The sequence below is a fragment of the Pipistrellus hanaki genome, assembly GCF_964339955.1.
Source record: "Pipistrellus hanaki genome assembly, chromosome: 8".
NCBI lineage: Eukaryota > Metazoa > Chordata > Mammalia > Chiroptera > Vespertilionidae > Pipistrellus > Pipistrellus hanaki.
Window position 1 is genome coordinate 60,402,374 of NC_140510.1, and position 144,179 is coordinate 60,546,552.

At 40.2% G+C, this 144,179-nt stretch overlaps 4 protein-coding genes and 1 long non-coding RNA gene across 38 annotated transcripts in view; 3 read left to right on the forward strand and 2 right to left on the reverse strand.

Annotated features, from left to right (window-relative positions):
- Positions 1-809: 809 nt before the first annotated feature.
- LOC311626451 (putative G-protein coupled receptor 148) lies at positions 810-40,985 on the reverse strand. 10 transcript variants are annotated; one of them, XM_084891857.1, is made up of 7 exons: positions 27,930-28,253; positions 21,799-22,089; positions 19,202-19,347; positions 15,940-16,017; positions 10,095-10,255; positions 9,974-10,012; positions 810-8,961 (listed from the first exon to the last, which is right to left on the reverse strand). In XM_084891857.1, the coding sequence occupies exon 7, from the start codon at positions 8,943-8,945 to the stop codon at positions 8,022-8,024; it is 924 nt and encodes a 307-aa protein (XP_084747983.1). In that variant the 5' UTR covers positions 8,946-8,961; positions 9,974-10,012; positions 10,095-10,255; positions 15,940-16,017; positions 19,202-19,347; positions 21,799-22,089; positions 27,930-28,253; the 3' UTR covers positions 810-8,021. The 10 variants fall into 10 exon arrangements, 9 of the variants coding, with proteins under 9 accessions (XP_084747983.1, XP_084747985.1, XP_084747980.1 ...); XM_084891859.1 differs by lacking the exons at positions 21,799-22,089; positions 27,930-28,253 and adding an exon at positions 40,874-40,985 and having other exon boundaries at positions 19,205-19,347; XM_084891854.1 differs by lacking the exons at positions 21,799-22,089; positions 27,930-28,253 and adding an exon at positions 40,874-40,985.
- Positions 39,366-68,975, forward strand: SLC16A14 (solute carrier family 16 member 14). Its single transcript, XM_084891836.1, has 5 exons — positions 39,366-40,038; positions 48,727-48,998; positions 54,603-54,746; positions 58,442-59,419; positions 66,258-68,975. The coding sequence occupies exons 2-5, from the start codon at positions 48,740-48,742 to the stop codon at positions 66,407-66,409; spliced, it is 1,533 nt and encodes a 510-aa protein (XP_084747962.1). The 5' UTR covers positions 39,366-40,038; positions 48,727-48,739; the 3' UTR covers positions 66,410-68,975.
- Positions 68,976-75,281: 6,306 nt separating this feature from the next.
- Positions 75,282-117,751, reverse strand: FBXO36 (F-box protein 36). Of its 2 annotated transcripts, XM_084891888.1 has the most exons (4): positions 117,526-117,747; positions 92,127-92,238; positions 82,790-82,962; positions 75,282-78,255 (listed from the first exon to the last, which is right to left on the reverse strand). In XM_084891888.1, exons 1-4 carry the CDS (start codon positions 117,619-117,621, stop codon positions 78,085-78,087), a joined length of 552 nt encoding a protein of 183 aa, XP_084748014.1. In that variant the 5' UTR covers positions 117,622-117,747; the 3' UTR covers positions 75,282-78,084. The 2 variants fall into 2 exon arrangements, with proteins under 2 accessions (XP_084748014.1, XP_084748015.1); XM_084891889.1 differs by lacking the exon at positions 92,127-92,238 and having other exon boundaries at positions 75,283-78,255; positions 117,526-117,751.
- On the forward strand, positions 95,861-96,841 carry LOC311626473. Its single transcript, XR_014795689.1, has 2 exons — positions 95,861-96,043; positions 96,444-96,841. It is a non-coding gene; the product is annotated as an uncharacterized lncRNA (long non-coding RNA).
- TRIP12 (thyroid hormone receptor interactor 12) overlaps positions 116,877-144,179 on the forward strand; it is a 135,673-nt gene continuing 108,370 nt past the window's right edge. For 11 of the 24 annotated variants that reach the window (XM_084891687.1, XM_084891708.1, XM_084891710.1 and 8 more), the window contains exon 1: positions 117,955-118,294. The gene's annotated coding sequence lies outside the window, so the exon portion shown is untranslated. Of the gene's footprint in view, positions 116,966-117,106; positions 117,242-117,954; positions 118,295-118,802; positions 118,961-144,179 lie in introns of those variants that run through there. The other 13 variants (XM_084891694.1, XM_084891696.1, XM_084891700.1 and 10 more) reach the window with 6 other exon arrangements.

Genomic DNA, 144,179 nt, shown 5'->3' on the forward strand with positions numbered 1-144,179 from the left:
AATGTTTCTATCTCTTCCTCTCTGAAATCAATAAAAATATTTTTAAATTAAAAATAAAATAAAATATGGAAAGTATTCTGGATTATCCAAGAGGGCCTAATCTAAGTTTATCCCCCCTTAAAAACAGAGAACTTTCTCCATCTGTGGCAGAGGGGGAAATTAGAGTTTCCAAGCATGAGAAGGATTCTATGTGCTTTTATTAAGAATAAGGGACACTACATTCAAGGATCAGAGAAAGGCCTCCAGGAATGAAAGGCAGCCCCAGCAAGGAAATGGGGATCTCGGTCCTATAACCTCAAGAAATAGGATTCTGACAACAATCTGAATGAACTTGGAAGTAGGTTCTTCTCAAGATTCTCAATATGAACCCAGTGAACCAACACGTTGGTTTGGGCCTTGTGAGAAACCAGAGCAGAGAAACCAGCCAAAGAACCCACTTTTTCTCTTTATTCTGACCTATAGAAATGTTAGCTAATAAATTTGTGTTGTCTTTTGACACTAAATTGGTGGTAATTTGTTATAGAAGTAACAGAAAATTAATAAAGAGACCTTGAGTTAGACAAAGATTTCTAAGATAAGACATAAAAAAATTAACTATAAGGGAAATTTTTGGATAAATTGAACTTCACTAAAATTAAAACCATCTGTTCTTTGAAGATGCTTTTATGAAAATAAAATTTAAAGAACCAAGCCAAAATCAGAAGGATATATCTACAAAACACATATCTGATGAAGGACTTGAATCCAGAATATATATATATATATATTAAATCTTATAACTCAATAATTCAAAAATCAGAAGACCCAAATTTATTTTAAAGTGGAGGACAGAAGATTTGAACAGACACTTCCTCAAAGAAGATATACAAAGGACAAATTAAGCATATAAAAAGATGTTCAATGTCACTAGCCATCAGGGAAATACTAAGTCCCATTGAGATAGCATTGCATACCTATTGCCACAGCTAAAATTTAAAAGACTAACAAAACCAAGAGTAGGCAAGGATGCTGAGTAACTAGAAATCTCATACATGGCTAATGGAAATGCAAAATGGTACAGCCATATTGAAAAATAGTCTGGTTGTTTTTATAAAATTAAACAGATGCTTATCATTTGATCCAGCAACCGCCCTTCTAAGTAGTACAATGAAAAACATATTAAGTCCTTACAAAGATCTACACAGGATGTTCATAGTAGCTTTTATTTGTAATGGTCAAAAGCTGAAAATAACTCAAATGCCCATCAACAGGTGAATCATTAAATAGACTATAGTACATTCGTACAATGGAATACTACTCAGCGATGAAAAATATTGGACTACTGATAAATGCAACAACATAAATGAGTCCCAAGAGCATTGTACTAATTGAGAAAAGTGAGTTCAGAAAACCAGTGTTATTAGTCTTCCAGAATTGTCTAAACAAAATACCACAGACTGGGTGGCTTAAACAACATAATTTAATTTCTCATAATTCTGGAGACTGGGAAGTGTTGGAAGAATTGGTTTCTGGTCAGAGCTCTCACTTCCTGGCTTGCTGACTCTGCCTTCTGGCTGTATCCTCACATGGTCCTTCCTCTGTGCATGTTCATCACTGGTGTCTCCCTCTTCTGTCAGATTGGATTAGGGCCCCACCCATATGACCTCATTTAACAAACCTTAATAATGAATACTGGCCTTGCTAACCACAGCATTGAAATGGCAGAAAATGATAGGATGTGAGTAGAAAACAACTTTATTCTTTTCCCCAGGTCCATTCAAACCCCATTTGTAGATTCAGCTTTTACCTGTCCTCTGATAAAACCGTGGGAGAGATCTTGAACCCCATACTTTTGTCTCTTGCTCTTTTCTAATTGTGACAAAAAAAAACAAAACCCCACATGACATCTCAACCATTTTTAAGTGTACAGCTAGTCATGTTAAATACTAGAGACTGGGTGCACAAATTTGTACATGGTTGGGGTCCAGCCAGCCCACCCTGATCAGGTAGATTGGGCCAGGCTGGTGGGGGTAGGAGTCATGGGAAGTTAGCCTGCCAGTCACCCCCCACCCCTGGTCAAATTCCCTGTTGAACTCCCAGTCAAACTCCCAGTCAAGGGGCAATTTGCATATTAGCCTTTTTTTATATAGGATATTTACATTGTTGTGAAATAGATCTCCAGAGCATTTCATCTGAAAAAAAGTGTTCATCTGAAACTACAACCATTAAACAACTCCCATTTCCCCCCTCCCCTCAGCCCTTGGTGACCACCATCCTATTTTTTATTTCTATGAATTGGCCTACCTTATATAAGTGGAGTTAGGCAGCATTTGTTTTTGTGAGACTTGCTTATTTCACTTAGCATAATGTCCTCAAGATTCATTCATGTACACCATGACACAATTTCTTTTCTTTTAAAGGCTGAATAATAGTCTCTTGTAAAAATAAACCACATTTCGTTTATTCATCCACTGATAATTTGGGGTGCTTTTACCTCTTGACTTTAGTAAATCGTGCTGCTATGAACCTGTATATACAAATATCTCATCTACTAGTAGACTCTGCTTGCAATTCTTTTGGATATATACTCAGAAATGGAAATCCTAGATTACATGGTAGTTCTATTTTTAATTTTTTTAGGAAACCTCATAATGTTTTCTTTAGCAATTGCACCATTTTACAGTCTCACAAAGGTTCCAATTTCTTCAAATCCTCTTCAACTTGCTATTTTTCTGGGGATATATATATATATTCTCCAAATATATATATTTATGGCCACCCGAATGAGTGTGAGATGATATCTTTCTGTAGTTTAGGTTTGTATTTTGTCGTGTCTTAAATTTTAAAAAGTCCTTTGGTTATTTTCAGCTCCAAAGAACAATTTCATTCTATAAAACAATAAGCAGAATAACACTCCCTTTCCCACAAAGAGGCCCTAATCCTAAGGATATATTAAGCTACCTTATAAGGGGGAATTAAGATTGCAGATGGAATTAAAGTTTCTAATCACTGGACTCTACCCCAGATTACCTGTGACTCCTCCAGAGTTAGAGAGATGAAGGCTGGGAGAAGATATAAGGAGCAGGAAAGACCATCCTTCCTGAAGGCAGATGTAATATGTTTGCATCTTCTGGGTAGAGCAGATTCCCAATGGTGATTCTTTCTCTTCTATAGCATGTTGTGGGGTCCTCAGTCAAAGTTAGCCTCTCTGGCTAGCTACTTCTCATCCCATTTTCAGCCTCTGCAGCCAATGGTAACCTCCAGCTTCCTTCTGCTGAGAGCCCCATTTCTTTGGTATGAGCCTTTTTCAACAATCCCAAGGCCAGATCCTTCCCACAGGTTTTCTTGGCTCACAAGAACACTCTGGCCTTTCCCCTCGCCTGCCACGGTGCATGAGCAGTGTTCTCTAAACAAAAGCCTTGATTCATTCAACGTTTTCTTAGGATGGATACTATGAACTACTTTTCTGTTCTTGCTTTTAGGGATTTTGCCCAAGTTCATTCTTGTTAGTCAACATGTGTTTATATGGCATATGTACAAAAAAAGCCAGAAATAATTATAATAGTTACAATTAGAGTGGATAAAATGTTTTTAAAACTTAGAAATTTTGAGATAATTCACTTTTTTTCCTTAGGTGATTTATTTTTTAAGAAATATGTCTTATATGAACATTTTCCCCAAACTTTCTGACTTTAAATTCAATATCATTGCACCATTCCTATGAGGGAAAATAACATTTTATAAGAACTTGCAACTAATTGCTAGTAACTTTAGCTCCCTCTTCATCTCTCCCCTTCTCTCCCGCATCTTGCCAAAGTTTAAGGTTCTCTAGGGGTACAACGGATTTTCACATCAGAACTTAGATTATTGCTGATGTCATTCATGACATAAATTATTAATTATTCTGAATATCAAATTTAAACAACTTTCCAATCCAAGTTCAGGATATCAAAACCAAAATTATCTCACAAATGAGAAAGTCTCAATAGTTTATAGATTATTCTTACTTGTTTGAGATAATTACTTGAGGAAAACACAGGAAGTTGTTGACTGTCAAAAGAGAACTGGAGCCCAGCCAGTGTGTCTCAGTGGTTGAACATTGAGCTAGGGACCAAAAGGTCACTGCTTTAATTCCAAATCAGGGCACTGGGTTTCATGCTCCTTCTCCAGCAGGGTGCATATAGGAAACAGAGCCCATAGATGTTGATGTTTCTCATCGATGTTTCTATCTCCCACTTCCTCTCTCTTAAAAATCAATAAAAACTTTTTTTTTTTTTTTTTTTTTTTAAGAGAGAGAGAACTGGAGACCTGGGAAAATGGGGAGGAGAAAGACTTACTTTTCAGTAAATATAATTTTGAACCTTTTGCATTTTATACTATACAGTCTCAATTTTTAAAAATTATTAATTTGCTTTTAAAAAGAAAAACTACTATTCTAATACTCAATGTTAGCTGTAGAAGTTACCTTTTGATATTAGAAAATGGAGCTTAAGTTTTAAGGATAAAAAAGAGTTTTAAGGATAAATTAAATTGTGTATATTAGATCTACACAATTTTAACTGAGTTAAGCTTAGTAATTTTTTGAGATTTTCTCCCAATCTCAGATTGCTTAAAATTTCAACCAAAACAAAGAGGCAGCCCTACCTGGTTAAGCTTAGTGGATAGAGCATCGGCCCACAGACTGAAGGGCCCCAGGTTCGATTCTGGTCAAGGGCATGTACCTTGGTTGCAAGTTTCCTCACCCTGATTGGAAGGCAACCAATCAATGTGTCTTTCTCACATCGATGTTTCTCTGTCTCTCCCTCACCCTTCCATTCTCTCTAAAAAGCAATGGAAAAAATATCCTCAGGTGAAGATTAAAACAGCAACAACAAACAACTTGAGTTTTAGGAAGAGGGAGTTTATAGAAAGGCATGTCTTATGGACCAATGAGTCCTTTTCATCTTTTGTCAAGGGCCTAACATCTACCAGGAGACAAAGGTAATAAGCCCTGGTGCCCACCCTGGAGAAGATTTGCATATCAGGAAAGAGTAGTGATATTTTGAATTCTCAGAGTTGGGATTAGAGGAACAGGGAAGCCTTAGACTGAACAGAGAAGACAAGAAGAACTTGAAGTCAAAGTGGAGTCTACACATGACACAGAAGCCACTAGAATCTAAATACAACAGGGGTCTTCACCCCTGTGTTCATTGCAGTGTTACTTACAATAGCCAAGATTTGAAAGTGCCCCTCAGTAACTGAGTGGATAAAAAAAGCTGTGGTACATTTACACAATAGACTACTACTTGGCAGTAAAAATGAAGGAAATCCTAATTTTTGCGACAGCATGGATGGACCTGGAGAGCATTATGCTAAGTGAAATAAGTCAGCTAGAGAAAAACAAGTACCATGTGATCTCACTTATACTAGTATGCAGAATCTAATGAACAAAATAGAAACAGATTCATAGATACAGAAAACAGATTGACAGTTGTCAGAGGAGAAGGGAGTTAGGGGGATTGGGTGAAAAAAGTGAAGGGATTAAGCAAAAAAAAAAAAAAAAAAAAAAAAAAAACCCATAAAAACTCATGGACACATACAACAGTATGTTGATTACCAGAGGAAAAGGGAGGTGAGGGGAGATAAAAGAGAGTAAAGCAGGGAGGGGGTAAATGGTGACAGAAAGAGATTTGACTTTGGGCCGTAAACACACAATACGTATTTTCCGGCGTATAAGACAACTTTTGAAATGGAAAAAATGTCAACCGAAAATCGAGGGCAAAAGACCAAATTGCACAAAAATTACCTGCAGATCTTGACGGCAAAGTAAGTCTTTTCTTTGAAGTGGGGGGTAGTCTTATACAGCGAATATAGGCCTACACCTATGTTTTAACTGTAAAATTAGGGGGTCATCTTATAAGCCAGAAAATACGGGTATACAGATAACATATTAGAGAATTGTACACGTGAAACCTATGCAATTTTATTAACCAATGTCACCCCAATAAATTAAATAGAAATTAAAAGAATAGCTTTTTTACATAAATAAATAAGTAAATAAATAAATAAATAAATAAATAAATAAATAAATAAAGTGGGGGGCAGGTACTAAGGATGGGAGAGTGTAGTCAAAGCAAAAGGTGAGAAAAGACTCTTTTCCACAGCCAGGGGTCTGCGCCCAAAGCAAAGTGAAGAAGCAAGGCTCAAATTTCCCCAGCAATTGGTTCAGCTCTTAGTAATGATGAAATGATCACCCTGGGCCAAATCCTGTCTTAAAGGGAAGGCGCTGGCCTTCTAAATTCCTGCAAAGCTTTTCTAAGCCTCAGTATTTCTCATCTCTAAGTCAGGAATAGTAATACCTGCATATAAAATTGTTGTGAGGATTTGGCACAGTGTATATAAAATGGCTTACATTGTGTTGGGAGCATAATAGTTCTTCAATACTATCTTATTATATTATATAATAAAAATAACTATTTTCTTTGTTGTCATCATAGTTATTGTGGTTGTTGTTGTTACCTGTAAATGAAGCCAAATATTGTAATGATGGATCTCATTCCATCCTCATGTCACACTCCTTTTGAGGTAACTACATTTCCCAAACTACTTTGCTCTTAGAATCTGGATGCCAGGTATGTTCCACCAATTTAGAGGCAATCATGTAAGAACTGGAAGATGGAATGTCTTCCTGTTGCTGTTTATTTTGGCAAACAAAATCACAGAGCTATGAATGGCATGAGGCAGCAGGAGCCATGGTGGAAGCAGCTGCTTGACCTCCAGATCACAGCTGCAGTAGATGACTCTTGACATCAATGAATGGTGGCCTTGACTTCCACTCCTCCAACCCTTTCAGTGACTCTGTAAGCATCTACTTCCTGAATTAGCCCCTTTATGTTTAAATGCCTAAAGTGGTAATTCCTGTTTCTAGAAATGAATCCTGACTGATTCACAGATGGATATCTCATGTAAAGAAATTTCATATATAAACTTATCTGAAAGAATTTGTCATATTGCTGTCTCACACTTTCTTAGATTTAAAAATGTTTTAATACTATTTAAACCAGTTCAGTGTTCTCTTTACTGATGTCATTCTCTTTGAGAGCTATTGACATGACACAAAGTTTCCTGGAATTCTGAACAGTTAACACTGTATTTGTATATCATGTTGTAAGGCAGAATATATTTTTGTGACAATCATAATGCATCCACTATATTCCTTTATACTTTATTTTATTGAGAAAATGACCCCTGAGATAGTTTTGCTTCCGGATATCCATTTTTTCTTTCTTTCTTAGTATTAACTGGGTAGTTGAAGGCACTACTACTAAGCTAAAATTTCTCCCCACTCTCCCTTAAAGCCATATGACTTGTCCATAGCCATATAACTAAATTTTGGCCAGTTACATGTAAGAAAAAATGTTTTCTGTAACTCCTAGAAAGTGTCTTCAGAAGAAGTACTGACCCTTCTTTGCCCCTTGCTCTTTCCTGTTAGCTGGAGTGAGAATGTAATGATAGCACTAACAGCCATCTGGGGTCAGTAGGTAGTATGCAAATCATACCAAAGGAAAAGAGAATATGCCCTGAGAATAACTTGCCACATAGGTTTGGATAGTGTACCTCCAGATTTCTTTTACATAAAAAAAAAAGTGATAATCTCTTAACTTTCTAAAGTCACTGTTATTTTGTTTCTGCTTTGTTATAACTTATCCCTAATTATCATAAAGGGAACAACCAAACTTCCTCCCTTCATATCAACTATGGACTATTTCTCAGTCATTAAAAAACAGGAGCATTCTCAAAAGTTGCTCAACTACTGCACACAAGAAGGCAAGTTGCCAAATGTTGATTGGGGTTTAAAATTAAAGACATAAAATGATTTTACTGAGGACAGATCAGTGTATGCAGCAACAAAGTTTGTAAACCAGATGAAACTTTGACTTGCTAATATTATTTTCAATATCAAGTCAATGCACCAATTTTAGGTTGAATAAAAGGCAAGTACTTCACCCTAGATGATGGTCCACTAGGACTAGGCTTATTGACCCCAAATGGCTAAGTTTTTTTTAAACTTGCCCTCTGCTGTTCATTGTGTGACTACTATACCCCAGTTGACAGCATATCCAATAACATAATCTGCTTTGCAGCTCGGTATTCCAGAGCCCATAGATCAGAGGATTAAAACACTGGCCAAATGAAAAGACTCCAAAAAGCACCAGATTTAAAGCAAAGAAAAACACTCCACACATCTTTCCCAAACCTATAAATACCAGGGTTGGTATTACGTGTAAGGTGATCTGCAAAAAATGAATTAGGACTGTTTTCCTTGCTTTGATATTTGACCTGTTAAAATGGCCAGCACGTTTGCCTTCTTGATATATTAGAGAGTAACTTATAAGAATTATAGCTAGAGGAAGGAGAAAGAAAACCATGCCAATGGCTCTGGCAGGAATACCATTGAAAATCACTGGGCAAAGGGGCTCTACTTTTAAAACAGAAACCGAGGCGGAGCTGGTGCCCTCTATGACGAATAAGCAAACATTCTTGAGTATAATCATTATCCAAGTCCCAGCCAGGATTCTATACTTAACTGAATCTATAAAGGACAGAGATTTCAATGGCCAACATATGACCAGGTAAGTGTTGACAGCCATCAAGGCCAGAGTAAAGAGGATCCCTTCTCCAAAACTTATCTGGGCCCCAAACACCAACCAGCACATTAGCACGGGGCTGTTGGCCCTCAGGGCCCTCATCCCTTGGAACACCATTCCCAGGCCACAGTAGGAAGAGATGCACAGCAGATGGTGGCAGAGGAAGATGTATCTGACCTCTTTCCTAAGTTTTGAATTCTGTGATACTATTGCGATGATGATGATCGTGATGAATGTGGCAAAGGAGAAAGTGACCATGTACACAGAGGCCTTCACTGTTGCTTCGAGCCTCAGCCAATCTGAGATGTTGCAGTGTTCAGAAGTCAAGTTCATGATCATCAGGATTACTTGGCTCCTGCAGGAGAGAAGAACAAGAGTGAATCTAGCTTAAAGCATTTCCTGTGGTTTTCCAGCTCTCTGATCTTGTGCAGTCTCAAGGGACAGATTGCATGTTTTTCAGTATAGAGGATGACAATTTTAGATCTTACTGACATGGATCATTAAACTGGAGAAATCATCAGGGGCCTTCTCTTTATTTCAGGAGAGAGGCATACATTCAAATCATCTAAAGGGAGGATTTGAAATGCATGCTTCTATACTCATCAAATTGCACAAAATCAGGTCAAGGTTCTATTCCTTATGCATCCTCTGGCCCATCTTTGATTGTAAGAATGATTTAAGTGCAAAGCATAAAGCACAACACTGCTGAAGTCAATTGACTAACTAACAAGCCCTTGTTAAGACTTAGCACTTGCAAAGATCTGGGGACGAAGTGAGGGCAAGAGCTGTGAAGGAGGCAGAGAAGTCATTGATGTGAAGACTTGAATTCATTTGAGTCCATAAGACATGAAAGGGAGATTAACAGTAATGATGACAATCCTGGGGAATATTTACTGAGTAATTGCTAGGGATCAAAATTGTTCTCAGGGCATATTCCTCACAAACCCTGGAGGATATTTTCTTTTCCACCATGTGGTTTTCACAAAGGGGGAAAGGGGACTTGGAGAGGCTAACTAACCTGCTTCAGGCTGGGTGATTATTGCCTAGTAAGGCCAGGATCTATATTTGGTAGAGCTCCAGAGCCCATTCTCTCAACACTGCAAGGAAGTTTATGTCTAATGTAAAACCAAATGAATACATTCCCTGAGGTCTTCTTTGGTTAATGTCATCTGACTTGACAACTAGACCCCATTTGTAGGAATATTGTTTCTATTGTGAAAAAGCTGGAAGACTGAATGTCTAGGGCAGGGGTCTGCAACCTTTAAGCAGACACTTGGACCCGTGTCCGAAGGAAAAAAAAAACCTGGGAGCCCCAAAACCATTGCGACATTTAAAACAAATATAACACTGCATATATTGTTTCTTACCTTAATGCTATATACCAGATCGTGCAGTTAGCTGTCAATCTGAAGAAAAAAAGGACTTTTTCACTTAACAATGTAAAATATATTTTTGCAAATTAATAGCTAATTAAAATATTTAATTTACCTGGTTAATGGGATTTTTGCTTCTGAACCTCAGTGCACAGTGTCAGCACATCAGGGCTGTAAGACGTTACCTTCATTTTCACACAGGCTTGCAAGTTGTCGGAGCCGCAGTAAAGCTTCAAAAGAGCCACATGCGGCTCTGGAGCCGTAGGTTGCCAACACCTGGTAGGAAAATGCTTGCATCTCAGGATCTTTGATGGACTATAACTACTAAAATGGTAAGAGCTGTCTGGTAGCCTCTAAAATCTTCTCAAACATGCACAGCAATGAATAGTACACTTTGTAACATCCTGGGGAACCCTCCAAAGTACAGTATCTTTGTTGTCTCTGTGGAAGTCTGTTGTAGAGACAACAACTGTTGTCTCCCCACCTGCACTCCCTCCAAGGTCAGAAGCCTACCATAGCCTTGCTGCCTGCTTCCTCATGACCTATAACATCACCTCTTCCTCCATCAAACTTAATTGGACCTGACATAGAGATATCGCTTATAGAAAATCAAACTGTGCTGAGTTAATGTCTGTCTCTGAAAAATTTCACCCAAGGATTTTCACATACAGAATGTAATCCAAGTGTGATGTCAAATAAGTGACCTGCCAGTCATTATGGATTATAGATGAGTAGAAGAAAGATGCTCTAGTTTTCATTCTTTTTAAAAAATATATATTTTTTAATTCATTTTTTACAGAGAGGAAGAGAGAGGGATAGAGAGTTAGAAACATCGATGAGAGAGAATCATGGGTCAGCTGCCTCTTGCTCACCCCCTACTGGGGATGTGCCCCCAACCAAGGTACATGCCCTTGAGCGGAATCAAACCTGGGACACTCTATTCACTGAGCCAAACCGGTTTCGGCTAGTTTTCATTCTTGAAAGGTCAATGCAAGTCTCACTTTCTCCAAGGAGCTTTCTCTCACTGCCTCAGTCATCCCTCTATTTCTAAACAACCCTCCCATAGCACACCTAGCTTCCTCATGCTTTTGGTAAATGAGCAATAATAGAGGCCATAAAGCCCCTTATAGGCCATAAAAGCCCTTGCACAACAAAAAGAAGAGCCTTGACTTCTGATTCCACTCAGATGCTCTCCATTTTCTGTCCTTGGGTTCTAAAAACATAACACACCCATATATTATTTGACCTAGCTCAAATGGTTTTATTCTTGCCTCTAAAGTTCAAAGTATATACAATGGACACTGAAAAGGTACAATAAATTTTATTGATTTCCTAAAGGTCATATCACAATGGAGACACAAGCATTGCAACTTCCTGAGAATCTAAAATGTCATAGCTACTTACAAAATCCCTTGGTGAAGGCACACATTTTTTTCTGCCTATTGTATTGTCACCCTTTGTGGAGAATTTTTCCTATGCTGATGGATTTTTTTTTTTTTTTACATTGTCATGCTGTTGATCTCTAGGCATCTATTTTTCTCTAAAATCCAGCACTTCAGAAAGGGATAGAAATTGTAACTGTCATTGTCAAACTCACTATCAAGCCTTTTTTTAGCTTTGGATTTTTCAATCAAAATCTTACACCAGTCCAGCCAGCATGGCTCAGTGGTTGAGCTTTGATCTATGAACCAGGAGGTCAGGGTTCATTCGATTCCCAGTCAGGGCATATTCCAGGTTGTGGGGTCAATCCCCAGTGTGGGTGCAAGAGGCAGCCAGTCAAGGATTTTCTCTCATCACTGATGTTTCTGTCTCTCTCTCTCTCGCCCTCCCTTTCTCTCTGAAATCAATAAAAATAATTTATAAAAAATCTTACATAAGAATCCTTCAATAATAAACAGAAAAGTGCATTCTGTGCACATTGAATGCCTAATTGCTCACTCCCAGAGCACACCCCTGTAACTGGCCTCAGGGCACCACCATGGAAACTGAGGACCCCACTGAAAACCTGGCAAGCTGAAATAAGCACTCTACCATTGGCCTGGGGGCATCACATGAACTGGGAACTAAGCCACAATCAACTGCCAACAAGAAATGTGACTGGACATTGAAATCACCACACTTCTCTGGTCCTCGGTTTCTTACATCACAGACATACACCATCATCAAGCTCCACATCCTTTCTCTTTATATCTACAGTCATCCTCACTCACATCCTCAGAGGCCAACTCTAAATTTAGACCTGGAGTATCTGAGTTTTTACTCTTGACAACAAGATTGTCTCCACCTCTATTTCAGCTATAGTATCTTATTCCCATGCTGGAGCCATAAATAGAATCCTAAGCTCTCTAGGACAGAGTCTACCTCATCCTGCCAGGTTCTCTGTCAGGATCTGAAACCCAGCGTCTGAGGCCCAACTTAGGGTGGTCACTGCTGGCAGACTCTACAATGGTAGAGACCTCCTTGTCTCCTTGGGCCTCCTAACAACACCCACTTCCGGGCTCAGTGTTGTGGGATTGGGCCTGCTGATGGGCTCTATTCCTCATTATTCAGTCTTGCTCAGAATCTGTCATCAGCTACAGCTTCCCAGCTGGATTATTGCTTGAAATGACTTCCCTGCACCTGATGGGGTTCATCTGCCCCCCCACTTCATCTCCCCACCATACACACACACACACACACACACACACACACACACACACACACACCTGTCTAGTTTATTTGACAACACCTCTCCGATAGCAATGAGCTAGGCTTGGCCTATCTGTGTTCTAATACTTGAAACCCTATACTGAGCATGAGTGACTGTCATTGTTCTTCCTTTATAATAAAATTCTAAAAGCTGTTCCTTCCCCAATGAATTACTGCAGCTGCAGCTGTAATAAAGATAAAACTACCAACTGCTCTCCCTCCTGATCTGAAGTACTTTAAAGCAACTATTTATTGAGACCAAGCAAGAACTACTTTCTCTGGTTTTCCAACTACTTTCTCTGGTTTAACACACTAATCAATGTTCATCATTTCACTCAACCAATCTTCATCGAGCCATGAAACACACAACATATAATCCTCAATAGTAAAGTTAAAGTGGGAAAACACTGCTTAGCCAGTGTTGCTCAGTGGTTGAGCATCAACCTATGAACAAGATAGCCATGATTTCATTGCTGGTCAGGGCATGTATCCAGGTTTTAGGCACTATACCCAGTGAGGGGCATGCAGGAGGCAAGCAATCAAATGATTCTCTCTCGTCATTGATGTTTCTCTCTCTCTCCCTCTCCCTTTCTCTCTGAAATCAATAAAAATATTTTTAAAGGTGATAAAACACCATTACTAACATACAAAAGAGTCCTGTCCAGTGAAGATTCAGAAAACAATGTAATTAGATAATAACCAGAAACATCATGTTTTTATTACTCGTTTACCAAAAGCATGAGGAAGCGAGGTGTGCTATGGGAGGGTTGTTTAGAAATAGAGGGATCACTGAGGCAGTGAGAGAAAGTTCCTTGGAGTGAGACTTGCATTGACATTTCAAGAATGAAAACTAAAGCAAAGCAGTGCCAAGGGTGAGTTGACATGCTCCCTCTCCATCCTGTGCCCCTCTGGTCAGGCAGTTCAGGCTGAGTAAGGCAGATCCCTTTCCTGGAGGAGTAACTGTCCCCTTGGCCTCACGAGATCTGGTCACTGAGCTTGAAGTATTTACTGCTTCTCTTGCATCTGAGGGTTCACAAAGCCCCCACTTCAGAAAAACGTCGAGAGTATTGGATGTGTGCTAACCTGAGTGGGGGACCTGGAAGGGAGCTTATGAAAAGAGATTATGACACTGGACCTAATGGTGGCAGACAAAATATATTAGTGGATAGCATGTATTGATTGTTCACTGAGGTGGCTCTAATGGAGATTGACTTCTTTAATATGAACACCAAGTCTGTAAAGTAGGCACTATCTTTATTCACTTTTTTCAGAAAACACTGATAGAGAAAGGAAGTAACTGGGCCAGAGTTAATTAGTTCATGACAGTGATACTAAAATTTGGACCAAGCAGTCCAACCCCAGGGCCCAATATCTACAGCTCTGTGCCAGGTGCCCCCATGTCAGTGAAGGCCAATATTTAAAGGTTGTGAAGGGCTCTCCATACTTCCCATGGAGATGCTGAGTGATAGTGAAGTCTGGCTTCAAACCTAGCTCTTCTGATTTCTGAGATGGCATTTTGTTATTGTTGTATTTTTTCCTAAAAGTACCTACCACATTAAAGAATGTGAATCAAATTCTTTTAAAAGAGAGAGAGAAAAGGTGTTATGATCTGGATTTATGTCCCCACCAAATCCATATTTTGAAGCTCTAATCCCAGAACTTCCAAATGTGACTGGATTTGGAGATAGAGTCTTCAAAGAGGTGATTAAGGTAAACTGAGGCCATGGGAGGTGGAGGTGGAGGGTGGGAATCCAATCTGACCAGTGCCCTTGTGTCTTGTGAGAAGAGGACATAAGGATAGAGAGAGGGATACCCCCAAGAGATGTGTGTGCACAGAGAAAAGACCATATAAAGACATAGCAAGAGAAAGATCACCTACAAGCAAGCCAAAGAGAGTGGCTTCAGAGAAACCAACCCTGTCAGCACCTTGATCTTGGACTCCCAGACTCCACTTTTCTTTTGTTTAAGCTACCCATTTGTGGCTTTTTATTATGGCAGCCCTAGCATCCTGATACAGCAGGGAAAAGCAGTTGCCAGCTACCCCCTTATTCCTTATATCTGAGAATGGCTTCACATGGGTCCTATTAGAATCTGCCCAATACCTACACCTGGGAATTTCTGAAGAAGGAAAGATCTCTGATCTCTGAGAGGAAGAAGGACCTTCCCTTCCTGGATGCTCACAGTCTGTCAGGCAGTGACTACCACCATCAGGGCCAGTGTCTGACTTGCCCCCAATGGGAAGAGCCCATGAGCTGAGAACAAACTTCAGAAATTATTTCAAGTGCTCAGTGGCTTCTGGCAGAGGCCAATGAGGACAAGTGGACATGTCCAAAACGGCTCTTAAACCCTCTCTGAAAGACCAGACCTTCTCTCCCACAATAAACATGCCCCCTTCTCTTTAAATGTGGCTTTTCCTTTGGTCTAACTGGCACTGTACTTTGTTATTTTTTTAAAAAACCACTTCAGTAGGTGAAGCCTGGGGATCTCCTCTGTCTTTCTCCTCAGAGGGGGAAGGAAGGGAGGGAGGAACAGGTGCTTCCTGAGCACAGACATTTGACCACAAGAACAAGCACTTTCTAAGTATTGGCCGTGATTGTTAAGCATCTTGAAGAGGCTCTCATTATGGCTTGTCTCAGTTTAGGTTATTACAAGGGTATTTCTTAGATCACATGATTTTACACATCTAGAGGAAATGATGAACAACATAGACTGATAAACAAAAACAGACCCAGAGAAAGAGAAGCAGCGAACAGACTTTCAAACCTCAGAGGGAAAGTAGGGGAGGATGGGGGTAAAGGGGAAGAGATCAACCAAAGGACTTGTGTGCATGCATATGGGCCTGGCCAGTGGCCATGGACAATGGGGGGGTGAGGGCATATGTAGGGAGGGGTTTGGGATGGGATTGGGGGGGTGAGGACAATTATGTGATACCATAATCAATAAAAAAAAAAGAGTCTCTCAGAGGAGATACAGAGAGCTGGGTGAGGTTACACAGCCTTTGTAGGTATATCCCGTGACTTCTGAAGATAGAAAAATTACATGCTTTCCCAGGCAGTTGACTCTTTGAGTGTTAACATGCTATATATATATATATGAAATCCTCCAGCTTTGTCTTCCAATTTTTTGTGAACAAAATTCTGATCTACAGTCTTTTAAGTATGCATAGGATTCCCAAATCTAAAGACCCACTATTTTGCTTTAATAAAAGCTTGCCCTTTTCTAAATTACTCAGTTCTCTAAAACATATGTTAAAAAGCAATCTACACACGCACCTTCACTGAACACCTTGAGATTTTAAAACAGCAGGCTTCCCATGGTCCTGGGCAGTGTGCTGCTACAAATTCACAAACCTGCATATGAATAAATATTTAAGAACACAGTATTAGAAAGAAGGTAGCTCATTAGAAAGCTTTTTTTTTCATTTTATGAGTTAGATCATGATACATGTGTCTAACACAACTGATTGCAGTAACAAGGAGGGAGATCTGTGTAAAGAAAGTGGGCACAAATTCATGACGTTCTTCACTGTCCTAACTGCAGGTAGAAATCAGGCACAGGAGCAATCCCAGGATTTCAGGATGAGACTGGTCCATACTCACTAACTATAATGGTGTCATATGTAACATAGCATTTTTTCGGAACTATAGAAACTTAAACAATGAATTTATATGAAATTGTGGTACATTTATTAGAATAAAACATTCAATTCTACTGGGATGGAGCTCGCTGCATTGGCATGGGGTTATCCAAGGAGTGGCAGAGACAGACATTTGGTAATTTCCAATTACCTCTGTGCCCCCAGCATGAATCTAAGAGCTGGAGACACACAGTAATCCATACACACCAACTCTTTGATGTCATGGAGTTTATACATTCCTGAATCCTCTGACAGTTACCTAGCAGGTAGTAAACAAATGAATTCTCTCTTCCTCCCTATCTCTCCAGAATGCCAAAGGTCAATCTGATATCTGTGAACCACAAAGAACAAACAGCCATCGTTCTGCTGCTGAGAAAATGATTCATATCAATCCTATTCCCCAGAATCTGAGAGGTATTTTTATCTTTGGTCGATTGGCTTTTCTCTAACAAGAGCTCGTCTTGTAGCATTTACTTTTGAAATGTGCTAAAGCTATTTTTTTCCAGGATTTCTTTTAATTGTTGACACTATTACATATGTCCCATTTCCCCCACCCATTTGCCTACCCCTACCCAACCCCTAACCCCATTCCCTCTAGCCATCACCATACTATTGTCTGTGCCTATTGGTTGTGCCTATATGTTCTTTGACTAATCCCTTCACCTTCTTTTATCCAGTCTTCCCTCTCCTCCTCTGACAGCTGTCAGTCTGATCCATGTATCCATTCCTCTATTTCTATTTTGTTCAGTTAATTTTGTTCTCTAGCTATTTTAATGTTGCATGACTGCAATTATTAAGCTAGTGCAAAGTTATTTTAACTGTGTATGACTTTAACATTATTAAAGCTTATAAAATAATAAATAGCAGCCAAATGGTTAGTTTTGTGGGGGGTTTTTTTGTGTGTGTTTTTAAAAAATATATTTTATTGATTTTTTACAGAGAGAAAGAGAGAGGGATAGAGAGAGTTAGAAACATCAATGAGAAAGAAACATCAATCAGCAGCCCTGACCAGAATTGAATCTGGGATCCTTGAGTCTGCAGGCCAATGCTCTATCCACTGAGCCAAACAGGTTAGGGCGAATTTTGTGTTTTGCTAGTAGGCAATCCTCTACTCTGGAGCCAATGGTTTTCTTTCACTGCATAGTTAAGATAGTTGCCCCATCCTAAACAACAAGACATACCCACTTTTGTCTCACAGACTGAACCTGGCTTCAGCCATAAACCAAATGCTTCATCATCAGTACAATCTTGGCAAAGCAGAAATCACAGATTCCAAGAAGTATTTTTTTTTCTCTCTCTGACTCAGCATTGAACATTATTGTAAACTTCTGTTAGTTTAATTCTACTTCCCAAATTAAGGTGCAATTTAATGATAGCTATTCTTACTAACCCTTTTCATATACTGTGATTTGTTTCACTAATGAAAAAGAACTCCTTTAGTTTTGAAATCTATATACACTATACATTGCTTGGTTAAATGCCCCTGTGTCACCCAGCTGGAGTGACTCAATGGTTGAGCATCAGCCTACAAACCAGGAGGTCACATATTTGATTCCCTGTCAGGGCACATGCCACAGTTGCTGGTTCAATCCCTAGTAGGGAGTGTGCAGGAGGCAGCTGATCAATGATTCTCATCATTGATGTTTCTGTCTTTCTCTCCCTCTCCCTTCCTCTCTGAAAGCATTGAAAACAATATATTTTTTTTAAATACTCCTTTCTTTATTAGGTATCTTTGCATCATTCAGATTATGCATGTCCTGCAAAGTCAACTTTTGAGACCTGAAAACTGTATAATTTTAAGTAAATCTTACGATTGAAAGTGAAAATTCATGGAGTGCCTTAACCTTTGGCCTCTCTGAGAACTTTTACTTAGCATATAATTGATTATTAACTTGAACTTTTACTTAATTATACATATGTTTTCTCTCTATTGCCAGAACCTATGTATAAAGGTCCTTTGGCAGAGATATAAGCCCCACTGTCACAGCACATTCTCTATTCCCATTTGGATAGAATTGTATTTTTTCATAGCAAAGTCCACTATGCCAGAATATTAAAGTTCTTGGTTAATTTCAGTATCATTTATATTTGTTTTATAGAATGAATATAGAATTTTGAATCATATTTATAGAGAAAATAGCTGCTTCAATATTCATCTATGTGATTATCAGTAAATATGACCATTATATTTATCTTTTTATTTAATGGACTTATTCCTAAATAAAAAATATATTATTGGCCGAAACCAGTTTGGCTCAGTGGTAGAGCGTCGGTCTGTGGACTGAAGGGTCCCAGGTTCGATTCCGGTCAAGGGCATGTACCTGGGTTGCGGGCACATCCCCAGTAGGGGGTGTGCAAGAGGCAGCTGGTCGATGTTTCTCTCTCATCGACATTTCTAGCTCTCTATCTCTCTCTCTTCCTCTCTGTGAAAAATCAATAAAATATATATATTTTAAATATATATATATATTATTGTCACTAATGCAATTTTTGCAAACATTATTTGTAACTCTATTTTGTATTTTTTCAAAAGACTTACTTTCTAAGTATTGGTGGGGGGAAAAAATTATTAACTTTGAAAACCCTAGCTAAATTATCATTAAACCACTTTTGAGTGATCCAAAACTCCTTAATCAGGGCTTTAAAATGCTTCACTTATACATTCACTCACTGATTCTTTCATTTAATAAGCATATTGTGCACCCACCCACATATGTTTAGGCACTGTGCTAAATGCTGGGCCTAACAAAGATGAATGACATATGGCCTATGTTCTCAAAAATTTACTTTATTGATTTGGAAGTGGGAGAGTAATGAACACAGCAATCATTTGTGAGAGAGATGGCAAAACACAGATCAATTTTACATATTATGAATTGGAAAAAATGTATACAAACCACAAATCTTTGCTTAGAGAAAGGTGAGTTCTTTTTTCAAGAAAAGGATCTGATGAAAGTGTTGTTTCTTTTCTTGCATGGAAAAACAGAGCAGCAAGGTTGAGATAAGTCCCAGGCAGTACAGACATGGAGCTAGCAGAAGCTTCCTGGAAGAAGCAAGGACACAAAAAAGTTTAGTAAGGATGCTTGAGAATGACAGAGGAGGGTAAAGACGCCCTCTAGAAAACTACACTGCAAATAAGTATATATATATATACCTAAGCAACCATTACGACCAGAATGACAGTCAACCAGTCATGATGATGTGCACTGACCACCAGGGGGCAGATGCTCAATGCAGGAGTTGCCTCCTGGTGGTCAGTGTGCTCCCACAGCCAACCTCCTATGGCCCCTCCCCATGGCCGGCCAACTTCCCAGGGCCCCTTTTCCTGGGCTCAATGGAGGAGGCCCAACCTCCTGTGACCCCTCCCCTCCAGCCTGCCAGTCCCCTGTTAGGCCTCAATCACCGACCAGGCTGAGGGACCCCACCTATGCACGAATTCATGCACCAGGCCTCTTAGTAAGTAAATAAATAAGTAACAAAGGCTGGTACTATGGGGAAGAAATGAGGGCAAATGTATTCATGGAAACTTGCAGATAATATCTATAGAAGGAAAACAGACAAAGACTTTTCTAATTTAAGCAAACACATGTTTGAAAGGGTCAGTTAGCTAGGTCAAGATACTGGCCAATGTTGGGATTCACCCAAATGACTAAGAGGTTATAGGTGCCATTGGGATATAGATGTATGGAGAAACTACCCCATTAAAGAACAAATGAGCAGTCATCACAGGGATTCTCAGTGTAGGACACATCTGGATGAATCCGACAACAACACAAGTGCAGGGTGCAAGGCCTCCTGGGAGGTGAGGGTGGAAACATATAAACCACAGTGGTGCATGCCCAACAAATGCATGGCAGTATTATTCTGATCTAGTGAGACTTGCTCCAACACACAAAGAACCTTCCAATAGAATTCCTTTTCACCACCTCCTTGGCCACTCAAACCACTCATGTCCATTAGGTCAAGCCACACAAAAGAGCAGAGACTATAGAATTCTTGGCTACAGCAAATTCTAACAAAGAAAGAGGCTCACATCACTAGTCCCTATTTATCACCAATTTTTTATAACTTGAAGATTTACCTTGTTTCAAACTCTCATTCTGTCCTGATCTTAAACATGTGTTTGCCACTTGACTTCCTAAATTTCTAGTCTAAAAACATCAAATATTATTTCTGGTTGATTCAGGATGGGGGTCCATATGAAACGATTTGCTCTTTCAGAGTTTTCAGGGTGGTGCAATACATATCTTGACCCCCAAGAAAATAACACCTGCTCAGAAGGCAAGTGCACCTATTGAAAGAAGTGCGACCTCCAGACAGAGGCCCACAGGTGGTAAAAGAGATGAGCCAGACTGAGTGGGGACCAGGCTGTAGACTTCAGTTTTTTTGTGACCAGAGCTGTAGGAAATCACATAGCACAGGAGAGATGTGTATGTCAAGGTGGTGCTCCTAGAAACAATGCATCCCACCTTTAGACACGGAGATGGTTTGTTTGCTGATGAGATTAAGTATGGTGCTCCATTGTATAACATCAGGAGGTGACTAATTTGATCCTACAAATGTAATCCATGGAAACCTTTCAGTGTATGTGTAGGTTCAACAGAGAGATATTGAAATGACAGTTGAAAATAAAAAGATGCTTGCTCATTTGGAAGCAATGAGTAGTAAGTTAATAATGCATCACCAACACTGAAGTGAAAACAGGTCCTGTTGAGTGGAATATCCTGATCCACTGAACAAGTAGATCCCATTTGCTGAGAGATATTCAGGAGGTTGCCACAGTATTATTATTTTTTTCAATGAATATCTACTATGTGTCAGAGTACTGTGAAGTGTCTCCAGTTAGTTAAGTGAAAAATAAGGCAGAATCCCTACATTTGGGGAGCTCACAGTCATTTAGGGAAGATAAATATGTAAGCAAATAGTTTCAATACTATAATTAAAGTGCTTTAATTCAAAGTATCATGGAAACCCAAAGGAGGGAATCTAATATGCCTAGAAAAGTTAGGGGAAACTTTGCAGAGGACAGTGACTATAGAAAATAATAACAATTCATTCATCCAGTGAGCCAGCCTTCCATTCATTCATTCATCACATATGTGTTGAGTGAATCCAACTGTTCTGTATGCTGTGGATACATCGAACAAGACCAAAAAAAAAAGTCCATACTTGAGTAAAGGTTACATTCTGGTGTGATGTGAATGATATTACCTTAAGACCATCCAGTGTCCACCACCTGGTTTTATTTTCTCTCCTACATATTTTCCTACGGAGACAGCGTGCCCTGACCACACTGGAGCATTCTGATCTATTTTGGTAATTGTATCTCTCATCATGAAACCAGTTTCATGATAATGCCAGTTTATTACTTACCATGACAATAGAATAATTCCAGAAGGGCACCATCAGATGAAATCAAGTTTCCGAAACTGTAACACTGAATGTTACTCAAAATGAGAAATGAGATGTCTAGACTGACATGAAAAATCCTTACCTTTCTTTGACAATGGAGATCTTTCCTGCCAATGGGGGGCAGGGAGGGGCCGGCGGGTTTCTGTTTCCCAGGAGAAAGTTTGTGGAAGAGCAGCAGGAGTTTCTTTTGCATCCCAGGAAGAACTCCCAATGTCCAGGAGGTAGTAGAAGTGAATCAAGGGACATGCCTCATTTCACATTCTCCCAGGACCCTGAGCCTTCAAACCTGGGGCCCCTTCAGAGGTCCCTGCAGCTAGTATCACAGGGTGATTCACCGCATAGAGAGCTGCAGAACCTCAGAGACAGTCACTTCCTGAAAGAACACAGCGTCTTCTCTCCAAGAAGGAAATGGAAGAACCTGGGGGCCAGTGCCTCCCCTTTGTAGAGGGATACTTTTTACAGTATCCCTCTACAAAGAGAGGTATGCTCTCTGCACCCTTCTGGGGTTGGGACCCACCTGACGGCATTTAAAGGTGACAAGGAAAAAATGTCTCTAGACAAAGGGAAGAGGTTTCCCCATCCTAACATAAGGGGAACATTCAAGCCATTGCAACCAGTGGTTTGAAGCCAAACTGACCTTAAAAGATTTCAGACTACTCCTATGGAAATGACCACAGTTTCATAACAGAAGCAAGAGAAAGGAAGTAAGAAGCTTCTGCAAAGCACAGTTGGTATCATTCTGAAAATTCATAGTTCCTGTTGACCAACATGTCTGCTTTAAATCCCTCAAGCTACTAATTATAAATGTTACACACCAGGTTTTCCTCATATTTATAGCCTTTGTTTCTTTTTGAAGTTACATGTTTGTTGTCAAAATTTAAAATGCAGACATACATAAGAAAGAACACGTAAAATTCCCTATAATTCCATCACCTGAAAATAACTACAGTTGGCACTTTGTTGAACATCCTTCCAGCCTTTTTTCTGTGGTGAGGTGAATCTTAGGATGGGCTCTCAACATCCATTCCACCCCACACTAGTGTGTAACATTCGTGCAACTTTATAGGGATTAACCTTGTCCCCAGCTCTGACTAGCTCCTGATTTGACTAAACAAAATTTCAATAATCGTATGACCTTGATGTTGTGGGGTCGGATTCTGGAGTCAAAATAAGACCACCGGAAGTTGCTAATTGATTAAAAAGCAGGCAAGGATTTATTGAACTGGTCAGGATGGCCAAGAGAGCACCACACGCAGGTGGAGGCCACACTCACAACCGTGCCATTTCAGGTGTAGGCAGTCCTTTTAAAGCTCTAAACCACAAAAATTTTTCTTTGTTCTAAATTCTAAATTCTAAAGGCAGGGAACAGCCCGCAGGGTCATTCCCAGCCACATCCTGCTGGACGTTGGAATGTGGACCTATCTTGTGATAGCAGAGAGTACAGAAGCAGACCCAAGCAAAGTTAATCTCTGAAGGTTATCTGCAGTTCCAACTCCTGGAGCTACTGGGTCAGTGGGAATCAATCTCCTGTGGTCCTGGTCCACAGGCACAGGAAAATTGCCTTAGCCTCCAGGTCTCAATCTGGAAGCTGAGGTAACTACCCTATTGTTTAAGCAAGTAAGTGAGTGCAGCAGCCAGAATAGCAGGGTTAAAATTCAAACAGCAGTTTTTACCTAAATATGGTTGCTACCATACTTCACTTGGCACAATGTTTATTTTAAGGACCAGCACCTAACCCAGACCTAACCCAGGCAATACAAAGCATTTCCCTTGTTGCCCAGAAAAACACATAATCAAGATGATCCAATCAGAGGGAAGCCTAGGATTACTGCTAAAGGCTGGGGGAGAAATATTCCTCTGGGTTTGAACAAAACGGCTCTGGGAACTATTGGTGGCCATCTTGCCAAGACAAGAAAAATCACTTTCAGGTGAAAGCAGATGGTGCAGAAGGCAAAAAGAGATATAAAAAGAAATTCAGTTAAAGAACATTCTGAGCTGCTAAATTAAATTAACACCAATATCTGTCTTACTTTTGGAGCTTCTAGTTATATGAACCAAAAAATTTGCTTTTTGAAGTCAGTATAAATTGAGTGCTTTAGTACTTGTAACTAAATGCATCCTAAATGACTCATGTAGTTATTTATTTAAAAATGTACATACTGTTTATAATTTCCTATTTAAAAATACATCACAACCACCCTTCCTTTTCGAGATAAATACACTTTCACCAAGTTGTTTCAGAGTAGTCTGTTATAAGGACAAACATTAAATTACTCATCCAACCCCCTATTGTGGGGCATTTACATTGTTTCTGGGTTTTTCCATATTATATAAACAATTCTCATCGAGTCTCCTAAATATTAGAGGACATACTTATTTCCCTAAGATAGCTGTCTCATGTAAAATTACTGAGTCAGATTGTGTACTACTTAAAAGGTCTTTGACTCATGTTGCCAAAGGCCCTCCCAAAAAATTATTTCAAATATATTCCAACCAACAGAGCATGAAATGCCCAAAAAATTCTCAACCCAGAACCCTCAATACAGATAAAGTTTCAATACAAATAAAGTCTCTGTCTATGTCTTATTGCTGTTTAATTTCCATTAAAAAGAAAACCTTATAGAGTGCTTTAGTGTTTAATTTTCATGTATTTATTTGCTTATTATATTTTTCCTCTTCTGAATTTCCACTGACAATCTTTTCCCACTTTAAATTGAAGCACTTGCTTATTTTTATATCTCAAAAGTAAAATATAGGTATAAGTAGATTTTAATTAAAGAGAAATTTTTAAAAAGGAGTTACTATATGACCTAGCAATTTCATTCTAAGATATATGCCCAAGAGAATGAAAGCATATCCACACAAAAACTTGTTCACAAATATTCACAGCAGCAATATGCATAATAGCCCAAAAAGTGGAAATCATCCCAATGTTTGGTGAATGGATAAACAAATCTTGGTATATTCATACCAGGATTCCTACTCAGCAAGAAAAAGGAATGGTTACGCTATAGTAAAACCCACTATCATGCATAATATGGGTAAATCTCAAAAGCATTATTCCAAGTGAAAGAAACCAGACATGAAAGATGCCAAGTGAGTAATTTCATTTATATGATATTCTGGAAAGGCAAAACTGGAGAGACAGAAATCAGACCAGTGGTTGCCAAGAGTTAGGCGTAGGGAAGAGAAAGGCACAAAGAGGTGGAAGGGAACTTTTTGTTTTGATAGAATTGTTCTATGTCCTGGTTATGGTGATGACTGTACAACTATAAACATTTGTTAAAACTGAGAGAACTACATGCTTCAAATGGTAATTTTTTCAGTATGTAAATTATACCTCAATAAATCAATTTTTTTAAATCAAATGCATTATTACTGAAACTTATTTTTGCAATGTGGGGGGATTCCCACAAAAGAGGAAAAGCAGAGAACATTTACTTCCTCAAAACTTACATTCACCATTTTCTGGAACACAATTAAGTACCTATGCACATTCATACATCACCAACTTAATAAGCATTTTTAGCAACAGACTACTTACTGTTTGAGAAAGAAATTAGCTTTGCTAGCGTTGTCTCTCCCTGTTCCTTCAACCTGGTCACAATTGTTTTAAGGCTGGTAAGCTGGCTGCTAGTGAAGAGGGTGTTTTAAGTGTTTCACTTCCTCTCAGAGGAGTTTAACATGAGCAATCATGGGTAAAATCAGGAGAGATCAAATAAGATCCAGTCTGCTCCTCTGAGAAGTATGGCAGGAGGAATCTGCCTACACTCCCTCTGATCTCTCCATTTATTATAGTTGCATGCCTTTCCTCCCAGCTGCCAGCATCTGCTTCTCTTTGTTGGATGGTCCTACAGCTGCCAAAACCCAACTGCCTGCTATACTTGGTAAGCCAGATGATCCTGGGCTGTGACTCACAGGTACAGGCGTCTCAATAGCACTTTTGCACCTGTCAAAGACAACACCAATGTGTATTTTACACCAGTGCTTCTCACACTTCTATGATCATTGGCTGGGGATTGAGTTCAACTGCAGATTCTGCTGCCGGAGGTCTCAGAGTCTCCAGTTCTAATAAGCTCTTAGGTGATGCCAATGCTGCCATCTACAAATCCCACCTTAAGCAGCAAAGGCCTTTTTCCAGGGTTCCTGGCAGAATCTAGCCAAAGACAAGAGGGTGTCTACACTTTGTGATCTACCAGAGAAAGGGTAAATACCCCAGGGCAAAATGTGGCTAAGAGAAAATGGAGAAGATGGAGTTCTGTGGGCAGAATGTAGGCATTCCAGAAGCAGCCCAGATTGAGGAATTCAGGTGGCATTCCCTTGATGGAGATGTATTTGTGGGCTGAAAAGCATAAACATAAAAACAAAAAAACAACAACAACAAATATCCCTGCCCTACAACTACTGAGAGGCAGCAATCTGAAACCTGTCTTTGAGCTGTGGGGAATGGGCAGTGGGTGAGGGAAGTTGGGGCCGTGAATACACAGTAAGGTTGTGAAGGATGTTCTGTGCCTTACAGCAGGAGAGCTGAGGTGGATTTTAGACCATTTCAAAAAGAGAGAAAGAATTCTGGTGGAACTAGTAATGGATGATTGTTGGCAGGAGGACTGGTGTGTATTTAGATTCTGTCAGGAGACTGTTTATCTTAGACCATGTCACAGAGCACATAAGAGCCATTCATCAATTCCTTCCATATGACAGTTCCAGGAAGCAATCACCTGATAAAGTGTCAAGATTATCAAACCAGAAAATGCCCTCTCCTCTGTGCTTTCAGGACACTCCTTAAAACTACTGCTGGACCATATATGAGACTCGTGTGTGTGTGTGTGTGTGTGTGTGTGTGTGTGTGTGTGTGTGTGTGTGTGAAGTATATTTTTATTGATTTCAGAGAAGAAGGAAGAGGGAGAGGGAGATAGAAACATCAATGATGAGAGAGAATCATTGATTGGCTGCCCTCCTGCATGCCCTCTACTGGGGATCAAGCCCACAACCCAGGCATGTGCCCTTGACCAGAATTGAACCCAGGACCCTTCAGTCCGCAGGCTGATGCTCTATCCACTGAGTTAAACAGGCTAGGGCATTGTATGACACTCTAAAACTACTGCTAGAATACTTATTTCTGCCCATCATTGTCATTCACCAAAGATTGACTGATGCCAATATGTGCCAGGCTACATTTTAGGCACTGGGGATCCAAAGGTAATTTACATAGGAAAGTTTTCACAGTGTTTCAAGAATAAATGAGAAAGAGAAATAATAACTAGACAAACAAATATATAAGGAATATATCAAATAACTGCTATGTAGAGAACTAAAAGGGGGTGGAGTCATAACAAGGGACTAGGTAGCTACTTAAAGAGTGTGGGAAGATGCCTTAGTCCTGCTATAGCAAATTATTAGTGGTTTGTATTTCTTTTAACAAATACAGAGTTTTGTTAAAAAAAACTTTGTAGTCTACTAGAGCAAGGGTAAATAGGCAGGTAAATACCACAGGGGCAAAATGTGACTAAGAGAAAATGGAGAAGATGCATTTCTAGGAATCCCATTTTAGCTTTTTCTGAATGACTTGTTCTGCCTGCCCATGGAACCCCATCTTCTCCATTTTCTCTCAGCCACATTATGCCCCTGGGGTACTTACCTGCCTATTTACCCTTGTTCTAGTAGACCACAAACTTTTGTTAACAAAACTCTGTATTTGTTAAAAGAAATACAAGCCCCAATTAACAAAATCTCAGACACTTTTCTTCCCTTGCAAATTACTAGTGGCTTGTATTTCTCACAGAAATACTACTCAGCCATAAGAAAGGATGAAATAGTGCCATTTTGCAACAACAGTGAAAAAGTCAGTCAGAAAAAGCTAAGAACCATAGGATTTCACTCTTATGTGGGATATAAAACTGAAAGTCATGAACAAAAACAGCAGTGTGTGGTTGCTAGAGGGAAAGGGATCGGGGAGAAGGGAGTCCTAATATAAGGTGACAGGAGAAGATTTGACTTTGGGTGGTGGGCACACAGTACAATATACAGATCTTGTAACATAGAAACTCACACCTGAAACCTATATGTTCATGTTGACCAATGTCACCCCAGTCAATTTAATAAATAAATATTTTTAAAGGAAAAAAAAAAAGAATAAAGCTTCTCCCTCATGGGTCATGTTCTGGATGTGGCATGGCTCCTGAAGAAGCATGGAATGGCATTCCAGGAAAATACCTGTGGTGGGTTGCATTTTCCAAAGATGGCCACAATAATACCTTCCATCCCACCGGCTCTCCTACACATGACTTTGTCACTCCTGCCCTTTGGACTACAGTCCTCGCTGGTGTGGCTCTGTAGGTTTGCTGGTTTAATTCTCGATCAGGGCACATGCCTGGATTGCAGGTTGATCTCCTTTACTGGTATCTCACCCTCTCCCTCTTCCATCCTCTTTCTCTAAAAATCAATTAACAATCTTAAGAGAAGAAAAAAAGAAATGTGGACTACATGCCCCTCTCAACCCCAATCCTGGTGGGCTTGTGACTTCTGCCATCAATAGAGAACACCTTCACCGTGTTCTGGAACTCCGAGCTGCCATGTGAGTAGTCCAATTAAGCTGAGGCTGCCAAGCTGGAGAGGCCAGTGGAGGTGCCAGCTGAGAGCCCGGCTGTCAGGCAATATCAGTAGGCGGCCATGTAACTGTGCCAGCTAGCATGTCCAGCCTGGCTGACATCTGACTGTCCCTAGGAGAAGCATCAAACCAGAACTGTCCAGCTGAGCCCTTCCCAAGTTCCCGCCCACTAAATCACAAGCAAAATTAAATGATTATTTTAAGTTACTAACTTTGGGGGTGATTTGCAACACAGCAATAGTAAAGGGAACAATATGTGAAATTAACAAAATCTCAGACACTTTTCTTCCCTTGCATAATTATTTCTCTTTTATTATTTCACACTTTCCATATATGTGGATCACAGCCATGATGAGACCTCCTTCAAAGGGCTGAAAAGGGAATGTTAGTTTGTGGTTGCTTCCACTTCCAAAGGCTGGTATGATTCAGTCCCCAAATTTTTGAAACTGGACTTTCCAAGTGGGTAGAAGAAAGGCAAATACCCTGTTTCCCTGAAAATAAGACCGTGTCTTATATTAATTTTTTTCTCCCAAAGTTGCGCTAGGTCTTATTTTCAGGGGATGTCTTATTTTCAGGGAAACACGGTAGCTATGTCATAGGGTTTGGAAATTTCTAAAGTTGCTTTCCTTCTCACCAAATCTCTTTTCTGTAAAAGTCTTTGTAATGCTATCATTAGAAAGGATGAATTCTTTGGAATTGTCTGTCTTTTTAGTCTTCTAAGAAAGTGACAGCAAAAAGAAAACCAAGAAAGCTAATGCAGCTTAACATAAAAAGGAACCTTCTGCCCGGCCAGTGTAGTTCAGTGGTTGAGCACTGACCTATGAGCCTGGAGGTCTTGGTTCAAGCCCAGGTTGCTGATTTGGTCCCTAGTGTGAGGCATGCAGGAGGCAGTAGATCAATGATTCTCATCATTTATGTTCCTATCTTTCTTTCCCTCTCCCTTCTTTTCTGAAAATCAGTAAAAAATATACTTTAAAAAAGGGAATCTTTTATTTAAAAATTAATTTCTTTATTGATTAAGGTATCACATATTTGTCCTCAATCCCCTATTCCAATCCCCCCCTCATGCCCCCATCCCCCTATTGTCCTTGACCACTGGTTAGGCTCATATGTGTGCACGTAAGTCCTTTGGTTAATCATAAAACAGCTAGTGAGTTAGGAAGTGAGCAATAGGAAGTGGCTCTCCATCACAGCAGCGGTTCAAAAATTGGTCACATGCTTTGTATGCATATATGCATAACCGATGGACACGGACAATAGGGTGGTGAAGGCCGGGGGCAGGGGGTGGGGACAGGCTGGAGGGGGTTAATGGGGGGGGGGGGAAGAACATATGTAATACTTTCAACAGTAAAGACTTAAAAATAAATAAAAACTGCTCACATGTAGGGGAGGTGAACATAGTTTGGTTGGTTTAAATTTGTCAAACTCTGTATGAAAAGGAGTAAATAGTAGTAAATATTTTTGGCCTTATGGCCACATGATCTCTGTCACAACTGTTCAATTCTGCCGTTGTTGCTACTTTATAGCACAAAAACATTTATAAATAAGTGGATGTTATATTTCAACAAAAGTTGATTTCCCAAAAATGGGGGTCAAGCTGGATTTGGCCCAAAGTGATGACCTCTGGTTAGATAATCTCCAGCATTTTTTTTCAACCCTCAGATTCTTTGAAAAATTAACCTTCAAAATGCCTACATCCCAAAAGTGGTTCTTTATCAGTTTGAACTTGAGCCTGGAATTAGTTTTATATCTAGGTCCATTTGAATGGGTAAGGGTGGTCCAGGAATGGGCATGGAGAGTTCAGAGGAGGGGCAAAAGCTGCTAAAAAGTCTGTACCTCCTTAACCTTCACCATGTAGCTGTACCTTCACCATGTAGCTGACCTGAAGTCAGAGGGGGTCCCTATATGGCCAGCTTCTGTTAGAGCCATATCCCTACTGGCCCACCCCCAGCAGCAGATAGAGAGCAGGAATCCAGAGAGTTCTACTTGTTTCAACTTCCACGAATTAAAATGAACAACATTAAAATGTGTTCATAGCAAGAGCAGAGGAAAGGCCAATTTTCTCATCTCCATAATGAGGCAAGTTGAAAGCTGATGCCTGCCAGTACCTAGAGTAAGGGCCTCCGTTCAACAAGGAGCACCAGCTCTCTAAGAGGCACGGAGGTGGAGCAAAACAAGCTTTCAAAGGGCTAATAGCAAGGAAAAGCATTGAAAGATCAATGGTGTGTTTTTTCCCGTTTGCCTCTTTTTTCATTCTTTCCACCTATTACTTTCATTTTATGACATTCTGAACTGAGTACATTTTGTAGAGCTCATCCAAGGAGAGGTGGGCACGTTAGGGAAAATAGGGTTCAGATCAGAGGGAGCAATAACCGAGTCATGCTGGCCCATCCTGTACACTCTGCCATACAGCCATCCACCTCCCCTCTCCCCGACACACACACACACACACACACACAGAGAGAGAGAGAGAGAGAGAGAGAGAGAGAGAGAGAGAGAGAGAGAGAGAGAGAAAGCCTCAGTCATCACCAGACCCCGAGAAATCAGTCCCACTGGCCTCTCTTGTAGGTTAACTCCCTTTATAGTTTTATGCTTCCACTGCAGTGGCCCTGGACCTCCAGACCTCCAGAGGGGAAAACATGGCACCTGCTTCCCAGCTTCCTGGTTAGAGCTCTTCAGATCCCCAGAGAGTGGGGGGAAGACCTTGTCTGGGCTTTCAAGTATCATTTTTTGTGTTCCCTCTTCCTGTTTCTCTTCACTGTGAGGAAACATGAGAATGACACATGGAAGCACCTGGGATTTTGTGGGATGAAGTGAGTCCTTGAGAGGGTACATGGGCCTCTTCTGTGTGCTGTCTGGCCCCGCATGTAGACCTCAACAGGATGTTTACATATAGCAGACACTCAGAAAGTGTGAATTTTGGTAGCAAATGGTTTAACTCAGTGATTTTAAATGTCTAAATACATAATATAAAATAATAGCTAATTCCTGCAGCATTCTTAAGTATCCTTTGAGTGTTATTAAAAATATGTCATATCTGCTAAGGCAGTTACCCACCAGTCAGAATGGACCCAGACTTGGCAAGGACTGGGAGTTGTAGCAAGGAACCAGGAAGCAGCTATTTTCCTATTTACCAACCATGATAGAAATGTGTCAACATGTTGACACTCTGCACGATCATCCTATAAATACCAGATGAACCTTATACTTGTTGTCCTCAAAATGGACTGGGAAACAGTTTTGGACAAATCACATGGACTATGCTTGCCTCTGTGTCTCCTCGATCTCACCTCCCGTCCCTGCATGCTCACCCTGGCCTAGGCCTCCTTCACCCCTGGGTGCTCTATTCAGGCATCATTCCCTGCGATGCCTCTGTTCCACTAAGAGACAGATCATGCTTTTAATACCTTCATCCAATAACAAAATGCCTATCCTATAATAAAATCCATGGAGGGTAATTTTTAAGGGAGAAAGTTTTTAATATTTTTATTGATTTTTACAGAGAGAGGAAGGGAGAGGGAGAAGAGAGAAACATCAATGTGAGAGCAAAACATCTCACAGTGTGCTGGGATGTGAGACTAGGTCAGAATTAAATGTCTGAACTTGAGGGCCACCTCATCAGAACTCAGACTTGACCTGAGATCACAGCACATGGAATGAAGGAGGAGAGGAAGCACAGAAAAAGTACTGTCTCAAAATATTCTTCCCTCACCTACCCTCTGTCAGACACCTAAAATCCACTGAATCCTAAGGTTTTCTTAAGATTACAGAGCCAATTAAAATAAACACAGCCCTTGGGAAAAGATCATAACTCATTATTCATTTATCTATTCATCTTTGCAAAATGTTTTTTTACCCTTGAAAATAGGCAAGACATCTATAACATCTATAACTTGTATCATTGAAGAGTGATCAAAATATATCTCAAAGCCTCCAAGTCTCATCTTGTTGTGTTTTCACTTATCAGTTCTCTGCTATCAGTTAGGTCATCTGTTTACTCGTCTACTTGTCCCCTGTCTCCCCTCCCCCAACATGAACCTTACAAGGACATAAAAGAAGCTGCAAAACTCTTATTCTCAGATGTATTTGAGATAGTGCTTCCTGGCAATTATCTTCAGTTTGGTTCAAATAAACTCTTACATAAATTCTCTATAGGTTTGGATGTTCTTACATCTTATGTCAACAGATTAGTTCAAGGGTTATCAAGAACATCTTTGCTGAGTGACAGAATAGAGTAAAGGTGTCCTTGAAGTATAGAAGGAGAGAAGGGCATCCTAGGCAAAAGGAATTATATGACAAAAGGCACACAGGTAGAAAACTGTAAGGCCCTATGCAGAGACTGGGGTGATTAAGAGAAGGAGGATTTGGTCTGGCTGGAGCCCAGGACTTGCAGAGTCCCACGGACTATATGGTGGGGGCTGAGGTTGGGAGAGGAGAAGGAGACGGGGTGTGGGTACATCAAGTGGAAGACTTGATTCCACAGAGGTGTAGACACTGTGGACTCAGGAAGTGGCAGTTTGGCCAAAGGATGAGAAATACAATCTAAAGTAAATGGTGTAAGAGAGTCAGTTGGACACAATCAGAGGACAAATTGACCTCTGTGACTTAATGAGTGAGACATTACCTGGAGAGGAACAGCAGGAAGGGAAAGGTGGGCCACAGCATTCAGAGTGAGTAGCACTCTGAAGATTCTTAATTTCCTTGACAACTTTGCTCTGCACTGTCCCTGCTCATACATGTCATTTAAATTCTGAACCTCAGGCAGTCATACTGAGACTTTCTTCTGCTCTACCCAGTTCAAGAAATGTCTCCCTGCAAATCTCATCCTCTCTGTGCTTCTCAGTGCTGCTGTTTAAAATGCCCAGAGGCAAACTTCATGACAGGCACACCCTTTTAATCCCTGAAATGGAGCTTTTATGGAAAAAGAAGCAGATGATCCTTGGTTCTGGACTGAACACATGAAAAGATGTTTTCCCACAGCAATTGTTTTATTGTCGGCAACTAGAGAAGGTCTGATTTTTCAGAGACAGAAGTAGAGAGGACAAGAGCAGCAAATCAGAAGATGTTCTCCTAGGTCCCTGGGAATAGAGAGGGACCTTCTGACACACCCAACAGCAAGAGTACGCCTCACTCAAGCATGCCCTGTACGTTACTGAAGGCCACTCTGGGTCTGGGGCCTCTGAAAATCAATCACACATGAGAGTCATGGACACAATCATAATACAAAGCACATGGGCCATATGTGATTCAGGATCCTCACACTTGCAAGGGATGAATCTCAATTAAAACTGGCTCAAGAGCACATTTTGGTTCCTGTAATAGAAAAGCACGGGAAGATTCTGGGAAGAATGGCTGGGCCCAACTGCTTAAATGAAGGCATAATTTCCTTGCTTTTCAAACTCTTAGCTCTCTTCTTGTGCTAACTTTAACTTTAGGTAGTGCACCCCCTGTGCTCCATGAGATAGCAAGACCCCCCTGGCATTTTCAGCCTTGGGTCCTACCAGCTCTGCAAGTCCAGCACAGAAAGCCCATTTCCCAACAGTTACAGCCAAAGAGCTAGGACAGGGGTGACGAGCATGATTTAGGTCATGAGATCATTCCTACACCAATTTCTACAGAGAGCAAGAATGCTTGCTTAGCATGGGCATGAATCCTGTAAAAGCAGCTCATTTCTCATCAGAGCTAGCTCAGAGCCAGGCTCACTGGCAGCCCAGTGATGATTCTTAGCCAGCAGACACCAGTGATGGGCCAGGTGAAAGGTACCACCTGCCACCTACTACTACTGTATGACCTACTTAATTCATGATTGGACCATCCCTCAATTCCAATGCTGTAATTCACTTCTTAGAACGCAATTAACTTAGTGTGCATATAGTTGGACTTTCTTTCTATAGACCTTGGTTGGAAAGCTGACTAGAAACTCATGGGCAGGGAAGGGTGTGCCAAAGGGCAAGCTTTGCTGGTTATGATTGGGTAGAAAGGCAACTTTTTCATTGGGCATCCTCAGAATATCATTATTTGCAAATTACTCTTCTTAAACCCAGTTGATTTCTTCAAGAAAGGATTTTCCAGTCTCCTGTTTGAGAACTATAAGCCTGATTGATGGTGTTTGGACAGGTGAAAAGTGCTGGAAGGTCTCACTGTCCAATGAGCAGACTTCACTCAGTCCTCCAGCGCACACCTTCTGTCCTGCCTGATAGCTGAGTGTGAGCACTCTGTAGTTCAATTTCTCCAGAAAACAAATCCCCTGTGGGGTGGAAGTGGGCAGTTGCTTGGCACATTGTTATGATGCAGTTGGCCTGGAGTATGGTTTGACCATCTGGAATTTTGAAAACTCCCCAGGTGATTCTAATGTTCAGCCAAAGCTGAACATTAACACGGCCTAAAAGTAACAAGAGCCAGACAAATGTCAGTTATTTGCATAGCATCTTCCTGAACAATTATTTACTGATAATTTTCTTACAGGAACTCAGCATTTCACTTAAGTGTTATTTTAAAAGGAAATGAAAAGCAACTCTACCACTTGTCAAAGACCATCCTAAATATACAAAAGAACAGAGCAACCCTCCCCTCACTCCTCTCAGTCTACTGAATTTTACTTATAACACTTGCCTCCTCTTTATCCTCCTCCTCCTCCTCCTCTTTTTTATTCTTCCCATTTTACAGAAAATGACATTAAAACGTAGAAATGCTTAGCGACCTCATTAAGAGGTGAAATTAAGTGGTGATCCTTCAGATTTGAATCCAGGCCACGAAGCTCCAGGGTGCATGCTTTCAACCACTAATGTATGCTGCCTCTCAAACGGGCTCTGCTGTAAAGCAGTTTTTGCTCCCAAGTGGAATGGCTTTGGATGACACCATTACTGCTACTTTAGAAACAAGTTCCCTCCTTACATGCCAAGATGGTGCTTCCTATGCATTATCTTAGTTAATTCTCACAATAAACCTTTGATAAGTATTGCCATCAGACCCATGCCAGAGCTCATGCCCAGGTCACACAGATGCAGAGGAGAGAGCCTACGCTTCCAGCTCAAATATGACTGACCTCACAACCCGAACACTAAGCACTGTGTGTTCTCAGCCTCTGTCAGAGGCTCTGCCGCTTCACAAAGGAAGAGGCCAGCTCCTTGATTTTCATAATCACTGGTTACACAGTCCTAATAGTTTCCCAATGCTGGCCTCAGCCTTCACAACACATTGAAATAATCTGATATTCTCTTGCAAAGGAGCCAGGGGTAAGCCCAGCTTGGGAACTGGCCTGATGAACAAGGTTACAGAAACAGCCTGGCACTAAGAAAACTTACTATCAAGGTGAAGAGAAAAACTAGGGACCTGAGTCACAAGGCCAAGTCAATAGGAGTGAGGTAGCAAACAGAATAGAGGAAGTCCAAAGTCAAGGGCAAGACAGAGCAGAGGTTCAAGAACACTGTGATAACAGGGCTGAAGAGCTGCAGCTCATTCTGATTGAGCTCTGGCTAATAGGTTTCCTATGTTTGTCTGTCCAGCTTAAAGGTACAGGGGAGAAGTATACAAAATCCACCAAAAATGATCATAGAAAAGAGAACTACCTTCCTCCTGTGTAAAGTAAAAGAAACTGTCTACTGACTCTCCTCCCTTAAACTATACATCATCCCACGTACCTTGTATTAATTTTTTAAATATATTTTATTTATTTTTTTTACAGAGAGGAAGGGAGAGGGATAGAAAGTCAGAAACATCGAGGAGAGAGAAACATCAATCAGCTGCCTCCTGCATACCCCCTACTGGGGATGTGCATTTTCACCACTAGGGTTAGGGTTAGGGTTAGGGTTAGGGAACCAAGCCTTACTTCTTTAAAACCCATGTGTGAGAAAGTTTTTAATTTCCAAGTTAGTAACAGAACTGTCATTTTTAGACCTTCTACTCTTATGAAATCATATGATACTACATAAGGATACTGGTTATCAGAAAGGAATATGTAAAAAACTTGAAGACTAATGTAAAGACAGAAACATGTTTCTGAGTTTGTTTTGTATCTAATTGCCTTGATCTGTTCTTTGAATTTGAATTGCTGATAAATATAGGTTTGAAACTAGTAGGGGCCAGGAAGACAATTCAAATCTGAAGTGCTGGGACCTCTCTCATGATCCTGCTTAGAATACTCCTATTGAAAAGTAATGACCTTCTCATAGGATCTTATGCCCCAGAGATTCAGGAAAACATGAGAGCTCTGTTGGAGCCTGCTTATCTGACAGGTATGTCCAGGCAGCAAGACAAATGCAGGTACCACGAAGCAGCAGATAGGCTGATAAACTTTAAAATAGGTAGATTCTTCTATGTGTATGCATTAAACAAATGCATAACTGGAACAACACAACTATGACTGCATGAAAATTATTGCTTAAGGAAGATTCACTACATCTTGGACTTCAGGCACACAGAAGTAGATTCAGCATTACACTTATAAATGATAACCCAATCTCAGGACTGGTTCATATATGGTCTACTCATCAGTTTGGGGAGATTTTAAATTTGGATTTTGGTTTGTATTTTTACAATTCAATAGTTTTTAGGATATTCAGAGACTTGCACAACCCATCGCCAAAATCACTTTTATAGCATTTCCATCTCTGAAACAAGTCCTATACCCATTAGCAGTCTCTATTTTCTGCCCAACATCCTCAGACCTAGGCAACCACCAATCTACTTCTGTCTCTATATATGTTCCTATTCTGGACATCTCATATAAATGGAATCATGCACTGTGCGATCATAACACTGACCTCTTTTACTTATTATGCTTCCAAGACTTGTTTGCATTGTAGCACAGATGAAACAAATTACTTATCAGAGCAGCCCTTAACAGGAAAGGAAACTCGGGATCTTGAAGATACATTTGCACGCCCATGTTTATTGCATCATTATTTACAAAGCCAAGATACAGAAGAAACTAAATGCCTGTCAATGTGGCTAATGAAAATGTGGTATCTGTATACAATGCAATATTATTCAGCTCCAATAATAATAATAATAATAATAATAAAAGAAAAGAAGGAGAAGAAGAAGAATATCCTATCTTTGTGACAACATGGATGAAATTGTAAGACATTATGTTAAGTGAAATTAGTTAGACAAAGAAGACTGCATGATCTCACTCATATGTAAAATCTAAAAACAAAAGTCAAACTCATAAAAACAGACTATAATAGTGGTTGCCAGGGGCTGAGGGATAGGGGAAATGGAGATGCAGGTAAAAGGGTTCAAACTTCCAGTTAAGAGTTCTGGGGATATAATGTATAGCATGGTAACTATAGTTAACAATACTGTATTATATTCTTGAAATTTGCTGAGAGTAGGCCTTAAGCATTTTCACCACTAAAAAAGGTAACTAATCTGGCCAGTGTGGCTCGGCAATTGAGTTTAAGCCCAGGAATCAAGAGTTCCCTGGTTCAATTCTCAGTCAGGGCACATAATCTGGGTTGTGAGCTTGATTCCCTGTGGGAGGTGTGCAGGAGACAGCCGATCAATGATTCTCTCTCATCATTGATGTTTCTCTCTCTCTCTCTCTCCCTCTCCCTTTATCTCTGAAATCAATAAAAATATATTTTTTAAAAGGTAACTATGTAAAGTGATGAATGTGTTAATCAACCTGATTGTGGTAGTCATTTCAAATCATCACATTGTATACTTCAAATGTATGCAATTTCATTTGTGAATTACATCTCAGTAAAGCTGGGGAAGAGAAAAGCCTCCTACGAGGTATTTTAGATGTGAAGTACCTTTCAGAGTAGAAGCTTTGCAGATAGCAAATGAGAGGTTGCCTGGAAGTGTGGAGGAGCAAGGACTGAATTACAAAGGGAACAAGGAAAATTCTGGAGTTATTTGAAGTGATGTTTCCACAGACTTATGCTAAAACCATCAAATTGTACACTTAAATATGTGCAGTTCATACAATATCAATTATCCCTCAATAAATCTATTAGATTTCAGGGGGGGGGGGAGAGAAGCAGACTTTAAAAGCCTTACACACCTCTTTTAAAACAAAATGAATCATCTGAACTTGAGATGTTTGCCAGGAACCCCCATCTTGACTTGCCGTCAAAAGCCTTGCTGAAATGAATGGTATTGGAGGACAGCCCAAGAGAACACTAAGCACCAAATTGCTCATGTTCTGATGAGCAAACGTAAAACATTTGGACCCATAAGCCCAGTGTCTCATCAAAATGTCCTCACTTAGCCACAATTTCTCAATGTTCTCAATTATTTTTTAATCAGATTTTAAATAAGAAGTGGCAATGTGAAATTCATGTGGCTATTCTTTTTTGCAAAGAAGAAGAAACAAGAAGGAAGAAAGAAATTGTGGGTGGATAGAATAACAGTCTCTTAAAGATGTCCACAGTTATAATGCCTGCATCCTGTGAGTGTGTTACCTTACCATGGCAACAGGAAATTAAGGTCACCGGTGGAATTAAGATCGCTAATCAGCTGACCTTAAAACAGGGAGATTATTTGGATTATCCAATAACCCAATAACCAGTGGGTAATCCCAGTGTAATCCCAAGAGCCTTTCAAAGTGGAAGAGGGAAAACAGGAGAGACAGAAGGTGCTGTGACTATGGGGAAAGGCACACAATGATGTAACATTACTGGCTTTGAAGACTGAGGAAATGGCCATGAGCCAAGGAGCTGGTGGCTCTTGTCTTGAGCTGCCAGGAGGAACACAACCCTGCCAACACCATGAGGTTAGCCAGCTAGAACCTATTTCAGACTTCAGACCTCCAGAACTGCAAGATAATAAATCTGTGCTGTTTTCAGCCACTGAGTTGGTGATAATTTATTAAACCAGCAGTAGGAAACTACTACAGTAAAATAGCTCTGGCTTCCTTTATCCCCACATTCACTTCACAGGTATTAAAATTTTTGCATGGGCGAAGAATCATTGTGTTGGGAACAGGGGAGTCATACGTGGAAATGAAATTTGTGTCGGGTGCCCACGTACGAAGGTAAGGAACAACACTGTCAGATACTGGAGAAAAAGCAGGGAGCCGTGGGACCCAGCATGGGACAAAGGATAAGGGATTTTTTCAGTTCTCTTTGGCCAAGAATACTGCCAGTCCTGCCCTCGCCCAGCATCTACAAACTGCCATATTTTGTGGCCCAGAGTTGGGTGGGGGTCTTTTTTATTACGGGCCTCCTATCTCAGAGAAAATGGAAGATGCTCCTGTTCTCACCTGCATCTTGGGTTCGGTTTCAGGTCCTCGCCTTCAGTAATAAAAATGTGCAGAGCATTAGCGAGCCTCAGCCAAAGCTATAATCTACGACCGGCCACAAGAGTGTGCACGTGAGGAGACTGCAATTTTTTTTTCCTGCCAAACCAGAATTAGCCGGTACAGGGATGAACAAGCCTGGGATTTGAAATTGTACTGATTGGAAGGGAGCTCAGGTTGGGTTCGGGCTACCTCCAAAGGAACCCTTTTTAAAGACCGAGGTCTGGAGCGCAACGCTTCTCCAGACTCTCACCTGGCTCGACATCCAGCGACAGAGGAGCCCGGAGCCGCACACCGAGGGCACGGAGCCGGGTGGAGCGCCGAGCCGCGGGCACCCACAAACCCAGGATGAGAGGCGACATTGCAACAAACCTCTACGCCAGGCAGTTCAGGGGGCTCAGAGGGAAGCAGCAGGTCCAGGGATCCGGGCCAGGAGCCCAGTGAGGCCGCAGCCCTGCGCGCCCTGAGCGGTGAGTATCCCGAGGCCGCGCGGCGCCGCGGGCCCGGGAGATGGAGAGGCCCTGGGGGCATCTTGGAATTGGGGAGCTGTGGGTGGCACCCCGGAGACCCTCGGGAAGAGGCGGCGCAGCCCCTGGGCAGCGTCGGGAACGGCTGCCTGGCGGTCGAAGGCAAGGCTGCTCGAAGTGCGGTAGTCGCGCCCAGGCAGCTTTGGGGGGGAGGGGTTGCGGGGAGGGGGGTATCCTTAGCTGCTGGCGATGCCACCTGGGCGGCGGGGTAACCCCGGTCCAGGGCGGGGCAAGAGGCTCTCCCAGTAGCCACGGGCCCGCGCGCACGTCCGGGGGCACGGCACCCCTCGGAGCCTACATCGGCTGTGCCCCGCGCCCGTCCCGTGTCCCGTCTTCTCCCCCAGCCTCCAGTTTGGGGCTCGAACCGCCAGCCAGGAAGCGAAGAGGGGAGGGAGATGGGGGACTGGGGCTAGGGGACATTCGGGGTGCGCATTCTGAGGGGACTTCGATCCGCGCCGCTTTCCGGTGGAGCTGGCGGGTTCCGAGCGCGCCAGGGGATGAGGGGTCTCTGGGCACCTCCGAGGGGGTTTCTGGGCACCTCCGAGGAAGGTCTTTGGGCACCTCGGAGGGGCCAGGGATGGCGCTCGGAGGGGGCGCTGAGGCTGGGTGCTGCTCCAGGCGTGCAGATGCTGGACCCCCCACCCCCATAGCGGTTCTCATTAAGGGTCCCAGGGAGGAAAGGGGGGATTAAAATGAGGCAAGAGACCCGGGAGGGCCATTTAGGAGCCAAATGCTGCCCAGGCCAAAGACGTTGTTTTAGGAGCTCAACTCTGCTTACCCGTTAAGCCGTTTTCTTTCCGTGGAAAAGTTGATTCAGCCTCTTAGCAAGGATGAGTGTGGGTTATTAGTGGCGATTAGAAAGATTCCTTCCCCCCTTCTCTGGTTTCTTTGTGGTTTGGTGTGAGTGTGAGAGTGAAGGGGCGGCTGGAGACAAGAAGGGGGCGGGGTGTAAAATAAGCTTTGGAATCTGGCAGGCCCGGGTTCGAGTTTGGGTTCCACCACCTGCTGGTCTAGTTTGACCTCTCTGAACTTCATTGCCTCCATTTGACAAATAGCCTGTTTCCTCATCTGTGAAATGGGACATTGATACCAACTGGACAAGATCATGGTGGAGAAGCCACCCAGCGCAGTGCCAGGCCCACAGAAGGCATTTATCTGCCTCATTGTCCCCAGCCGGGGTCCCTCCGGTTCCTCCTGTGCTGTCCTCCACACAAGCTCAGCACCAGCCTTGGTTGCTCCAGTCCCTTCACCCCATTGGTCTCAAGTGCCCGTCTAAAGGCCCAACAGTTCCTGGGCATCCCTGTCTAGAGGCAAAGTTTCTACAGAGCAAGTTACAGGTGGACCCTCCGCCTCAGGGATCTGGGATCTAATAAAGAACGTGCTGCCAACGTGCTCTGTCCACCTTTGCAGAACCTTGTCATTTTCATTTTAACTGGGCACTTTCCTCTTTGCTTTTTATTTATAATGAGCTCACCGCATGCTCACATCATCACAACAGCCAAATTAAAAATGAACCGCTTGCTCATGAGAGGTACTCTGGTACCAGAGCTGTGGAAATTTAATTCCTTTCTAATCTCTGATGTGTTACTCCATTTCCCCCATTTATGATTTCTTTTTCACCGTTCATGAACTCACATTTGGGGAGAATGGAAGGTTGACTATTGGTCCCAATAGTATCTTGCCATTGACTTCCTTTGCCTTTTTCAGTGTGAAGTCCTAATTTTGTATGCTGATCTTCCAACAGGGGAGCTTAGAATGGGTAATATATTTATTATAGATTGATCCTTAGTGGGAGACCCACGTTTCCATGCCTCCATTTACCCCCGTGTGCCACATGCATGTTGTCATTTTACATATGTGTCAGAACATGGGAAGGGGTGGAGGGAGCCTTGAAGGCCTTACTGTGAAGAAAGACTTGGAGTCTGGGGCAGAGTGGTCCAGAGCCCTCTCTTAATTCTCCCTTTTTCTCCAGGTGCAAGGAGGATCATAATATGTAAACAACTCCTTCTAACTCATAATTATAAAAATGCTAATGTGCTATAAGCAAACTTGGTGGAATAGACAGACATTTTTTTCTTCTGTTGACTTTTGGGCTTTTATATTTGTTTGTTTTTTAAAGGGAACTTTTAAAATTAATTTTAGGGAAGGAGAGAGAAACATCCCTGTGAGAGCAAAACACCCATCCACTGCCTCCTGCATGCACCTCACTGGGGAAGGATCCTGCAACCTGGGCATGTGCCCTGACCAGGCGTGAATCCACAACCTTTCCGTGTATGGGACAACATTCTAACCTACTGAGCCACCGGCTAGGACTTGACTTTTATTTTTAAGTGAACCTGGTTGGACAATAAATTGACTGTGATTCATCAAAACAGGAATTACTTTTAGAGAGACTTAGGTGTGAAACACAGATGGCTCTGGTAGATCTTCAGGGACCTCCTGAGGACCTGACAGAACTTCATTTACTCACCCCCTACCTCCAGCAGCTCTCTCCATCTGACACTGAAGTCTACATGCAGGCTGTGCCTCTTGAATAAAACTGGTCCATTAAGTGCTATTCAACATCTTTACTTATGACAAATAAAACTGGAAATATCCAGAACAGTTCAATGATAACTGTATCTCTTCACCCATAAAATAAATAACTCAGTAAGACTATGAAGTTCTTAACATTGCTTAAAAAAATGATTATTGCCCTAGCTGGTTTGGCTCAGTGAATAGAGCATTAGCATGTGGACTAAAGGGTCCCAGGTTTGATTCCAGTCAAGGGCACATGCCTAGGTTGCAGGCTAAATTCCCAGTAGAGGGAGTACAGGAGGCAGCCAATCAATGATTCTCTCTTATCATTGATGTTTCTATCTTTCCCTCTCCTTTCCTCTCTTAAATCAATAAAAATATATTTAAAAAGAAAAAGAAAATTATTATTTCAATTCATGGGTTGAAAAACTATAACTTTTGTATTACTATTTCAAAAGTGTTTCTTATGTAGATGGAATTTAGGAAAATGCCAAATAGTATTGTTTTATCTTATGAAACAGCTGAGCATTGTCCCACTGATTATAAACGATGTTATGACTTATACTAGTGACCCAGTGCACTGATTCATGCACATTGAAAGGAAATCAATTTGAAGGTGGCCGATGGGGTGGGACTGGGCAAGACAGACCAGACACACCCTAGAGCCAACCTCCCTTGATCCCTCCCCAGCCAGCTGTACCTGGGGTGGCACCATAGCTTGAAGGGTGTCTGTGGAGTGAGTGGCGAGGGGGGGGGGGGGGAAGGGTCCCTCCAGCAGGTGGGGTCTCTCTGCCTGGCCTGTGGGGATCAGGTGAAACTGGCTCTCCCCTGAAGAGTCCTTGAGTGTGAGAGTGCACTCCGCAAAGTTGCTGTGGTACAGGGTGTGGAATACAAACGCAAGTGTGCAGTAACCCAGATTTGGGGTCGACAGTGCCCCAACAACATCATAACCAGCTGAAGGTGGAATCACACAGCCCTGTGAGGAATCACGCTCCCCTGTCTCTGGTTTAGGGGTGTGTCACCTGAGAACCCCTGCTGCCAAGTCACTGCAGCTCCGTAGCTCCTGCGTTGAATGTCTGCCCCCTAGTGGCCAGTGCACATCATAGCTACCAGTTGGACAGACACTTAGCATATTAGCCTTTTATAAATAGAGACCTGGTCATGAAATTCATGCACAGGGGGAAGAGGGTCCCCTCAGCTTAATCTGCACCCTCTTCAAACCAGGATCCCTCATGGGATGTCCAACAGTCGGACATCCCTCTCACAATCCAGGATCGCAGGCTCCTAACTGCTCACCTGCCTGCCTGCCTGCCTGATCGCCCCTAAGTGCTCCCCCTGCCAGCCTGATCACCCCCAAGTGCCGCCCCCCCAGCCTGATCTCCCCACTCAGCCTGCTTTTCGGTCATTTGGTCATTCCTCGCTAACTCCTCTGCCGGACTGTTTGCCTCATGCAGCCTGCTGTTCAGTCGTTTGGTTGTCCCTCACTAACCCCTCTGCCAGCCTGGTCTCCCCACACAGCCTGCTGTTTGGTCGTCGGTCCAGTTGTTTTAGTCATGACAGCCCCTGGCTTTTTATATATTAGGATAGACCAGTCACACCTGTTGTCCCACTGCTCTTTCTGGTCCCTTGGTATTCTGCATACAGCTAGCAGGAACTGAGGGAGGACAACCACCAAACACCCTCAGGGCCCTTTCTAGATTCATCCTCTTGGCCTTCTGACAGTGCAGCAATTTCCTGGGCTATGAGTTCTAGATTGAAAGGGCTGTCCCATGCCTTTCTATCCTTAGGCAGGCTATTCTCTCCTTGTGGAGAGGAGGGTGGTAGCAGACATACACACAAGCCTGGAGTCCACCACAGACTGGACTTCCGAAGGCAACTGGCTCTTAGATTAATTGTCTTTCTTCTGTTTCCCCCCTTTTTTACCATTTAGTCACTAATCTATGGAGGTAAGAAGCTGACCCAGGTGTTGTTTAAAAGATAAAAGAACCTATAGTTTCTTATAAAGTTAATGCATGTTTACTTCGTATTATTTTTTTTTTACCAATGAGATTTTTTTTTAAAGAGCAAAAATTATTTGTAAGTCTGTCATCCAAAAAATAATGACCATCATTTTTCTTTGTTTCACTCTAGTCTTCTTTCCTATAGATACGTATTTTTAACAAAGGGATCATAACATGTGTCCCATTTTGTAGCCCCTATCTATAATTCACACTTTCTGTGTCTTCAGAGTTCAGTGTGATTTGATTTTCAATGGTGGACTTGCTTTGCACTACTATACCATGACTGATTTATTTAACACCTACTCTTTCTAATATTGGATATTTGACATGTTTGTGGAGGATTTTTTCTTACAACCGGTAGTTCTGGGTTCACTGAATAATTTAGTTGAATTTTGAAGCATGAGGAGCAGAAGAGGAGCAGGAGGTAAGAAGGAGAGAAGTATGTTCCCGAAACAAGGAAGAAGAGAAAGTCACACACAAAAGCTTAAAAGAAACTGTGCCAACTTAACCAGTTTGGCTCAGTGGATAGAGCATCTGCCTGGGAACTGAAGGGTCCCGGATTCAATTCGGGGTCAGAGCACATGCCTGGATTGTGGGCTTGATCCCCAGTAGGGGGTGGACAGGAGGCATCCAATCACTGATTCTCTCTCATCGCTGATTTTTCTATCTCTCTCTCTCCCTCTCCATTCCTGTCTGAACTCAATAAATATATATATATATATATATATATATATATATATATATATATATAGAGAGAGAGAGAGAGAGAGAGAGAGAGAGAGAGAGAGAGAGAGAGAGAGACTGTGCCTAGTGTGGGGAGCTGCAGGTGCTTCACAGGGCTGGACTGCAAAGTGCTAAGGTCAGGGGATAGGAGAAGGGACCAGGCCAGGGTGGGGGTGGGAAGATGTGCAGGAGGAGAATCTGGCACCCTTGTAAGGGTGTGGGGGGAGGGAGACTTAATCCTAAAGATAATTTGATGAGGTGGGGAAATTATATGGCAAGACAGCAGTCTGGATAATGGAGAAGTGGTAAGAACCCTGGCCAAGAGCAGGAAGTGTGGCAACTGAGAACTGGACAGCTATTTAAGAGATAGAATCATTTAAAAAATAAAAATAAAAAACAGCCAAAACTGGTTTGGCTCAGTGAATAGAGCATTGGCCTGTGGACTGAAAGGTCCCAGGTTTGATAGCGGACAAGGGCATGTACCTTGGCTGCGGGCACATCCTTAGGAGGGGGTGTGCAAGAGGCAGCTGATCGATGATTCTCTCTCATCGGTGTTTCTAACTCTCTATCCCTCTCTCTTCCTCTCTGTAAAAAAATCAATAAAATATATTTTAAAAAATAAAATTAAAAAACAATAACACGAATGAGGTATGAGAGACAGGAAAAGTCAAGACAGATTCATGCCATTGCTCTTCCACAGGCATCCTGGTTTCCTGGAGCCCATGTCTCCCTGACAAACTCTTAACCAGAACCAGTGCTATAGTGCATGGATCAGCAAACTTTCCCTGCAAAGCATGGGTGGGGGACCCTTTTCTGTCAAGGGCCACCTGGATATTTATAACATCATTCACTTAATATAATTCACTTAATACAAGTTTATGCTGCTATGAGAAAAGCTCCTAGATTTATTGAATTTTGAGTCCTGCCTGTGGTTGCCATGGCAAGGCCAGTCTAAATGATTTTGCAGGCTATACCATCCGAGGACTGGATGCTCCTCACCCCTGCTACAAAAGGTCGTAAAGTAAGTAATTTAGATTTTGCAGGTGATGTGACCTTTAAAAATGTGAAAACAATTCTTAGGGGTGATTAGGAGCATAAAGAAAGAGGCTCTGCGATTCACTGAGTCTGCTTCTCTGTCCTCCCCGTCCACGACAGTACACACCTGGAACATTCCCACAGTTGGAAGTGTTCCCAGTGCATTGGGGATCATTTTTTATACCATCATCCTTCATTGCCATAAAATGATTTTTCAGCAATAATCATTTGTAATGGTCTGTAATAATTATGATTTTATTTGTTCTGTTATAAATCAATTGCTAAAAAAGAATAGATTTTCGCTTTCAAGGCATTATTCAAATTGAGCAAACCATTTCGTGTATTGACTCCAAATTTCACTTTCCAAACCAAAGTTTCTCACCTCTCACTCTTGTACTCTGTTTTGCCATTTTAAATTTTAAACAAAAATAAAATCTCCCTGTGGGCATATAGAGCGGCAGAAGGGTGAAGTAACTCGAGTTCTGGTCTTCACAGTAACTGCTGTACAGTTCTCTCAAATGTCCTGCAGTGACATGTGGCAATGCAGGGACTGCAGACCCGGATTGAGCCGAGGTGAGCTCCAACAACTCTGCACTCTTAGGAATTTGTTCCTAAAACAAGTGTGTGTAGCTGGGCCACACCTGTGCCAGGGCTCAACCAGTGATTCCCTGAAATAATTTCCATGTAGAATACAATGTTTAAGAAAGGATGAGTAATAAAGCAGCCTAACTTGAGGCTTACAGATGTATAACATTGAAACATAACTGTTTGGAACTTTGATCAGCAAAAGATTTTTTTTTTTTTTTTGAGAGGAGTATTTTATTAGTGACATTGTCTAGAATTGCTGGCATGCATTTTTTAAAAATATATTTTTATTTATTTCTGAGAGGAAGGAAGAGGGAGAGAGAGATAGAAACATCAATGATGACAAGAGAATCATTGACCGGCTGCCTCCCGCATGCCCCCTACTGGGGATCAAGCCCACAAGCTGGGCATGTGCCCTTGACCGGAACCTGGGACCCTTCAGTTTGATGTTCTATCCACTGAGCCAAACTAGCTAGGGCACTGCTGCCACATATTGAACATAAAAAAGCAGAGCAACTTCGAGTTAATTGTTTTGAAATTCTCTATGGATGACACTCCACCTAATTGCTAGCCTTTGGGGCAGAGTGCTCCTGTTGCTCTGTGCTTGGTGCTCCACTACCGGTGGCCTAGCAATGGTGCGATGCAGGACTCAGCTCCATTTGGAACTGCCCAACAATCATTTCCATATGTAGTAGGCAATAGTCTCTTCTATTGTATTATCCTGAACATTGAGGCCTTTTCATAACCACTATCCTCCTCATTCTCAGCCAATGTCCTAAACATTCCTACTTCACAAAAAAAAAAAAAAAAAAATTAGACCAATAGGTGTAACTTTCCACCCTCTCTACTCACTATCTTATCTCTGTCCACCGTTACTTTCTCCAGTCTCAGAGGAGGAAAGATTTATCCCCCTGATCAGATCAACTCTCTGGTCCCACCACCTCCAAGACTAGTCATCCTCTCTCCTCCCTCTGTCTCTGCTTCTTTTGCTCCTTATTCTCAGTTCTTATGCACCCCTTAATTCTCATCCTAAACAATAAAACAAAACCAGAGTCCTCCCTGACTTAGCACCACCCCCTCCCAGCTTCTTCTAGCCTCCTTCCTCTTGTTCGAACATCTTGAGAGATGTATCTACGCAAAGCATAAATCTCATCATTAGAGAGCTGTATCTCCCACTATAAGATAGTTAATTGAGTTCTACTTTGTAAATCTCTTCTGAGTTGGGTACACACAAGTCAGTCCCCCTGAGGCTAACCCATTCTAGCTCTATTGAGCACTTGGATCCACAAAATGAGAACCAGAATTTATGCCAGGGCCCCACCAAGGTGAAGCCACTCTGCAAGCCTGCCTAAGGCCAGGTGTCTTCCTTCTCTGATATATTTTTCATCCGTCTCAATAAAGGACTTAAGAATGAGCTTTAAAATCAGAAATAGCTGGGTTCAAACCTTCATTTCCTGTCTGACCATACTGCTTATTACCTATGAGTCTTTGGGAAAGTTGCCTCCTTTCTCTATTTTCATATATTTAAAATAGGGATTATAATACTTACATATAGAGTGACTTTAAAAATTAAACAACTTTCATAAAAGCGCTTCATCCTGAGAAAAAAATGAGAAGTTTTCCCAAATCTGCATGATGACAAAGATTCATCTGAGGGTCTGATATGATGATGGGACCTCTTTGGTTATGATGAGGAAGGAGAACTGTCCAAAGAAGATGAAGAATTTTTTGTTTTGATATTCAATAAAATGATTTGTCATATGTATTTCAGAAAATCTTGGAAGATGTATACAAGCCATGAAGATATTGGGTATGATTTTGAAGATGTCCCCAAAGATAAGAAGACACTTAAATCCCACCCAGACATTGATGGCGGATGGGCTTGGATGATGGTCCTTTCCTCTTTCTTCGTGCACATCCTCATCATGGGTTCCCAGATGGCCCTGGGGGTCCTCAATGTGGAATGGCTTGAAGAATTCCATCAGAGCCGTGGCCTGACCGCATGGGTCAGCTCCCTCAGCATGGGCATCACCTTGATTGTGGGTATGTATAACATTGAAACATAACTGTTTGGAACAGGGTATGTTCGCCTGTCACCTATTGTAAAACTGAATAGTTATGAAATGGCAATTCCCCAACATAAGTAATGTTTTATATTGTTGAAACAGTAATGTTAGTGATGTTACTGTTTATTGTGGTAAAATGTACATAAGATAAAGTTTACCATTTTAACCATTTTTAGGTAAACAGTTTAATGCCATTGAGTACATTCATCACCACCCTCCATCTCCAGAACATTTTTCATCTTCCCAAACTGAAACTCTGTACCCATTGAACACTAACTCCCTATTCCTCCTCCCCCAGCCCCGGCTGCCACCATTCTATTTTCAGTCTTTATGAATTTGATTACTCTAAGTACCTCATATAAGTGGAGTAATACAATATTTGTCCTTTTGTGGATATTGCTATCTGAATATTATGAACACTTGGAGTATTTTTTAAATTGGTCATTTTTAAAACTCTCTTTTGCCCCAAGCTCCATTTTCTTAACTGTTGTAACACAATTATATACCATTACAAATATCTGTTCATTTAACACTTATGAATATTTATAAAAGATAAAAAATTTAGAGAAGACACTATAAAAGTCAACTAACAATCTTATTTCAGAGTTCTAATTAATTTGAAATTGATCATATACTATTTTGAAATCTATTAAACTATTTTTAGGGAAGCTACTGATATAGCAAATAGGGAAGAATAGTAATATATTCTTGCATTTTCTAGTTAAGCTTACCCATACAGCAATCTATGAAACCAATTCTTCTCCAGTTGGAAATACTAAACTAGAAAGTTATTATAAATTTAATATGTTATTATAGCTAATGTGTTTCATTTTGGGAACTAAGCAACTTTCACTGTCAACTAATATGCATTAAGTACTTACCGTATTATATACCAGGTGCTTTCCTTAACAGTATCTCATTTAATTCTAACAATCTACCACTATACCCTAATGTTCACTTGCTCCACATCATTTTATGTCAGTTTTTTTTTTTAATTTAAAATATTTGTGACATATTTTATACTGGAAACATAAATGGCCTTTAACCTTTTTCTGGTTTTGTGAGAGTATGTGTATGACAAACATATGTGTGTTTGATGGGAGTCTGTGACTTTTCAGTGGTTTCTACATTAACAAGTAATCACTTGAATCCAACTCAGAGATTTGTTGATCTTGGCTGGCACTCAATTAATGCTATTTTGGGTAATACACATGATACCAACACAATAATAATACTAATGATAGAAAACAAGGACAAACTGTTATTTCCCAATATGTGGGTGGGATGTGTGTGTTTATCAAAGGGAATTAATGCTGACCTAGCTTTAAAATTAAATAAGGGCATCATTATGTGTGTGAGAGAAATGCTAAGAAATTATATTTGCCTATAACATTGATGAACTGACTTCTTCAACCCTGCGTTGGGTAAAACTGGGACTAAAAAACTTGCATACAAAAAAAATGCAAGTTTTACTGTGATGTAGGGAATGTGCTAGTAAATCTACTTTCTCAATAAGACAGTAAAAGAAAATTGTTCTTCTAGAATACTTAAAATCTTGGTGGGTTTTCTTTTACCTTTTAAAAAATAAAATTTGAAGAGGTTGAACAAAGTACTAGGAAGTGTGTGTTTACAACAAAAAAAGAAGACTCAGCAAAAAGCTAGGGGATATAATATCACAACATTTTCCAAAATACCCGATAAGGCTGTCTTAAGCCGTAAAAACTAGTCCTGAAATGACTGAATATAGGCTTGAAGTTGATCCCTCAAAATAACGACACTTAATGTGTAGTGATGGTGAAATGCGATTGTTATCCTCAGTTTAATTGGGAGGTAACTGTAGTCAGAATTCTGTTTGAGAGCCCAGAATCCCTGAATTCCAGACAATGGAACTTCAGACTGTAGACGAACCTTTCTACAGAAAAGGTACCTAAAAAACATCTTTTGCTGTGGGGCTCAGAAATCATAACACAGCAAGGCTCATAGTTATATCAATGAAAGGTCTTTTATTCTATCTATCATAACCCTAAATGGCTGCTCATTGTCTGGAGCTGCCTGGTACAGGGGAGCTGCAGATGCATTGAGTGTTTTTCCAAGCCAGAAGCCATCAAGAACAGCCCCCTTTATTTAGTACTTACTACATGCCACACCAATATTATGTACATGATCCGATTTGATCCAACAGCAATACTGGAGGCCAGCCCATCATCTCCATCTGACAGGAAGAGCATGCAATGTTCAGAAAGATTAAGTAACTTACCTAAGGTTGATCAGCCTGTAACTGTGGGACCGGCTTTAAACCTAGTCCACTGGACTCCAAAATAGTGCCTACTATACCACACTGCCTGCCACGATGTCCAATGAGAACTGAAAATACATCTGAAGTAGATAAATACAGATTGTTTTTGTTTTCTAATCACTATAAGCACAATTGGGTTATCTCTTTTAAATTAAAAAAAAATCTGTGAATTGTGTTACAAACTTGAAAGCCATTTCTCTGTTGAGCAATGAGTTGCACATGGGAAATTCAATAATTTCATTCTTAGCTAGCCAGTTTCTGCAGAAGGTTCCAATTTTTAACATCTTATTCAGGTTTCCAGCAGACTTTGTGATAGCTCTCAGAATAATTCTTGATGGAAACCATATTATTAGGGGACTCTGTGGACTGCACAGGATCACTGCCTTGCTAAGCAGATTTAGAGCAGTGGGGTCAGTCCTGGCTGCACATCAGAACCCCCTGGGCGCTTTTAATAACCGTAATGCTAGGGCTGCACCTGGACCATTACATCAGGATCTCATGGGATGAGACCCAAGCATCAGGGTTTTGGGGGAGGGAGGTGTTTTTTTAAAAGCTCCTAAGTGACTCCAGTGTTCAGCTAAGGCAGAGAGCCACTGATTTAGAGGCTCCTAATGCCTATTGCCGTGAGGGGTTGTTAGTCCAAGAGACCAGGAGTTCATATCTAACCTCATCTATGATTGTATGCCAAGGCACTCTTCAGATTGTTTCTGCCCTCACCTGAACTGTTTTTAACTTACGAAATGCTTGGATGGGCAAGAAATCATCACTTCCTCTGGGTATTTCCTGCAACAACATAACACTTTATTGTGTGGGAAATGGGCTGAGATTCAGATTTCCTTCTGGAGAAGAGAGCCTGATGATGAATAATCTCATTCCAAAACACAGAATTGCTTTATGAAAGTGGGAATCATAGCCAAAGGACTGTATCTCAGTCTTCTCCCCCTCTCCTTAGACTGGGTGGGGAGTTCTTCTCCTTTTGTTGAAATAGCAGTGCAAGCTTTGAGATGCTGCTGGCCATCAATAAACAATGGTCAGAAAACAGAACAGTCAGAAAGCTTAGATCTATAGTTTGTAACTGTGGAGGAGTCATTTGGGGCATTTCTGGGTCTGACTTTGCCCACCTGCAAATCATAAATGACTGAAACTCCAGCTTGAATTGGGCAAAAGTTAATAAATCAAAAAACCAGACACCACTATTAACTAATGTTTCTATCAGTAAAGCAATTCATATCTGCACTTGGGAATTTCTCCCCCTTTTTCTTCAAATGCTTTCTTCATGTAAGTTTCATAAGCAGGCAGAAATACTGGCTTCTGGCCTTCCTGTAATGTAGAAAATATGTTCGTGCTACTGCACTGTGATCTGTTGGCCTTTCAGATCCTAAAAGGCCTATTAACAGCTAAGCCATGAGTCATGCATTTTTCTCTTTTTAGCCTTTCATTTTGGATGCAAGTAGTGAAATGACCATGGGTTTTAAAAAAAATAAAAATATTTGTAAAGACATCAAAGAAATATCTTCAACTTTGAGTTTCAGTTGTTCCCAATAATTCCCCCAGATGTTTATCAATAGGCTTACATATTTGTATAATGTGCATATTGTAGAATGTGCTTATTGTAGAATACCTAAAGAAGTATATTTATCTAGAATATATTTACTATGTTAAATCTATTCTAAGAGATTTATCTACTGAATTATTTTCTGTAATGTGATAGGGTTAAGCAAATAAGTCCTTACCCTCATAATTTTTACAATTAACCCCTCTCAAAACCATTAGTTCAAAACAAAAAATAAATAAATAAATAAACTCTTAGCTGACTGTGTACCCAAATATGCACATGAATATAGTTAGAATTCGACAGAGCGTTTTTCAGTTTTGGCCAAAAGGGGAAGCTCCTTAGAGTTCAACAAGTTTTTAAACTGCATAATTTCACCTGAATACAGTTATAAAACTATGTAAGATAAAAATGATAAAAATAAGATTATGATAAAATCTGCCCTCTTACTGAATGTTGAGTATGGCTTCACACTGTACTGTATTGCTAAAATCTGGATTGCTATATGGATAAGGAATCATTGATCACAAGGCAAGCATTAGGCTTCAGTGACATCAGAAATTACCACAACATCAGGAAGAAAACAAAGAGGATTGACAAAAGCTAGAGCATCATAGTAAAGTAAGCACATAGTAAAGAATGTGTGCCATGTAATACTGTACGGCTGTGTGCATCGGGACATCTTGCATAATGAGTGTTTTCCTGAATCTCCACATGGTGTGATAAATGCTGATGGGTCCAGTCTGATGAGTCCTTTTCAGCTTGGCTTGCATCTGGTATCCTCATGACAACAGGCTCTAGGTCCTTTGCCTGAAGCCTGGGAGTTCTGAGAACCCCCTTCCTGTACTCCCTTTTGGGTTTGGAGTCAAAAACTGAAATGTGCACACAAGCCAAACACTTCATGTAAATGAGGGCAGGAGGCCAGATATAAAACTAAGGCGAGACTGGGCAAGCTAGAGATGGTGTGATGCTGCTAAAGGGACCAGCTACTGCTCAGCTCCAGCTGACTTGAGCTGTGTGGGAAGATAATGTGCTGCCACTGAACTTTTTTAAATTCTCTTAATTTTAAATGGGACCAATCATTCAAAACATTTTAAAAACATATTTGGGTACACAGTCAGCTAAGACTTTTTTGTTGTTTGAGCTAAACAATATGCAATGACACGCTGAATGGAGTCCCTATGTCAGTTTAGGACTTCTGCTGTGTTAAGAGAATGAGCCAATTTATCTATTAATATTTCAGGTCTATCTTCCTTGAAAGTCTAGAACCTTGTGCTCACCAGTGAAATTGTTAAAAACCATCTTTGCATGCTAGGAGCCTTTTTTCGCATAAAGCAATGGGGTTTTGACCCTTTGAAGTCTCCAAGGTGTATTACCGCCCCCCTAGCTCAGAATGTCTTCTATACCTAGGTCCCCCTTTGTGTCTGAACCTCTCATGTCAGGTGGGGTCCCTGACTCTCTCATGTATGCAGGATTTCCACACATATGTATGTATTAAATTTGCTTATTTTCTCTTGCGAAGAAGAAGAAGAAGAAGAAGAAGAAGAAGAAGAAGAAGAAGAAGAAGAAGAAGAAGAAGAAGAAGAAGAAGAAGAAATACATGCATAAAGCAGTGGGGGTGTTTTATTTAACAGACCTAGAAAAGTTTCATTCTTTGTCTTTCTGTGGGGATTTTCTAAGCAGGCAGGAAAATAAAATGCTCTTAGACCATTCCTGTCCATGTTCTGCGGCAGGACCCTTCATCGGCTTGTTCATTAACACCTGCGGCTGCCGCGGGACGGCGATCGTCGGCGGACTCGTGAACTCGCTCGGCTGGGTGTTGAGCGCCTATGCCGCCAACGTCCATTACCTCTTCATTACCTTCGGAGTGACAGCTGGTAAGCACAGCGATTTTATTTTAATTTGACACTAAATGTTTTGATTGGGCACTTTGGCAATGAATGTTATTGTGCAGAAAAGGCGCCCATAGAAGTATTTTTGTCTGTCTCCTCCATCGCCGCCTCCTCACCCCCATTTTACCCTCCAGGAAATAATTTTTAATATACTAACTATGCCTTAAGTATGCCAGAACAACCTAGCAACTGTACTTGGTCTAATAGATTTTCTTTTATAGAGCAAGGAAAGAAGGGAGGAAGGGAGAAAGAAAGAAACACCAATGTGAGAGAAACACATTGATTGGTTGCCTACCGCATGCACCCCAACCGGACCTAGGAGTTGAACCCACAGCCTCTTGATGTCACAGGCAGACACACCACCCCCTGAGCAACACCAGCAGGGCACTCACTAGTAGAATTTAATTAAATCTTCCGTACCTGGTTCTAAGCGCTATCCTTTCTCTTACAAGTAATAGGAAAAAAGGGAGGTAAAAATACAGATATAGGTAACATATTCAGGAAATTAATAACATCCTCATTTAAAAACTGCAGGATTGAGCATGAATCACAGAATAATCATTTTGTCTTTTCGCCCTGTTCAAATTAATGACATGGCAGCAAAACCCATCTACATGTAGAGACCTAAGAAGCAAATCTAGAGCACAGTTAGAGGGGTGGTCCCCAGTGGAGAGGTAAAAATTGGCTGCCGGGCAGCACGGTTTGCCTGTTCGTTCTGACAAATATCTCCCCAGCCATAATTTCCTTTATCAACAGGTAGCAGCATTCACACGGATAAGAAGTAGTACAGGCTTTTTTAGAAACGTGTCCTCATAACAAACAGTCCAATGAGCAGAACCCGCACAGGAGTTCTGTGTTATCGGTAAGGAGATAAACACTCTTTCTGCTGAGACTGAGACACACCGGGGACTCTGGGCAGACCTGTGGGCCCCCCTATGAAATCGATCTGGTCGTGTTTGGTTATATGGACTGTGACTTGATCCTAATAACCAGGACTTGAGACTTAGTCTCATCATTTAGAGATTTCTGTAACATTCTTTGTTTAAATGGAATTTTATTTCTTGCAGTTAATTGCTTATTGATCCTCAAACATCTCTTTATCTATTTACTTATTTTTTTTCATCCATTTATTTATTCAATGAATGTTTATGGATCCAAAGAAGTAGGAAGAAAATTAGAAGGCTTTGAAAGAAAAGTATTTCTTGAGACACTTGATTGCTCCCATTTTTTTTTTTTTTTAATACAGGAAAAACCCAAAGAAAGAGTCTCTGAAAACACATTCACCTACCTTCCCCACAAAAATATGTATATAACTATAGTTAAGTGGAAAAATTAGCTAAATCGGTTAAATTAAAATGAGCCAAATGCTGTTGGGCTGTCATTAATTGGGCATTTTGAAGCTGCTTGGTGATCTAGCCCCTTTATAAAAAAATAAAAATTTTTAAAAAGTTAGATGCAAAAATATACTGCAAAGGCAGGTGATGGATATATATTTATATCACTGTACAGTTTGTGTTTGAAAGAAACTTTGTTGGTATCCTTCATTCCTAAAAGCATTTCAGACATATTTGTTTGTATCTTTCTTTTTTTGCTTTTTTTAAAAATATGTTTTTATTGTTTTGAGAGAGAGAGGAAGGGAGAAGGAGAAATAGAAATGTTGATGAGAGAGGAACATCAATGGCCTGCCTCCTGCATGCCCCAATAACCACTGAGTCTGTTTTTATTTTTAACACCTTAACAATTAAAATTGGGTAGGAATGTTCTCTTATTAAGCAGAAAATTAATGTCTATTTGAGCAATTTTTCTTAGCCAAGAGAGTCTGGACAAATTTCTTCAATTTTGCCTGGTGGGATTGGGCCTAAATGGGCAGTTGGACATCCCTCTCACAATCCAGGACTGCTGGCTCCAACTGCTCGCCTGCCTGCCTTCCTGATCACCCCTAACCGCTTCTGCCTGCCAGCTTGATCGCCCCCTAACCACTCCCATGCCAACCTGATTGATGTCTAACTGCTCCCCTACCAGCCTTTTTTCACCCAACTTCCCTCTCTGCCGGTCTGGTCACCCCTAACTGTCCTCCTCTGCAAGGTTGATTGCCCCTAACTGCCCTCCTTTGCAGGCCTGGTCCCTCTCAACTGCCCTCCCCTGCTGGCCATCTTGTGGTGGCCATCTTGTGTCCACATGGGGGAAGGATCTTTGACCACATGGGGGCAGCTATCTTGATCTTGTGCTTTAGAGTGATGATCAATATGCATATTACTCTTTTATTAGATAGGATATAGGCTTGGTGCACGGGTTGAGGCCGGCTGGTTTGCCCTGGAGGGTGTCCCAGATCAGGATGGGGGTTCTTTGAGACATGGGGTGGCCTGGGCAAGGGGCCTGTGGTGGTTTGCAGGCCAGTCACACCTCCTGGCAACCCAAGCAGAGGCCGGGGTATCTGGAATTTATATATTTTCTACAATTGAAACTTTGTAGCCTGGAGCAGAGCCAAGCCTTCTGCTTCCTCTGTGGCTGCCACCATTTCTGTTTGGATTTGTTTACCTTATATAATTGAAACTTTGTAGCCTTGAGTGGAGGCTTAGGCAGGCTAGGGCAGGCGGAAAGCTTGGCTTCTTCCATTGCCAGAGAAACACAAGCCTCCCTCATGTTCTCTGTGGCTGTAGCCATCTTGGTTGGGATTAATTTGCATACTCACTCTGATTGGTTGGTGGGCGTGGCTGGTGGGTGTAGCAGAGGTATGGTCAATTTGCATATTGCTCTTTTATTAGATAAGAATAGGACACTGCCATTCTAATGTTGGGAGATCCAAATGGGGCCCAGGATCATTGAAATGGGGATTATGATTTCTCTGTACCTAGAACTTGAACATACAACCCACAACCTCTATTTTAATTTCATTTGGCCAGTATTTTAATTTAATTTTGTTTATTTTTTTAATATACTTCATTTTGTAGAGCAGTTTTAGGTCCACAGTGAAACTGAAGAGAAAGTAGAGAATTCCCCAAACCACTGGCCCCAACACAAACATCCCCCACCAGCGCTGTAATTTTGACAGTGAAAATCACAAACAGTGCCTACTTTCTAAGAAAGAGACAATACAATTCAAAATCAGAGATACAAATAAGTGTTGGGTGGCTTTGACCTCAAGTGTGTATGTTTATGGGCGCATTATAATTTCTTATATTCTTCCAGCTAATTTGTGAACAAATCGGCCCCTTCCTGAGGCATCTGCAAATTGCCTGGAGGTGAACTTCATCCCCTGTAAACCCTTTCCTGGATGCTTTGTGCACTTGGCCCTGACACGGGAGCCCTCAGGAGCCATGCGTTCTTTCAGCCAATCCATAGGCACACAATGTGTGTCCTGGGCAGTAAGAGACAGTACCAGGGATGACAGGAAAGCACGGCCCTGCCCCAGAGCTTACTTCTGATGTGAGCATTGATCTTTATCCTATTACCAAAATAACTTGTATTGCAAAGCCTGGTGGGGGAACTGATGGGCTAGAAACTTTGGGGATGACCCTCTTGGTAGTAGAACAAGTAATTTTGAAAAATACCAGTTGTTGTTTTTAAATAGCTCAGAGACAAAAATAATGCAATGCAGGTGATCTTCAAATGCTGCCAGTCCTGGAGATGGCCATTTATGTCGTGCTGTGTGCTTTGTCTTCCCCCTTTCCATCTCGCAGGCCTTGGGAGTGGAATGGCCTACCTGCCGGCCGTGGTCATGGTGGGCAGATACTTCCAGAAAAGGCGCGCCCTGGCCCAGGGCCTCAGCACCACGGGGACCGGCTTTGGCACCTTCCTCATGACGGTGTTGCTCAAATACCTGTGCGCGGAGTACGGGTGGCGGAACGCGATGTTCATCCAAGGCGCCGTCTCCTTAAACCTGTGTGTGTGCGGGGCGCTCATGAGGCCCCTCTCTCCTGGGAAGGAGAGAAAAGACCCAGCAGGGAGAGATCCGCAAGTGCCCCCTGCTCACTCCACGGAATCTGTGAAGTCCAGCGGACGGCTGGGCAGGGCAGACGACAAGGAGGGCAGCCCCGGGCGCGAGGAGACCCTGGGCGACCTTGCGGACCAGGCGTGCCCGGAGGAGGCCGGGCGCAGGAAGAACCTGTGCGCCTTCCGGGTGCTGAAGATGGTGAGCCAGCTGACCCTGCGCGTCAGGAAGGGCTTCCAGGAATGGTACTCCGGCTATTTTGGGGCAGCCTCCCTCTTTACTAACAGGGTATTTGTAGCTTTTATTTTCTGGGCCCTGTTTGCATACAGCAGCTTTGTCATCCCTTTCATTCACCTCCCAGAAATAGTCAATTTGTATAATTTATCAGAGCAAAACGACGTTTTCCCCCTGACATCCATCATAGCAATCGTTCATATCTTCGGGAAAGTGGTCCTGGGCATCGTGGCGGACTTGCCCTGCATCAGCGTCTGGAATGTCTTCCTGATGGCCAACTTCACCCTCGTGCTCAGCATTTTCCTTCTGCCACTGATGCACACGTATGCCAGCCTGGCGGTCATCTGCGCCCTGATAGGTTTTTCCAGCGGTTACTTCTCCCTGATGCCCGTCGTGACTGAAGACTTGGTGGGGATTGAGCACCTGGCCAATGCCTATGGCATCATCATCTGTGCTAATGGCATCTCTGCATTGCTGGGACCACCGTTTGCAGGTAATGTACAAGGTTTTATTTTATTTTATTTTATTTAACTTTTAATTTTTTTATTGATTTCGGAGAGGAAGGTAGAAGGAGGGAGAGAGAGAAACATCGACGATGAGAGAGAATCATTGATTGGCTGCCTCCTGCATGCCCCCTACTGGTGATTGAGCCCACAACCCCAGGCATGTGCCCTGATGGGGAATTGAATCCTCACCTTCTGGTTCATAGTCAACACTCAATCACTGAGCCACACTGGCCAGGCAACCATCCATACAAAGTTTTAAAGCTTAGAGTGCATCTAGATTATTAGCTTGTGTTCATCAATGTTATGAAGTCCAGGGTAAATAAGAAGGAAGTTTCCATTTGTGTACATGCCTTTTTTCCTTCTCATTCCTGCCCCCAAATTTCTCACTTACACATTTTAGCAAGTTAAAGGTCACTCTTCCATGTAGAATGCACATGAGCTTTTGATCCTCATCTATAAAGTAAGCTGCCAGCGATGGAGTGGATAGGCAACAGGATAATGCAGAGCCCCTACAGGACTGAAGGGTGCAGGCTCTCCCCAGCGCCAGCTGGTTTCTGTCCCCAAGCGATAAGGAGAACTATTGCCTGATCTTCTATTGCTGGGTGAGGGGGCAGTCTCCCAAGAGAAACTAAGACTGGAACACTTAGGTGACATTTTCAGATTTTCAAAAGACTGTAAATCCAACAGAACACATCTATGGGCTGGATCTAGCCCTGTAGTAATTTTCTATTACTGCTGGAATAAATTGCCTTGAACATAGTGGCTTCAAACAGTACAGATTTATGATCTTGCAGTTGTAGAGGTCAGGTTAAATTGGATCACAATGGGTTAAAATCAAGGTGTCAGCAGAACTAAGGAGGACTCCGTTTCCTTGCCTTCTACAGCTTCTGGAGGCTGCCTGCTTTTTTGGCCCCTGGTCCCTTCCTCCAACCTCTAGCCAGAAGCACATCTCATCTCTCTCTGAGTCGGACTCTCCTGCCTCGTGCTTTTACGTATGGAGACACCCATGATTACATTGGGCACACCAGATCATCCAGGATAATATCCTATCTCAAAGCCTTTAACATAAATCCCCTTTGCCACGTAAGGTAACATTCATAGGTTCCAGGGACTGGGACTTGGGCATTTGGGGAAAATTGGAGAATTCTGCTTACCTCAGGCTTAGTTGACAGACATCTACGATAAGGTCTCTCACATGGATTCACCTCAGTTCAACAGAAAATTTGCTTTTTGCAATGAGTGTACCAGAAGTCCTGTGCCAGTCCAAGTACCTCTCTGCAGCCTCCTATGGGGAGGGTTTACACTTTGTGGAAAGGCACATAAGGGTTGGGCAGGTAGATTCAATTCCCAAGAGGCCAGGTACTGGGGAAAGATGACAGGGTCTACCCTCTATCTAAGGATTGAAGGCAGGGACTGAAGCCAAATGTCTGGAGATGGCTATCAGGGTGGCCAGGCCAGGACAGGTGGCAATTGTCATAGCTGCCAGAGGTTGTGAGCCGTTTTTTAAACTACCCTGGTAGAGCCTCACCGGTTCAGATGTCCCTGCTCACATCGTCTGCAGGAATACCTCTTCTCAGTGGGTGGGGAACCCATGGGTGCCGGACAAAACCTTCCCCGTCTCCTCTTTCCCTGTCTTTCTACATATCCTACTGTTATTGCCTGTCCTAGGGACCCACTGGTGGAAGGCTTATGGTGACATACCCATCTTTAAGTCCCCATCAGAATTTGAAGTTTAAGAAGTCGTGAACTTCATGGCTGCATGGCTAATAGCATTGGCAACTGGCTGACTAAGGTTAAGGCCTAAGAATCACATTAGGAAATTTGAAGACTATCTATGGGAACTCCTGGATCAGGCTGCTCTTCTTCTCTGCCTAGCACAGATGCAGACACAGTATTTCTAGGTGACAAACTATTGGCAGCTGAATAGTCTGAACTTGCTCATTGATCTCATTGTACAGAATTCTCTATCAGTCAGGGAAGCCTTTGGCTATAAGAGAACACCCTGCCACTAGTAACTTAAGCAGAGATTTAATTATGTCATGTAATGAGAAATCTAGAGTCCTGGGACTAGATGATAGTAGGACTAGATGATAGTGGGACTAGATGATAGGGCTCCACCACACCATTCTCATTTAAATATGAAGGAGGAAGGAAGAAGACTCAATTCCAGCTGACTTCTACTTATGCCTGATTGGCCAGAACTAAGCTTCCAGGGGGACTGAGAATTGGAGTATTTCTTTTCAGCCTTTATACAAGAAGAAGAAAAAGAGAAAAGAATTGGGATTGGGTGTTGGATAGGTCAACCAATGGTACTTCCCAGAGATGTTAAACTGAAAAGTCCATTAAGGGGATGAGGTTATTGTGGCTCACCTACCCTCTTGTTGGAGGCCCTTCATTTTTATATTGTATGTGGAAATGGAATCTGTCATTGGTGGTCCTTTGCATGATCCACAGGTACTTTCTGCTTCCGATGGTCAGTCTGGGATTATTTGTATACTGACCACCAGATTTCAACAGCAGCACCACAACACAGCTGAGAGATGCTGCATAAGTGATTCATGATCAATGTTAGTTAAAGCACCAACATTTGCCAGCTTGGTTTCCTTGTCCCATTCCTAGGGTCATGTCCTTCTCACGCATTTGAATTCTAGTGCACTTTCTTGAGTGAAAGAGAAAGGAATTGCAACTAGAAGACAGGCAGAGTCCCCTGGTTGGGGTGGCTAAGTTGGTTAGAGTGTCATCCCATACACCAGAGGTGGTGGGTTCAATTCCTGGTCAGAGCACATACCCAGGTTAGGGGTTCAATCCCCAATTGGAGTATGTACAGGAGGCAACCAATCGATATTTCTCTTTCTCTCTTTCTAATCAATAAAAAATTAAATTAAAATCTTTTAAAAGGCTTCATATATTATTAGAAAATGAAGAAGAAGCCAGGGAATTAGTTATACCCAATCTCCAGTCATCAGGCATTATCTCTACCTGCTTCAAGGTTCCTCCCTAGAAGTGGACTTTAGATGAATGTGATGATAGAAACCATTTTATTAATGGTTCAGAACCTTCTATGAAGATGTATCAAATGCTGCTATGGAGACTCTAAAATTGATGTTCTGATGTGCATGTCAAGGCCAGCAGCCTAAAAAGGACTTTGCTCCTTTTTATTTGTTCCTTCTCCTTCCACTGAATCTACACACTAAGGAACACTGAGCACATCACTGGCTAACTGCACTGTGTCTAAGTCATTGACTTTCCAGGCCAAGAAGCCTACACTGCAATGAACTGCAAGCCCAGCCTTTATGCATTGTAGTTCAGAAGTGACTGGCAATATGAGCGACTTAATAACATTAAAATCTTGCTAGAAATTTCAGGTGGGATAGAAATTACTTCTTAGCTAGATTTGCTACAAGGTAAATTACTGTTCACATCACCTTTTTTTCAAATGGGTTTGAAAATGAAGGTGTTTTTCATTTTGCAAAGCAGTTTCTACTGACATCAAAAATTCTGGTACAATTTAGTAGCAATCACACATTTCCACTAAGCAGAATACATAATCAAAGTCATTGAACAGATATTTTCACCATGTCATTTAACAGCATGAACTTCCTGGTATAATTCATTTATAATATTGCTGGGCATTCAGTTCTTCTCCTTTAAAGATGTAATAATAATAATAGATACTTTTCTAGATGGTTCCAGTGTAAAATATAGCAAAACTCAGCCAACAGATTTGACTAACCAAGAAGCTACACATATTTCCTCCAATTGCTTGAAATATAACACCTAATAACAATTTGCAATGTTTTTCACCAAAAGCTGGGAAAGCATTTAATAAGTAAGAAAAACAGCCGTCATTCATCATTTGACAGACTCAAATGAAAGGGAGATGCAATTTTATAGGGAACCAGATTTCACTTTGAAGCTGTTGATTTGAATTGATGGTTGGATCAGGAGTTGCCAAGGATCCCAGGCAACAAACCAGGCAACCAGGATCAGACCTGTAGGGGGACATGGTTAATTAAGCACAGCTTGTCTGAAACCTCTGGTTTCTAAAGAGTTTTGTCCACATGTTGCTGGGTCAAAGCATGCGATCAAGTACAGCATCTCGTGATTTGCTTTGCATTGGACTCAAACTGAGTTGAGTGCAAACTAGAGGTGTCAGAGAAAGATAAAAAGATCCAGAGTCATTTAAAAAGAAATCCTAAAGGTAGATTATGGGATTAATCAAACATAAAATTGGGGACTATTTCTCCAATTTGTATTGTTGTTTGGTGAAGTTGGGTGTACTTTTTTAAAAAATCGTCCTGGATTGCGAGAGGGCACAGGTCAGGCCCAGGGACCCCACGGGTGCACAATCGGGGCTGGGAAGGGACTGTGGGAGGGCTCCAAGGTTTGCCCCGCCCATCTCGGAAAGCTAATCTACCAGTTGTAGCGTCTGCCCCCTGGTGATCAGTGCTTACCATATTGAGCCGTTGAGCAGCCTTAGTATATCATTAACATATTATGCTTTTTTTGATTAATTGACTGGGCACTTAGCATATTAGCTTTTATTATATTGTATATGATACTTAGCAGACATTTTCTGTAGTCTGCAGAGACAAAAGGGGGGATGGTGTGGTGGGAAGGAGGTGTGAGAGTGTTCTAAGGGTGATGGTGTTTATTATTATATCCTCCTGAAGCGGGAATAGTACATGCACAGATGAGGAGCCAAGAGAAATGTGTTTGAAAGTCTAAAATATTTAGTATGGCTTGTGCTCATGGTCAGCTCAGGGCAGTAAGGGAGAGCGGTGGGTAGGCCACATCACAGAGCCTTGGAGCTTAGATTAACCACTCACCCAAAAAGTAAATCGTCTGAACTAAAAACAAATTAATTTTCCAGCCAGTTAGGATTTTGTCCTATTTTGAGGTCTGTGCTAAGCAGCAATGGTATTTCAGCAACTCCTTTCAGCTAGCGGTGTTTGTGGTTTAGAGCCATCATTTCTACTTTGTCAGTTGATCATATGAAAAGTGAAGATTTAACTATTAAAATTATAAGGTCGTCTTTCCTCTGGGATGAGTGGAGTATGAGAACCTCATTTACAGTTATTTATGTTTTTAAATGATCACTATGGATAGTCCCGTTGTGTGTATACTCCACTTACAGGTACAGACTTCTCTGCATTATCTGCAAAGGACCCATTCATTGGTCATGATTCACAGTGGTCCACGGTGGCCAAATGGTGACACTGAGCAGAAGTTTGTTTTTGTTTTTGTTTTTGTTCATATATCAGTGCACCTTTCTGATTTAGTTCTGAGGCAAAGTCATTATTTTCAGATCATATGTCTAATATAATACAATTTTCTGTTCCTCTTGCCTCAAATTGGAGATTAAAAAAAGACAACAGAGTATTTTACTAAGCCACATGGAGTCTGATATTTTCTTTTTTTTAATCAAATGACAAACTCAAAACTTGGTTAACTATTAAAGTATATCCAGAATTCATAGCTTTGAGGTGGTTAAAATTATAATTTTTAATGTTATTAAGTGTTTGTTTTTCTTTATGACTACCATAACTGATCCAGAAACATCCACTGTGCATTAGGTACAGTAAACAAAGTGATATAAAGAACTACCAGGAAGTCGGAGGTGCTGGCTCCTCTTTTAACAGTTACTTTTGTTATTTGTTGGTGGGAGAAGGTTAAGTTGCACTTATGCATCCATTTACCAGTAATATCTTTTTTAAAACATATTTTGAAATGTGGCCATAAAATGCTATGTTTGGTCATTAAATCATTTATATTTTTCTGATGCCTTCGCTAATTAATGCACTTGAAATGGAAAAGGTAAATGCTTATGCTTACACTTTTACCATAAATAAAATTTTTGTATGTGGCTTAATCCTCTCAGTCTGAATAGTTGGCTATGTGGGAACCATGGCATGTGATTGGCTCAGAATTAATCACTGAAGGGAAAGAAACATCTTATATCATAGTTTCTGAGACTTCTTTTTTTTTTCATGTTTAACAACTCTGAAATCAGAATGCATTTTACAAACTCCTATAAAACTTTGAGTCTTATTTTAATTGACAAGATTATATCTTTCTTATTGATACATAAGGCAAGAATGAATAATAGTAATTCAGGGTATCTTAGAATCAATGAAATGCTGTAGTATTTTATAGAGTGAACAGTAAAATTGTGATCTGAAAGTATTAGATTACAATATTAAAGTATTATTTAAAAGGAACTGATAATTTAATTGGCATTTAAGGCTATCTATTTGGCAACTTAAAATTTCATAAATATAAAGTTTTATAGCTATAAATATGAATTTTGTAGAACCTGGGAAATGTAATTGTTTCTGAAACTGATGTTCATCCTCATACACTTCAGAATGACAGAAAACCCAAGTGACTTCTCAAAAGCTTCTTGATATACACTAGAAATTTCTTCAAAACTGTTATTAAAGGTTTTGAAAAAGATTTGTGTTTATACTTATAAAAAAACAAAACAAAATTATTAGATTCACTTTTTCATTGCTGGCTTCGTGCTTGCCTAAGAATTACCCCAAGGGCTATGAGCAGAAGATTCTCCAGAGTGGGTTTCCCAGGCTACTGTTACAGTGCCTTAAAAGGTGTCCCAGGGGCTTAGAAGATAAATGCATACATCCCCAGGTGTTGAGAACTCTGGTTCATACAGCCCAGACTTAAAAAGGGCTAAAGGAAAAGTTTTAGGCCATAAATGACATACGCATAAATTACAGAAATATTTATAGTCGCAATAAGTGCTTGCTTTGTGTTCTTTAATTTAGCAACTATATTACACTGAATATATTCTTTTTTGTTTTGTAGGGTGGATCTACGACATCACACAAAAATATGATTTTTCCTTCTATATATGTGGTTTACTTTACCTGGTAGGAATACTCTTTTTACTGATTCAACCATGTATTCAGATTATAGAACAATCCAGAAAGAAATCCATGGGTGGCACACAGGTGTAGTGTCATGTGATGTTTCATGTGAGATTTCTTTGTGGTTCTCACGCCTACCTCGCCTGGTCGCTGTGAGGAGCCAATGACATATCACGGGAAAGCGCTTTTGTATGGTCACTGGCACTGTCATTTGTAAATGCCATCGTCATTGCTTCATGTAAGAGCAGCACTGCCTTCTCCCACTTGGGGAGAAGCGATGAATGGTAATAAGGACTTCACGTGTTTAGCGGTGACAATGTCCTTCAAAGACAGCCTTTTAGTAATTGGTAGAAATGCCCCTCCTAAAAACCACTCTCTCTCACTATCCCCTGGGACTTGGGTTTTAGATACAGCTTTTAAAACAGAGACAAGGGATAAAAGCTTTTCAGCCCAACTCCTGGCAGACCTCATTTTATTGCGCTTCATTTTTATTGCTTTCCCAGATATTGCGGGGTTGTTGTGGGTTGTTTTTTTTTTTTTTTTACAAATCGAAGGCAAGACCCTCCACCAGCAAAAGGATTGCGACTTGCTTTATTGTGACTCTCACTCTGCTGCAGTGGTCTGGAACCAAATCTGCAGTACCTGTGAGGTCTGCCTATACTGTGTAGAGTGAAAACAAAACATCTAAATGCTTCTGGAAAGCTCACAGATAAATCGGTGTTAAGCACAAGAATATGATTAGGTTTCAGAGATTCATTGTCACAGGAAGCCATTGATCTCTTACTAAAATAAATACAGGCTCTAATTTCAAAGGTAATAATACATTATAGTACAATTAAAGAAAAAATGTCTATTTTTATGAAAGAATTCTGCAGCTAGGGAGTACAATTTCTCAATCTTCCTCCAAGAAAAGCATTTGCCATCAATCCTAATCCAGTAAGATCCAGTTAAAAATGGAATCTTAAGACAAAACCTAAATAATAATTTCCTTAGTGAAAGTTGTATTTGTGCTCACAACTTCTGAATCAAGGGCTATGATTCAAGCACTTTAATTCATATCATCCTCCTCTTTGTTTATGAGCACAATCTGGGGCCTATAAAAAAAATTTTTTTTCTGAGTTCTCGTGCTCAGTAAATAAAATAGAGAACTAATTGCGGATTGATATGAAGTTGATGGTTAAATAATTTGTAAAATGTGTTACAAATCCAGAATATAAGACTGTGAGGTTGTGAGGGTAATAAATGGAATTGCTTTGGTGTGGGTATCTGTGCACCTGACCTTGGAGTAGTGGTAGCAAATAGCCCCTTTCCAGTGGCTGAGTTTTACGCAGTTTAAAAACAGTCTCCTGAACTATTTCCTACAGAAGATAACTGTGACCCATGACATCAAATTCTCTTCCTTTATCTGAGAGCTCTATTTTTCTAAGCCAAAGATTTTTCAGATTGCAGAATGTTCTTTCCAGAATCATTTTGAAATTTCTGGCTGCCTTACTTGTTTACACATATTTTAGAACTGTTTAAATTTCTACTCATAATTTGCTCATCACACACAAAAATCCTTTAATATCATTGCCCAGTGTCTTGGGTCAAATTTATCTAGAGTGAGTACAGACCATTCTCAGTTATCATTGGTAAATTAGAGGCAGGAATGATACTAGTAATTAGAAACTCAGAATGCTACCCCCTGCCTAATTTGGCTAGTGGTTTCAGTGTCCTACTCTATAAAACACTCCAGAGCTGTGGACATGCAATTGCATAGAGATAAGTTTCCTGTTTGTTTCATCTTCATTATTTTCTGCCCTGATGCCTAGTGGGAGGGGTTGCACAATGAGAGGGACCCTGAAAATAACAGTAATAATAAAAGGCAGCTAATGAAAAGGAGAAACAAGAGCATGGCTAGTATACACACTCAATATTACCTCCAGTGATTCGAGAATTGCCTGTAAATTAGTCTACTTAATAAATGGCATGGCACACTCCATTTTGTTCAAAACCTATTTAGTACCATTACAGCTTTGGCTGCTGTTAAAGAACTCAGCTCTCTATTTTGATAAAGGTAATCTTAAATGCTGAGGCAATGCTCTCTTTCTCTCTGTCTCTCTCTTTTTTCTCTCTCTCTCTCTCAATCTATATATGATGAAATTAGGATGGTTAGATGGAAAAACATGTGTTGTAAAACTGACCACAGAACTTCATTACTTTCATGTTCTGACAACACCAAATTAACAAGAGTCAGTGTTCAAGATTTTGAATGGTGCTCTAGCCAATGCATTTTGATGCTCACACTGCTGGCTATGCGATCATAAATATCAGGTTTTCTCCAATGACCTGGCTTTGGTATCATGTCTAAGTTAAACCTGTTCACCTTCAGTTTGTACCGTTGTTTGTGGTGGTTTCTACCACACAGAAGTTCTCATTTTACAAAAATAGGGTAAATTATGCCTGCAACATTCACACTGACAACAGAATAATAGAGAATGCTATAAAGGATTATAGCATATGTATTATTTCCTGTTTAAAATGCTATGATTTACAGTTCTTTGAAGATATTATAAAAGGTTAATTGTGTATTTATGTGTTTCGTAGTTTTCCCCTCATGTATCCAAGTAATTTTTATTTATGTACAACTGAATAAATGTTGTCCTGTTTAAAAGTGGTGAGTTTTTGTATAAAATCTCTAATTTCTTGGCCTTAAAAGAAAAACTCACAAAGTGTAACTGATGATTATCTGTTTGGTTCTGGCCCCTGGAAGTTTTTATTAGGTGTGGTCATAAAACCACCTGGAGAGAATCACCCAGGGTGTCCAAACTGCCACGACCAGCTATTAAATTTAAAATGCACACACCTCTTAATCTAAAGAATGCATTTCTAAAATATTTTCCTACACATGGACAAAGACAGATGAACAGAAATGTATTATTATTATTTATTGTTTGTTATATGAAAGATGGGAAGCATTTTTATTGTCCATCATTAGGGCACTGTTAAATAAAATATGGTACTTTTGCAACTATTGTTTTAAAGATATATCCATATATAAAATAGAAAAATAATATCCAAGATATATAGATTGCCAAAAGAAAAAAGCAAGATAATGTACTCCTAACTGTACTTCGTTAACAACAAAGGGAAGTTATTCACAAGGCCTCTATATGTATGGAACATTTCTGGAAGGAGACACAAGAACACATGAATAGTGGTCGGCTCTGGTGAGCTAAGTTTAGGTAGGTCTGACTTTTTTCCTTATGCACATAATGCTCTTTCAATTTAAAACTTATATCCAACCGAAACCGGTTTGGCTCAGTGGATAGAGCGTCAGCATACGGATTGAAAGGTCCAGGATTCGATTCTGGTCAAGGGCATGTACCTTGGTTGTGGGCACATCCCCAGTAGGGGGTGTGCAGGAGGCAGCTGATGGATGATTTTCTCTCATCGATGTTTCTAACTCTCTATCCCTCTCTCTTTCTCTCTGTAAAAAATCAATAAAATATATTTTTTAAAGAAACAACTTATACCCAATATTATTTTATTTTTATTTATTTTTATTTTTTACAAATATATTTTATTGATTTTTTACAGAGAGGAAGGGAGAGATAGAGAGCTAGAAACGTTGATGAGAGCGAAACATCGACCAGTTGCCTCTTGCACACCCCCTACCGGAGATGTGCCCGCAACCAATGTACATGCCTTTGACCGGAATCGAACCCGGGACCTTTCAGTCCACAGATCGACGCTCTACCACTGAGCCAAACCGGCTTCGGCCCCAATATTATTTTAAATGCAGATTCTTGAGGCTACTTAAAACCTTGGGGCATGGGGCCAATAAACCTACCTTTTAAGTAAGCTTATCTATTGATTCTTCTGTGCACTAAGATTGGAGATCCACAATCCACATATTTACAAGCAAAACATTCCAATCAATTTCAGATACTTGTCCTGACTCTCTCTCATCGATTATTTCCTTTTATACAACATTCTGGTCAATTACTATATTCAGAACACTCAGAGTGTATAATATTTTTATTCTACTACATCTTTCTGTTTCCATGGTGGTTTTGTAATCAGCAAATGTACATCGGGCTTCCATAAGAACAAGACAGGCTGATGCCTGTGCCGGTCCTCTAGCCAGCGTGCAGAAGTAAGCTGCTGTTGCACAGAACTACAAGTGACAAAAATGATAACTAAGCTAAGGGAAACTTGACTGGTAACCTGTTTAGCTGAAACTGTAATAATATTGTAGAACAGATATAAAGGGGTTCAGTAAGATGACTGAAGAACTATCATCAGCGTGTCTACTTGTCAACTGAAAGACTACCAGGGCTAGACTAGGGACCTCAAACTCTTGAGTCTCAGGTCCCTTTTGTATTCCTAAAACACAATAAAGACCCTAAGATATGTAGTTCTTGTAGAATATATTTTATTGATATTTACCATATTAGAAAGCAGAACAGAAAATGTTTAAATATTTATGTATTAATTTTAAAATAATAATAATGTGCCTACGGTGTTAATATAAACCCATTTTATGAAAAATAACCATTTTTCCCCAAAGATATTTAGTAAGAATATTTAATAAAAATATTGTTTTACATTTTTGCAAATTTCTTTAATCTCTGGCATAATAGAAGACAACTAGATTCTTATTTCTTCTGCATTCATTCTGTTGTAATATGTGGTTTTGATTGGCATATATGAAGAAAATTCAGCCTCATACTTGTATGTAGTTGTAAAGGGGTGGGATATTTAAGTCCTTTTAAATAATTGTGTGTTTGTGTGTGTGTGTGTGGGGGGGGGGAAATATCACACCAAAAAATTTCACAGTAGTATTCCTTAAAGTTTACTTACAGTGTGGAATCCAATATATTATCAGTGAACTTTTTGTAAAATGTTACATTAATATCTATTGATTGTTTCACACTTTGAATGGATCTTTTACTTCTTTATGATTTTGTAACATGATGCTTAAGTCATTTGGAAAATATTGGTCCACTTAGTTCTATAGATCTCCCAAATAGTTTTTTTATTTCAAACTAGTACAATATTTTAAAACGTCACTTGATTTTTGTGTGATTCTATTTATATGAAACGAGAGACCCAGTGCACAAAATTCATGCATGGGGTAGGGAGGGTCCCACCTGTGTCTTCTCACAATCTGGGACCCCTCAGGGGATGTCTGACTGCCGATTTAGGCTCAATCCAAGGGTGAGATCAGGCCTAAACTGGCAGTCAGACATCCCTCTCACAATCTGCTGGCTCCTAACCACTCACCTGCCTGCCTGCCTGATTGCCCCTAACCACCTCTGCCTGCTTGCTTGATCACTCCTAACAACTCTACCTGCCTGCCTGATCACCCCTAACCACTTTCCTGCCTGCATCATTGCTCCTAACAACCTCTGCCTCGGCCCCTGCCACCCTGGCTTCATCCAGAAGGATGTCCGGAATGACGTCTGGAAGGTCATTTGGCTATCCAGTCTAATTAGCATATTATGCTTTTATTATTATAGATGTTCAGAATAAACAAATTCATAAAGTATATTAGTGGTTATCAGAGGCCAAGAGGAGATGGGAATGGGGAGTGATTGCTAATGGACATGGGTTATCTTTTGGGGATGACGAAAATGTTCTGGAACTACATAATGGTGATGATTGCACCAATTTGTTAATATATCTAAGCCACTTTAAAGGGGTAAATTGTATGGTATGTGAATTATTTCTCATGGAGGGTTATATACATTTTCCAAAATTCTAATTTCCTTTTGAAAGCTTAAATATTATCATTGGCATCAAGTACTGCAGTTATTTTCCTCAAAGTGACAGCTTCCTTTTCAGTAACGTGACAGCCAAACAAATAAACATGGCATTTCATGAAAAAAGCTACACGAGTGCTGGTTATGGAGACCTTTGGGCTTGGATTGGAAGCAGATGAGCTTTGTGCGTATGTACTCCCTGTTTGCCATGAGGAATATTAAAAAGATGTGGGTTCAGGTAAAGACTGAATAGAATGCAGTGATTTTTTACTGTATCACCAGGACACCCTTAAGTAGATCTTGCCATTATTTGACTGCAAGCACATGGCATGAAAAACATAATGACCTCCAGCACATTTTGTCATTGCTTTGACTCACACTAATGCACCAAGGGTTTGACCCAAGGTTGCTTTTGCAGCCATGAGAATGAATAATGATATTCACTATGTTGACTGTTGCAAGCATTCACGTGAGAGTTTTGATTAGGTGGTGTGATAATGAGCAAGCGAACAATGAATCCAAGCACATCTACTGATTTATCTGTTTGAAAGACAAAAGTAGAGATCTGCAGATATTAACTCAGCCTCATGTCTTCAGCTAAATCTTTACTTTGACAAGACACTGAATCATTAGAAATGTCTTAGTGATGTCTTCTGCTGATGCATTTAACAGTGTCAGCTGTGGGCCTGTCTGCCTTTCAGCAGCCAATCCAGTGCAGTCTCTGACCCTGCTGGGTACTTCAGTGCTTTTGCATTGCTGGTTCGAAAAGCTTTAATGATCTTTTTTCTTTCTTTTTTTTTTTTTTTTTTTTTTTTTTGGCATTTAATGAACTCATCACATCCACATTTAAAATATTTAATTCCTTTTTTCTGTATACTGTGAATAATTGCTCCCAAAATGATGCCACACTTTCAGAGGCACCAAAAAGGTACAATTTTAACTTCACAAAGTCAAGGAAAAGATGCCTTTTGAGTCATGTTTTATTTCAGATTTATACGTTTAAGATTTCAATACCAACTTTTTCAGCATCTTTAGCTCAGAAGGTGTAGTTATGGCTAAGAAAGCAAGATTTCTAATTTCCCTTTTAAAAGCTCATGATCCATCTTTAAATATAATAATGGTGTGGCTTATGTGAGTTGGAGGTCTCCAATGTCAAAATGTTCAGAGAGCAGTGAAGTGGGAGGAGAATGCTGATGCTGAATTGCAAAGACTGAGAAACAGCAGCATTTGTCACCAATGGGGGAGCTGAGCCATGGCGGTGGGGCAGAGACCCCTGGCAGTGCACTAACGGTATTACAAATGAAATGTGGGGACCAACAGTCAGAAGCAGGGAGGGTTTGAGTGCCACTGAGAAGAGAGGACTGAGTCTGGTCAAGAACCAGCAAACTATATTCAATTCCTTTGCTCATTCCTTTACTTAGATTTTTCTAAGAGCATATGAGCATCTTGAAGATGCTCCTTATTATTTAAATGAATTTAAGATACTTTATAGAAAAATGGGCACTAATTTAGTTCATCAAAAGCTTGTAATATTCTGCCCAGCCAGTGTGGCTCAGAGGTTTAGCATCGACCTATGAACCATGAGGTCACAGTTGGATTCTCTCACAGGGCACATGATTCTCTCTCATCACTGATGTTGTATTGACTTCATAGAGGAAGAGAGAGGGAGAGAGAGATAGAAACATTAATGCTGAGAGAGAATCCTGCCTCCTGCATGACCCATGCCCCCCTACTGGGGATCGAGCCCGAAACCTGGGCAAATGCCCTGACTGGGAATCCATGCCTCCTGGTTTATATGTCAATGTTCAATCACTGAGCCACACCAATTGGGCTCTAGCTCTCCCTCTCCTTTCCTCTCTGAAATTAAAATAAATTATAAAAAAGGAAAAGAAAAATGCTTGGAATATTCTCTGGAAGACTAAATTAGAATGGTCTTTTAAATTATGTCCTAGGCCCTCTCCAGTGCTATTTCAAATGTGACTTTGGACAAATCCCCTCACCTTTTCAAGTCCCACTGGTCAAAAGTGGTGTTGGCTCTGAAAGGAGATGTGGTGCTTTTGTGGTTAAGAACATAGAGATGGTAGCTATTGATCTGAATCTCAGCTTTACCACTTGTTGGTTATGAGACCTTGGGAAAGTTAACTTGTCCTCTCAGAATAACTTTAGCTTTGCAGGCCGTACAGTCTATATCATAATTCCCTCTGTCATTGTATGAACATGATCTGTGAACATAAACATGAACTGTGGCCCAATAAAACTTTATATACAGAAATAGGCAGCTGGTCAAATTTGACCTATGCCATAGTTTATCACCATCTATAAGACAGAAATAATATCACTTACCTTCAAGGCTTTCTGTAAAAATTAAATTGATTAATATTAAAGTGATTGTTTATTTCTTGGTACACAATATACACTAAAATGGAAACTGCTGTTATTTCTAAGGATGTTCCAACTTAATCTTGACCATGGATCTGTGATCCTAACAGTTTCTGGGTGGACAGATTTCCCAGCTGAAAACAACTTTTCTGAATGGAGAGCTGCGTTTGAGGGAACGTGATAAGCAGGAAACTGGGAGTCCTACTGTAGCTTCCAGCCGTAGGGGTCCCATGTCTCAAGGGCAAACTTGTAATACCCATTGTGTAGATGATCTCACTTGGAAACAATAACAGGAAAACTAAGACAATAATTATACTTTGTAAAATGACAATGTTTTTAACTGCAGATGCACATTTTTCTTTACTGTGGTGGTACCTTGTCTATATGTTTTGCATCCAAAGATACACATTTCAAGTTGAAACCAACTGTTCAGAGTTGAAAAACCTAGATACTCTCTCATAATATTAACACAAACTGGAGATAAAGGTCGTTACTTTAAAACTCAGACCAAGAAACTACACTGCACAAGAGTTTTTATGTTTACATTATTCTTCAGCATCTTGGAAGTGTATTTGGGGGAATAAATGAGGGCTGAGGACCACCAAGTAAAAAGGGCTTGGAAAACAATGACAAGAGGTGACTCGTGATTTGTCCCTACCCCTGCCCCAAATCATAGTCTCTCCCAAATTCATGGGCCTACTCGGTAAAATAAAATCTTTTGCATCCCATGTTTAATGCACATAATATGTCAAAAAAAAAAGCAGTAATATAAATTGGTATTAGGTAAAATATATTTATTTTTTTAGTTTATAAATTAAATATTCACATTTGTTTTTAATAAATTGTTCTAACTTTAAAACATATAAAACATTTTTAAAAAATTAATATTTTACTTTGATAGTTACAATGGTAAGTGATAACAGTAGAAACAATTTTTCACTGAAAAGATGAGAAAGAGCAAAATTATAAAATGCTGTGGCATTTCACTCTGAAGTGGTGTGACATAAACAAAGCAGATTTATCTATTCCCATGAAAGCTGTCAATAGAGGCAGAGAAGCAAAACATCGCCATATTTTCACTTGATGGACTGTCATGAGGATCTAACAAGAAGGACAAAATGTTTCCACCACAGAGGATGCAGGATTTTAGGTCAATGATACTGTTCATGTTTCGGCAAAAATAATGATTGCCAGGTAATAAGGCACCCAAATTAAGGCAAATAATTATAATTTAATAGTGTAGTAATCTATATTTTAAAAACATTTAAAAATATATTTTATTGATTTTTTACAGAGGAAGAGGGATAGTTAGAAACATTGATCGGCTGCCTCCCACACACCCCCTACTGATGTGCCCGCAACCAAGGTACATGCCATTGATCGGAATCGAACCTGGGACCCTTTAGTCTGCAGGCTGACATTCTATCTATTGAGCCAAACCTGGTAGGGCTAGTAATCTATGTTTTAAAGCTATTCTTCAACAATGATTAGTACATTGATAACATTTTAATTATTTACCTTTAGCACCTATTTTTATATTACAGTATTATATACAGATACTAAAAGTCTTCCAATGGTCATATGTGTGTTCTTAGTAATTCTTGTTGAATCTACATTATGCACATCAATAAGCTTTCAGAATCTGTTAGTTGATAAAATACAACCCATGACATTTTTGAGCTGTTGACATTTTGCACCAATGCAACAAATGAGTTGTAATTTTATATTCATATAGTTATGTTGATATTCCAAATTGTGCGTCCACACAAATGCTGTACACACATGGTATTGGCCTGTGTTCTGTCACTGAAAACCTGGCTGAGAGTGAAGTCTGAAATTTCAGGGAAAAATAGGCAGCAGGAGCTGTGCAGAAGCAGGTGTCCTCTGCCCGCCTGCCAGTCACCCTGCACCTGGCAGGACTGCTCACGAGCAGAGAACGAGGGCTGGGTCTCTCGCCAATTAAATCTTTGCTCTGTGCTTGGATAAATCCAGACATGACTTTGACAGGTTCCTCACCTGCAAGAGAGCAGCTGACATTTGATTTCACAGATGTCCCTGCAAATCTATGACCAAGTGTTAAGGGTGTATGTGAATGGGAGTTTAAATCTCATTTGATATTAACACAGGTTTAAAAAGAAAAAGGAAAAAAAAGTTTTAGCCAGTTTGCTCAGTGGATAGAGCATGGGCCTGCAGACCAAAGTGTCCTGGGTTCGATTCCAGTCAAGGGCACATACCTTGGTTGCAGGCTCCTCCCCAGCCCGGGCTCTGCTCAGGGTGCATGCAGGAGACAACCAATTGAGGTGTTTCTCTCATAACAATGTTTCTTTCTGTCTTTCCCTTTCATTTCCACTCTTCCTAAATATCAGTGGAAAAATATCATTGGGTGAGGATTTTAAAAAATAGAAAAGAAAATACCTGTCACTAAGCCATGGCTATGGAACCATGCTAGAAGAATCTAGGAGTAGGATAGCCAACAGTTCACCTTTTCTTCACAATTGGGGAGGTCCCACTGCATCAGGGGAAACCCTCTGACGTGGAGGGTATGGGGTAGCAAAGTGGAGGCTGCAGGAATGAAGAAATGAGGTTAGAAAGGTGATGGGAGGTTGAAAGCGACTTTGTCTGTAACATGAAAGGAGTCATTAGTTTATCCACTGCTATGGGTTCATTGGAGGATTTAACACTCACGAGAGCACAGGAAGAAAACTATTTTTAAATAACCCATCTCAGCAAGGTAGCATTTCCTCCCCTAAAACTGTAGTGTTTTTACTCCTCTGACAAGTTAAAAGAATACAAACCACAGGTTTTTACTCAGTCACCCACATCTTGTGTTCTTAAAAATCACAGTTATGAGTGGTAACTGTCCACATCCTTTGGGAAACACATCCCTCTAGGAAATATTTATAGTCTATTTGGCAATGTGAAGTCCTGGGAGACTGAGCTCTAGACAAGATCTGTAAGGAGCATGCCTGGCCTGGTCGTCAGCCATACACCAGGGCCAGGGCAGGGGTTATCTATATGGCGAGATGATGCCCAGCATCCCGGGCCCACAGGACCAGGTCCTGAATGAAAACCACAAGGAACAGAGTTGGAAAGACAGTGGCACTCATGGGAGTGCCTCCCAGGCCACTACCCCTCTGGGTGTGCATAAGGTAGATTCAACAGAAATCAATAAGAACACACACAGGCCGTGCGGCCCCCTGCTCCATGGATGGACTCAGATGACACACCATCACAAAGAATTCAAAAGCCTGGTTCCCTTTTCCGATGCCTAGATGAAATAGATATGTAATAAAAAAGAATCCACTGGTAGCCATTTATTGGGTGTGTGGTAGCTAAGGCATCAGGAAACCTCCGGTGTTAGGGATGGGGAAGATATCGCTGGTGGGCTTCCTGTCTTGCAGCTCTTGTGCAGCCTTGATTTGACCTTCACCTTCACCGGAAGGACTGTGGTTCAGGCAAGGCCCTGCAGAGTTGGGTTGCTGCATCTGTGAGTAAGTACTTTGTGTTTTTCAGATGACTTCTGGAACCAGCAATTCCTCCTAGTTTTCAATGAAAGGAAACAGAAGAGATTTGGACACAGCAGAAAAGATTTGGACACAGAAGAGATGTGGACACAGCAGCTATGCCTCAACGTCCCTATCATTGATTGCCTGCCCGGTTTTCTGAAATTCGCTTCTTCATGCGGAGCTGCAACTTTTTGGTGAAGAAAGTCTGTCTCCAACTCTGGTCCTGGGCCAGAGCCTTCATGGCAGGGGTGATTTCATTGGCGGCCTCAACTATCGGCTCCCACAGTCTGTCAGACATACATAGCTGTGGGAGGAAAAAGTCAGAAGAGGGTCACGTCACGTGGGTTTGGTGCAAGTCATACACTCACTCATGAGGTGACTACCCCCGTCCTGCTGCCTGAGACACGGGAGGAAACACTGCGTGTGCATGAAGAGTTGCCAGACACAGTTCCTGCCTCCACAAACTTCTATTTGAGGAAAGAGGCAAGTGCACAAAGATCTAAAGGACAAAGCAATATTTGATTAACTGAATAAATCCTGATGTTATTTAAGATGCAGAATGCAAGATAGTTCTATATAGTTCACATATAACATTACTTAGCTAATTTCTAATTAGCCACATAACAGAGGTTCATAATGGTATAGTCAACTGATCTGCTACCCAGCACTGCATTAGAATGAATAGGGAGCAGCTAATTCCTGCTAAATTTGCATCCTTTTTTTTTTTTTTAATTTCAGAGAGGAAGAAAGAGGAAGAGAGAGAGATAGAAACATCAATGATGAGAGAGAATCATTGATTGGCTGCCTCCTGCATTTCCCCTACTGGGGTTTGAGCCCACAACCAGGGATGTGCCCTGACCAGGAATCAAACTGTGACCTTCTGGTTCATAGGTCAGTGCTTAACCTTTAAGCCACGCTAGCCAGGCTGCATCTATTTTAAGCCCTTGCTCAAGCCTTCTCTCCCCTGGGCTTGCACAGCTCACACAGGTCAGTCCCCTGCAGGTTACTTAGTGTTAAACTTCATCAAAATGACCAAGCAGCCCTCATAGATTGCCAGCAGGCACATGGAAAACCCACTCCTTCCTGCTACCACAATTTTTACTCCAAGTCCTCTGCACACATGTCATTGCCCATGCACCTGGCAAAGTGAGCCATTCTCTGGGAACAGCTTTCTCTGAGATACTCTTCTGCAGCCTTGGGCTTTAACCAGGGGCAATAAGGTTAAAGACAGACAAGACCCCTCTGGTCCAATAGCTGCACAAGTCCATTTTTCCCTTCTTCCAAGTTTAAGTTGCCACAATTCAGCTTCCATTTACCCAAGATTTCCTAATAGCAGGACTTTTTCAGGTGGCACCATTAGTTACAGCAATACCTCTCATCGGTCTCCTGCTACTAAGACACTATTAATATGGAGGTTTCCTGACACCTTAGCTACCACACACCCAAATCCTTCCTGAAGGCAGGGCTCCCTTTATACTAACTTAGCAGCCCCAACCTGGGTGATAGCCATGGCTTTGTGGTACATGCAAGAATAGGAACCTTTAAAAGGCCCTTGTACCTTTGGTATTGCAGAGCAGTAACTCGAGCAATACCAAGTGTGCTCTAAGGAGGGTTCCAAATGGGCCTCAGCAACAGACACTTCCTGGCTCCATCCTTCCTGTACCAATAATGCACTCGGGCAGTTAATCACCATCCAGATTCCCCCTTATATTTTCCGTGTCTATAGCTTATGTATATATTTCATACAAGTTCTCTGGTTGATCTCTTCCCCCCAACCTATCCCCACCTTCCCTCTGAGATTCCAGTCTGTTTCATGCTTCTGCCTCTGGATATATTTTGTTCAACAGTTTATTTTGTATATTAGATTCCACATATGAGTGAAATCATGTGATAGTTGTCTTTCTCTGCCTGGCTTATTTCACTTAGCATAATACTGCCCAGGTCCCTCCATGCTGACTTAAATTACACTCATTTCTGAGGAGAAAGCAGACAGTGTTCTTAATTTTCAGATTTCATGCTACTGTATAAGTACTCTAATGAAAGAAAATAATGATTGACAAACAGAAATGAATAGCATAATAAAGCATAATCACTTAAGATTCTTTCTGCATAAATATCAGAGTAAAAACTGTTATATTCACATAATGTTAAACAGCAACACTGAATAATGGATAATAATGGCCCACAAACATTTCAATGTTCGGTAGGTTGTGCATTATCTTAATCCATCTTCAATAGTCATTCAAGGTCTAGTTTCTCAACTCAGATTACAACATATTCTAAATATATACAGCAAAGGAAGAAGTTAGAAAGTGTCAAAATATTAAAAACAAAACAGGTTTAAACTTTAATACTAGTAAAGATAACTATTCTGTTTCCAATTAACACATTTCATGGGAGAGAACTATGAGGTTTTGGGAGAAGAGAAAGAATTCTCAAGAGAGCTGAAATTTCCACCAGTGTAATTTCATTTGACTCATTTTATACTGAAAATATTTACAGTTTGTTTTGTATTATAAGTTGGTCCTAAAATACCTCCATCTAAGACTCCCAAACCCTGGGGCTTTTTTACTTGGTAGATGCCAGGTTACAAAACACGAGGTGTCCATCCTGACTATGGTTCCACTTACTTTGATTCCAAGTACCGCAAACTGTGGGCTTAGCGCCCCCTCGTGGTGGTACATGATTTTAACATACTATATAAACTATAAACTTAATATCCTTAATTTAAAAAAACAATAAAAAAAATTTGAAAGGAATCCTAGGACTTATCTCTTTAAAACCCCTCCTTTTAAAAATGGGGAAATTAAAGTTCAGAGAGGATAAGGGTCCACTAAAGGCTCATGATGGGAAGTGGTTGAGCTAAGAACAGAACCTAGCTCTCTGGCCCCCTGTGGACTTAAAACACACAGTACACAATAAAGACAGGAAAATCCCTCTCCCACCCCAAGCTTCCAGCCTTTTAGAATCTCTTGAGATATTTTATCTGGACAATTTGCATATCGATGGGTCAAATTCTTGGACTGGACTCTCAGATTCGGGTTACTGTAAACACAAGAAAAGATGTTAAGAGCACAGATGCTGGGTCCACCTCAGCCCTAAGGAGTCTAGGCCTGACATCGCCAGTTCCACTGCTGCCCCGGTCCTTCTTCCATGTGGCCAGACTTGGGAATCAAGGTCAAAGGACTGTTTCTCCATAGCCAAAATTGTTATAGCAGAGGTTTTTTTCCATAGTGTTCCTGAGTCATGATCAAGATGAACATGTTTATATACTAGTCATGACTGTCCCTCCCCCGCCTGTCCCTTGGCCTTCTCATCTAGCTGTAGGGGTTTCCTCAGGTCTACTCTGCAGCAGTTTGCAAAAACAGCAGAGTATCAATGCCCAGTGCCACCAGAGCCTGCCAGCAGGCCTTAGGCAGGTTCCCGGGCAGCATTAGCTTAGTGAGCTTACCACAATTCGCCTTTCTATTAGCCAGGCTCCCAGAAGAGTGGTTTGACCTGAGAAAAATAAACAGCCAGCCCACCAGACCTACAGGAACTAGTCCATGGAGCTCTGTAACTTGGTCGACACAGTAGGATCAAGGACTGGCAGCCGGAAGGTCCTGATTGCTGGTGACATGAAGTTTGATAAGTGGAAACTTCCTATCTTGACCATGGGATGGCACCACAGGCTCTCCCGGGTTAGAGCCCCCGTCTACCCCTGAATCCACACACTGTGTCTCCACGTTTATGGTTATGCTTCCAAGACAGACCCATTGCTGCAGAGTCAGGTCTGGCTTAGAAACCTTTCTGTTTCATAAAGGTGACCTTGCAGCTCTCTTTTTCAACAAGATTCATTAAAACAGCACCTGACCACATCCCTGTCATCTGCCCCATCCTCTCTCAGCACCCCTCCTCTCTTCCCAACAGCCTCTCCAGCTTCATTTCTGCTCTAGCAGCACTGCCTTATTCTGTTCTTCACTCTTCAGGGTCTCTGGCACACAGCTCCCTCTGCCTAACTGCTTCCTGTTCAGCCTGGCTAACCCCCACTGGTCAGGTAAATGTTCCTTCTTCAGGGAAGCTCCAAGTCAATTATGTCTCACAATACCCCACACCAGTCCCCTTGAGCACTCATCACAGTTGTCACTGTCCAGATAGTTCATTGTGTACTGCCTCTGTCCCTCATTCAGGTGTAAGCTCCTTGAATGCAGGGACCATGTCAATCTTGCCACCTTCAAGTCCCTAGCACCCAGCACAGTGCCTGGCCCACAGCAGGAACTCGGTGATCACTTGCTGACTGCACATATCCCTTAGTGGAAAATTTATGATACTAGCCCACCAACTGACTGACAGAATCCCTGGAAATCTCAATTCTGCCCTTCACTGGCTGTAGGAACCTGGACAAGTTAATCTTGTTGAGTCTTAGCTTCCATATCACTAAAATAAGAATGAAAAATAGGATCTATTGATATATTATACAGTTTTTTGAGAATGAAATGAAATAAAGAACTTAAGAGATCTGGCCAGTGTGGCTCAGTTGGTTGAGCATCATCGTAATCAGTGGTTAGATTCTACGTCAGGGTACATGCCCAGGTTTCAGGCCCCATATGGGGCGTTCAGGAGATAGCCAATCAATTTTCTCTCATCATTGATGTTTCTATCTCTATCTCTCCCTTCCTCTCTCTGAAATCAATGAAAACATATTTTTATAAAAATTTTAAAGTAAATATTTAATACATGCTTGCTGAAATAAAAGTCAAATAAAAAAATCACTGCAGTATTTAAAAAAAAATACAGAAAAAGAACTTTAACAAAGCACAAGAAAAATTTTCTATGGACACAAAATATTTGACCATTACCTTTGAAAATCTGTGTGATGTAAAAGAAAGGCTGGCAATATCGTCAATGTCCAGATAAGAAATGATAATCATGAGCAAATTGTCTGAGAGCCGCTCAAGGAAGTCAATTCTACCTTCACACAAATTGAAGACATAGTCCAATATTCTTGCACCAAATACCAAGGCAATTTGAACTGTAATTAAAAGAAAACAACAAACCAAGATGATTATCATGTGCAGTCACATAAAACTTGATCATTATCAGTAAGCTGCAGGCTTTGGGGCACTTTTTCCCTGAGAGTGCCATTAGATTATGCTGAGTCATTCCTACTTCCACCAAGCTGCCTGTGGGCCCAGTGGGATGCATTTGGAGGCAATTGTTTTCCATTGCTACCCCTGCCCGAGGTCAGAACCTTTTAGGGACACTCAGTGTGTAACACAGTGATGGACTGCATCGCCTTGATCTCATCAGCATAAATTGCAGTCCAGACATCTGACTTAATCAGTCTCAGCAACATCATCATCCCATCCTCACAACCTCCCAACTGATTCATGTAGTTTTTCTGCCATCTCTTCTCTCCCCAGATGGGTCCAAAAATATATATATCTCTTAATTTTGTTTAGTTATTATTCTTTTGTTATATGTAGCTTTTCCAACAAAGTTTCTTCCTTCCTCTTTACCTTCTTTAAAAAAAAAAATAGTTTACTGATATTTAGAGAGAGAGGAAGGGAGAGGAAAGAAACATCCATCGATGTGAGAGCACAGCATCAATAGGCTGCTTCCTACATGTCCCCTACATGACCAAGCCTGCAACCCGGAATGTGCCCTAATCAGAAATCGAACCAGTAACCTTTTGGTGCCTGGGATGACGCTCACCCAATTGAGCCACACCAGCCAGGACCCTCTTTACCTTCTTTTTACCTTTATCTTTACAGAGTAGGAAAAAAATAGAGACAAAGAGAAAAATAGATGAATATTTCATGAAAATTGTGTTAACTTTTGCCCAATATTTTTCATACTGATTTTGTGATTTCCAAATTATGAAACAGTTCACAAAGAATCAACCAATATCATCATCTACCTCACATGTTCAATATAAGGGGAAACGAAGTGTGGGTTTTGTCTTTTTTAATCCAAGCTCCCTGAATGACCAGAAAATAGCTAATAAGTAGGAAAACATGTTTGGAAGGAGACATATTCAAATTTTAACAGTGGTTAAATCTGAAGGGAGACTTTTACTTTTTTGTCTGTATTTTCTAATCTCTCTATTGACAAGTAAAAAATTCTGCAATGTCCTAAATTAAATTACAGCAGACCAGAGGGTGGTAGGAAGAGACAAGAGGGATTAATCAGTTAACAACTCACAGCAAAACCAACAAAAGACTGCTTCCATTCCTGAGTATACACTGAAACTTTGAGCTAACTTCCAGGCGGCTATTCCAGAGGTTACCCAGAGAGCATAGCGGACCATTAGTGCCACAGCATCTTGCTTACGCATTAACTTTTCCAGACTGGTTAAAAGCTGGTTAACTTTTCCGTAACCAACCTCCCAGGCTCTGCACCTGTCCCAGAACTTGCCTGCTTCAACTTCTCTCACCCCTTTATCTACAGCCAATGTAAATTCTCTCAAAACAACTTTCATCTTTCTTCCCCAAACTTAATATACGGTAGAAAAGAGCCAGTCAATTCCAAGATGGCAGACTTGTAATCCTCTCCATCTGGCTGTGGGTTAGGCTGCATGACCCAGGACGTGGTCCTTTTTCTGGCTGGCATAAGGCTCTACAAACCCTTTCATTTAGAAAAGCTTTCAGCTGTGAAGGCTCTTGTTTACATCTACGTGTATAATAAACCCACAGAACCAGTGTAATTTTTTTTTTAAATCTAGAAAAAGAAGGGAGTGAGATGGGGAAGAAGGAGGAATGAAGGGAGAAAAAATATATATAACTTCCAAAATAATTGCTCTGTAGTCAGTTGGAGATTGGTTCACAGCTGAACAAAACTGAAAACTCAGTTTAAGTTTGCTTAACAACTAGGATTTTTCTTTTTCCCTCACACAGTTAGATTCTGAAGGTAGGCTGCACAGACTGCTGCCAGAGCTCTATTAAGTTATTAATGTCCCAGGGTCCTTTTATCTCTCTGTTTCACATTCTAGGATGTTGCTCTCATTCTTGGGGTCATGCTAAGATGGTTTCTGTACCAAGACATCAACCAGGGTGCAGCAGGTAAAAGGGGCAGGGCAATGAACGAATATGTCCATGGAAGCTGGTCTGTCCCTGTCTGTAGGGCTCTTCTGGGGAGCTCTATGAAAGAACTTGAGCTCACATCTTACTGAGCAAAAGTAGGTCACACAGTCACACGTACAAGGTAGGGGCAAATGCCAACTCTGTCTTAAGGGGGAAAAATAGAATTAAAAAAAAAAAGAAAGAAAGAAAGAAAGAAGAAAACGGGAGCCAAACAAAAAAGCAAAGAAAAAGTATGATAAGATAAAAGAATAGCCCTAGCCAGTTTAGCTCAGTGGACAGAGCATCAGCCTGTGGACTGAAGGGTCCCAGGTTCGATTCCAGTCAAGAGCACATTCCTAGATTGCGGTCTCAATCCCCAGTGGAGGGCATGCAGAAGGCAATCCATTGAAGATTCTCTCCCATCATTGATATTTCTATCTTTCTATCCTTCTCCCTTCCTCTCTGTAATCAATATATATATTTAAATAAGCTGGAATTGGTTTGGCTCAGTGGATAGAGTGTCGGCCTGCGGACTGAAGGGTCCAGGGTTCGATTTCGATCAAGGGCATGTACCTTGGTTGTGGGCACATCCCCAGTAGGGGGTGTGCAAGAGGCAGCCGATCGATGTTTCTCTCTCATTGATGTTTCTAACTATCTCTCTCCCTTCCTCTCTGTAAAAAAGCAATAAAATATATTTTTTTAAAAAGACGACAGCAATTACTGGCACAGTGGTAATCATTATCAATATAAATGAACTAATCAGGCAAGATAAAAGAATCTCAGATAAATAACACATGCATACACACAAGTATTTCTGCCTATATGTTATTTATAAGAGACATGCTAAAACAATGATATGGAAAAGTGCAAGTAACAGTACAGAAAAAGACTAATTCAAACCAAAAGAAAAACATGTTACTAGCAGACAAGATATACTTTAAAGTAAAATTCAGTCTTGGTGATAAGAAAGACCATTACTTATTGGTAAAAAAAATAATTCACCAGGCAGATTTAATACTCATAAACTAGTATACCCAACTACCCTCAGTAGGAGAAATGATTGAATAAACTATGGTTTATAATGGAATAGAATATCATTGACCATTGGAATGAATGAATTAGATCCACATAGATCAACATGGATAAATCTCAAAAACAGTGTTGATTGATAAAACAAAGTTAAAAAAAACTATATAGTATGATATAATTTATGTTAAATGTTAAGTATAAAAATAGTATGTATTATTTACATATAGTTGTAACTATGTGTAATAAATATGTTTAGAAATGATAACAACTTTAGAACTTTAGTTATTAGGAGAGAATAAAGGGAAATAGATAAGAGGTAGAAATTTGACTGTATATGTAACTTTTTAACGATTTTTAAAAGATATTAATAAATATGGTGCTAACTTCAGCAGCATGTATAATAAAACTGGGATGACAAAGAGAAGATTAATATGGCCCCAATTCTCTGGTCATATGCAATTAAGCCAGAAGTTGGGGGAAGGGAAAGTAACAAAAAAATCCCAACTACCTGGAAATTAAACAGAATGTTTTAAAATAATTTATGAGTCAAAGAAGAAATCAAAATGAAATTTAGAAAATATTTTAATGTGAATGAGACTAAAGATACAACTTAACAAAACTTATCTAATACAGACACAGAAGCAATTAAAGAACATTTAGTGGGGGGAGATGGCTAAAAACAATGATTAAGCTTCCATCTCAGGAAACTAGAAAGAGAACAATAAATCAGACCTAAAGAAAGTGGTAGGAAGGAAATAATAATAAAGGTAAGAGCAGAAATCAATAACTAAAATGGAGAAAATCAATAGAGCTAAAAGTTACTTCTTTGAAAAAATTAATAAAATGAGTAACTTTTCACAAGATTCATCAAGACAAAAAGAGGGGGGTGCACAAATTACCACGAGTAAGGAATTAAAAAGAAAACATTACTACAGATACTATAGATATAGAAAGGAGAGGATATTCTGAGCAACTTCACCAACATATTTGGTAATCTGGCTAAAATGAAGTAAATGTGTCTAATGTTAACATTTTTGGTTAGTGGTGTTAGGTATTACTTTCTGTTCTGTTTTGTAGGTGCAAGATGCTTCTAAATTTAAAAACTTTGAAAGCTTAAAGTATAGAACACAAGGTATAAGATTCTTCTTTTTGTGTTAACATGTGTTGTATATATGCACAGACAATGTCTGGGAGGATATACAGGAAACTGACCCCATGCTGCCTTGTAATGCTTCGGCCCTAACACTATCCCATCCCACCCTCCACTCACAGACTGACCCCAGGTCTGCAGAAATTCTAAGAATCCAGGCTGAAGACAGGGAATGGCTGATCAGAGGAGCAGTCAGAGGTGGTAGTTAGGCAGGAGAAAATGCAGGTGTAAGGCTGAGATGTAAGGCAGGAGAAAGGACCTAGAGAAAATGGATTAAGGATCCATACATGGGATCAGCCCAGGCTGAAAAGAAGGTAAGGACTATTCTTTCCCACTTTCTTTTCCTGCTCTACTCATACCCTTAGGATCTAGAACTCAGTGTTTCAGAATATTCATGTTTATTAGTATTATCAATTTTTCATTATAGTTCTCATTTCAAACATTCAGTTGTATTCTTCCCACAATCAGCTAAATGTCCAAGGGAATTAAAAAACTTTGACATCAAAATGATATCTCCCTGCCCTGACCGGTTTGGCTAAGTGGATAGAGTGTTGGCCTGCGGACTGAAGGGTCCCAGGTTCGATTCTGGCCAAGGGCATGTGTACCTTGGTTGCAGGCACAACCCCAGTAGGGGGGTTGCAGGAGGTGGCTAATTGATGTTTCTAACTCTCTATCCCTCTCCCTTGCTCTCTGTAAAAATACAACAAATATATATATCCCACATTTCCTTTCACATGCAATACCCAAAATAAGAAACCTTCGTCATTTGGTTCAGAAAGTATAGTTGTCATTTGGTTTTATCACAAGGATTTTTGTGGATTACCCAAATACTTAACCACCACTTAGAACTCATTCAAAGCAACTGACTTTAAAATGAACAACCAACTTTAAAATGAATATAAGTTGGAAAACAACTTATTTTTAAATTGGATTCAATCTTAACCCATAAATCAGCTCTTTTCAAATTGAGTTTATATTGGCACATTTTTACCTTAAACTAAATATTTTTTAAAGTTTCCAATAGCTAATTTCCTGATTGTCCTTATTTATTTAACTTGGGAGGAAAATCTATAGACATTTCCTCAGATTGTTAAAGGTCTCAGAAAGAAAAAAAACACTTCAAAATTCACAGACAAATGGACAAAGAATACAAACAGGCAGACTACAGAAAGAATATAAATGGCAATTAAATATGACAGGAGCTCAACTTACTCATTATCAGGATAATGATAATTAGACAAGATATTGATTTCACTATTTGACTGGAAAGGATGAAAAAAAGAAATATCTAATTAGTGATGGCAAAGGCATAAGAAAATTGCTGTATCCTGGTGGATAGAGTATAATTAATACAGCAGCTTTGGAGAGCAATTTGTGAATATAGTGAAGTAACAGGTATCCTATATCATAAAGAGGTGATATGCAAATTGACTCTCACGCCCTCACACCACAAGATGGCCACCCCCATGTTGTCACAAGATGGCTGCCCCACGTCATCACAAGATGGCTTCCACAAGATAGCCATCCCACGTCATCACAAGATAGCCGCCCTCACATTGTCACAAGATGGCCTGCAGGGGAGGGCAGTTGGGGGTGATTGGGTCAGCAGGGGAGCAGTTAGATGTCAATCATGCTGTCAGGGGAGTGGTTGTCAATTAGACCGGCAGGGGAGCAGTTAGGGGGCTATCAGACTGGCAGGCAGAGTGGTTAGGGGCAATCAGGCAGCCAGGCAGGCGAGTGGTTAGGAGCCAGCAGTCCCAGATTGTGAGAGGGATGTCCCAGGTTGGAGAGAGTGCAGGCTGGGCTGAGGGACAGCCTCCCCCTCCCAGTGCCCAATTTTCATGTACTGGGCCTCTAATTTTATATAAGTTTTTAATGATTAGTGAATATTTGGTCCTGTCCAAAATGTCAGCAGACATTTGGTTCATAGTTAATATCAATACAGTTCTCCTGAAAGATTCAAATCCCAACCCACCTGCCTAATCCCACAGGCCATTACCAGCCAGGCTACCCAGGCAAGAGGGGTTATTATTGGCAACATAGCCACAACATAATTATTGGGCCAATGAAATATGATAGTATTTTTAAGGTATTAATCCCATAAACTAAAAAGTAGAAAAAAGCATTATGGGCTATGTGAACCCAAGGACAGTTTCTAAGTATGGACATTTTGGACAGGACTAAATGTCCTGCAAGGATTTTAAAATACTCAAAATTGAAATATTGTGACACCAATATATTAACAAAGTCTCATTTTATAACAAACATTGAAATAATGGCTGTTGTGCTAAGAACAAAATACTGTGGGGCAAGGGTGGAAAGAGTGAGACCAGATAGAAGGCTGGTACAATGATCTGGGAGAGAGGTTGTCCTCGATTGGACCAGAAGTGGAGATGGTTAGAAGCATTCATTTGTGTATTATCTGTTGCAGTTATCAAAGTACTCCAAAGTTTACTGGCTTAACACAATAGACACTTATCACTTATCTCAGATTTTGGGGTTCAGGAATCTAGAAGTGGATTAATTGGATGGTTCTGGTTTGGGGTTTGCCTCTCATTAGGTTACAGTCAAGGCATCATGGGTTGCATCATCTGAGGCCTAAGGCTGGAAGACCCTCTTCTAAAAAAAAAAACTCGTGCACATGGCTGTTGAGTGAAGGCCTCAATTCTTCACTGCATGGGCCTATCCCACAGAGCTGTCACAGACATGATAGCTGGCTTCCACCAGAGCAAGAGATGAAAGGGAGAGAGAAAGGGAGAAAAGGCCCATTTTTCATTTCATGATCTCATAGGTGACATACCATCACTTCTGCCAAGTTCTATTGGTTGCACAGCTGACCTAGATACAGTGTGGGAGGGGATTACACAAAAGTGTGACTGTTGGTTGGTAGGCATCATTGGGGGTCACCACAGTTTGGATTCTAGTTATATTGATGGATTCAATTTAGCATGTAAGAGAAGAATGGAATCAAGGATAACTGTAGAATCTTTGGCTGACATTTTCTGGGAAGGGTTCAGGGGACCATCAGGAGCTATTTTTGGACATGTTATATTTGAGAGGCTACTACACATTTAAATGAGATGTTGAGAAGGCAGCTGGATACATTTCTGAGTATGGAGTTCTGGGAGAGGTACAGGCCAGAGATGAGGGGCTTGTCTGTTTATGGGTGTCATTTAAAGCCAGAGCTAGACAGACAAGGAAAGAGACACAAGAACTGAACCTGGGCTCCAGCATTTAGACTTGGAGAGATGAGGAGGACCAGCAAGAAGAGTGAGATGGGGCCAATGAAGCAGGAGGAGAATCAAGAGAGATGCCCTGGAAGTCAGGGAAGAAAATGTCAGCTTGAGCTAAGTGCTACTGAGAAGCCAAGGAAGCAAGAGTGACACAGGTCAGGTCCTTTGCCAAGGATGCCACCAAGACTAACCCAGATTTCTAGACATGTCACCAATGTGTAGGATTTAAGCAGAATTACTTCGGATGAGAAACAATTTAGTGGGAGATCTTGGAACGATGACAAAAGATGGTGATGGAAACCTATATAATAAAGAGATGATATGCAAATTCACACCTTCAACATTATTTTCTTAACAGCAGCAGCAACCAATGATTACACACCATGCTGGATGGAGGCAGCACCCCTGATCCTGCTCTGTGCCACAGTACACCCTTCCTTCTGCACTGTGGTACAGAGCAGGATCAAGGATGCTGCCTCCATCTGAGGGGTTCCCTGAGAACCAAGGGGAGGAGGGGGATAGATAGTAGTGTGGTTTGGAGGTCTCCCCTCCGCTGGGATGCTGTAGGTCTAAAAAGTGAGAGACAGAAGCTTTTGAACTCACCAGGCCAATTTAGTTTGGTATCTCAGCCCCACTCCTGGAGAAAGGCCCCAGGTAGCCCTGAAATGAGCCACGCTCCAAACTGCCGTTTTAAAAGCCAGTGTGGGTATACTCCTTGACTGAATCCCTCCACTTTCCTCTCCAGAAAGGAGGGTTTGTTTGTTTGTTTTGGGGGGTGTCAGGATTCAGTCTGACCCTTAAATTCCCATTTTATTGCCCATTCCTTCAGAATCAGGAAACCCACAGGTGGTTATCCTGAACCTGGTGTCATCCTCTCCCCAGGTAGGGGTGTTGGAGGTGCCCAAGGCAAACAAGAGACCAGGTGAGGACTCTGCCTTTAAGCCTCCACTTAGAAGACAATTACCTCCAATCTTTCCCGCCCAACCCCCTTCTCTGGGTTTTGTGGAAGTCAGTCTGAAAATCACATGGTCTGCTGATGAATATTCAACACCACTAAACATCGAGTTCTGGATTAGGTACTACAGGGCTTAGAAAATAAAATGGATCTAAACTTGAAAAAGAAAAGTGTTTCCTAATTTATTTTGTAACCACATACCTCTATATCAGTGTTTCCCAAACTTCTCTCATGATGAGAATCACCTGGTGGAGTTGTTAAAACACAGATTCATGAATCCCAACTAAGAAGTGCTAAACTAGAATTTTTGGGAAGATATAGGTAAAATTGCACACCTAACTTAGTGCTCTGTATATAACATCTGTCTTAGAGCACTAGTTAAGTATACAATTTTACCTATATGTTCCCAAAAATTCTAGTTTAGCACTTCTTAGTTGGGATTCAGGAATCTGTGTTTTAACAACTCCACCAGGTGATTCTCATCATGAGAGAAGTTTGGGAAACACTGCTCTATATTAAATAAGGAAGGATGGCCTGAACTGATTTTTAGTCATTAAACATGGACAGTCTTTCCCCAACATGGTTCTTTTTAAGATAATAATGAATTTTATAAATACTTGCTGTAAGAATCCAATGTTCTACTATATCTACTGTATTAAGTACAGAATGACATCGATATTTCAAATGATGTCTTTGATCCTTCTCTACCAAACTAATCACTAAAGGGAGCTTAACAGCAATAAGTGCATAGCATGCTCCCTTCCTTACTCTGAAGATGTGAATTCTCTAGGAACTCTTCATAAGATTCTTTTACTTCTCCAGGTTTTGTTGATGATTGATACCCACTCCTTAGAGAAATCTTCCACCATCTAAAGATGACCTGTGATTGAATAGAAGGTGATCTGAATTAAAACTGATGTAAATACCAACAGCTATGGTCTGGTAATAATCACTCTGGTGGGCACAAAAGCCTGGGTCCAACATGAGCTATAACTTGGCAATATGGCATCACATGAAATGAGAAGTGAGGTCTGTGCATCAGTGAACATATTCCTAGTCATCAGAGTCACAGAGTCAAAGTGCTGGAGGAAATCTTAAAAATCTATCAAGTCAATCAATGTTAAAATCACCCAGAGCTAAATGTTTCTTAAAGGTCTCTGAGAGCACAGATTCTCTAACCTGGGGAGCCAATTCCAAAGTTATTACTCCTCCCTCTGCCTCCCTTCCTGTCTGCAGGACAGACCAGGTGAGGGAATACTGTTCCCCTAGAGAGGGACAGTTACAGGAACAGGGCCAGGAAAGCACCACTATGCATTGTTTGATGCATGAAAGGGTCATTGCACAGGTCATTTCTTGGTAATGGATCTGCTGATAGTCCATTTGACTTCTATAAGCATTTTGATTTATCTGAAGCAAACTTCATTTTCATGGTTATGGACTACACTGAAGCTCTATGTTGACTTCATGGCAGTGCCAACTACCAAGCTTATTGAGAAGCCCCTTGAACTTTTCCAACTTACCTCACATTTTCTAACCTGTAATGGAAAAGGGTAGTTAATTAAGATGACAAAACTTCCATCAACTTGAGCAACAAGTCAAACTATTTCTGCTCTAGGGCTACCAGGGAAGATGATTCAGGAGACAATACAGATAAATTGCTTGGCTTCAGGCAAAACTGTTAAGCAGGTGAAAACTTGCTACAGGGCCTCTTAAAAAAAAAAATTTTTTTTAATTGATTTCAGAGAGGAAGGGAGGGGAGAGATATAGAGACATCAATGATGAGAGAGAATCACTGACTGGTTGCCTCCTGCGCGTTCCCTACTGTGGATCAGCATGTGCCCTGGCTGGGAATCGAATTGTGAGCTTCTGGTTCATAGGTCAATGTTCAATCACTGAGTCACACCAGCCTTGGCATGGACCTCTTTTTATTTACAGTTTCCTCTTCCCCATCCCCACTCACCCAGCATCCCTAGGGGTCCTCCCTGGTCCTTAGTGAACCCTCTTACGCCACCACCTTGATCTCTACTAGTTTTCTACCACTGTCCCCCAGGCTTTGAACTACCCCAACCTCTTACTTTCTCCTCATTCCCTTGCTTTTAGGCCCAGGCTCTCTAGCTTTCCTCTCCTGGGGCTGTCTCCCTCTGGCCTATTAGCCTGGGCCCTTTTCCCCTCCTAGGCCCTCCGCTTCCCTGAGGTCTGAATGATAACTGAACTCTCCCAAGGGTAGACACCTTTGATACCATCTTACTTAGTACCTTGCCTGATAGAAAGTAGGTCCTCAACAAATACTTGCTGAATGAATTAAAGGGTGATTTTCATTTAGATTTAGTTCTAGTTACTAAAACGATGAAAAAAATGTGTAAGTAACAAAACTCCATAATCTCACAAAATTGTGGTGGCTGATTCTTTTCAGAAAATCTCTTAGTCTGCCACTTTTGATTTTCCTGAGCAGAAACCTCAGCACAATTGCCCTCTTAAGCATCTTTCTGCCCCATCTCATAAAGGTAAGGGTGTACCAGTCGATAGAACTGCCATTACATAATATCACAGAGTTGGGGACTTAAACAACAGAAATTTATGTTCTCATAGTTCTGGAAGTTAGAAGTCCAACATCAAAGTGGTGGCAGGTTTGATTTCTTCTCCTGAGGCCTCTTTCCTTGGCTTGCAGATAGCCAACCACCCTCTTGCTGTGTCCTCCCAAGGCCTGCCCTCTGTGCATGCGCAAACCTGGTGTCTCTTCTTATAAGGACACCATTCATATTGGATTAGAGCTCCACCTTAAGACTTCATTGAACCTTAATAATCTATTCAAAGGTTCTATCCCCAAATACAGTTGCATTGCGGGTTAGGGCTTCAACCTAGAAATTTTTGGAGGACACAATTCACTTTATATTAGAGGGGTATTACAGTAGAAAGAACGTGAATTTTGGAGTAAGAAAGGTCTCTCAAACTTATTTATTCTCTCTGCACTTTAATTTCCTTTTCGTTCACTTTCTATTAAGCATCATTAAAGTTAATATTAAATATTATAAATAACATTTCCTTTTTACTGATTGATGATGCCAGGCAACCTGAATCAAATGCTATGTTCTTTTACCACATCATCTAGAACTTTTAGAACTAATTGGGAAGTCAAATAATTTATTTCTTCTGCAACACACAGAGATGAGCAAAAAGTTTCAGAAGTGAAGTTAGAAATGATAGGTCTTCTTCCCCACAACATTAATCCCAGGTGTTATGTTACAATGAAAGCAAGTCTGGGGGTTGAATTCTGCCATAGGAAAGATATTTATCACCAGGCAGGCACCATTAGAGTCCAAAACATGTTTCCGGAAGCTCAAGTGTCCCCCCTTGCTATCTTATTTTGCACTCTGTGGGAACCTTCCCAGGAAAGTTTCTCTCTGGGGCAAGTGCACCTGTATTATCCTATCTAATAAAGAGGGAATATGCTAATCACAAAGATGGCTGCACCCACAGTTGAGACCAAGTTCCCATAAGGAGCTATAACGAACAATCAGCAGGGACCCGAGGCTATGCTCTTATAGGGCTTGACAGGGGACCTCAGGTTGCGCCCCCCTCCCTGGAATCAGGCTGGGGACCTCAGGCTGCACACCCCCTCACCCCCCCAGTGCCAGGCCAGGGATCTGAGGCCACACCCCCTGCCTGGCAGTGCGCTTCCTATCCTGGTACTGGGCTAGGGGACCTCAGGCCGAGCCCCCGCCCCAGCACAGGCCAGGGGACCTAAGGATGCACCCCCATACCCGGCAGGGCTTGACAAGGGTGGGACTGGCCAGGTCTGGATCTAGCCCAATGTGGGAAGGAAAGGGGGGTCTGGGTCTTAAGCAATTTTGAGGTGCATGTGAATGGACAGGGACTTGACTCTGGGTCTCGTGGTGTACCCCAGACTCTGACAGGAGGAAGGTTTTCATATACATTTTACTAATTTTCTTTCATTTCCGACACTTCTATTACAGAGAAAGAGCAAATAGCAATATTAAATCATTTCCTCTAATTAATCCCCTTTTAATGTGCACAAATTTTGTTCACCGGGAAACTAAGTAATAACATAACCCTACTAGCCAGATCAAGCAACTAAATGCCTGATTAAGTGGAGGAGTAGGGAACAAATGGAGTTTTAGAGCGCTACTCCAGAAACATTAAGTTATCAAACTCACTTATGTTGCTCAATAAAAGGATTTCTTACTTGTATAATCTTACTTGTCAGCTTCATATCTCACACCCATTCATCTCATCATTGAAAAAATTATTTCTGACAGTCCTTATACTAATTAATTTCCTCTGGTACTGTTTTACTTAGAAGGCCATATCTAAAGTGCCCACATTATGGCCTCTGGAGGTGGAATCCCGAAGCACAGATTCAAGCTGATTTACCCACATAGATAAGCATCCTGCTGGCTCCTCTGAGGTATTTAAGGTAAACTGTGAGAATACAGAACTAGCCGGAGGAAACCTGACTGGCTAGAACCAGAATCCAAGCCTCTCACTGATGATTCACAAATGCAGAGTCTGTTCTGAGGCAAGAAGCTTTCTTTGTATATAACCTTCATATTCTAACTCTAGAGAAGGCCACAGAAACCTCATATTCAGAATCAGAACTTAGCCTTGTCAAGACTTGATTACCTTCCCCATACTGTACTTACTTATCAGAACAATGTAGGAGACAGGTGTTTTCTTTTTTTTTTTTTTTTTTTTTTTTTTTATTGCAGATTTATTTATTTATTTATTTATTTTTAAAATTTATTTATTTATTTATTTATTTATTTATTTTTTTACATATTTTCTTGATTTTTTTTTTATTGCCCCCCTCCCTCACTCCCACACATCCCCTCCCTCCCCATAGTTTTATGTCCATTGGTTGTACTTATATGCATTTATACAAGTCCTTCGGTTGATCTATTATCTCCCCCTGATATCCCTACCCTCCCCACTGTAATTTGACAGTCTGCCTCATGCTGAGTGAAATAAGCCAATCAACGAAAGAGAAACACCACATGACCTCACACATCGGTGGATGATAAAGATCTTTATAAACTGATGAACCAAGAGACAGATATAGAGAGACAGGTGTTTTCTACCACTTATTGTTTAAGATTGGTAAAGATTTTTTTTTTTTTTGAAGTGGCAAAACTCATTATTGGTGAAGAGAATGAAAATGGGGGCCCTTAATAGTTTCTGAGAGGAATGTGAGTTCATTTGGCAAATCAAAAATTTTAAGGTCATCCATACCCTTTTATCCAGACTACTTGTAAGAGTTTATCCTAAGGAATTTATCAGAGATGTGTACAATGTTTTTACGTAAGAATGTTTGTCATAGGTTAATTATGGTAATGACAAATCAGAACCAAACTAAAAGTCCAATAGTTGGGACTAGTTAAGTAATTATAGCACATTTAGATGCTGGAATACTCTGCACCCAACAAAATAATTTGTAAAAAATAAAATAAAATAACATAGAATAACATGAGTAATCATTTGCTTAAAAACTCAAAAATACACACACCACTAATCAAAAGATAAGAAATGTTTAAATATGCAGGGAGAAGGGGCATCAGCTTGGCAATCCATGCTACTGTCTCACAGGATATGTACCCTGAAGGAAGATTAGTTCAGATGTATCTTCCAAATATTTGTCAATTGAGTGCTATTATGGTATTAGCTTATTTTAATTCATATATATGTATAATAGAGGCCCAGTGCATGAAATTCGTGCACGTGAGGTGGGGGGAGATGGTCCCTCAACCTGGCCTGCACCTCTCCAATCTGGTACCCCTTGGGGGATCAGGCCTAAACCTGATGGCTCCTAATGGCTCAACTGCCTGCCTGCCTGATTGTCCCCTAACTGCTCCCGCCTGCCAGCCTGATTGACACCTAATTGCTCCCCTGCTAGCCTGCTCACTCCCAATACCCCCCTCCCCTGAGGGCTGGCCTGATCACTCCCAATGGCCCTCCCGCCCCCCCAGGCTGATCATCCACAACTGCCATCCCATCCTGGCCTGATCACCCACAACTTCCCTCCCCTCTTGGCCCCTAACTGCCTCTGCCTCAGTCCCACCACATGGCTTTGTCCAGAAGAACGTCCAGAAGGTCTTCTGGAAGGTTTCCCAGTCTAATTAGCATATTACCCTTTTATTAGTATAGATAGAGGCCTGGTGTACAGATGGGGGCCAGCTAATTTGCCCTGAAGTGTATCCTGGATCAGAGTGGGGGTTCCCTTGGGGGGGGGGGGAGTGAGGGGGCCTGTGGTGGTTTGCAGGCCGGCCATGCCCCCATTGGGGTGGGGGTCCCCATTGGGGATGGTGCTGGCCTGGGCAAGGGGCTGGGGCAGTTTGCAGGCCAGCCATGCCCCCAATGAGTGAGGGTCTCCACTGGGGTTGGGGGTGTGTGTGACCAGCCTGGGAGAGGGGCTGATGGCTGTTTTCAGGTTGGCCACACCCCCAGTGATGAGGAAGCCAAGATTCCTCCATTGCTGGGGGCGACCCAAGCCTCCTGCTGGCTAGGCCCCTCATTCGGCAACTGACCAGGCGGGTGGGAAGCTTGACTTCTTCCATCGCCAGGGGTGACCCAAGCCTCCCGCCCACTCTGGCTGGCTCCATGGTGGCCATCTTTGGCCCACTAATTTGCATATTCCCTCTGATTGGCCGTGGGCATTGCAGAGTGATGGTCAATTACCATACTACTCTTTTATTAGATAAGATAAAGTTTTGGCTACTACCTCAGAAACAATCCCACATTAGGCAGGTTTCCTGAAAGACAAATTTGCGTAAGATTTTGCACCAAGGAAGGAGAATAAGAAAACTATATATTCTGGCGATAAAAATCTTTCCAAAAGAACACTGTATGCCAACTATATTTAATTTTTAAAAAAATAATAAAATTAAATAAAAATATTTTGAGAGACCTGATCAACATAAGTAATTTTATATTAAGTAGAAATTTCAAAAACAAAAGTATGTTTTGCAAAATTAAATGTTAGATTTAGAACAAATAATGAATACTATATACAGTATTATGGACTAAGGGTATGTTCAAGATTTGCTGATGAAGTAAAGGTTCATGAATAAAAAAATGTGAAATTTTTAAAAATTCTTTCAAAAGAAAATAAAGACAAAATCCTACATAAATACTAAGGGAGTGGGAGGAAGTCACATAGCAGTAAAAGGAGAAAACATACTAGCATATCACATATAAATGGATGGGATGTCACTGTGTTCCTACAGTGTGAAGACACAAATGTGGCTTCTGAGCAACCAAGCAGGTGTTTTGGGCCTGCAGGGACCTAGCAGGGTGACCTTGAGCAGGTCTCATAATCTCTGCTTGCCTGCTCATATGCTCATCGCTTCTGGGATGATTACAATGGAATGAAACGTGCTTAGCAGAGTGCTAGATACATCTTTGTTTTCCTTTCCTATAGTCATTACTGGAATTTGATAACATAACAGGTCAAGAACACAGATGTAGCTTCATTGATTTGGAAGAAGCACAGATCCACTCTTGCAGCTCCAGTTGAAGAACGTGATGACACTCACAATGTTCTAAGTCTGCAGATGGTGAGACCCTTCCCAAGTGCAGAAGGTCAGTGGAGACAGGGCCATGACAGTCAGTTCTAACACATGCTCTGCAGAGGCCTGACCCCAAAACACTATGTCTGCCAGATGAGCATACTAAAAAATCTCAAAGAAATTCAAAGTACTCTATAAACAATAATATTAAAAAAAAGAAAAGAAAGAATAAAGGAGGGAAAAAGGAAGAAAAAGAAGCAGCTCTGAATACAGATACAAGTGGAGCTTCTTTTTTGAACAATGCCCAGAAAAAAACCATAAACAAAAAAAATTAATCAAACAACCTAAAACCCTCTCTCCAAAACCTTCTTGGATATGGGCAAGAAAGTGACTAAGCAGGTAGGAAGGCCCAAGCATCTAAGCTTTTACTTCACAGAGCACATCTGCCTCTAATCCTGTAAACTGCTTCTTCATAAAATTACTATTTACAACAAAAAGGTGTATGTGCTTTCACTCTAGTACAAAATATACTTCAAAAACTTCTCCCAAATTTCTTGGTGGGAGCTGGTAATATCCCTCCTGGTTATTTACCCATTCCCTATCACTGCTCTCTTCAAATGCAGCCTCAGGAAGAGCCTTACCAGTCAGTAAGGTGCCACATCATAGTTTTGTTTGTGCCTTCTCTCAGGTATGTTTCCCTTTTTCTTAGGGTTTCTTTTCTTCTTGTTTGTAAAATGAATACCTGCTACCAAATAGTTATATCTATGCTCTTTTCAGAGCTTATTTGCTAGTCAAAAGAACAACAGTAAAGCACTTTTGATGCTGGGAATTAAGTGTTTCTTAATTATTAAATATATCAAAATTGGATATACTTTTTCAAAACCTTCTTCAGCTTCTGTTATGGACTGAATTGTGTTCCCCCTATGCCCAAATTCTACGCTGAAGCTTAACCCACGATGAGACTATATTTGGATATAGGGCCTTTGAATACATAATTAAGGTTCAATGAAGTCATAAAGGTGGAGCCCTAATCCAATATGGTGTCCTTAGAAGATGCACATGCACAGAGGAAAGACCCTGGAAGGACACAGCAAGAGGGTGGCCATCTGCAAGTCAAGGAGAGACCTCAGGAGAAGAAACCAAATCTGCCACCACCTTAATGGACTTTTAATTTTCAAAACTGTGAGAACATAAATTTCTATTGTTTAAGCCCTCCTGCCCCCACCCCTGGCTGTGGCTTTTTGTTATGGCAGCTGTAACACACTGATACAGCTCCCAAAATGATAATGGTAAAATAATAACAGATCTTATTGAATGCCTACCAGGCACTCTGCTTTAGACTTTATTCTTTACAGCAACCCTGTCATTGTTTATTTACAGAGAAATAAATTAAGACTCAAGGAAGTTTAGAAAAACTTGCCTTAACTCATTCATTACTCAGTGGGTTTGATTCAGGTCTATGTGACCCCAAAGCCTCTAAATTTGCTATGCATGTTGAACATGTTATCTTTCTGGAATGACAAAAAGCTTTAACTTTTCAATGTCCATAATGTAGGGGAGCAGTGGTGTTTATAATCCAAAGGCTGCTAATCCACAAATCATAATATTTGGCATTGGATGGGTTGTTTACTTCCATTTGATGGGGGTGTGATTGATGTACTGAGAAGTGATAGCATTTCATTCATTCTACATTCCAGAAGCACACAGAGCATTGCATTGTTCTAATTTAGATAAACAGACAAATCCCTGCCCCCAAAGAAATAACATTCTATGGGGAAGAAGATGAACAATAAACAAAACAAATAAATATATTTCAGAGTGTGTTAGAACCTCATAAATGTGAAGAAAAATAAACTAGGAAGAGAAGACAGGGAGTTGTGTGTTGGGGGTGGGGTTCCATTTTAAGTAGGGTGGTCCTGACAGGTGTCATTTGAGCCCTTCCGGATCAGATGGTGAGATACAGGAGCTGGTAACCTGCTTTGCTGCTCACTCAGTATGCCCATGTAGCCCTTCCAAGATTCTGTCATCTTCTCCCTTTCCATTAGCTCCTCCTCGTAGCTTTAAACATGCTTAAGCCTCTCCTTCTAACAATAACAATTCTTTGACCATGCTTTCCCCACAAATTGAGCCTGTTCTGTTCTTTCTCTTTATAAACAAGTCTCTTGGAAAAATCATCAATTTTCCTTGCTTTTATTTCCTCATTTATTCACACTCATCATGTTATTGAATCCATCTTGCAGATGTTATCAGGATCCTCTGACCTTTCATACCTAAGAGCACACCCAGCTTTGTTTCACTATACTTCTCTGCAGCATTTGATACCTTCCCTGGCTTCATCTTCTTTCCAGAATATTCCCAGATTCCCAAGGCTGAAGCCCTCCAAAGATTCCTTGCCTTGTAACATGTCTCTGTTTGCACAGGATAGCCCAGAAGCCCTTCTTCACATCCAGTGGCCCACATCCCACGGAGCTTCAGGGAATCTGGAGAATTTTATTCAGCGGGGAAGGTAGCCCACGAAACTATATTTCCTTTCCCCACACCAACTCCTCAGATCAATAAAAGTAAAATGAAAAAAATGAAATATATCACCCACTAAGGTGATCATTTCAGTTCCAATTATTTTTCCTTTCAAAAAAGTTTAGCTATGGCTGGTGTTCAGTGGTTACTGCATCAGCCCATGGACTGAAGATTCCTGGTAAAGAGTATATACCTGGGTTACAGGTTCAATACCTGGTTTGGTCCAGGTGCATGTGGGAGGCAACAAATCCACATGTCTCTCATATCACTATTTCACTCTCTTTCTCTCTCCACCTCACTTCCACTCTTTAAAAATCAATGGAAAAAATATCCTTGCGTTAGGATTAACAAAACAAAAAGTTAAAAAATCTGCCAAGTAGGATGTCTCCACCTACTGTGGACTACTACTAAAAGGTGAGTCAGTTTTCCTGAGTGTGTTTCAACAACAATGGCCACACCTTTTCCTGAACAGTAAGCAGGCAATATTCTTCACATTACTTTCTTAATCATGTTAATTTTTAAAAGAGAATATTTAAAATGTCAGAAAGACTACAGTTTTTAATAACAACGTAAACTGATAGTAAACAGTTCAAATAATGATAAAAGAGCCTGGGGAGAAAAAACAAAACAAAAAAATTACCCCAATTCTAAAATTTTTTAGTCATTAAAGAGTATTTTTACAGATGTTCTCCAAACATTTCTCAGTCTCTCTATATAATTAAAAATTGATTTGTGTGTCTGTACATATGTTTGAATGCTTTCTAGTTTTACATGAATGGGATAATAAACATGCTCATTTGTAATCTCTTCTTTCATTCTATGTCATGGATATCTATTCCTGTGATGTCTAAATATAGTATCATCGTTTTGGTAGCTTCACAGTGCTCCTTTATACAGAGGTATACATAATTTACCTAACTGCATTCTACTGAAGGACTTTGTTTCTCCACCCTCCTTTTTGGTTAAATAAACAAAGCCTGATTGCCCCCTGTGATGAATATTATTTATGTGTCTTTTCACATTTGTGTAATTATCTCCTGGGGTAAAATTCCTGACTTGGGATGCCAGGGTAAAGGATGACCATATTACTTGATGGTGTTGCTGAACTGTCTTTGGGAAGCATAACGGTCAGGATTGGACAGAATTTGGTCATGTGGCTACACCTAGCTACAAAGGAGACTGAGAAATGTAGGTCTTTTTTTTGTTTGTTTTGTGTGTGTGTGTTGTTTTTTTTGTTTTGTTTTTTTTTGTTGTTTTTTTCCTGGGATGCTCATATATATGTTCAGCTAAAAGTCAGGTAACCTTTCACTAAAGAAAAAGGAAAATCAATATTAGGGGCCAATTAATGTTTCTATGAAGGATGCACTAATTTACACTCTTGTTAACATCATACATTGTTCCATCAGATTATTCCCACTGCATATGCTTTTCATTACTGACAAGGAAAAACATTTAACCCATTCTCAAATAATCTGTGTCATTTATGCCACTACCCTGTTTCCCCGAAAATAAGACAGTGTCTTATATTAATTTTTTCTCCCAAAGTTGCGCTAGGTCTTATTTTCAGGGGATGTCTTATCTTTCCATGCACTAGGTCTTATTTTCGGGGAAACACGGTAATACCAGTGATATATACTTTTCTCCCCCAAAAGTAAAAAGAAGATGCAAACATGGAGACACAAGTGTTCCTGTTTATGCTTCAGTGTTAGAACTCAGTTCTTTGCTGATGTCTGTTGTCTCCAGGTAATCTTATTCATAGCTTTACAGGCGGCCGCCGAGCAGTACAAGCGTTACAATGACACCTACCCCCTGTCGGTGTCCCGCGATGCGGTAGCGGGTCAAGTTAGTAAAAATCTTTATTTTTTACTTCTGATCTCCTGAATCCTGGTAAATTATCCAGCAGACTATGCATACCTAACTGGGTAATTTATCAGGACCTTAAATTCAATGACAAAAAGTTGATTTCATCATCATCTCTCACAAACTTACCTCTTCCTCTGCCTACATTCCTTATCTTGGTGGCACTAGTTGAGTCATTCTAGACTCTTGCCCTTCCCTATAGGCCTGGTTACCCCCAACTTCCCTCCTCTGCCTGCCTGGTCCCCTCAATTGGCCTCCCCTGCAGGCCTGCTCACCCCCAACTGCCCTCCTCTGCCAGCTCAGTCATCCCTAACTGCCCTCCCCTGCTGGCCATTTTGTGTCCATATGGGGGCAGCCATCTTGTGTATTGGAGTGATGGTCAATTTGCAATTACCTCTTTATTATATAGGATAGTTAACATGGTCTAGAGTTTTAGGTACTAATAAAATAATTCTTTTTGCCTTAAACAACTCATTTAATAACCTCATGTTTAAAGAAGTGATACTATCTAGTTTGGATACTGTAATAGATGTCTATAAAACAACTGTAAAGTCATAAATGAAACTGTTAAATAAATGCAAATATTTTAATGTGACATGTAAACTTGCCTAGAACATTTACATGAATTCTTCTTTGTTTGAGAACTATATATTTGTTTTTCTTTGATTCCTCAAACATGACTGGTTTCTTCTAGTGTGGAGAATATGGGAGAGGCAGGCAGTCTTTAAGAAAGGTGGGAACATTTTAATTTAAGTGGACACATTTTTTGTATTAGGTGACTTATTTTTTTTTTTCTAACTTATTTTTATTGATTTCTATGAGGAAGGGAGAGGGAGAACGAGATCGAAACATTAATGATGATAGAGAATCATTGATTAGCTGCCTCGGGAATGGACTGAGCTGTAACCCAGGCACATGCCCTGATCAGGAATCGAACCATGACCCTCTGGTTCATAGATCTATGCTAAACCACTGAGCCATGCCAGCCAGGCTAGCTGCAGCTGCCTTTTTTCAACACACATGCAGTCTTTACAAGCAGATCTGGGGAATGGTCACATCAGCGGTTTATACAGGTCTAAACATATAGCCATGGTAGCCAGCAAAGTTGCCAATGAGCCATGGCTCTTGAATACATCACCTATCTACTCCCAGGCTACTGTTTGTGTTTGCTTGTTTTGTCTTATAACATTAGCTACCATGATTTATGAACTCAAACACTTTTAACCTTGTCTTTCACACCCTTATTTATATTGCAGGTTGAATTTCAAACTGACTGTATCACCCACAGCTCCCTTCACTGGGCCTCACTTTCTTTGAACCCATTTTGTTCTGCATTTGACATCTGGCCTGACACCCCAGCCACTGCTGATTCTATCAGGGTGGCCCTCTGACTTGCAGTTTTAGGTGATGGAAAACCCTGTCAGCCTGGTTGGAGTGAAAGAAAAGAACCTTATTGGCATGCATAGCTATAGGCCCAGTTGGCCCCAGAAGCAGCAAACAGATATGATCTCTCTTTACCTCTGTGTTGGCAGGTTGTCCCTGGTGGTGACAAGCTTATAGCTCCCTGGTAGAGACAAGATGGCTGCTGGTAGTTTACATCGCTGTAAGTTTGGGGTAAAGGGAATGTTCCATTCTTAAAAGTTACAACATCTAAATGGTTTGAATTGGGTTCTTCAAATCACAGTGGCCATTGGTCATCACATGGCCTGTGTATGTATTCACATTTTTATCTTCTTATAAAGATTCCAGTAACTGGATTAGGGGGCACACTTATCCCAGTATGCTATCATTTTAATATCTGCAGTAACCCTGTTTCTAAATAAGGCCACAATCTGAGCTACTGAGGGTTAGAACTTAAACATTTTTTGGGGAAGGCAAAGTTCAACTCGTAGCACATACCTACATGAGCTGTATAGACAATTTCTCCACAAATCAGATACACACCTAACCATTATGGCAGAATTACTTCAAATGCACAAACCTTACACAAAAGGCATGGGACACTGCAGTAAGTACCTATGATGAAGACGTGTTCTCTGTGTTTGTGAAATATCCTTAGCTATGTTATTCATAAATCTTTGTGTTACTAACTTCAAAAAGTTAAAAAAAAAAAAGAAAAGGGTTAAAAAATCAGCATTTAAAGGTAATATTGAGGAATAATTTTTATTTCATTTATTTAAAAATATTTTTTAGTCGCTGCTTTAATAAGATCTACTACTTGGGAAAAATAAAATTGATACAGTAAACAAAATACAAAAGCATTAAAAATACATCCAGCACTATGATGGTCTCTTAGCTCCTTTTAAAAAAAGGGGGAAAAGCATTTTAGGCAGAGGTAAGACTCAGTCCTTTTAATTTTACTTATTTATTTTTATGGAATTTATTGGGGTGACATTGGTTAATAAAATTATACAGTTTTCAAGTATACAATTCTATGATACATCATTTATATATTGCATTGTGTCCACCACCCAAAGTCAAACCTTCTCCTGTCACCATATTTGACACTTAGCTCCTTTAAGAGTATCTTTTGTGGAGCTTTGGGAAGATTCCAATGACCATGTCTTTAAGGAGGAGAGAATCTTGAGTAACTGCAGGAAGTATGACCATGTGGAAAAGAGCTGTGGAGGAGCTGGAGGCAGTCACCGAGACAGTTTGGCACAAAAGGGTATGGAATGCATAAACAAGTTTTGTCCTGTTGAACGCCAAACTCTCCCTTAAAAAGAAATGCCAAAGAGGCCTTTTAATAGTTTTAGAGAGGAGACTCATTTTGGAACTTACCAGAATAAAAATGTAAGGTGGGGAAGAATTGTCAATAATTTGTATATTTACTTTATAAAATCCTTAAAACATTATTGGGAGGTAAAAAGTATTATGGACATTTTTAAAATAAGAAACAAGATCATTTCACTTGTGCATCTCCTCTCCACAGAAACTTCTTCCACTCCCTGTGTCTTCCATGTTGCTATACCCAGAGTCTGTTCTGTCCCATAGCTCCAATTATGTCATTCTCCCCAAAAGTCTGCTATGGATCACGTAACTTGAACAGTAGTTTTCAAACTTTGTTTTTCATTGCAAAATCCTTTTATGAAGGGAAATCTGTATAGATTTATCTGTATCTATTTATGTGTATTTATATTAATTTATATTTATCTATTTTTTTGAAGACAGACTTTTTATAAGTTCAGGATAATAATATTTAATTATTGTCAAGTTGACCAGAGCAAAGAAACTATTCTGATAAAGAGACCTTTGAAATTAGGCAGTGAAGTATAGATGAAAATAAATAGTAGTGCTATTCAACATTAGTAGTCAATATCTGCATTTTATTATAATAAAAAGAAATTATATATAGTCATAAATCTGTTGACATTTTATCCATTTTAAAAATGCAAACCTGATTACCACATTTCACTAACTCTAAAATGCCATCAACTGTATGTTATTTTATGAATAGCACAGAAAGAAAAAAAAAATGCTAGTTAAATTTAATTCTGGGGATAAGACGTAAAAAAAGTGTACCTCACAATCATTGAAATTTAGTATTCCAATCACTTCATCTCTTAAAAATCAAAGGCTCTGGTTCTCTCAGTATCAGGACAAAGCTCCCAATTATGTTCTAAGAAGCCTGTTTGGCCTCACTACCCTGATCTCTGTAGTCCAGATACACAGGCCTTCTTTCCAGCCGCCCAATCTTCCAGATGGCAAATCAAGCCTCAGCTCCTCTGGAGAGCCTTCCTCGACCTCCCGGACCAGGCCACATCCTGGAGCACTTGTGTGTTTCTCCTTGACAGCACTTACCATGGTTGACATCTCGTTTGGTTCACATCTTAGTTCAGCTTACGTACTTATTTGCTCAGCATCCAGCTCCATGAGGGCAGAGAACATGTGCTTTTGCTCCCTTCTGTATCCTTAGTGTTGGGCACAGCACTCAGTAACATCCATTAGTAGAAAGCACTCAAAGATTTGTTGAGTAAATTAAAATAATTTTGTTGCCAATATTAGGATACTCTTCAATTCAGAGGTTCCAGGAGATCCAAACATGTGAGAGTAATTAATTAAGACTTTAATTTTAGAGTTGAATTACCAAGATCTACCGAATTCTGTGTTCTTATTACAAATACCAAGTTCAGACAAAAAACACTGAAAATTGCTTACTGTGTGTTAACCCTCTAGCTTGATGTTATCATCACAAGGTGGCCAATGTGTTTTTGGGGGAACTCTCAGGTTCCATGATCTGTGCTGAGACGGTGCATCTGAGCTTCTCCTGATCTTCAGGCTTTCTTTATCTGACTGTACCTGCCTTGTACAGACATGAATCCACAAAGGGTTGATCATAGCTCAGACTTCCCAAACAATGACACATTTGTGAGAAAGTCTACTGCATTCTCAGTGATGACAGATGCTTTCCTCTGTGGCCTGCACCAAAACATGTTCATCTAGATTTTAGAAGCACAAGTTAAGACGTTAAAATTTGATATATAAAACATGTGAAGGTGTAAGTAGGTATTTCCTTTGTGTTACAACTTTTAAGTTAGTGGAAAATATTCCCAAAGAGAAGATTTGAATAAAATGCTTGTGGAACCTCACTGGTCCATTTATTTGTAAAACCAAAGGGTAATTTGAAAACCACTGACTGGCTGGATCAAGTCTTAATTCTTGGTTTATACTTCCTGATCTGCTCCAGGCTGCTCCTCAGTGGTATAGACACCGAGCTTTACTGCAGTAGTACATGATTTATCACTCACCCCCGGAACAAGCGCTGGGCTCACACGACTGTCCTAAGCTCTTCGTCTTCATCTCAGCTCACATCTAAGCCTCATAAAGTCTTCCTGGACCTAGGCAGGATACCTTCCAATGCTCTCACCAGATGGCTCAGATCTTCACTGTCCAATCCCCTTGCTGTAGTCTTTGTTGTCGGCATGGTCTAGGACTTGGTGAGCAAACAATTCATGAAGCACTTTCTCTCTCAGCATTGTTAACCAGGATGGTTTCAATTTTTACCAGTGAAAAAAATGTGCATCTTGTGGCTTAAACTATATTTCCTTGATCACTAGTAAGGTGAATCATCTTTTCATATGTTTATTAGTCATGTGTATTTCTGCTTGCCTTCTTTCTTTCTTTCTTTTTTTTTTTTTTTTGGTTAAGCCTCACCTGAGGATATTTTTTCCATTGATTTTTTTTTTTTAAAGAGAGAGTTGAAGGGAGAGATGAGGGGTTGAGAGAGAGAGAGAGAGAGAGAGAGAGAGAAGGAGAGGGAGACAGGGAGAGGTGAGAGAGACACATTGATTGGTTGCATACTGCACATGCCTCAACCAAGGCAGGGGAATAAACCTGCAAACTAGGTACATGCCCTTGACCAGGAATTGAATCTGCAACCCTTTGGTGTGCCAACTGATGCTCTATCACTGAGCCACACCCACCAGGCTGTCATACATATTTCTTCAGTAACTGTTCATAGTTTTTGCTTATTTTTCTATGAGACTATTTACCTTATTACTTTATATATTAACTAGGGGCCCATTGTACGAATTCGAACACCTTGAAAGAAATTGTGGGCCGCAAGGCTGCAGTGAGCACAGGAGCGGGTCTCAGCTCATCTTCCATGCCTCCACCTGGCCCCTCCTGCCGCAGTCCCCAGTCCTCTGTCTGCCAGCAGCCCCGCTCCTGCTGCTGCCACTGCTTCCATGAACTGATGGTACCGGCAGTGGGTGCAAGTAGTGGCTCCAGCACCGGCAGCAGGTGCAAGCGGGGCCAGTGCCAGTAGTAGCTGTGAGTGCCGGGTGGGACTGTGGCGTGCAGGAGCAAAGAGGCTCACCCTGATGACAGTGACCGGCATGCCACCTTGGTATTACACCCCCTCTCATCTGCTCCACCATCCCGCCATGGCTGACGCTTGCTATGTTTGGTGCATGCCCCCTGGTGGTCAGACACGTTATAGTGACCAGTTGTTCGGTTGTTCTGCTGTTTGGTCTATTTGCATATAAGGGTTTTATATATATAGATAACATTTTAATACAAAGTATATTATTGCTTTGCCTAGTAAATATGTGGTTAATATTTTCTCTCAGGTAATTTATTAAATGTATTTTAAGTGTAATTTATGAAACAAAATTTTATTTAATTGTACATGGGTTCCAGATTCAGAGTCTTGCATAAAATCTACCTCCAGATTAAAACAATATTCTTTATTTCTTATGGCACTTTCACAGTGTATGTCTGTGTGTATAGTTATTCAATCCATATGAAACTTTTCAATATATAGTATGAGAGAGAGATTTAGGTAATTTTTAAAATTTTGTGACAATTCTGATTATAAAGTATCACTTTAATTATTGAATAGATCTATATTTCCTCATTGACTTGAAATGTCAAATGGGAATTTTAGATAAAACTCAAAGGAGGGAGAGGATTTGGATATAGGGAGACTAATAAGAAGTGACCCAGATGATTGGGCCCAAGTGTACAGTGACAGAATGGGATAGTGGTGGGTATTATTTAAGGTGTGATGAGCATGGTGGTGGTCCTGGAGTCAAGATATTTGATCTGAATAAGTATTCAGAGAAAAACTACAAATTTAAATTTTAATATTTAACTAAATGATCATTTTTTAAATCAAATTCACTATCCATAATAAAAACTTTTAGCAAACTTGAAATAAAGGAAATGTTGTTAATGTGATTTTTATAAACATACAGCAACTATTATACTTTATGGCCAAAACCGGTTTGGCTCAGTGGATAGAGAGTCAGTCTGTGGACTGAACGGTCCCAGGTTCGATTCTGGTTAAGGGCATGGACCTTGGTTGAGGGCAGGTCCCCAGTGGGGGTATGCAGAAGGCAGCTGATCGATGTTTCTCTCTCATCGATGTCTCTCTCCTTTCCTCTCTATAAAAAGTCAATAAAACATATTTTAAAAAATATTATACTTCATGGCAAAATATGAAAAGCTTTCCTCATAAGTTCAGGAATAAGAAAAGAATGCCTTGCATCATTTCTTTTCAATATTTTAGTGACAATCTTAGCCAATGAAATAAGACAAGGATAAAGATGACAGGAGGATTAGGAAGGAAGAAATACGTGTCATTATTCAGAGGTGACATGAATATATCCAAAAATCTAAAAGAATTATAGTTATTAGAATCAGTAACTGACTTTTGGCATGATCACTAGATCTTGATAAAAGTTCTAGATAAAAGGAAATTTACAGAAACAAAAATCAATTGTTTTTGTTAATAGTTACAAACAGAAAATAAAACTTTAAAAAGGAATTTAATTTAAAATAGAACAAAGAGGTCAAACACCTAGAAATCTAACAAATATATGTAAGATTTCTACACTATGAGAAATCATTGAGCAAATTAAAGAATAACTAAAAAATTCTAAAAGTAAGCGTATATTTGTGGATTAGAAATTGATAATGAAGATGTTATTTGAAAAAAAAGAAAAGATGTTATTTGACCACAAATGAATCAAAACATTAATAGGTATTCTTGTGGAAATATAAGCTGACTGAAAAATTAATAAAATAACATGATTGTGAGATGACTAACAGATACTACAAACATTTGCATTGAAATGTGAAGTTTGACTAATTTGTCATTTGAAGAAGACAATGCAATATAAGTTCTTAAACATTTCTCAGTATTTGCTACCATATACCAGGCACACTACTGGGTATTTTGCAAAAAGCATTGCACAGAATCTCAGTTTCCGAGATGCTCAGAGAAAAATGGGTTCCGTAGTCACATGCCTGTGAAAAACTCCATGCTACTGGAGATTTCATATTGCGCAATAGGATTTTAAAGGCTCTGAAAAATTCTGGAAGCAAACAGAATTGTGTTTAATCCTAGATTTTCTAAACTTATTTGATCATGAAACATCTCTTAGAGAAACACTGGTCTAGAGTGCTTTTTAAAATATTTAAAAAGTATGTTTATTGATGAGAGAGCAAGCGCACGTGCGCCCAGACTGGGGATTGAACCTGCAAACCTTTTGGTGTAAGAGATGATACTTCAACCAACTGAGTCACCTGGAGAAGACTAGGGTGCTTTTTTATATACATTTGGTTTCCACCAAATCTGTGAAGTGGCCAAGGGTTGAACTGTTCATTTTAGAGATGAAGAAATAGAACTTCTGGCAGGTGAAGATCTACACCAGGCCATACATCTAGTTAGTAATACAGAATCTTTAATACAAATGCAATTTTCCTTCAAAAAAAAAAAAAGATCCAGGGCTTTCTCCCAGGTAAAACACTACTTTCGTGTGAAATAACATTTTAGAGATGGAATATACCTTAGTGATCTCTTGGACTAGTAACCTTATTATGTTGATGAGGCAACTAGGCCCAGACAAATTAAGTGCCCTGCCCCAGGTGAAGAGCTTGCAGACTAGCAGAAGGACTAAAAGGATCCATGACTCAGTGACTCCCAATTAAATGCTCTACTGCCCCATATAATTAGGAGGTAAACCTGTGTCAATGCAGGGTGAACCCAAATTAACTGCCTAGATTGAATAGGTGCTGAATGAATGGTTTACCTGGAAATAGATGATACTAGAGCTATATGAAGTCCTCATGTAATTTTGAAATGAGGACTTAAGAGCCACTTGATGACTAGTTGATAATATGGTAAAGTACTGACTATTGTTACTTTAAGAGTTTAATCACATTATTTGTATTTTACCCCTCTCCTCCAAAAAGTGCCACATGCCACTTGAACAATTTAAAAGGAATTAAAATTTTGGATTAAAAATGTTTTCACAACTCTAATGGGGCACATCCTGGACTCGAGAGTCACAGATTGGGAATTATTTTTCTGAAGTGTGTCAGGTATGAGGAACAGAAGAGTAATGAAGAGGGATAAACACCTGGCCAAACCTGTAGGGCAGGGAAGGGTGTTTACAGCAGGTGCTGCTGTCAGAAAGAGCAGCAGGGAAAACCAAAACCTTCCTTGAGCAGGGTGGGGCTGAAAGTTCTAAAAAGCAGTGAAGAAGGGGAAACCCTATCTTTTAACGATAGAGGGAAAAACAAGGGGTTGGGGGAGAAAGCTGAAAAAGAGTAGGGCAAGTCAAGCCATAAAAAATGGAAGGGTAAAATACATGAAAGCAAGTATAGTATTCTGGTGACTTGGGGCTTTAAAAGGAGCAGGTGTGCTGTGGCTGGTGGCCTTTGGGCAGAAAGGGTGAGGTAGCTTTGAAGTCTGAGGTAGCTCCTAAGTCTGCAGAAACATTCATTTCGAACAGAGGGAGAGTCCATTAGGGACAGGAAAGAGTAAGCTTTATTTACTCCATGTATTTGACTCTGAGGACCTTATGTGGGGGACAGGCCCAGAACAGAGCATAATTTAGGGGTTCCTGGGTTCCCTGGGAAAACACCATCACAATAACAAATTGACTGCATCCCACCCAGCTCTCAAAATCTGCAGTCTGGTGTCTACTTAATACGATTTCAATTTACTTGAGACATTCTGTTCTCCAAGCTTTATTGGAGGGCAAATAAATCTATTCAGTATACCAGCGTTTTTCAACCGCTGTTCCGCAGCACACTAGTGTGCCGCGAGATGTTGCCTGGTGTGCCGTAGGTGCAGACAAGACAAGAATTTTATAATTTTTCACTATTTTGTTTACTTAATATTTCATAATAAAGTAATTATAAAATACTTTCTTTGTGTTTATTTGATTCCTATTCAAGAGAATTACTTTATATATAGTCAATGTAGGCACAGTTAAATTTTTTAACATTTTCTAATGGTGGTGTGCCTCGTGATTTTTTTCATGAAACAAGTGTGCCTTTGCCCAAAAAAGGTTGAAAAACACTGCAGTATACCACCCTTGCCCTGTTTTACACTCCACATCTTTTTGTAGCTCATTAATATTATCTTACAACCAACAAAGCAAGAGAGGGCAATCCTTTAGTTTCTCAAAAATAATTATTACCTACATTAAAAATGAAAACAAAAGCAAAAATGAAAGGTCAGAAGTTTCTAGACACTAACATCTCCTTAAAATTTCCCAAGTAACCAATAACTCATTTTGCACCCCCTCTAAATTTGTAGAATTAGAATTATTTACACCCCCAACTTCCCTCCCCCGCTCAAAACAAAACCACAGCAGGATCTCTGGTGACAAATTATTAATGCTCCCCATCATTTAATGTGGGAGGTGGTGCTGGTGAAACTTTTGCACAGAGTAGGGCAACTTGTCTGAGTAAAAGTTAACCAAGTTAACTCAATAAAAAAGCAATTTTTATTGCTTTTCTCTGATTATAAAAATAAATGCTCATTGTGGAAAAATTCAGATCTTTATAACTATGCAATGAAGAAAGTGAAAGCAATCCCTAAGAGTGAATCACTCCAGCTTTTCCCTCCAACATTTATTTTAAACAAAATAAAACTGTAGTTGTTTTTAAAACAGGATCATATGATGTTTAATCCAGCAACTTGCTTTTCTTCGTTACAATTTTACTTGTTTGACTGAATAATCAGAGATCCATCACATCACTTCAAAAGGTTGCATATTTTTCTGTAGAAAAGATGTTTTTATAATTATTTTACTTTGGCAAACATTCTTGCTCGCATATCCTTGTACACATATGAAAGCATTTTTGGATATAAAATCCTAGATATGGATTTGCTGGGTCAACATGTCCAGGTATTAACATTTTCCTTAAATTGTTCTTAAATTTTAAATCTTTAAAATTGGTCAGTGGCTTGAAATGGCAAATGACTTTGTTGCAAAGTCTCTCCAACTACAGTCACCAAGTCTAGTTTTCTTTAATTCCCTTTTCAGGAGTCACTGAGATAACAGTTTGTTGACACAGGCTCACATGCAATCTCAGTTGCATGCCAAAAATATTTTGGGGGAGTGAGCTTTTGGATTTTCTTTCGGATGACATTAGCTTCAGGTATGTTTTTAAAATTCTGAGTAGGCTTTAGAAAGATAGATAAAATAAGACTAATCTACTACCCAATTCTTTCTTCTTTTAGCTGCTGCAGAGAACATGCTGTTGCTCTTGGGACAACCACCTGGGTTACTAGCTGCAGGAGGCCACATCTGACAATTCTCATCTACTTAAGGTATTTCTAGCAGTTTTCAGATTTGTCACATTAAAACCTAAGCCACTAACTCTGATTACACTTCCATTTTGAGAGCACAAAGAAGACAGTCTTTCAAGAGCAAAAATACTTATAATAGGAACCTCCTGGACCACCCACTCTAAAATGATTTTTGCTTCCTCTGGACTCATATTTTAAAATGTCTGTGCTATTCATGAACTTGGCAATTTTCCTTTGGACTTCAAAAAAAGACACAAAAAGTTAATCTGTTTAAGTGTTTATATAAATCAAATGACTAAACTATATTATCCCCACTGTGTTATAACCTTCATGAGAGGAGGTACTTTGTTTAGTTCACTGATGTTTCTCAGTATCTAGAGCAGTACCTAGCCTATATATGAAATGTGTTCAATACATGTGTGTTGAATGAATAAACTCTTGAAAGGCAGGAATCTTCTTATATTTTGCATCCCCCATAGTAAATGCCACGTTGCTGATAAAAATTAAGGAAAGATTCTTCATCCAGGAACACAACTTAAAAATTTCTTGCCGAAACCGGTTTGGCTCAATGGATAGAACATTGGCCTGAGGACTGAAAGGTCCCAGGTTCGATTCGGGTCCAAGGCAAGTACATTGCTGCGGGAACATCCCTGCTAGGGGGTGTGCAGGAGGCAGCTGATCGATGTTCCTCTCACATCGATGTTTCTAACTCTCTATCCCTCTTCCTGTCTCTCTGTAAAAAAAATCAATAAAAATATATATTTTTAAAAAAAGACCCAAACAAAAACATAGCATCAAGTTGTTAACTGGGAATGCCTCTGCAAGCCTTAAAATTTTTTAAATGTTACTGTGTAAGCAAGAAGGCAAAGAAAATATTTTTGTACATTTTATATTCTACACTTTGCCAATGGTGGTATGCCTTCAAATCCATGTCATATGTGCAATTATTTGGATTTAAAGCCAATAAAAATAAAAGCAGTAAAAGATGGATGAAAAAGGGAATCTAAGTGAAAGAAGTATCCATCTAAACCTAGTGCATATTTTGGACAAAACACAACATTTGGGGGAATAAAGGCAGAAAGAAAGTGAAATAAAAAAATGTACAAGAATAAGTTTTAGAAATTTACTCCAGAAAATAGTCCTTCTTATAAAACACATTTTAATTCTAGTCTTTTAGTATTTATTTATGTCAGACTACCTCTTAGTGGATGTTTGGTTTCCTGTGTTGAGACTTAGAAAAATTACTTTGCGGTTAGAAAATAGCATATTCTCAAGACAGTTGTCTAAAAAAACCTCTTTTTGGCTTACTATTTTTTACAACAAATTTTACTTTATAAAGACAGTGAATTAATCAGATTTAAGGTTAACTCTCACTGGCAGAACTGTGGTGAATATATTCAATTTGCTTAAAAAAGGAAATGGATCATCCTTGGAAAGAATTTTATATATAAGCACTCACAGAAAGAATAGGGCCTAAAATAAAGGAGAGTCTTTGACCTGTAAAAAAAAAAAAAAAAAAGAGAGAGAGAGAGAGAGAGAGAGAAAGAGAAAGAAAAAAATTTAAGAATATTGGGGTGGGGAGGCACAGATTTCATAAAACCAGAGTAAAGAAAGAAATGTGCCCAAATTAGAGGAGAGAGCAAAGTCTGAAGAACATTAACTACAGAAGCATTCTTAGGGAAAACTAATGTCAGGACCACTCCTATGGTTCATTTCCTAAAACAAAAACAGTAGACAAGTATTCAACTTGCTGAGGCTTACAATGTTAGAGTGTAGTACACTTGTAATACAAGACCATTGTGAAAAAGAATTACTCAAAAAAAAATTTTTAATAAGACATATAATGGGAAAGACAATAAAATAAAAATTAGAACAGATTAGGCAGATTAAAATAAAAAATGAAGTAGGAATAGGCTAAGAAGATATTATTGGTTCCAATCACTCACGTTAGAAAGATTAGAATTGTTAGGATCATATATCTTAAAGCGAATGGAAAATAGTCATTCCTAAAAATTGCACAAAAAAAGTAAATTTCAAAAATTAAGAAATTCCAATGAAATGTTTAAAAATTCCTAAAAAAGGTTTAACTAAAAATTTTAACGTTGGCAGGCTATCATCACGTGGGGATATTAATATTATGCCTGAAATAATTATAAATTTTAGATTAAAAAAGCAAAATATGTATTACTAATATTTTAAAAGGTACTTTTGAAGCTATAAAAAAAACCCATTCTCTGCCTAATTTATTTAAGGGCTCATGGAAAAACTGACGAAATATTCATTATCCACAGCAAAACAAATACAAAGTTCTAAATTCCATTTCATAAGAATATTATCTATTACAGTGCAAGGTGCATGATGCATCTCTATCTCAGGGGCAGGCGTCAGCTCAGCCAGGAATCGGAAACGTGTTGAGTGGAGGAGGCCCCGTTCAAGCCCTTCATCTCATGGGCATCATAAATCACCCAAAAGCCACCTTCAGGAGCTCAAGCAGACATAAAAATAGGCCGAGGGTTACTTTCCTCCAGCGATAATATAATCCTGGGTCTTATTGTTGTGGAGCAGATGTCATTATGGGTGGGGCTGACGCGCGGAGCAGCTGAGACCTTCCCGTACCACCCCCTGCACTTTCAATGGAATAGTAAGGCTCCCAAAAGGTAAGGGCAGCGCTCTTAGGGATCAGTTCCCACTCGAAATAAGAAAGTGATGATGTGACCTTGGTACACGTAAAGACCACAGGGAGATTTTTTAAAAAAAATCCCGCAGGATTAAGTTCTGCCCAGGGAAAGAGATCGTTCCCCTTTCCCCTCCCCTGCGGGCTCCTCCTTGGGACACTCGGGTGAGTCTTTCTTTCCCTCCTCCCCACGCCGAGGTGAGGCGGCACGCAAGCCCGGGACGCCTGTTTCTCTCTTCGCGCGGAGAGAACTCTACGGGTAGGAACCCTCGGCCGCAGGCAGGGAGAGGGCGGCGCTGTGGGGAGGCGAAGAAAGCTCGCCTGGGACGGGCTGGGCTGGGCTGGGCTTGGGAAGGGACGAGGCAGGCCCGCTGGGCCGACGGAGAAGGCCGAGGTGACGAGGGAAATCTGCCGGCCGGGAGCTGGGACCCGGCGCTTCCGGCGGGCCGCAGCCACCCTCGGCCCAGCGCGGCCGGCGTTCCGGGCTCCCCCGGGGCGGGCAGGTAGCTTCCTCGAGAGGGTTAAACCGCGGTTCGCACTTGCCTGGGATCGGGTGATCAACAACTGGTAGTAGTCTTTGCTCGGCGCTGGGCCTTGTCCTACAATTTCGAACAGGGTCTCCGGCAGCCACGACGCCATCTTGGGACGCTACCGTCGTCGCTAGGACAACCAGGAAGAGGCGGGGTTTGCTTGGGGTCATGAGGCCAAAAGCCCTACTTTCAATCGAAATCTTCTTCTGAGCTGGCAGGGGGGGGCGCTTGTAACTTGAGGTGATGTTCCGTTTTTTTTTCTTTTGTTTTTTTCCCCGCCCCCAAGGGTCTTCAAGGCACTCTGACCAGTGGACTTTCCACCTCGGGCCTCCGGTGACCCGAGAGGGAACTAGTTCCTGCTACCACCGAGGGGCGGGGGTGACCCCGGCGGAGGGATATCGAGTGGAGCTTCACATTTCCCTTCCTGGTCCCTCGAAGGGATCGGGAGGAGGTCGCGGGCCCGCTGGGAAGTTGATCCGGGCGTTAGGGTAGGGAGGGGCGATGTGATGGGCCGCGAGTAGGCAGCGGGGCTGGCCCCGCGGAGGACCAGCCCGTCAGCGCGGGCGGAGGACAAAGTAGTCCCCCGCGGGGGTTGGAACGGACGGGGAGGGAGGCGGCGCAGGCGGAGGCGCACGCCGCCGCGGTGCTGCGGCTCAGCTGATAATTGAAGGGACTGAGGAGCCGCCGCCGCCGCTGCCGCTGCCGTCTGGGGGGGTGGGGGAGCGAGTGGAAGTTACTGCCGCGCCACCGAGTCCGGACCGGAGACTTTGGGGCCCAACTAGGTAACGGGGGGCGCAGTTGCGAGCGGTGGGGTCAGGCCTGGGGAGGGGGAGAGGGGCAGGGGGGTGTTCTGAGGGGTTGGGGGAGGTGACGGTGGGGAGGAGCTGGAACAGAAAGTCCCACCAGGAAGCCCGGTTGTGTCATCGCCGCGAATCGGCCCCCGCTCGGCCTGCTCCTGGCGGCGGCTGGGCCGCGGAAGGACCGGGCTGGCGGGGGGGGGGGGGGGGGGCGGGGAGGGTTGACTGGCGAGACGCTCGAGGGAGACGGCGGCCGGAGGAACCTGACTGGGCGGGAGCTGGGGGGGAGGGGGGGAGTCGCTAGGCTCCCCCCTCCAGTACCCCGCAATGAGGAGGGCCCTTGACGGAACCGGGGTGAGGCGTGCGGTGGTTGGAGCCCGGAGAGGGGGGCCGGGGGGCCGGAAGTGGGCTCTGGAGCTTGGGAGGGCGTCTAGGAAGAGAGAAAGTGGGGGCCCGGAAGTGCAGGTGGGGGGGGGGGTGTGGAGGCCGAGAGGGTTCCCCGGAAATGGGATGGGGGCCCGGAAACCGGGAGAGAGGAGGCTCCGGGGCCAGGGACGTCCCGGAAATGGAAACTAGGGAGCAGCTCGAGTGACAACAGTTGTGGCCGGCGAGGGTCGGAGGAGGGGAAGGCCGGAGCGACTTCAGGCCGCAGTAAGGGCTTCGCGGCCGCCGCCGGGGGCGGGGGGCGGGGGGGCGGGGACGGGGACCGGGACCGGGTCTGCGCTTGGCAGTTTTGGTCGTGGAAGTTGAAGCTGAGGGAGGTGGACGACGTAGACAGGCCTGGGCATGCGGGGGGCGGGGGGGAGGAGTGAGGGTGGGAGACGGGGACGGGCATGAAAAGAGGCCCGGAAACTTGGCTGAGAGGAGTGGAGCATCCTTGTAAGAAGACTAGTATGGGGGTTGAGGGGATGGGGCCCAGGGTTTTTGGTGGGGGGTGTCGGGGGAGAGGGAGCGATTGTCACTACTCGTATCAGCATTCAAAGCGACTCAGGCGATTAATTTATTTATATATGGGTTACATAAAACGTATTATAACGCTTTTCCACTCGTTCACTTCTTTCTCCTCCGCCCTTCGCCACAGTGAGAGAGGGTTTCTAGCTGAGAAACAAGTTGAGAGGGGAGTTCAAATAACGAAGGTGGTTAAAACCCCCAAATCTGGCCTCCGGGTCGCTCCCTTTTTCAGGATGAGGGGAAAAAACCTCAATTTCTTGGGGAAACTAATGACTTAGAAACACACGCCAATTGGGGGGTAGGGAGATAAGGTAGACGTCGAAACTGCGGTGGGGCGGGAGGGAGTCGGTTACCTCTGGGTGGTGAGGGGAACGGAAGGGGCTGCTCCTAAACCTTTATGGATCTGTTTGCGATTGGGCCTTGTGTCTGGCGGAGGTTTGGCTTAAGCAGCGTGCCTGGCGGTGGGTGCAGTTTAATTGTCTCGTTTGTTAATTGGAGGAGGGACTGTATCTGTGTAAACATCCGTGTGTGCTTGGGGAGGGGGCGTTTAATAAGCAGTGAATCGTCCCGAGCGGTCTCCCTCCCTAGCTGGCGTTCCTGATTCTGCCTGGGCTGCCAGATCACCCGATCCCCGGGCTTGACTCTGTTTTGTAGGCCTTCTAGTGGTGCCTGTAACTTTCAAGTCCTTTCCAGTCTCTCTCAGATATTTTTCGCGTTTCATTTTTTAAAGACCTGTTAAGTTGAGGCTCAGAATCTCCTCTCTAAAAAACAACAAAAAATGTATACGGGATAGAAAGTTGAAAGAGCTATTGACTGGGGTGAAAAACCGAGTCTTGGAACAAAGGTCCTAGTTGTTAGAGAAAAAGGCAGGAGGCCTCTATGTGAGGCCTGTGTGTCGCATGTACACAGGGGATAGGGGCTTGGAGAAGGGACACAAGGTTGAGGAGTGAAATTATCAGAGGTTTAGAGACAATATTTTAATTAAAATTAGAGTCTTATTTTAATATTTACATTATGCAAGGAGGTTAATTTTAAGCGTGAATTTTGAAATAAACAGTTTCTAATTTTTTTTTTTGAAACTCCCTGCTCTATATGCAGCCCCAGGAATATTGAATTAATGTGGCTTTTATATCATTGTGAGATTGTTTAGAGAGTTTTTTTTATTACTTTTATGCTTAAAGAGAGCATGTGGACATGATTGGGGTTTGTGGGCTTTTCCCATAACTGCCTTTCTATGAATGTGCCAGTATCCATAAGAATTAAATAATTGTAATTAAGATTATCATTTTTTCCATTTGTTCCCCAATTTTTCAGGAGTTTGAGTGGCTAATCTGCTCAGCTGACATTTACTATTTAGTTTGTCCATAAACAGACTTCTATTTTTTTCATGTACTTTCTAAAAGTTTTAAAATACTTTTAGTTTTTCATTTACTTTCTAAAAGTTTTAAAATACTTTTAGCACTAGAAGGAGCTAAATTAAAATAATTATATTTTTAAATGGGATGCTAGGCCAAGGTAAAATCAATGTTTTCTCCCAAAGTAAGTTTGAAGTAATGTTTCCCATTCCATTCTAATTTTTAGATTACTGGATTTATGTTATCTCCATAAGGTTTTATTACCCTCTTTTAAAGACTTACTGGTTTAGGAATTCTTAACAGTAGGTACTTGGGTGACCTTGAGCTATTCACTTATACTTTATCTGGTCTACAGTGCTTTATCTGTAAAACTGGGTACCTTGCTGGGTGGTTGTGAGACTGAGTGATTATAATGGCAATGAAAAACGACAAACAGTTAAATAAGTGTAAGATATTATTTTAAGAAAATTACATTAGCTATTTTGAGGTCATTAAGAAAAACAACAGTTTTTGTCCTGGCCAGTGTGGTTCAGTTGTTGGCATAACCTCTTGTACACCAAAAGGTGTCAGGTTCAACCCCCATTCAGTAGCCCCCTCTTTCCCCTGCCTCTCCTTGTCTAAAAATCCAATAGAAAATGAAAAGAATGAAAGTTACTTATCAGTGGTTGTGATTGGGGAAGGTTGATGGTAGTTGGAAGATAAGTTACAGCACTTTATAATTTTAAATTGCTGCTACATTGGTGGTGGAACTTGTGCCCAATTTCTATCGAAATAATTTTTTTTTTTGAATCAAAGTGCTAGGTAATTTTTCACCATACAGCCTACTAAATAAATTTAACCCTATATAGAAAAATTTTCAGACAAATTTCTTTACATTTTTGTTATTTTTTGTGTGTCGGAATTTTTTTTTGTTGTTGTTCTTAATCCCTTCATCTTTTTCAACCAGCTCTCCAAATCCCCCCTCTGACAGCTGACAGTTTCTGTTTTATTTTGTTCATTAGATTCACATATAAGTGAAATCATATGGTCCTTGTCTTTCTCTGACTGGTATATTTCACTAAGCATAGTACTCTCCAGGGCAATCCATGGTGTCAGAAAAAGTAAGTTTTCCCTTTTTTCCCCCCGGCAGAGTAGTAGTCCATTGTGTAAATGTACCAAAGCTTTTTTTTTTTTTTTAATTTATTCATCTTTCTACTGAGGGGCACTTGAGCTGCTTCCAAATCTTGGTTATTATAAATAATGCTGCAATGGCTTTGTATTTTGAATTAGTGGTTTGAGTTTCTCTGGGTATACTCTCAGAAGTGGAATTGCTAGGTCATGAGGCAGTTTTTAAGTTTTTGAGGTAATTCCATGCTGCTTTACACAGTGGTTACACCAGTCTGCATTCCCACCAACTGCACTATATTTTTAAATGGGATTCTAGGCCAGGGTAAAATCAATGTTTTCTCCCCCAAAGTAAATTTGAATCTCCACATCCTCACCAGGACTTGTCATTTTTTACATTTTCTTTATTGACAAAATATGTACCTAATCTTGGTTTGTGGCTCTTCTGAAACTTTCTAATAGAACTACAATTATGGATCATTTCTAAATCTCAATCTTTTTTTTTTTTTTATAGAGTGTCTAGGGAGATTTTGTATTTTTGCTTTAATTTTAAATGGATGGGTGAAAATCTTTTTGAGCAAATGTGATAATAATTGCCCTTTTATTTTTTCTTCTGTTTGCTGAGATAATTAGATGGACGCAAGTTTAAAATGTGACCAGCTTGTTGCTTCTTACCTTCACCCAAGCTCTTGCTACTGCCAATCTGACCTTCACTTTTCCTTCACTTAAATTATTTCAGGTTCATTTCAACTTACCCTTCAAATCCCTTTCTTAAAACTTTTTGTTGTATTTCTCGGTGTTCTAGGTATGCTTTATTTTGGGATTATAGTGAAACATCCATCTTATATAAAAACTGCTGTTTGAAATTTTAACCCTGCTATTTGGCTTCTGTAAATGCTTGCTTGCTTAAATAATAAGGAAAATAAAACGACGACTACTTCAGAGAGGCCATTAAACCTTTCTGGGAAGAAGTTATCAGTGCTTGCACCAGGCCAGGCCTTTTGTTGAGGTCTCAAAGCCCAGCACATAGAGGCAAAGGGGCTGGAAACACCCCATATTTGGGAGACAAGATAAAAACGTAAATAGGAAAAGTTCCTTCATGTTGGGGTCCAGAACTTGAGAGACATTTTTCTCTGGGCCTGCGAATAATAATAATAATAAACGTAACTCCATCTCTCTAAGTGTTGCTTGGTTCTTCTCTGGTTTTCTGTAACAATAGTGCTAAATTTGTTGGTGTGTTGCTTTTTCTAGTTTTCATTTTTTAATTAAAGTTATTGGGGTTACGTTGGTCAACATGAACATAATAGGTTTCAGCATGTTGCTTTTGTTTCCATGCCTGAATTATAGGCTTCCTGAGGGTAAAATGTTACCGTGTTCTTCATGAAGGGGCACTCATAAACCCAATTAAAAATAATACCTATTTTCCTTTCCACTCCAAACCAGTAATGTTAGCCTGGCCTTGCGTACTATGTAGTCAGTCTTCTTGCTTAGAAAGGATCTTGGTCCTAACAGATTCCTCAGGGTGCTGTTTGGTTTAGTGATCACAGCCTCTTCTCATCTTCCTGACTACTGTGACATCAGAGTGCCTAGATAGAGTGCTGGAATAAGAATTTGGTGAATAAAATTCAATAAATATAATTCGTAGAATGTTATATAACCTTGGTGTTTATAGTTTTTAACATTAACATGTAATAGCTTCATGTTTGTGTATTTTTTTTTATAGTGCTTATGTATAGTTCAAATAGTTATAGATTTTTCAAAAGCATAAAACATTAGCCATTATTCTTTACAATCTCTACCTGGTCTACTAGTTTACTCTGTACATATTGGGGGCTTGCTGCTGAACCAGTCTCTTGATTTTGATTTAAGTAAAATTTAATTTGACTAATGTCCTAGATTTTTAAAAATGCAGTTCTCCAGTACACCTGAAACATATAATGTTATTAACCAATGTTATCCCAGTAAATTTAATTTTTTTGAAGGTGCAGTTCTTTAATTAAGTCTAGTACCCTAATTTACTGATAGTTTCAGGTTATTAGGAAAATAAATTGTTTCTCAGCAGTCACCAACTGGTGGTCCATGAGGTCCAAAAGGTTGGCAACCTAAACTGATATATGTCTCAGATGCTTAATAGTTTATCGCAGGCCTTTTTAGATTTTAGTTGTGGGTTTTATAGTTTCACTAAGTTGGATTGGACAGAAGAAAAAGGAACTTGTCTGTTATTCAGACTTACCTGTTTTGCCTCTAGACAGTTTTATGGTTACTAGTATGCTTGATTTAAAAAGCCATTTTCATAGCCTAGAGTAAACAAGCTGCTACTCTGTTCTTTCTTTACTGAATAGCACTGTTCAAGGGAGTGGGTTCCAGACCTGATTGTGTCTTTTTTATCTTTGTGTCCTTGGGCAAATAATTAACATTTCTAAGTTTCAAGTGCCTAATCTGAAAAATGTGGTTTATTGCCACCTAACCTAGAATTATTGTCATTTATGTGCTAAAAACTGTATTTAGGAAATTAGGTTACAAAGATGGATTGGAATACATGTCCATTGGTTCAGTTGCAATATTGACCATCATTTTATCAAACATACATTAAAAATATTTGAGTATATAATAGTATTCAATAGTCAATTATGAATTCCTTTCAGTGCCTGACTCATAATACAAATTTTTTAAATGTTTATGAAGGAGTAAGCATTGTGAGAATAAAATATACTGTAAGTGAAAATATATTGTAATGACTTAATGTCCTATTTGTTTTGATAAAACTTTGGATTGTTAATGCTAAAAAGTCTTCTGGAGTTTTATTTTTAATCTATTGGTATTATGTTTTAGAGAAAGCAAGTTGCTTTAAATCATACATATTAAAAAAATTAGGGCGAGCCATTTTATATGTCTATTTTTTACATATAATAGCTGATCATTTAAATTTGACATTGGGGACCTAAATATATTTTGATGCAGTGTGCATATTTACTAAACATAAAATTGAGTTTTATACAGCATTTCAGTTTATTCTTTGTTCCATATTTATTTTTATAAATCTGATGTCATAACCCATACAAGACTTTGAAGGCTATTTATAAGCTGAATGGTCTATCAACAAGTCTTCAAGACTTGTAATTAACATTTCAATTTGTATGTTATCAACTTGTTGGCTGTCATAACCACTGAATTTTCTATCCGGACTTCAAAACTATTATTCATGCCACATGTAGGCGGCATCCTGAATAAATAGATCCACCTTGTGTCATCTTCTTAAGGTCAAATTAACTCATTTTGAATTCCTTCTACTGGTAAACATGTGTGATGACTTGGAAACCCAAAGTGAGTTTTTACAGATAGCCCATCTAAAATTTACTGTTGAGTTGTAATTTAAGATGCTTGTGTCCTTAGAGAGCAGGTTCATGGAGATCATATGGAGGGCCTCCCCTCACCTCCTTTAAGAAAAAAATTTATTGAAAATCAAGTGCTTGTAGTTGCCATATATAGTAAATAGTAAATATATGAAAATGCTGCAACTTCTGTTATGGCCACAGTATTTGGTAATCCTGTCTGTTTTGCACCTTGGCTGCATTCAGTCAGATTGAACTGCTTGTTCCTTGCTGAACTGCAGCACACCTGGTTTTGTCTGCCTGGATTAAAACCCCTCCACCATCTTATATCTCTTATTGCTACATAATACACATTTTTCCCCCCAGTAGCTTCTGTAAAATTTTTACTCTTCATTTTTCTCCCTTCTATGACATTTTATTTGTCCCACTTAAGTCATCCACAGTTTGTCTTATTATTAATTGTTTACATTTTCTCTGCTAGATCTTTGGCTTCTTGGGGTAGAGGTTTCATTCTTTTTCAATCCCCCACAGTGGCTGGCACAAGGCTCCTAACATAAACTCATTCTATGTGATAAGTGGCAGACTTTGTTTTGGTGACACATTGAGAAACTATATTGGGAAATACTATTATCATCATTTGCCTTAGTTTACTGTCAACTTGCTTATTTTAGGTTTTCAAGGTTTGGTAGCCAAGGTTGGATCCTAGCATATAAATCTGTCAGAATTAGGCTCATTAAAATCAGCTACTTCGGGATTGTTAAAGCACTAGACCCATGGTCTGCAAACTGCGGCTCTGGAGCCGTATGCAGCTCTTTGGCCCCGTGGCTCTTCCACAAAATACCACAGTCTGTTTTGAAGAAGTGGCGTTAGAAGTTTAGGTTTAAAAAAATTTGGCTCTCAAAAGAAATTTCAATTGTTTTATTGTTGATATTTGGCTCTGTTGACTAATGAGTTTGCCGACCACTGCAGTAGACTATTTTAGTAACTTGGTTACCCCTGATTTAGCTTTTGGGACTTAGTTTATTAGAAGATTAAATACATATTAAGTGCTATTGTGCACCATGACTGTGTTGGGAAGAAAAGGAAGGGGACTTAAGACATAGTTCTTGTCCTCTGAGTCCTGTTAATGTTTCATTTACTTGTTAATTATGTACTTACTTGATAACTATATATAGAGAAAAAGTATTCAGTAGGTATTCTAAATGCAGGCTTTCTGCCTTTAGAAAACCTGATAATGAGAATTTAAGTTAAAAAAAACAGATGAGTTAGGGTATGAGTTTTTTTTTTTTACTTTACTGAATTGTTGGAAGTGCCTTCAATATACAGAGAATTCATCAACAACTTGTATTTCTGGTTCTATAAAAAGACTACCCTGAGAAGAAATAAAGAGACATAAAATGAGAGAGATTCAGACTTGGGTTGAAGTTTCTGAGGAATGCTTCATGGGGAGAGGAGCAACAAGAACTGGTCCTGATTGTTTGGGTAGCTATAGAAGAAAGGGAGCTTAAAGATGTAATTGTGGTGTGAGGGTAAGTAAAATGGTAAGATACACTGGCTCTCTGGAGTAGAGGGTCCATATTGATGAAGTAATAGGTTATGTGAGCTGAGATTATTGAGTTCCTTAAATGAGAGATTAAGAAATTAGATTTAAGAGACAGGTTAAATTTATTGTTAATTCCTGAATAAGTAAAGACATGAGAAAAGGTATAAATATATTTAATTTGTAAATGAACTGGGAAAAAAAAGTGCTTTTAGATCTTATTTATCTTTTCATGCACTGCTTCCCTTTTTGGACTGCAGATAAGGTTTTAAGTAAGTTTTGAGGCCATATGAGCAGTGGAAGTTAAACTTTGTTCACTTTTCCTATATAATAGTTAAATTTTTGTTCAGTAAGCACGAGTTGGTTAAGTGTCGGAATCCTATTGCTCCTCGGGTTAGTCACACAAACTTTTTTTGTTTTTCGTTTTTTTGTTGTTAATCCTCCCCAGAGAATATATTTTCATTGATATTTTTTAGAGAGTGGAAAGGAGGGGGAGAGACAGAGAAACATCAATGTGAGAAAGAGACATGGATTGGTTGCCTTCCGAATGTACCCTGATCAGGGCTGGGATCAAGCCACAACCTTTATGTGCACTGGACCCTGGAAAGGCTGATGCTTTATCCACTGAGCCAAACCAGCTAGGGCACTGGTCAGCAAACTCATTAGTCAACAGAGCCAAATATCAACAATACAGTGATTGAAATTTCTTTTGAGAGCCGACTTCTGTGCATGGGCCACGAAGTTTCAATCATACCATACGTGCACGACCGCACGTGGTATTTTGTGGAAGAGCCATACTCAAGGGGCCAAAGAGCCCGCATATGGCTTAGGAGCTGCAGTTTGCCGACCACTGAGCTAGGGCTATAGAATTTTTTCTTTAGAACAGTGTTTCCCAAACTTCTCATGATGAGAATCACCTGGTGGAGTTGTTAAATACAGATTCCTGAATCCCAACTAAGTGCTAAACTAGAATTGTGGGGAACATATAGGTAAAATTGCTCAGAGCACTAGTTAAGTATACAATTTTACCTATATGTTCCCCACAATTCTAGTTTAGCACTTCTTAGTTGGGATTCAGGAATCTGTATTTAACAACTCCACCAGGTGATTCTCATCATGAGAGAAGTTTGGGAAACACTGCTTTAGAGCAAGCATGTCAAACTGCACGTGGCCCACAAGGAATGTTTATGTAGCCCAACCAATATAACTATGTAAGAAACGTTTTAATAAAAATTTCATAACTTAATTTTTACAATATCCTGTTATACATAATTATTAACAAACTACAACTTTTGCTCATGACTTGGTTACTGTAATTGTGTTTCATTCATTTCCCTACTCTCCTTACACCTAGGTGCACCATTTCTCTCCACTAATACTAGCAGCGAATATTTTAGCAGCTGATTGCCTAGTTATTAGTCTTGTACTGACTTGTTTGGTGTGGAAAAAGGAAATAATTCACTTTCCGAGGACAAGAAAAATAGATTTAATTGCCTTATGCTTATTTGTGCAGTTATTCAATGTCTGGTAAATTAATGTTCAAGAAAATTAATTTTTATTACAATGTTCTTTGTATTCAGCATGTCTCTAACTAAATGTACGTTTCTATGAAATTTGAAGCTTTTTTTTTTTTTTTTTTTTGCTGCCCACATAAACTTAAACCTTATTTGTTTGGCCCGTGTTGAGTTTGACATGCTTGATTTAGAAGAAGCTGGCAATCATTTCACCTTAACACATTCAACTGTTTATTCAGAAATTTATTTTTAAAATTTTGAGTATTGTTTGATAAAACATGATTTTTTGTGAGTCACACATTAATTTGTCAGTCTTATTTATGGCAACAACTTTTTGCTTAGCATCTAATGCAGTAAAAATGTTTAAAACAAAATTGAAATGTGATCTAAGTACGCACTTTTAAAAATGCAAATTAATATTTTCCAGTTTAATCAAGTTAAATATTTTATTTCTGGTTGATGTCATAGTAGACTGTTATCCCTTCAACTTTTATGAAAGCATGCACAACAAGACTTTAAAAATAGCAAGTGAGGCTAGATGGTGGTTGAAGGGAAAATAAAGAATAATATTCAGGGGTCTGGTAACCATATTTACCTTTCTTCAGTAGCTTTTGTTTCTAGTGTGTTCTTGTAGATTTGCTGACTGCAGTCTGAATTAATTTGATTCTTATGTGGAGATAGCAGAGATGCTATTAGTGCAAGATTATGGTTTAATACCTGTGAAGGCCATTTGTATAGGCCAAATTTTGTGGGGTTTTGTGGATTTTTAGAATAAAATATTTGTGAAGTGTGTATTTTACTGTTGTAGTAAGCAAGAGTGCCTATTTTTCTACAAGACAGGCAGCTTCCTTTTTTTTTTTTTTTTTTTTTTTTAATCTTTATGAAGCAGATATTTTCATTTTTTTCTACCCACGTAGAGAAACTTGCTTTGTCTCTAGAGAAAATTTGACGTATCTCTGTCCCTCCTTCCCAGATCCAAAAGCATTTGTGTCCTTCTCCCAGTAGATGGCAACAAGTAATCTGAATTTTGAAAAGACTCACTATTTCTTAACTTTGTGATCAGACATGTTTGCTGAATATTTCTCAACTGTCATTCAGAACTTAGTGTTGGTTTGTACATTTTGGGCTCAAAATATTCTGTTAATTGCTGAATTCATCTTTTTTCCTCTATTCTTCACCCTGTCTTTTGAAAAGTTTTGCTATTCCAGTTGCTGCTATGAAGTAAGACTTGGGGAATTTCAGCCTTTGGTGTAGTGTACTGTAAGATAATCTGCTTCTGCCTCTTCTAACCATCTAGTATTACTTTCCAACTGCCTCTGTATAAAGCCCTGCCACTTCTTCCCCTCCCTTCCCCCCAGTATCTCCTCGTTAACACAAACTTAAGTTCTATTGAGAGGAATTTCTGAAGAGATAATAGACCATCACTTGGGATCTTCTTTGTAGCAGATGTTTTAAATGATAATTTATATTGCTTTGATCAGCTAAGGAATCCGTAAACTTAATATTTGCCATAATAGCAGCATTTCTCTTTTAAGAGGTGGGCTTCTACTTCATTCCTGTTTATTTACATTTAGCTTATTAATGCTTTGTTTCTTGTTACTAAAAATTTAATTCATAATTGCACAATTAACTTTTGAAAGTTTACCATATTAAGAGAAAGTTTTCCAGGATGCCTGCTGAATTTATTTAAATATTTAATTCGGTAGAAGAATTTGGGAAGTTTCTATATTAAGAGCATATTAACGTTAGGAATAGCTTAATCTTAGTTCTCAAAGGAGTGGAAAGGCAAGAATTTACTTAAGCAGTAGTTCTAAAAATTCTGCAATTTTTGTTTTAAGGGCTAGTATAATCATGTTGCAAGGGAAGAAATTACTTGGTTTCAGCAACTGCTTGCTATTGTACATTTATCTTTTTAAGTAAAGCAAAATGGGGTTTATTGAAGATACACTCCAAATGAGAAGTGGGTCAGCCTACTACTAATAGTTTCAAATAAGTAAGGTCAGTGTAGGGTGTATTTTGGCTTATGTTTTTCAAGTATCTTTTAAAATAGAATTTCAGACTTATAAAAATGTTATAAATGTATTGTAAGGAATATCCCATGTTCTCTTAACCCACTTTCAAGGTCATTTTTTAAATGGTTAGACAATAAATTTGTTTTCTGTTTTAAGTCAATGAAAGCTTTATTTTTTTTTTTTTAAAGAAATATATGTGATAAAAATCTGGAAAAGGTCAATACAGCAAACACATTTTCCCCCATATGTCTCTTTACCAATCATTGTACACTTGTTGACTTATCAGAGTGATGTGAATGCACTGTAATGCTTTATTATTCTTGTTAAAGCCAAGTTTTTTAATGAGGTGTCTCCCTCCTTTGTCTTTTGTACTAACTTGGGGAATGGTGTATTATGAGAGGGATGTTCACCTACTTGTGGCAATCCATGGGAAGTGTCAGAGGCTCCTTATAACTTAGGTCCTGTGTGGTCTGGCTCTTGACCACCCCTCTGATGCCATCTACTACTTTATCCTTTTACTGGCTCTTGCTGCCTGGAATGCTCTTCTAGATCTTATATGGCTATCTCCTCTTCATGAGGCTCAGGTATTGCCTCTCAGTTGATCGCTCTCTCCATAATAGTTCCTTCATATGATAGGAACATTTCACCTGTAAGTAATAGAAAACTTGACTAACAGGGCTTTCGACAAATTGAGGGTTATTTTTCCTCTTAGTGTGGTTCAGCTGCAGGATGATCCCAGTGATGACCTAGCTCTGTGTCTGTTTTACCTCTGCCATTCTTAGCAAGTGCTTCTCTTGGAAACCATCTAACTGGCTTGAAGTCAGTATGTTCATTTGAGGCAGGAAGGAGAAGAAAATGAGGTCTTCTTAAATGCTAATTGCGAAAGTATTTCTATAGGAGTCTAGAATACCTTACCTTACCGTATCTCTTATTAGGGACAGGTAAGTCATACTTCTGGCAAAAATAAAAGTGTAATGGTATGTTTGTACAAAGATAGGTTTAGACATCTGCCTTTTAGATTATTTTGATCTGCAATTCATAAGAGATGCCCTATTTTGTGTCACTGTTTATGAGTAGGTATATGTATGTAACTCATTTCACAAAACAATGCTTAATCATGATGTTTGCTGCTATTTTCCGTTCTCTATTTCATTTGAAACTTCTGGTTATAATCTTATTAACCTTTTTTTCGTGTGCTGTGGACCCTTTAGTAGTCTGAAGATCTGGATCCTCAAAATAGTATTTTTAACTTCATAAAATAAATTGCATAAGTCAACATCCCAAATATATCAGAATGTTGAAATCTAGCTTTCAAACTGTTAAACTAAATTAGCTTGTTGTAGCATAGCAATACATTTCTTTGTTAATACTTAATAACATGATTTCGCAGTTGCTCAAAGTAGTGATGGTATAAATGATATCTTGAGGTATCTTCAACAATTACATTGTGATATGATAATATTTCTGATTTTTCTTGGTGCAGTGTCAAAGGTACTGGCAGTAATATTGTTTTTTATTCATAATAGAAGGGAATGCTAAATTTAACTAGAGATTAGTAAAATAATTATTTTTTTAAATACAAGTTCATGAACGCCTGATTATGAACCCCTGATCCAAGTTGATTTCAAGGCTCTAAGTTTGTAGTTTTGAGAAAAATACTGGCTTTAGTCCCATCATGATTCATCTCCTAGGGCTAGGGGAGTAGCCTGCTTCCACAGTGATGATGGGATTTGTATCCCCTTTAAGGCAGAATTCTTTTAACAGGGAAGAGAGGTGGGGTAGATGGAATTTGGGTAGAGAACAGTATCTTTTACCTTCTCACCCTTCTTTACATTCCCTCCATATTGCTTAATTTTCATCATAGTACTACCGTGTTTCCCCGAAAATAAGACTTCCTCCGAAAATAAGACCTACTTACAGGTTTCCTTCTGAGTGAAATATAAGGCATCCCCCGAAAATAAGGCCCCCCCCCCCCCCGGCTAAACATGAGAGATTTGGTCCACTGATTCTGAAAGAAATGGAGTCACAAGAAATTCACCAGGAAATTCAGGAATTGAATTGTTATGATGATGTTCCAGAAGATTATGACATGATTGTCATTGAATAAATGAGTAAATTCCTGATACTGTAGGACTCACAGTTTGTCTGGTTTGTGTTGACAACTACCGTATAAGACACTGTCTTGTTTTCGGGGAAACTGGGTATCAAATAGTATTTGCTGCTTGTCTGTCTCCCCACTAAAATATAAATTCTGCAAGGGGAGGGACGGAAAATGTGAATTGTTTGCTATCATTAACTTGATTTTTTATTTTAACTTGCTAATAAACACATTTCAAAGTTTTCTTAAAGCAATAGTTTTGATAAGATTCATCAGTCCCCTTTGCCCAGTTGGAATGCAAACATATGTTGATTGAATACATTTTTTCCTGGTCTATGTAACTATCTTGATATCTATTCCTCAGTCTTTTTTATTATTATTAAATTATCTGTGTACATATACCATTGCCCCTCCCCCCCCCCATACATGCCCTCCTTCCCCAGAGTTTTGTGTCCATTGGTTGTACTTATGTGGAGATTAAAACGTTTATCAGTGATAACATTTGCAATTATGTCCTCCCATACAGTGGGCTTTCTTGTTGTTTTGTTTATTCCTCAGTCTTTCAGTTCTGTTAAAAAGGTCTGTCACACCTGTCAGAACAGCTATCATCAGTGAACCCACAGATGACAAGTGTTGGCTAGGATGTGAAGAAAAGGGAATCCTTGTGCATTTTGGTGGAAATGCACATTGGTGCAGCCACTATGGAAAACAATATGGAGGTTCCACAAAAAATTAAAAATGGATCTGCCTTATGACCCAGCCATTTCACTTCTGGGTATTTACCTGAAAAAAACCCAAATACTAATTCAAAAGAGTATATGCACCCATATGTTCACTGCAGCATTATTTATAAGAGCCAAAATATGGAAGCAAAACAAGTGTCCATCAATATATAAGTAAATAAAAAAAGCAGTGGTACATACACCCAATGGAATATTACTTGAGCATAAAAAAGAATAAAATCTCACCATTTACAATAGTATGGATGGACCTAGAGGTTATTATGCTCAGTTAAATAGAGAAATATCATATGATTTCACTTTTATGTGGAATCAAAAGAAGAAAATAGATTAGAGAACAGACTGGTGGTTGCCAGAGGCAGGAGGGAGGTTGGAAGGTAAACTTGTACTTTTGGATCGCAGCATTTTGAGTCCTAGAAGGAGGTGTTTTGGAACAGATGAGGGACTATCCATGTTAGACTTAATTAGTATTATTTTGTGTGCTTTAGAAAAAGCTATAGTGCTTAGCTTCATCCAACATTCATAAGACCTTTGAATTGTAACTCAGTTTACCAGACTCCTTGATCTTAAGATGTTGATGTTTTTACTTTAATCAGCTTTTAAAATCTTACTAGATAGTATAATTTTATAGTTAACATTTATTTACATACCTTTATTTTTTTATATTATCACCTTTATTTCTTCTAGCATCTTAAAACTGTATCTGGAAAAACTATCAGATTTTATCTGACAAAAACTTTATTCTTAGAAGATAACTTTTACTTGGTGTAAAATTTTTCATTGGCACCTATAATTTCACTGTTTTCTGGCTTCGATTGTTGCTGCTTATAGCCTGGCAAATAATAATGATCTCCCTCTCTTTGCACTTTAAAATTGTCTCTAGCTTTGGTATTTGTACTTTGATTATGACACTAGTGGCCCAATGCACGGATTTGTGTACATTGAAAGGAAATTAACTAGAATAAATATTTTAATATCACTATTCACCCTGAAGTGTCAGATGAAAGAAAAATAGTAAAATGTATATGAAAATGATATATAAGTTGATAAACAATAACAACATGATATAACAAAAACATTATATAAAAACCAACAAAAATTTATAAAAACATTGATACAATGTCTAATAAATTTTATTATACTTATTTTAATTTCTCCCTGTATCCCACAATATGAGTAAAAACACTTTCAGAGTGCTTTTCTAATTTCCCTTGTGATGCAGTATTTACAACTTGAACGTCACACACTCTTCAAACTTGAGAGAAAGCAACATATCCATGTCCAAAAACCAACCATGTCCAAAAACAGACTCAGGTAGGAATATTCCTACTCTGTCTAAAGTTTGTCCTTGTGATTTATTAATAGTCATTGCAAATGCTGGCATCACAGGAAACTGTCTTCGAATTAATTTAAATGGGAGGCCAGTGTCAGATGGGGACAAACCAATTTTTGGAATCAGAACAAACTCCCCTTCCACAGATCCTGATAATACTTCAGCTTCAATTATCTTACGTCACACTCTTTGATAACAAATGTAGTACCGTTACAAAGACCCCACTTACTATGAAGATTTTTCAGTAGCATGATGATTGCATCTACTTTCAATTTTAATTTATGACACGATATTCCTAAAGGAGTAATACTATTAAGAAACTTGATGGGAAAATTTCCTTTTCGGCATCATCCGGTGAATCCATGGAATGATAACTCAAGGTATGAAAATCTCCATCAAGTATATTCAAAAGTTCTTTATTTAATTTATGAATGTGCTCCTTTTTTGGACAAAGAATTGCATATTTATATTTTTAATATTATCTATAGATAGATGATTTCCAAAGGTAGCTTCAATAAATAGATCCTTTACAAATCATTTCATCTTCAGAGGTATGTTGTGCCAATAGCTGGTCTTCATATACATTGTGTTGACTACGATACTGGCTTCTTTTGGCTTCAGAAGTACATTAAGCCAGTAGTTGGTCTTCAGACATATTCTGTCGACCACAACTTTGCTTTCAGCTTCAGAATGTCAACTACCGACAATGGCAGATCAAAATGCAGGTGTGCGATTGGTGCCTGTGAGAGCTTTATATGTATCATGCATGTGTGAGTTAATGTTTATTTTTCAATTGCCAGTGCGTGTCATATGTACTGGTTGGTGGTTGGTCAGATGGTTGGACAAATGGTCAGTCATGTAGCCATATACATACATGCTAGAGACCCGGTGCACAAATTTGGGCATGGGTACCCTCTGGGTGGCCTACAGGGATCAGGCCGAAACCCACAGTCCCTCGCTGCTTGCAGCTCCTACCTGCTGTTCCTGCTCATCTTGGCCCCACTGTGCCCGCCCTGGGCTCGCGCCCAATCAGTTCCAATTGGGAGAGGCTTGAGCTGCTGCAGCAGGGCTTGCCAGCTATGAGCCCTGCATCGGCGGCCTCCCAAGGAGAGTGGCCTGTGGGGTTGGGCTGAAACCGGTTCTCTGACATCCCCCAAAGGGTCCTGGATTGTGATAAGATACAGGCCAGGATGAGGGATCCTACCAGTGCACGATGGGGCCAGGGGCGGACTGCAGGAGGGTTCCAGGGTGTGTCCGGCCCATCTCATTCAGTCCTGATCAGCCAGACTTCAGCAGCAAGCTAACCTACCCGTCGGAGTATCTGCCCCCTGGTGGTCAGTGCACGTCATAGCAACTGGTTGATCGGTCAGTTGTCTGCTTCTTGGTAGTCAGTGCACATGATAGCAAGCGGTTGAGTAGCCTTTGCATATCATTAGCATATTATGTTTTAATTGGTTCGGTTGTTCTGCCATTCTCTGTATTTGCATATTACCCTTCTATATAGGATGTAGATTTGTATGTGTAAATGGCTTTTTGTTTATCTTGTTTAAGATGATTTGGACCCCTTAAGGTGGTTTGTGTTGTTTTTTTTATGGCCTATTGAAAGCACACTTTTATTTAAGTAGTAAAATTGCTTTATTGCCTTACTAGCTTTTTTTTTTTTTTTTTTTTTTTAATCTTTAATGTTGAGGATATTACCGATGTCCCTATTTTCCTCCCATAGCTCCCCTCCACCCAGTTCCCACCCCACTCCCGGCACTTGCCACCCTGTTGTCTGTGTCCACAGGTAATGCATACGTGCATATAAGATCTTTGTCTAATCTCTTCCCGCACCCCCCATACATTCCCTTCCCTCTGAGAATCATCAGTCTATTCCATTTCTACGCCCCCGATTTTTTATCCCATTCACCAGTTTATTTTGTTCGTAAGATTTTTTATTCATTTGATTTTTAGATTCACTTATTGATAGGTATGTATTTGTTGTTAATATGTTTTACCTTTGCCTTTTCCCGCTTCTTCCTCTTCCTAAAGAATACCCTTCAGCATTGCATATAATACTGGTTTGGTGGTGTGAACTTCTTTAGCTTTTTCTTGCCTGTGAAGCTCTTTATCTGACCTTCAATTCTAAATTAGAGCTTTGCTGGATGGAGTATTCTTGGTTGTAGGTTCTTACTATTCATCACTTTGAATATTTCTTGCCACTCCCTTCTGGCCTGCATTGTTTGTGTTGAGAAATCAGCTGACAATCTTATGGGCACTCCTTTATAGGTAACTAACTGGTTTTCTCTTGCTGCTTTTAAGATTCTTTCTTTGTCTTTTGCCCTTGGCATTTTAATTATGATGTGTCTTCGTGTGGTCCTCTTTGGATTCCTCTTGTTTGGGGTTCTTTGCGCATCCTAGACTTGTAAGTCTATTTCTTTCACCAGGTAGGAGAAGCTTTCTGTCATTATTTCTTCAAATAGATTTCAGTATCTGGTTCTCTCTCGTCTGGCACCCCCATAATTCAGGTGTTGGCATGCTTGAAGTTGTCCCAAGAGGCTCCTTACACTGTTTTCATATTTATGGATTCTGCTTTCTTTTTGCCCTTCTGGTTGGGTGTTTTTTCGCTTCCTCATATTTCAAATCATTGATTTTATTCTGGGATCCTCTAATCCAGTGTTTCCCAAAGTGTGGTACGGGAAGAGTTTGGTGGGGGTACATGTTGCACCGGAGTTTGGTGGGGATATGCACTGCACTGTGCATAGCTGCACCTAATTCTACGTTCTCATAAGTTCAAGGGGTACTCAGCATTATGAAAATTATAGAAGGGGTACACATGTGTCAAAAGTTTAGGAAACACTGCGTTGAATTCCTGTATATTATTTTTTATTTGTCAGTGTATGCTTAATTTCTGACTGGTCCTTTTCTATTTTTTGGCATTCTCACTAATCCTTTAAAGTCTCACTAAGTTCCTCGGAAGTTTCTAGAAGATTCTTGAGTAACTTTCTAACTGTGGTTTTGAATTCTATATCCAGTAGTTTGCTTCCTTCCCCATTTCTTTCATTTGTGATATGTTTCTTTGTCTCAGCATTTTGGCTGCTTCCCTGTGTCTGTTTCTATGTGTTGGGTAGCTCCTAAGTCTCCTTGAGTTGATAGAGTAGCCTTGTGTAGTAGGTGTCCTATAGGGCCCAGTGGCTCAGGCTCCCCAATCACCTGAGGTGGACACTCTTGGTGCACCCCTTTGTGGGTTGAGTGCTCAGTTTTGTTGTAGCTGAGCCTTGATTGCTGTGGTGTCACTGGAAGGAATTGACCTCCAGGCCAATTGGTTGTGAGGACCAGCTGTGACTACAGTGGGTGAGTTGTTATGCAGGAGACACCCTTATGGAGCAGGACTTGCTTCAGTGGGGCTTTTGTACTCACTGAGTCCGCCCCTTGAGAGTGTTGCTTATGTATGTGAAAAATTATAATCTGGTATGGTCTCTCACTGACCACTCGGTACACTGGCCATGGGTCTCTAGTGAGGTACAAAGTCAGCCACAGCCTGTGGCCATCCAGTAGGAGCTACAGAGAGATCTGCAGATTCCTCCTTTTTGTATCGATTTTGGAAGTGCCCAGTCAAAGCCTAGCTGTGAAGTAAGGCAGGTTGGAGCTGGTTCTGATTATTAATAGGTTTGGGGTTCCCTGACCCTGCTGCAGCTTGTTTAACAGAGTTTTAGCCTGAGAAAGGACAGAGCTTTCATATGGAAAACTGTTATGCACAGCTTGAGAAGGGATGTAAATTGGGTAGGACGGGGTTTCAGGGAATCACCAGGGTGGAGCAAACTGAAATGGATGCCTGTCAAGCCCTGCATCAGTGAGGTCCCAGCATGGGAACAATGACGGCTGTGAATATCTCCATCTGGAAGAAAGCCGGCCCATCTTTCATGCCCCTGATGCCATACAGTCCAGCTTCTCCCAGTATGTGTCTGGGTACCCCAGATCCTTGCTCAGCACTGGAGCTCAGAGGAAGTAGGAGCTGGTAAATTCAGTTTGTGTTGCTGGCCTTTTAAGAGGAGAAACTCTGTCTCTATCAGGCTGTTTGTCACTCAGCCCTAATCCACACTTGTTTTTACAGTCTGTAGTTCTTATGGCCCATAGGGACTTCTTTCCCCTGCTCTGGGACCCTGTGCTAGGGCTCTGGTGTAGGGCTGGGATACTTGGCTCTTCCAGGTGGCCTCTGCAGAGGTGATCTCCCTTCCGACTAAAAGAGTGGCACAATTGGGTGCTAGGCCAGCCTGTTCCTTGCTGCTGCACGTCCTGCCAGTCTCAATGTGTTTTCTTCTTTCTCTGTCTAGTTGTAGTACTTCCACTCAGCCAGCTTTTCCACGTTTCTGGATGATAGTTGTTCTGTATTTTACTTGTAACTTTGATAAGATTGTGGGAGCAACAAGTACAGGCGTTTACCTATGCCACCATTTTTATTCTCTTAAGTTTTTGGGTTTATATGTTTAACCACCTCTGGAAAATTTCCAGCTATTCAGTGTTTGCCATGTCTTTACTCTTACACTTCCAAACTTCTGATTAAACATATGTTTGATCTCCTTACTTTATTTCCTGTGTATCTTTATTTTTAATCTCTTGGCCTTTCTGTGCTGCATTTTGCATAATTTCTTCTATTAAGTCTTAATGCTTTTCTAACTTTCTTTGACTAATATACTCCATACCCACCTATTAAGCTTTATTTTTATAAAAGTTCTGTTTATTTGCCAAGTCAATGTCATTTTGAAATATGATATTCATACAGTGGAATACTACTCACCAGTAAGAAAGTATACACTCATCCACATGAATTGAATCTCATGGTATCATACTGAGTCAAAGATGCTTTATACAAAGGAGTGTATACTCTGTAGCTCCATTCATATGAAATGGTGGAATAAGTAAAACTAATCTCTGGTGAGAAACATTAGAACAGTGGTTTTAGAATTTGGAAGAGCACAAGGAAACTTATTGGGTGATATTCAGTCCTATATAATAAAAGCCTAATATGCTATGTGTCCAGTCCATTCAACCAATCAAAGCGTACTATGCTACTGATATGATAGGGCCGCTCAGCTGCTGGCTTTTTACATGCACTGACCACCAGCAGGCAGATGCTCTGACTGGTAGGTTACTGTAGCTTGCTGTGGGGGTCTGGCCAATGGGGACTGAACAAGACAGGCCCCGGACATGTCCTGGAGCCCTCCTGTAATTCCTTTTTGACTGGTCAACCTATTGCGTCACTACCTGGCCCCAATCATGCACCCATGGGGTCCCTTAGCATGAACTGTGCCCTCTCACAATCCGGGACTCTTCGGGGATGTTGGAGATCCGGTTTTGACCCTATCCCGCAGGCCAGGCTGAAGGACTCCATACGTGTACCAATTCATGCACCAGGCCTCTAATATCTTGATAAGGTTTTAGGTTACACAGGTACTGTGTATTTGTTAAAACTCACTGAGTTTTATACTTATGATTTTTACATCTCACTATGTAAATTTAACTGAAAACATGAAACAGTTTGAACACTAGTTGATAATACATGCAAAGTGTAATAAAGTCTGCAACTTTGAAATGCATCAAAATAGGATGGACAGAGGGATGCATAGATGAGTAGATACAGGAACATGTGTGGTAAAGGAAATGTAATGCTTCTTAGTTGTAAAAGTTACAAGTGATGGGATTATGGGTATTGAACAATTCTCAAGGTTTTTTGTATTTTGAAAATTTTCCTAATAAACTGTTGGGGAAGATAGTGTGAGAAGTAAAAGAAAAATAATTAAAATGAAGGAAATTGGATTTGTTCATCTTAGTCTATTTTACAACTTTTGTCCAAATTATATTTAGCCTACCTGGTTTGGCTCAGTGGTTGAGCATTGACATATGAACCAGGATGTCAGGTTTCAATTTCTGTTTAGGGCACATGCCCAGTTGCAAGTTAGGGGTGTGCAGGAAGCAGCCAATTTTTGGTTCTCATTATTGATGTTTCTATCTCTCTTCCTCTCCCTTCATGTCTGAAATCAATAAAAATATACTTAAAAATATATATTTGGGTTCTCCAATTCTCCAATTCCATCCAGGTTGCTGCAAATGATGAGAACATCATGCTGAGTGAAATAAGCCAATCAATGAAAGAGAAACACCACATGACCTCACTCATTTATGGATAATAAAGAACATTATAAACTGATGAACCAAAAGATAGAGACAGTAAAGCAACAAGCAGACTGTCAAACTACAGTGGGGAGGGGAGGGAGATTTGGAGGAGATAATAGATCAACCGAAGGACTTGTAAACATGCATATAAGTGTAACCAATGGACATAAAACTCTGGGGAGGGAGGATATGTATGGGAGGGAGGGGGGCAAAAAAAATCAATAAAATATATTAAAAAATAATAAAATAAAAAAATAAATAAAATAAAATAAAATAAAAATATATATATTTGTGCCCATTTAAAAAAGAATGGTAATTGCAATCTTGTTGACTTGAATATGGCTATTATGATGATGTGTATTATTTGTATTTGATCATTATTGAGTGGAGAAAATTTTCAAGGTTAAAAGGCTTTGAAAACCACTGGTCCTTACTTAGTGTGTCAAAGACCTTTTGTAGCTCATTCTCATTACTATGTTTTTTTCACTTATATATACACTAGGGGCCTAGTGTATGAATTCATGTATGGGTGGGGTTTCGATGGATGGCTTTCAGGGATTGGGCCGAAATCCGCAGTCCAATGCTGCCTGCAGCTCCTACCACTCCCAATCATCCTATTTCCATTGTGCCTACCATGGGCTAACACCCAATTAGTCCCTATCAGGAGAGGCTCCCTCTGCCACAAGCAGCGCTTAGCCAGCCATGAGCCCTGCGTGTGGCACCCTCCCAAGGGGAGTGGCCTGCAGGATTGGGCTGAAACCAGCTCTCTAACATCCCCCGAGGGGTCCTGGACTTTGATAGGGTGCAGCACAGGTTGAGGACCCCACCAGTGCATGATCGGGCCGAGGAGGGACTGCAGAAAGTCTCCAGGGCATGTCTGGCCCATCTCGCTCAGTCCTGATTGGCCAGACCTATACCGGTGAAAGCATCTGCCCCCTGGTGGTCAGTGCATGTTATAGTGACTGGTCGACCAGTTGACTGTCTGCCTCCTGGTGGTCCGTGCACATCATTGCAAGTGGTTGAGCACCCTTAGCATATCATTAGCATATTACGCTTTGGTTAGTTGGTTCTGTCATTTGGTCTATTTGCATATTACCCTTTTATTATATAGGAAGGGTAAGTAAAAGATCCAATGCTCAGTTTAGGAGAAAGATTTGTGTTAAATCTATACTTTAGTGACTAAAGTATAGATTTAACACAAATCTTTCTCCAAATACCTTAGATAGATCAACAAATCTGTTGATCTAAGGTATTTGACCTGGTTTTCAATGTATTTGCATGTTTATGTTACATCTTAGCAATGTCTACAGCTCTATTAGTGCGTAAGATTTAGCAAAAGGTTTAAAGCATAATGCAAAAGTTTTGTCTTTTGCCAGACGGAATGTATAATATCTCTGATCTTCCACTGCAAATTGTTGGGTGAAGTGTTGAATTGATTCTGCATCCTCTGAAATTCATCTATTATTGTAAGACTTGTGCCCAACTTCTTACAATGTATGAGAAAGGAATTCTCCATTCTGTAAATCTGAAAGCAGAATCATGTAGGATATACTAGTATAGAATTACTATGGCCACTTCTCAAATGGGTGAGAGACGGGGTTTGTTTTATATCTTCATCTTGGAAAGATACAATGTGGTTTTTTTTTTGTTTTTTTTTTGTTTTGTTTTGTTTTGTTTTTTATATCTCCAAGTTAGAATTGGCATATGCCTTAAAGAATGAATCAGTGAAACGTAGTTTGACACATTTAGGTCAAGGATGATTTACTCTATGTCCAGAAGCTTAATTTTTTTCAGTTCTGATAAAAGTGGTATCTATGGACAGAGTGTTTAAAAAGCAACTGGTGATGACTCTTTGAAAACAATCAAATGCAACAATCATCTTCATGGTTTCAAAAATAATATATTTAAGTGCTCACTCTTTTTATAAAAGACTTATGGAGGATGTCAAGCATAAACAAAAATTAAATCATATAATGAACCTCAGTGTGCCTGGACCTACCCTTAACACCCACACCCCCAGTTATTTTGAAGCAAATTTCTGTAAATATGTTATTCTGCTTCTCTAAAAGGAACTCTAAAAACAGATATGATTAAAAAAAAATAGTTCCTTAATATCTATAAATACCCAGTTAGTGCTCATTTTCTATACTTGCATTTTAGTTGAATTATCTCTTAAAATTGAATATGTAGGTTCTTCTTTTCCCTTGCAGTAATCATATTACTATGTTTTCTAAGTGTTTTTCAGTTGATTTTCATAACTTAATGAAATATTTTTTTTTTATTTTATAAATGAGGAAAAGTAAGGCTTTGATAGACAAATTTTGTTCAAGGTTACATGGTTTATAGTGGAGTGATATTTTTCTACGTGTATATATAAACAAATATGCATCACCCTCCCCCCAAGCTTTTTTAATATCTTTCAGGACTCAGCTTAAAAGCCCCACTTCAGAGAGATATTGCCTGCTTGTTTAATTACAAGAGGCTTGGTGCATGAAATTCATGCACTTGGGCGGGGGTCTCTCAGCCTGGCCTGTGCCCTCTTGCACTCCAGGAGCCCTGGGGGGGTGTCCGACTGACGGCTCAGTGTGCCTAACCTGTCAGTTGGATATCCTTAGCATTGCCATGGAGGCAGAAGAGGCTCACAGCTGTGAGCTTGGCTTCTCGCGGAGCGGCACTCCACCTGTGGGAGCACACTGACCACCAGGGAGCAGCTTCTGCGTTCAGTGTCTGCCTCCTGATGGTCAGTGCGCATCATAGTGACTGGTCATTCCACCATTTGGTCATTTGCATATTAGCCTTTATTATTTTGGATATGCTGTACATGATGCCCCCTCGAACCATAAGAAATGCAAAATATTCACTGTTAAACCTGTTACCCGGGGAGTTCCCTTTTTAATTACACAACATACAACGGGTGCATACTCTTTCACTAGGACGTGTCAGTATGTCACGCCCAGTGGACGTAATTTTATATTATTTTTTTTATTTATACTTAAAATAAATGAAATATATATTTTTTCATTTATTTATATATAAAGCAGAAAGGAAAATACAAAATTATAAACAAATAGAACAGAATACCAACAAAAAATGGAAACATCGAATTAAAAAATTATAAATTTTACAAACAATTATAAAGACCACAAAAAATATATATTTTTTATTTCTATACACAATAAAAAATAAAGTTAACAATTACAGAACAATAAACAAAAGCACACAAATAAAATAGAAATATTGAATTTAAAAAATTGAAGTAAATGTAAAAATTCAAAACTCAACTTTTGTGTGATATATTTTATTTTATTATTTTTTATTTATTTATTTTTAAATATATTTTATTGATTTTGTACAGAGAGGAAGGGAGAGAGATAGAGAGCCAGAAACATCGATGAGAGAGAGTCATCGATCAGTTGCCTCTTGCACACCCCCTACTGGGGACATGCTCGCAACCAAGGCACATGCCCTTGACTGGAATCGAACCCGGGTCCCTTCAGTCCCCAAGCCGACGCTCTGTCCATTGAGCTAAACCGGTTTTTGGCTCGTGTGATATATTTTAAAACAATTGTTGACACATAGTGCTACCTTACAATCCGGACACCAGTATGTAGATTCTTTCCTAACACCTTTTTTGTAGCAAACTCGGCATTTCCTGGATTTAGTTTTTCCTATATTGCTTTTCATTTGTTCTGGAAAATCCCTTTCAACTAAGCATGATGGTTTAGATGTAGAGCTGCT

Coding starts and splice junctions, on each gene's coding strand:
- LOC311626451 (XM_084891859.1), bottom strand. CDS start 8,945: ATGATCATGAACTTGACTTCTGAACACTGCAACATCTCAGATTGGCTG.
- SLC16A14 (XM_084891836.1), top strand. CDS start 48,740: ATGTATACAAGCCATGAAGATATTGGGTATGATTTTGAAGATGTCCCC. Junction 54,747..58,441: donor TACCTTCGGAGTGACAGCTG/GTAAGCACAGCG, acceptor TCCATCTCGCAG/GCCTTGGGAGTGGAATGGCC. Junction 59,420..66,257: donor GCTGGGACCACCGTTTGCAG/GTAATGTACAAG, acceptor TTTGTTTTGTAG/GGTGGATCTACGACATCACA.
- FBXO36 (XM_084891888.1), bottom strand. CDS start 117,621: ATGGCGTCGTGGCTGCCGGAGACCCTGTTCGAAATTGTAGGACAAGGC. Junction 82,963..92,126: donor AGAGAATTCACATCTTCAGA/GTAAGGAAGGGA, acceptor TTTTAATTACAG/TTCAAATTGCCTTGGTATTT. Junction 78,256..82,789: donor CATCACACAGATTTTCAAAG/GTAATGGTCAAA, acceptor TTCCTCCCACAG/CTATGTATGTCTGACAGACT.